Source organism: Tachyglossus aculeatus, chromosome 18 (assembly GCF_015852505.1).
Source record: "Tachyglossus aculeatus isolate mTacAcu1 chromosome 18, mTacAcu1.pri, whole genome shotgun sequence".
NCBI lineage: Eukaryota > Metazoa > Chordata > Mammalia > Monotremata > Tachyglossidae > Tachyglossus > Tachyglossus aculeatus.
In genome coordinates this window covers 26065886-26210064 of record NC_052083.1, presented here as the reverse complement: position 1 = coordinate 26210064, position 144179 = coordinate 26065886, and the positions used below count along the sequence as shown (strand labels likewise).

General features: G+C 46.1%; 1 protein-coding gene across 1 annotated transcript; it reads right to left on the bottom strand.

Moving 5' to 3' along the window:
• Positions 1–32199: 32199 nt before the first annotated feature.
• Positions 32200–127541, bottom strand: ATP10A (ATPase phospholipid transporting 10A (putative)). Its single transcript, XM_038760118.1, has 22 exons — positions 127509–127541; positions 126647–127116; positions 109403–109607; positions 94352–94437; positions 92025–92131; positions 91789–91920; positions 87838–87971; positions 84977–85229; positions 74061–74278; positions 71291–71485; positions 69802–70081; positions 65747–65850; positions 65472–65598; positions 62793–62977; positions 60037–60274; positions 52461–52537; positions 48200–48325; positions 46010–46210; positions 37727–37807; positions 37541–37645; positions 36084–36271; positions 32200–33196 (listed from the first exon to the last, which is right to left on the bottom strand). The coding sequence occupies exons 1-22, from the start codon at positions 127539–127541 to the stop codon at positions 33061–33063; spliced, it is 3681 nt and encodes a 1226-aa protein (XP_038616046.1). The 3' UTR covers positions 32200–33060.
• Positions 127542–144179: the final 16638 nt, after the last annotated feature.

The following is a 144179-nucleotide window of genomic DNA, read 5'->3' as shown; positions in this document are numbered from 1 at the left end:
GCACAATAAATACGATTGATTGAATGGTTCTATCCGCCGAGTTAGAGCATAGATACAGTAGACCTTCCGTATTCACAGGGGATCCGTTAGCGAAACTCACCCTTGCTGGGCTGCAGCGGCAGGGGAGAGAGTCAAGAGCGGAGACTCAAGTTGTTTGTGTGGAAGAAGGCCATGGTCAACCACTTCCATAGTTCTGACCAAGAAAACTCTGGATCCACGACCAGAATTATGGCAGATAGAAGTCGGGGATTCTGGGAGAGATGTGTCATGGAGTCGCTACGGGTCGGAGATGACTCGACAGTGAGACAAGACAAAACCAAAGCGCTCAATACAGGCTCTGCATCCAGGGCTGAATAACTCATCTGTAAAACGGAGATTAAATCCTACTCCCTTCTATGTAGACTGTGAGCCCCAAGGAGCTTACGGTCAAGAGGCAGAAACGGTCATCAAAATAGAGATTCGTACTTAAGTGCTGTGGGGCTGAGGTTGGGATGACTATCAAGTACTTAAAGGATGCAGATCTGAGTGCTTAGGTGACAGAAGAGAAAGGGAGTAGGGGGAAATGAGGGCTTAGATGGGGAAGGCTTCTTGGTGGAGATGTGATTTTAATAAGGCTTTGACTATGGGGAAGGGGTGGTCTGTCAGATATGAAGGGGGAGAGAATTCCAGGCCAGAGACGGGACACGGGCAACGGGTTGGTGGCCAGGTAGATGAGGGACGGGGAATAGGTTTACACTGGAGGAAGAAAATGTATGGGCGGAGTGGCAGTATGAGATCAGCGAGTTGAGGTCAGGGGGTAGAAAGCTGATAGTCCCTTCAAGGCCAAAGGTGAGGAATTTTGATTGATGCCACAGTGGACGGGCATCCACTGGAGGTTCTTGAGGAGTGGGAAGACGTGTACTGAACGGGTTTTTAGAAGACCGTTCTGGGCGGCGGAACACATGGGGAGAGACAGGAGGCAGGGAGGTCAGCAAGGAGGCTGATGCAGGAGTCGAAGCTGGTTAAGAATATAAATGCTTGGATTTACAGCCGTTTGAGAGGGAGGTAAGGGCAGATTTAATAGTACTTCCTGCAGAGCGCTTTACTAAGCACTTGGGAGAATGCACTAAAGTAGGAGACACAGTTTTTGCCGTGGTTTTTTTTTTTCATTTTCTTTGCCCACCGTTCTCCTATACAATTTCAGCCAGACCCGCATAGAGGGCTTTTACTGAATACCATTTTGGCTGAGTTCTAGCCGTCTAAAAAATTCTGCCGTTGTGGTGTAGCCGAAGCAGTGAAAACCTGCCTTTTGGCAGAACTAGGAGTATTTGAAGACTCTTTCATTATTAGCTTTGGCTTTCTTTGAAAAGTGCTCTTTAAACTCCTGTTTGGCCCGACTAATTTCCTGTTTGAGCCTGATCTGCCCTTCTTTATCAACTTTCCTGCTGTTCACATTCAGGTGAACTTTCTGTTTGTTAAAGGCTCTGATGACCTCTCTTCCTCCCCCAATTAGTGAGAGGGCCCTATTTTCTTTGTTCTGGGGCACACATATTTCCCTCCTCGACTTTCCCATCCTACCCTCCAAGTAACAAATCAAGGCTTTCTTTGAAAAGTAAAAACCTTTCCCAGAATTTAAAATGGAGCGCTTAAAAGTCATTACAAGCAGCATGGCTTAGTGGACAGAGCAAGGGCCTGGGGTCTAATCCTGGCTCCGCCATGTGCCTGCTGTGTCATCTTGTATAAGTCACTTAACGTCTCTGGATCCGTTATCTGTAAAGTGGGGATTAAGAGCTTGAGCCCCACCTGGGACAGGGACTGTCTCCAACCTGATTAATTTATATCTATCTCAGTGCTTAGAACAGTGCTTGGCACATAGTAAGTGCTTAACACGTGTTATTATTATTACTGTGGAGGTAGTGGTCAGTTGTTCTCTTTCTCTGCTCTGTAAAGAAGTGAAAATGGGCTCGAAATATTAAAGTTAGTTATTGAGTTGAGCAATATGCCAAGACTGTTTCCAGCTGAAAAATCTGTTATTTTGACTGATCTGTTCCCGTGACCAATGGAATGAGGCAGTGCTACGGAGCTTATTTAACCTGCCCATTTTTGCCATTCCTGAGGATACATCGAGTCAGTCAGCCTAGATTGAACATCTAGTCCGTGCAGAGCACTGCCTCTGCCATTTGTCTGCTGCGTGATCTTGGGAAAGTCACTTCACTTCTCTGTGCTTTGGTTACCTCGTCCGTAAACTGGGGATGAAGACTTGGAGCTCCATGTGGGACAGGGACTGTATCCAACCTGATTAGCTTTTACTATATGCCTGGCACATAGTAAATACTTAACAAATACCATAAAAATAAACACACTGTCATAATAAATTGTCACAAGAATCAATGTAATATTTATTGAACGCTTACTGTGTGCGGAAAACCAGGAACTGCCTGGCAGTAGAAGACATCGGGGGCTAGGTGCACTGACAGAATCTCCTAGCGGGCAGGGATCGCTCCTGCTCGCTCCACTGTACTGGACTCTCCCAGGCACTGTGCACAATAAGCACTCAATAAATAACGTTGATGGATGGATCGATTGATATTGTCAGTATCTAGGGACTCTGGTTGGCTGTTGGGGTGATGTGACGAGTGTTAAATGAGGAAACCTTGCTGGAGATGGGAATTTGAAGATGCTGAACTTGACGAAAGGGAGGCCACCAGAATCGGACACGGATCGCGAAAAAGCCCCCCCCCCTCTGCCGCCCCCTTGGCTGTAAACTCCTTATGGGCAGGTCTACCAACTCGGTGATATTGTACTCTCCCAGGAAATCTATCAATCACATTTATTGACCACTTGCTGTGTGCAAAGAACTGTATTAAGTGCTTCTTGACCTCTCAGCTGCCTTCAACACTGCGGACCACCCCCTTTTCCTGGAGATATCCAACCTTGGCTTCACTGACACTGTCCTTTCCTGGGTCTCCTCCTACTTCTCTGGCCGCTCATTCTCAGTCTCTTTCATGGGCTGTTCCTCTGCCTCCCACTCCCTAATTGTGGGAGTCCCTCAGGGCTCTGATCTGGGTCCCCTTCTATTCTCCATCTACTCACCTTTGAAGAACTCATTCACTTAAGCACTTAGTACAGTGCTCTTCACACAGTAAGCACTCAGTAAATACTATTGAATGAATGAATGACTTCGACCACCATCTCTTTGTGGATGATACCCAAATCTACATCTCCAGCCTTGATCTCACTCCTTCTCTGCCATCTCACATTTCCTCCTGCCTTCAGCACATTTCTACTTGGATGTCCCACTGACACCTCAAACTTAACATATCCAAAACACAGTTCCTCACAGTCCCACCCAAACCCTGCTCTCCCCCTGACTTTCCCATCACTGTAGACTGTAGACAGCACCGCGATCCTCCTGGTCTCACAGGCCCATCATTATTCTTGACTCACCTCTCTTGTTCAACCCATATATTCAGTGTCATTAAGGTTGTCGTTTCAACCTTCACAACATCGCTACAATCTGCCCTTTCCTCTCCATCCAAACTGCTATCACAAGCACTTACCCTATCCCACCTTGATTACTACATCAGCTGCTGGCCTCCCTGCCTCCTGTCACTTCCCACTCCACTTCCATACTTCACTCTGCTGCCCGGATCATTTTTCTACAGAAATGTTCAGTCCGTGTTTCCCCACTCCTCAAGAACCTCCAGTGGTTGCCCATCCACCTCGGCATCAAGCAGAAACTTGTTACTACTTTAAAGCACTTACTCACTTTGCCCTCTCCGACCTTACCTCCCTGATTTCCTGCTACAATCCAGCCTGCACACTGCTCTCCTCTAATGCCAACCTACTGACTGTACCTCAAGCTTGTCTATCTCCCCGCTGTCTCCTTGCCCACGTCCTGCCTCTGGCCTGGAATTCCCTTCTTCATGAAAGCTTGTTGTGGGCAGGGAATATATATATATATATATATATATATATATATGTCTGCTACATCATTGTGTTGCTCTTAGTAGAGTGCCGTGCACACAGAAAGCGCTGAATAAACACAACTGCTTAATTGATCAATTCACATCCAACAGAAGCTCACTCTCCCCACCTTCACATTCTCATTAAGAACCACATCTCCAACAGGTCTTCCCCAACTAAGTCCTCATTTTCCCTACTCCCTCTTCCTCCTGCATTTTCCTTGCACTTGAATTTGCACCCACAACACCACAACCCACAGCACAACATTTAGAGAAGGAGCATGGCTCAGGGGAAAGAGCCTGACTTGGGAGTCAGAGGTCACGGGTTCTAATCCCAGCTCCCCCGCATGTCTGCTGTGTGACCTTGGGCAAGTCACTTAACTTCTCTGAGCCTCAGTTACCTCATCTATAAAAGGGGGATTAAGACTGTGAGCCCCACGTGGGACAACATGATCACCTTGTATCCCTCAGCGCTTAGAACATGGCTTGCACATAGTAAGCACTTAACAAATGTCATTATTATTATTATTATTATGCATCTAATTGTGATTCATTTATTTCTATTAGTGTCTGTCTCCCCCTCTAGACTGTAAATTCGCAGTGAGCAGGGCATGTGTCTATCAACTCCGTTGCATCGTACACTCTCAAGTGCTTAATACAGTGCTCTGCACACAGTAAGCACTCAATAAACACAATTATTGATCGATTGCATCTTCCCAAGCACTTGGTACAGGGTTTTGCACACAGAAAGCACTCAATACCAACAATAAGTACAATAAAAATAAGTACAGTGTCTCCCAGCCTCGGGACTCCAAGAACTGGCAGTGTGCCCCTGGAAAATAACTCACCCGGAAACTCCTTTATTGGAAACATTTTACGGGAGCTAACTGCCAAACCGAAAATAAATGCTCATTTCCAAATCCCTCAGGGAAGGGTATTTGCACTTTTCCAGGTTCCTGAATAGGGGCAGTGATTTTTCAAGGCATCGAATGGTGTCGGGGATGCTGTGATCTCAGGATATTCCTGAAAGCAGAGCAGAACGTGAGAAAGATATAGACCTTGACCATAGGTTCTTTTTTGTTTGTTTGCTTATTTTGTGGAACTGGAGGAAGTTTGTCCAGAAGAACAGTTTCATTTTTCTGCTTCTATTTTCATACACTGTTTTGCCTTTGCCTTTCACACCCCTTCTCCCCATTTGGTCCTGAAATATTTGACATGTACTGCAATTTATCCTCTGTGGACTTTGTGGTTTTTGTAGTGAAGCAGCATGGTATAGTTGAAAGAATGTGTGGCTGGGAGTCGGGAGACCGGGGTTCTAATCCCAGCCCCGCCAGTTGCATGCTGTGTGATCGTGTGCAAAATACTTGGTGTCCCGCTGCCTCAGTTTCCTCATCTGTAAAATGGGAGCTAAATACTGGTCTCCCTGCCCCTTAGACTGTGAGCCCCAGGTGAGACAGGAGAGCGCATGGCCTAGTGGAGACAGCACGGGCCTGGGAGTCAGAAGGACCTGAGTTCTAGTCCTAGCTCTGCCACTTGTCTGCTGTGTGACCTTGGGCAATCAATCAATCAATCGTATTTATTGAGTTCTTACTGTGTGCAGAGCACTGTACTAAGCGCTTGGGAAGTACAAGTTGGCAACATATAGAGACAGTCCCTACCCAACAGTGGGGGCAAGTCACCTCATTTCTCTGTGCCTGTTACCTTATCTATAAAATGGGGATTAAGACTGTGAGCCCCATGTGGAATAGGGACTGTGTCTAACCTAATTATCTTATATCTACCCCAGAGCTTAGAACAGTACTTGACACACAGTAAGCGCATAACAAGTACCATAATAATAATAATGGCATTTGTTAAGCGCTTACTATGTGCAAAGCACTGTTCTTAGCGCTGGGGAGGCTACAAGGTGATCAGGTTGTTCCACGGGGGGCTCACAGTCTTAATTCCCATTTTACAGATGAGGTAACTGAAGCACAGAGAAGTGAAGTGACTTGCCCAAAGTCACACAGCTGACAATTGGCGGAGCCGGGATTTGAACCCATGACCTCTGACTCCAAAGCCCGGGCTCTTTCCATTGAGCCACGCATAATGATTATCATTGCTCCAGTGCCTAGTAATAATGATGGTATTTGCTGAGCCGAGCCGAGCACTGTTCTAGTATAGTGCATGGCACATAGTTCTTCAGAAATAAACTGTTGTTATTATTAAAATTAGTATTATCTGAGTCTGTCCACCTCCTGTTTAGGTTGGGGCTGTCTGTCCCTGAAAATGAGCTTCACTTTTAGAAAAAAAGCATTCCTAGGATTTTCTATTATTTGAGCATCTCCTACACCAAACACAATCTCCCTTAAATAGGATGAGAATCTCTCTTTCCTACAGAGCCTGGCTGGAGGAACCATCTCCCAACCCATTTCTTTCTTGCTCTTAATCAGTGTCTTCTTTTTCTGGCAATCTGAATTCCTGATTTTCTATCCCTCCATTCCCTACATTCAACAGTAATAATAATAACTGTACTTGTAAGGACTGATTATGTGCCAAATGCTTGTTCAAAGCACTGGGGTAGAGACAAGTTAATTAGGTTGGACACAGTCCCTGTCCCACATGGTGCTCACACCCTTAATACCCATTTTGCAGGTGAGGTAACTGAGGCCCAGAGAAGTAAAGTGACTTACCTAAGGTCACACAGCAGAAAAGTGGAAGAGCCAGGATGAGAATTCCTTCTGACTCCCAGGCCCATGCTCTATCCACTAAGCCATTCATTCACTCATTCATTCAAACATTTATTAAGCACTTACTGTGTGCAGAGCACTGTACTAAACACTTGGGAAAGTACAGTGCAACAATGAATGGTGACATTCCCTGCCCACCACGAGCTCACAGTCTGGCGGGTAGGGAGAGGTGCTTCTCACTAAACCACACTACATCTGTGTGTGTGACCTCAAATTTGGGGCAGAGCCAGACTTGGGGTGTCCACAACTTTACAGACCCCTATATACAAATCACTGGGATTTTTTGAAAATCCCCAAATGAGTTAAGTGCCAGCATCAGGGCCCAGCCAAACTAACCGAATCATTACCCCTGATCAGCCACTCGGATTCAACAGATCCTGCAATCTGCAACCCTGGAAAGTGAATGCGGCCCTTGTGGAACCCTGAATATTTCTCAAATAATAGAATGATAATAATAATAATGACAACAGATAGAAGGTGATTAGATCAGAGATAATCATCAGCCTCCTTGCTGACCTCCCAGCTACTGTTTCTCCCAATCCATACTTCACTCTGCTGCCCGGATCATTTTTCTACAAAAACATTCAGGACATCTTTCCCCACTCCTCAAGAACCTCCAGTGGTTGCCCATCCACCTCCACATCAAACAGAAACTCCTCACTGTTGGCTTTAAAACAATCACCTCGCCCCCTCCCACCTCACCTTGCTACTCTCTTACTACAGCCCAGCCTGCACACTTCTCTCCTCTCACGCTAACCTTCTCACTGTGCCTCGATCTCATCTATCTCACCATTCACCCATTGCCCCCATCCTGCCTCTGGCATGGAACACCCTCCCTCCTCAAATCTTGCAACCAATGACTCTCCTCTCCCTTCAAAGCCTTATCGAAGGCACATCTCCTCCAAGAGGCCTTCCCTGACTAAGCCCCCCCTTTCCTCTTCTCCCACTCCCTTCTGTGTCACCCTGACTTGCTCCTTTTATTCATCTCCCCACCTAGGCCCACATCACGTACATACAGATCTGCCATTTCTTTAATTCTATTAATGTCTGTCTCCCCCTCTAGACTGTAAGCTCGTTGTGGGCAGGGAATGTGCCTGTCTATTGTGATATTGTACTCTCTTAATCGCTCTGCACACAGGAAGTGCTCAATAAATACGAATGAATGAATGAACACAGTCCTTCCTCTTTGGGTTCGTTGTCCAAGTAGGAGGGAGAACAGGTTTTGAATCCCCATTTTACAGTAAAGGAAACTGAAGCAGGCTCCTCCTCCCCCTCCCATCCTCTTACTGTGGGGGTTCCCCAAGGTTCAGTGCTTGATCCCCTTCTGTTCTCAATCTACACGCACTCCCTTGGTGACCTCATTCACTCCCACGGCTTCAACTATCATCTCTACGCTGATGACACCCAGATCTACATCTCTGCCCCTGCTCTCTCCCCCTCTCTCCAGGCTCGCATCTCCTCCTGCCTTCAGGACATCTCCATCTGGATGTCTGCCCGCCACCTAAAGCTCAACATGTCGAAGACTGAACTCCTTGTCTTCCCTCCCAAACCTTGTCCTCTCCCTGACTTTCCCATCTCTGTTGACGGCACTACCATCCTTCCCATCTCACAAGCCCGCAACCTTGGTGTCATCCTCGACTCCGCTCTCTCATTCACCCCTCACATCCAAGCCGTCACCAAAACCTGCCGGTCTCAGCTCCACAACATTGCCAAGATCCGCCCTTTCCTCTCCATCCAAACTGCTACACTGCTCATTCAAGCTCTCATCCTATCCCGTCTGGACTACTGCACCAGCCTTCTCTCTGATCTCCCATCCTCGTGTCTCTCTCCACTTCAATCCATACTTCATGCTGCTGCCCGGATTATCTTTGTCCAGAAACGCTCTGGGCATATTACTCCCCTCCTCAAAAACCTCCAGTGGCTACCAATCAATCTGCGCATCAGGCAGAAACTCCTCACCCTCGGCTTCAAGGCTCTCCATCACCTCGCCCCCTCCTACCTCACCTCCCTTCTCTCCTTCTACTGCCCAGCCCGCACCCTCCGCTCCTCTGCCGCTAATCTCCTCACCGTACCTTGTTCTCGCCTGTCCCGCCATCGACCCCCAGCCCACGTCATCCCCCGGGCCTGGAATGCCCTCCCTCTGCCCATCCACCAAGCTAGCTCTCTTCCTCCCTTCAAGGCCCTGCTGAGAGCTCACGTCCTCCAGGAGGTCCTCCCAGACTGAGCCCCTTCCTTCCTCTCCCCCTCGTCCCCCTCTCCATTCTCCCCGTCTTACCTCCTTCCCTTCCCCACAGCACCTGTATATATGTATATATGGTTGTACACATTTATTACTCTATTTATTTATTTATTTATTTATTTTACTTGTACATATCTATCCTATTTATTTTATTTTGTTAGTATGTTTGGTTTTGTTCTCTGTCTCCCCCTTTTAGACTGTGAGCCCACTGTTGGGTAGGGACTGTCTCTATATGTTGCCAATTTGTACTTCCCAAGCACTTAGTACAGTGCTCTGCACATAGTAAGCGCTCAATAAATACGATTGATGATGATGATGATGATGATGAAGCGCAGAGACGTTGAGTGATTTTCCCAAGGTTACACGGAAGGCAAGTGGTAGAGCCGGGATTAGAACCCAGGTCCCCTGATTCTCAGGCCCAGACTCTAAATGCCATTTAGATCTGGGAATCTCAGAGTGGAGGGATTCCTTCATCCTGTTAGGATTAAGTCTCTAGCTCTCTTTAGCAGTAAAACAAATTTATTTAGGAAATCGAGATCCAATCAGTAACTCTTCTTTTAGTCCCCAATAAGCAATATATTTTAGGCGGATAATCAGTCTGAACAAACTAGGGCAATGCAGAGAGCTAGAGCGACAGACAGACAGGTAGGCAAGTAGATTGAATGATTAGATAAGCTAGAGTTTCAGTTTTGATGATGCTCTTTTCTCATAGTGAAACTTTTCTGATCGAGTCCACTTGGGGCTAAGACAAATGCACAAAGCTCTCTTCTGCCTCGTGGCCATGTAAAGATTGCCTCTTTCTGCCCTTTGCACTTTCCTTTAGAGGCCTTCCCTGACTAAACTCTCCTTGCCTCTTCTCCCTCTCCCTTCTGCATCGCCCTGACTTGTTCCCTTTGTCCATCCCCCCCATCCCAGCCCCACAGCACTTATGTCCTCAACTGTCATTCATTTATTTCTATTAATGTCAGACTCCCCCTCTAGACTGTGAGCTCATTGTGGGCAGGGAACGTGTCTGCTTATTGTTATATTGTACTCTCCCAAGCGCTTAATACAGTGTTCTGCACACAGTAAGTGCTCAATAAATACAATTGAATGAATGAATGGTGTCATAGTCTTTTGGTGTCACAGCCTTCCTGGAAATCTGGGAGAGGGCAGAGAAGACAAGCATTACGTTCCTGTTGGCCATTTGCCAAACTGGATGTGTTTTTATTTTGGGTTTTTTTTTTTTAATGGTATTTGTTAAGCGCTTGCCAGGCACTGTACTAAGCGCTGGGGTAGATACAAGTTAATCAGGTTGGACACAGTCCCTGTCCCACATGAGGCCCACAGTTTTGCTCCCCATTTTACAGATGAGGCGACCGAGGCACAGAGACGTTAAATGTCCTGCCAAAAGTCACACAGCAGACAAGTGGAGGAGTCAGGATTAGAACTCAGGCCCACCTCTGACTTCTAGGCCTGGACTCTTTCCACAAGGTCCTGCGGCTTCTCTGCAACATACCTCTGTTGGCCAAGGCACAGGAGTAGGAGGGGCCTCAGCCAGATGCCCAGACAGCTGCCCAATGTCAAACACCACAAAAAGATGGACAGAAGAAAAGCTTTAAACAAGCAACAGACCTCACTCAGACAACATGGCAGAGCAGAGCACTGGAACATTGGGAGATGGCAAGGAGCAGAAGCAGTGAGGTCAAGCAGTAAAGTTGTGACTTACCCAGGGCCACACAGCAGGCAAGTTGTGGAGCCAGGACTAAAACTCAGGGCTGTCACTGACTTCCAGGTCCATGCTCTAACCACCAGAACTCACTGCTTCTCTTCCTTGCCATTGGTGTTTGCCAATGGGCAACTGTCTGGGCATCTATGGTATTTTTCTCATCTAGCTCACTGTCAACCACTTGCCCATACCCTGCCTCTGGTCTGGAATACCCTCCATCTTAATATCCAAGAAACCATCACTCTCCCCCAAAACTGACACTATCAGGAGTGATTTCCCCCAAATCTCCCTTACTCTTCTCCAGTCCCAAACTCCTTCTGCCCCTTCTTCAACTCTCCCATCCTTCCCAGCAGTATCTTAAGAGGAAATTGCCTGCCTTCTCTCAAAATCCACCCCTCCCCACCTGCACATCAGACTCTATTTCTCTGCACCTTATCAAAACACTTGCCCCCCTTCTTTCTTCCCTCCCTAACTTCCATCTTCAACTGCTTTCAACTATGCTCATGTCTCCCCATCCTAAAAAAACCCTCCTTTAATCCCATGGTTCCCTCCAGTTATCCCCATCTCCCTCCTACCATTCCTCTCCAAACTCCTTGAGCGAGTTGTCTACACCTGTTTTCGCAAGTCCCTCTCCTTCAATTCTCTCATTGAGCCTGAGAGTCAGGAGAACCTGGGTTCTAATCCTGACTCAGCCACTTGTCTGCTGTCTGACATTGGGGAAGTCACTTCATTGGGGCTCAGTTGTCTCTGTTCAACCTGATTAGCTTCTATATACCCCAGCACTTAGAACAATGCCTGGCACATATGTAAAGTATTTAACAAATATCACAATCATTATTATTATAGTCAACACTTAACAAATACCACAGTTATTATCAGTGTTTGACCTCTTCATCAGAAGCCACGAAACAGACATAGCAAAGCGGCATGACTTAGTGGAAAGAGCCCAGGCCTGGGAGTCAGAGAACCTGGGTTCTAATCCTTTAGACTGTGAGCTTGTTGTGGGCAGGAAATGTATCTGTATGTTATATTGCACTCTCCCAAGTGCTTAGTATAGTGCTTTGAACACAGTAAGCGCTCAATAAATATGACTGAATAAATGAACGAATAATCCTGGCTCTACCACTTGTCTGCTGTGTGACCGTGGGCAAGTAACTTCACTGTGCCTCAGTTACCTCATCTGTGAAATGGGGATTAAAATCTAAGACAGGGACTGTGTTCAACCCGATTATCTTGTATCTACCCCAGAACCTAATACAGTACCTGGCACACAGAAAATGCCTAACAAAAGCCATAAAAAATTCCAAAAGACAAAAGAAACCCCAGGCATCTTCTCCTCTCTTTCCCAGCAGATGTCACACTTTCCACACAAAATAAAAACCACCCAAGTGACCGTCTCTGTTTCATTACTGGAATGAGGCAAATCTTACCCAAATGATGACCTAGAAGTCAGCAGTTTTCATTGTGAAAAACAGCCTGGTTGTCAGCTCTTAAAAAAAAAAAAGGCCGGGATAAAGTCGGGGTTCAGGGGAGGGCAGGGGTCCTGAAGGGACACACTTTTCTGAGGAGAAAGGTGCATTTTCAAAAGGGTTGGAGGCCCCCTCTACCCGAAAACACACACATATACACACACACTCAGGAGGCAGAGCCTTCGCTCTGCCCCTTGCATTTAAAGAACCTGCACAGAGCAACCTCCCTCCGTAGCTGCCATGAATGTTAGCTGGAAACAAAATTCCAAATCCAGCTATTCCTTAATGGAATCTGCCTCCTCATCCAGCTTGTGGGAATGAAATCAGCTATTACTAGCCTCTGAGGCAGTTTAGCAAGTATGGATAAAAGACTGGTCAAGACTAAGTGGACGGCTCTTGTTTCTGGTTTAAAAAATAACTACAGGCAGTTCTGACTTGGCTACATTAATCTCCTACATGGGGGCTGAGTTCTAGGGTTCCAAGTGGCCAGGGACGAGGTTCGGGGTGCTGGAAGAAAGCGGAGAAAGGTGAAAAAGGCTTGGAGGCGATGGGGTGGGAGAGGCCCAAGAGCAGGGAGGGAGAAGGCTAACTGGTTGTCATTTATTCACTCAATTGGATTTATTGAGTGCTTACTGTGTGCAGAGCAGGAAACACCAGGGTAAGTGGGCACACCCATTTTACTTCCATGGTGAGTTCTTCCAATTTATCCCATCGTGGCGCCTATCAGTCACAATATAGATTCACGAATGTGGGCAGGGTGTTCATTTAGAATTGACTGAATCCACTGTCCTGGAAAACTTTAGTGAAAGCAGGGCATCCGACCTCGGTTCGGGAATCAGTCTCCTGTTTGGAACGTTGTTCCCCTGAGAAAAGTGGTTCTAATTGACCGTGTGAGGAAAGGTGTAGTTTTCAGGAGCCAAATGGGTCCAAAACCACAATAACAATGATAACTGTGGGATTTGTTAAGCATAATGATAATCATAATGGTGCTTGTTAGGGGCTTATTATGTGCCAAGCACTTCTCTAAGCACTGGGGTAGTTGCAAGTTAATTAACTAATTCAATCAATCCTATTTATTGAGCACTTATTGTGTGCAGAGCACTGTACTAAGTGCTTGGAAAGTACAATTCAGCAATAAAGAGAGACAATCCCTGCCCACACCAGAAGTTATTCAGGTTGGGCACAATCCCTGTCCCACATGGGGCTGACAGTCTTAATCCCCATTTTACAGATGAAGTAACTAAGGCCCAGGGAAGTGAAGTGTCTTGCCCAAGGTCACACAGTGGACATTTGATGGAGCCAGGTTTAGAACCCAGGTCCTTTTGCCTCCCAGGCTCAGGCACTATCCACTGAGAATAAGGAACCTGCCTTTGGGTCTTACCTGTTTCGGTCTTCCTGATCGGATGGCCATTCCATGGTGTAGTGGATAGAGCATGGGCCTGGGAGTCAGAAGGTCATGGGTTCTAATCCTTGCTCCGCCACTTGTCTGCTGTGTGGACTTGGGCCAGTCACTTAACTTCCCTGTGCCTCAGTTACCTCATCTGTACAATGGGGATTAAGACTGTGAGTACCCATGTGGGACATGGACTGTGTCCAACCTGATTTGCTTGTTTCTACCCCAGCACTTAGTACAGTGCCTGGCTTATAGTAAGCACTTAACAAATACCATTATTAGTATTATTATTATTATTCATGGCTGCAGCTGATTCATCCCAGGTTTCAGGAGATGGGTTTCAAAGCCTCATTTCATAATTCACTGTAATGACCTAGAACTACAGTTGACCCAACTGTATGTGGTATTTGTTAAGCGCTTACTTTGTGCCAGGCACTGTTTTAAGTGCTGAGGTAAATCCAAGATAATCAGGTTGGACACAGTCCCTGTCCCACATAAGGCTCATAGTCTTAATCTCCATTTTATAGATGAGGTAACTAAGGCCCAGAGAAGTGAAGTGACCTGCCCGAGGTCACACAGCAGACAAGCGGCAGAGTCGGGATTAGGACACAGGTTTTCTGACTCCCAGGCTCATGCTCTATCCACTAGGCAGCATTGTCTCCCCTCTGTATGTGTAAACCTTTTTTTGAAAATCCCTTTATATTTCCCGATCCTCAAGCTGGCTACATGATGAAATTAGATCTGCAGTCAACCCCTATTTACACCCAGTGGAACTCGATTCAAAATACGCTTTTCTGACAACTTGTCTGCACTTGCTTCTCACCCCTCTAGACTACAAGCTCTGCACACACAGCCCTGGAGTCAGAAGGACCTGTGTTCTAATGCTGCCTCTGCATACTAGTTCACTGTGTGACTTTGGGCAAGTCACTCCGCTTCTCTGCACCTTAGTTTCCTCATCTGTAAAATGGAGATTAAGAATTTGAGCTCTGTGTGGGGCACGGACTGTGTCGAACCTAGTTAGCTTGGACCTATCCCATCGCTCAGTACAGTGCCTATATATAAGCGGAGAAGCAGCATGGCTCAGTGGAAAGAGCACGGGCTTCGGAGTCGGAGGTCATGCGTTCAAATCCCAGCTCTGCCAATTGTCAGCTGTGTGACTTTGGGCAAGTCACTTAACTTCTCTGGGCCTCAGTTACCTCATCTGTAAAATGGGGATTAAGACTATGAGCCCCCCATGGGACAACCTGATCACCTTATAACCTCCCCAGCGCTTAGAACAGTGCTTTTCACATAGTAAGCGCTTAATAAATGCCATTATTATTATTATAAGCTTATTGTGGGTACGGAATGTATCTACCAATGGTGTTGCATTGTACTCTCCCAACTGCTTAGTATAGTACTCTGAACATGGTAGACACTCAATTAATACCATTGATTGATTGACTGATTATCAATGAGAATTCAACTTTCCCAATAATATGTCTTTGGAGATTCACTATTTTTCAGTGGTATTTGTTAAGCGCTTACTAAGCGCCAGGCACTGAACTGAGCGATGGGATAGGTCCAAACTAATTAAGTTCGACCCAGTCAGTGCCGCACACAGAGCTCGCAGTCTTAATCTCCATTTTACAGATGAGGAAAATAAGGCGCAGAGAAGTGGAGCAACTTGCCCAAAGTCACACAGTGGACTAGTGGCAGAGGCAGGATTAGAACCCAGGGCCTTCTGACTCCAAGGCTGTGTATGTATGTACAATAGAATAAGTAGACACAATCCTTTCACCCTCAAGAACTTTACAACCTAGCCAAAGAGATGGACAGTGCAATGCAACATATTACAGGTAGGGAAAACAGCCGAGTATAAGGGTATGTTCCTAATGGTAACAGACTCTGTTAATATTGTACTCTCCCAAGTGCTTAGTACAGTGTTCTGCACACAGTAAGCACTCAGTAAATACCATTGAATGATTGATAAGGGCTGTGGGAGGGTAAGGTAGTACTTGGAAAGGACTCAAGAGCTTAGGTGACAGTAGAAGGGGAAATAAAATGGGGAGACAAAAGATTTGTTAGGGAAGGAACAAACAACATTCTGATCGATTTCCTTGAAGTTATTTAGTGAAAAAAAATAGGAAAACACTCCTACCCTGTCACCAATTCATTCCACATCCAAATGGATGATTCCATGGCTACGTTTGTAATTATTATCATTAAAGGATAGCATTCATCAAAATTAGTGAGGCATAAATAATCATCTAAAATATGACTAAACTGTGCTGAGTTCTTTGTTCGAGGATATTTTCCAGTTTGTCAACTCTTTACCAGAGAGCATTTAATCTGCTTTAGGAAGATCACAGGAAAATAAGTTATGAAAGAGTCTCATAATTATCAGCTGGAAGAAAGCACAAAGTATTTAACTTGGGATTTTCTCTTGGGCCAATTCCCTTTGCTCTCTTTGTAACCTCGATTTCACACATCTTTAAGGGCATTTGGAGTTTAAAATCTCTTCTTCAGACCTATTTGGAAATGAAGACTCAAATCCTGCAATTGCCATTTTCCTAATGTAAAAGTTGTTTTTCAGAGATGTGAGGTATTTTGTCTTTTCTTTTGTTCAAATTGATTTAGTGCTTGTGAAAGGTACAGGTGGATGATAATTGTAGCATTTGTTAAGCACTTACTCTGCACTAAGCACTAAGTGGTAGGGTTGATTTAAGATAATGAAGTTGTACTGAGGCTCTGTCCCACTTAGGGCTCACAGTCCAAGTAGGAGGGGGAATAGGAACTGAAGCCCCATTTTACAGATGAGAAAACTGAGGCCCAAAGACATTAAATGACTTGTCCCAGGTCACACAGCCAGCAAGGCAGAGAGGCAGTGTGGCCAAAAGAAGCAGAGGGGTCTACTGGAAAGAGCAGAGGCCTGGGAGTCAGAGGACCTGGGTTCTAATCCCAGAATCTACCACCTACCTGCTGTGTGACCTTGGGCAAGTCTTTTAACTTCTGTGCTTCAGTTTCCTCACCTGTAAAATGGGGATTAAGAGCAGGAGCCCCATGTGAGACAAGGACTGTGTCCAACTTGATTTGCTTGTATCTACACTAGCGCTTAGTAGTAATTTGTGGTATTACGGGCTTGTGAAACAGGTCCAGGGAAGATGGTGATGCCTTTTTCTACAATGATGGGAAAATCAGGGAGGGGGGGGAAAGTTTGGGTGGGAAAACGAGGAGTTCTATTTTGGACCCATTCAGCCTGAGGTTTCAGTGGGACATTCAGGTAAAGCTGTCCCGAAGGCAGGAGAAAATGTGAGGCTGCAGAGAAGGGGAGACAGAGCAGAGAAAACCATCCATGATCCTAGCACTTCTTTCCCCAGACTGTGGGCAAGACAGTGCCAGGAGGGCTGGGCCTGTGACAGCTTGAAAAATGTGCCTCTTCAGGGTTGTTTCCAGCTTTATTTTAGCCTTGCTCTTGCTGATGGAGCTAAGAGAGCTGGAACCTGTCCAAAATGCAGACCGCTGCAGAATTCTCTGTTAGAACAGGCCGAAGAGGACTCAGAACTGCAATGTGGAAACAAGAAAAAAGTCTGCCTTCTGATCCTGCTTGCTCCACTATGGGGGTTTCAATGAGAAGCAGCAGAGCTTAGCAGCAAGAGTGCTGGAATGGAGGGGTGTGGGGATCTGGGTGCTAATCTTGGCCCTGTTACTTGCTTGCTCTGTTGTCACAACTTCTCTGGGCCGCAGACTTGCCAGCCAATTGCTACCTGGACTCTCTGTGAATCAGCCAGATCAAATAACTCAGGTGGTAAAAATCTTAAAAGTCAGTCAGTCAGTCAATTGTATTTATTGAGCACTTCCTATGTGCAGAGCACTGTACTAAGCTCTTGAGAGAGTACAATATAATAATAAAGGGAAACATTCCCTGCCTGGATCTGATCTGACTGGATTGTATCTATCACAGTGCTCGGCAAATTGTAAGTGCTTAATAGGTATTATTTATGGCAATGGCGTTAGTTTGGGATTGTGTAAGCATTTATTCTCATGGTTTATAGTTTCTTCTTCATTCATTCATTGTCTTTTTTTTGAGCACTTACTGTGTGCAGAGCACTGTACTAAGTGCTTGGGAGAGTACAATATAACCATAAACAGACACATTCCTTGCTCACAATGAGTTTACAGTCTAAAGGACTTACTGTTACTTACTGACTTTCTGTTTTTACTGTTTTTTATGCCTCTCTACTACTAATACTGGCATTAATACTACTACAGTGTGGCTCAGTGGAAAAAGCCCGGGCTTGGGAGTCACAGGTCATGGGTTCTAATCCCAGCTACACCACGTCTGCTGTGTGACCTTGGGCAAGTCACTTAACTACTCTGAGCCTCAGTTACCTCATCTGTAAAATGGGAATTAAGACTGTGAGCCCCATGTGGGACAACCTGATCACCTTGTATCCCCCCAGCACTTAGAACAGTGCTTTGCACATAGTAGGTGCTTAACAAATGCCATTATTATTATTATTACTATCAATCAATGACATTTATTGAGTGATTACTGTGGGCAGAGCACTGTACTAAGCCCTTGGGAGAATACAACAGAGACGGTAGACATGTCCCCTGCCCACAACAAGCTTACTTTTTAAAAAAATAGTATTTGTTAAGTGCTTACTATTTGCCAGGCATGGTAGTAAGCACTGGGATCGATATAAGATAACTGGGTTGGACACAGTGCCCATCCCATGTAGGGCTCACAGTCTTAATCCCCATTTTATAGATTCATTCATTCATTCAATGGTATTTATTGAGCACTTACTGTGTGCAGAGCACTGTACTAAGCGGTTGAGAAGTACAAGTTGGCAACATATAGAGACGGTCCCTACCCAACAACGGCTCACACTCCCCATTTTCCAATCCCACTCTGTCGTGCTTACGTACTAGTCTTTTGCCCTACCTGTCATGTATTTTAGTGACTGATTCCTTTGCTAGGTTTGTAAGCACCTTGAGGGCAGAGGTCATGTCTACTTACTTCATAGATTGTGCGTACTCCTGCCTCCCAGGGATGGAGACCATAATTAATTCCCCCCTCCTCCCCTCAGCTTAGTACAGTACCTGGCACATAGTAAGTGCTTAATAAGTACCATAATTATTGTTATTATTACTACCACTACCTCTCTCTCTCCCTGCTATCTTTCTTTCTTGCCAAGATGGGGTGGCAGGTCTCTGGCTATTCTAATGGTGGGCACGAGGGATGTGGCGATAATAGTAATAGCCACCCATCCTGCCCCCCTTCACTGTTGCCCGTGGGGAAGGAGCAAAGGAAATGGCACAGAGCAAAGTAATCCCCATTTTACAGAGGAGGTACCCAGAGAATAATAATAATAATGATGGCATTTGTTAAGTGCTTACTATGTGCAAAGCACTGTTCTAAGCGCTGGGGGGTTACAAGGCGATCACGTTGTCCCACGTGTGGCTCACAGTCTTACTCCCCATTTTACAGATGCAGGAACTGAGGCTCAGAGAAGTTAAGTGACTTGCCCAAGGTCACACAGCAGACATCCAGCACTTAGAACAGTGCTTTGCGCATAGTAAGCACTTAATAAATGCCATTATTATTATTATTATGTGGGGAAGCCGGGATTAGAAGCCATGACCTGTGACTCCCAAACCCATACTCTTTCCACTGAGCCACGCTGCTTGCAGACAAGTGGTGGACCTGGGATTAGAACCCATGACCTTCAGACTTCCAGGCCCATGCCCTATCCACTAGGCCATCCTGCTGCTACTTCATCACACAACACCACAACTTTGGAGACTTTCAGTTTCGTATTGTGCTTCGTCCCTCCCTGCCAAAAACAACTGTGGCATTTGTTAAGCACTTACTATGTGCCAGGCACTGGATTAAGCACTGGGGAAGATACAGGATACCCAAGCATTTAGTACAGTCCCTGGCACGTAGTAAGCACCTAACAAATACCATTAAAAAAAAAAAAGATAATCAGGTTGGACACAGTCTCTGTCCCACATGGTGCTCGCAGTCAACTGAAGCACAGAGAATTAAGTGACTTGTCTAAAGTCACTCAGCAGCGAGTGGTAGACCGGGATTAGAACCCAGGTCCTCAGAGTCTCAGGCCCATCCTCTTTCCATTAGGCCACGCTACTTCCCAACAGATTTGGCCCGACAGTCTTCCAAAAACCATACTGATCTTTTTGATTGGGTTTTCTGCTTTGGCTCTCTGTCCAGGGAGTAGAATTCAGCAGCAGGGTTAGGACCTGATATTTTCAACAATAAATGTTGTACCCTGAGCTTCCCTGGTGCAGGTTATATTTAACTTTAGTTTTGCTCAGTTTCATTACTCCATATCACGGTTACGAGTCTAGAAAGCAATGCATTTCTCTCCATTTGTCTTCTGCCCGCAGAAAATAGGTATCAAGAGACAGCAGCATGTAGATTTTGTCTCAGAGACTTTCAGTGAGGCTCATAGGCTGGTAGGCAAGAACAGTGAGTGCTAGGCATTTAGTACAGCGCACTGCTCAAAGTAACTGCTCAATCAATGAGAAACAGTGTGGAAAGAGCACGAGCCAGGGGATCAAATGACCTAGGTTCTAATCCTGACTCTGACACTTGTCTGCTGTGTGACCTTCTCTGGGCCTCAGTTCCCTCATCTGTAAAATGGGGATTAAGACTGTGAGCCGCATGTAGGACAGGGACTGTGTCCGACTTGATTACCCCAGTGCTTACTACAGTGCCTGGCACCTAATAGACACTTAACAAACACCATAAAGTAAAGACTCAACACTACCGATTGATTGGTCGGAAGACTTTTCAGATGGATGAGAAATGAAGTGACCCGTTTTGGGGTTCCTTGTTGCCTCCTCAAAGAAAGCAGCGGGGAATAGGTTGGACAGAAATGGACTTTACCTCCTCCACTCTTCACCTACCAAGAACTCTCTTTCTCTCTAAACTCTCCTACTTCCTGCCAAATCTAAAGGACTCTGATCTTGCCATATATTTTGTTTCTGTTTGTTCCTATTTTGAATCTACAGAAGAGCCATGTGCACTAGTGGAAAGAGCACAGGCCTGGGAATCAGAAAACCTGGGTTTTAATCCTGGGTCTGCCACATGTCTGCTGTGTGGCCTTGAGCAAATCACTTAATTTCCCTGTTCCTCAGTTACCTAATCTATAACATGGGGATTCAATACCTGTTTCCCCTTCTACTTAGATTGTGAACTCTGTGGGATACAGGGACTTTATCTGACCTGATTATCTTGTATCTTCCACAGTGCTTAGAACAGTGCTGGGGAAAGCACTTAAATGTCACAATTATTATTATTATTCTTATTTTTGTGGCATTTTGTCAATAATAATAATAATAACGGCATTTATTAAGTGCTTACAATGTGCAAAGCACTGTTCTAAGCGCTGGGGAGGTTAAAAGGTGATCAGGTTGTCCCACGGGGAGCTCACAGTCTTAATCCCCTTTTTACAGATGAGGTAACTGGGGCGCAGAGAAGTGAAGTGACTTGCCCAAAGTCACACAGCTGACAATTGGCGGAGCCGGGATTTGAACCCATGACCTTTGACTCCAAAGCCTGTGCTCTTTCCACTGAGCCACACTGCTTCTCCCACTTCTCTGTGCCTCAGTTACCTCATCTGTAAAATAGGGATTAAGACTGTGGGCCCCACGCGGGACAACCTGATTACCTTGTATCTACCCCAGCGCTTAGGACAGTGCTTAGCATATAGTAGGTGTTTAACCAATACCATCAAGCGCTTAGTACAGTGCTCAAGTGCTTAGTACAGTGCTCTGCACACAGTAAGTGCTCAATAAATATGATTGAAGGAATGAATGAATTGTGACCATTATTATTATTGTTAAACTCTTACTGTATGTTAAGCACTGTTCTAACCACCAGGGTAGATAGAAATTGATGAGGTCTGATATAGTCATTGTCCCATATGGGGCTAAGTAGGAGAGTGAACAGGGATTGAATCCCCATTTTGCAATTGAGGAAACTGAGGCACAGAGATGTTAAGTGACTTGCCCAAGGTCACACAGTTGACAAATGGAGGTGTCTGGATTAGAACCTAGGTCCTCTGGCTCCCAGACCTGTGTTTTGTCCACAGGCCATGTTGTTTCCCCTATTGTACTTTCCAAGCCCTTAGTGTAATTTAGTGTTTTGAACACTGTAAGCCCTCAATAATTATTGTTAGTGATGATGATAAGGAAGAGAAAGAGAAGGAGAAGAAGAAGAGGGAAGAAGAGGAGGAGGAGGAGGAGAAGAGGGAGGAGGAGAAAAAGAAGGAGGAGGAGAGGAAGAGAAGAGGCTATAGCCATGATATTTTCCCCTAGCTGGTCAAGAAAATACAGGCTCAAGTAAGATTAGCAATAGAGGATGGGGGTAGAATGCCATGATAGATAGCAAAGTCAGTCTTTTCAATAATAATAATAATAATAATGATGATGATGGTATTTGTTGAGCTCTTACTATGTGCCAAGCACTGTTCTAAGCGCTGGGGTAGGTATGAGGTAGTTAGATTGTCCCTCAAGGGGCTCACAGTCTTAATCCCCATTTTACAGATGAGGTAACTGAGGCACAGAGAAGTTAAACGACTCACCCAAGGTTACACAGCAGAGAGGGTACAGCTGGGATTAGAAGCCATGTCCTCTAACTCCCAGGCCTGAGCTCTTTCTACTTTCATGCTTTCCTAGTAGAAGATATCTTCTCTTTCCTCCCATTCATCAAGCTACAAGAATAATAATAGTCGTTGTATTTGTCTAGTGCTTACTATTTACCAAACACTTTACTAAGCACAGGTCTAGATATAAATTAAACAGGTTGGACATAGACTGTAGCCCTCCTAAGGCTCCTAGTCTCAGTAGGAGGGGGAACAGGTACTGTTACTGTGGGGGTTCCCCAAGGTTCAGTGCTTGATCCCCTTCTGTTCTCGATCTACACGCACTCCCTTGGTGACCTCATTCGCTCCCACGGCTTCAACTATCATCTCTATGCTGATGACACCCAGATCTACATCTCTGCCCCTGCTCTCTCCCCCTCTCTCCAGGCTCGCATCTCCTCCTGCCTTCAGGACATCTCCATCTGGATGTCTGCCCGCCACCTAAAGCTCAACATGTTGAAGACTGAACTCCTTGTCTTCCCTCCCAAACCTTGCCCTCTCCCTGACTTTCCCATCTCTGTTGACGGCACTACCATCCTTCCCGTCTCACAAGCCCGCAACCTTGGTGTCATCCTTGACTCCGCTCTCTCATTCACCCCTCACATCCAAGCCGTCACCAAAACCTGCCGGTCTCAGCTCCGCAACATTGCCAAGATCCGGCCTTTCCTCTCCATCCATACCGCTACCCTATTCATTCAAGTTCTCATCCTATCCCGTCTGGACTACTGCATCAGCCTCCTCTCTGATCTCTCATCCTCGTGTCTCTCCCCACTTCAATCCATACTTCATGCTGCTGCCCGGATTATCTCTGTCCAGAAACGCTCTGGGCATATTACTCCCCTCCTCAAAAATCTCCAGTGGCTACCAATCAATCTGCGCATCAGGCAGAAACTCCTCACCCTGGGCTTCAAGGCTCTCCATCACCTCGCCCCCCCACCTCACCTCCTTTCTCTCCTTCTACAGCCCACCCCGCACCCACCGCTCCTCTGCCGCTAATCTCCTCACCGTACCTCATTGTCGCCTGTCCCGCCATCAACCCCCGGCCCACATCATCCCCCGGGCCTGGAATGCTCTCCCTCTGCCCATCCACCAAGCTAGCTCTCTTCCTCCCTTCAAGGCCCTACTGAGAGCTCACCTCCTCCAGGAGGCCTTCCCAGACTGAGCCCCTTCCTTCCTCTCCCTCTCGTCCCCCTCTCCATCCCCCCCATCTTACCTCCTTCCCTTCCCCACAGCACCTGTATATATGTATATATGTTTGTACATATTTATTACTCTATTTATTTATTTTACCTGTACATATCTATTCTATTTATTTTATTTTGTTAGTATGTTTGGTTTTGTCTCCTCATTTTAGACTGTGAGCCCACTGTTGGGTAGGGACTGTCTCTATATGTTGCCAATTTGTACTTCCCAAGCGCTTAGTACAGTGCTCTGCACACAGTAAGTGCTCAATAAATACGATTGATGATGATGATGATGATGATGGGGAGAGGGAGCAGGGGGAGAGGAAGGAGGGGGCTCAGTTTGGGAAGGCCTCCTGGAGGAGGTGAGCTCTCAGTAGGGCTTTGAAGTCACACAAGTCCTGCGATTTGTGACCTACCCTTCTCTCTTAGCCTCCTGCAGATGGGAGAAAGGCGATGGAGGGTGTATCCATGGAGCTATTTTAATGCCGCTCAGAAATACAGCTCAAGTCATGCTATGTTAAAATAGCTCAGTGTATGCGCACTGAAGCTTGTTTTCCATCTGCAGTACCGTGAGTGGGAAGGAAACTTCCCTTTCCCTCAGAAGGTAATAATAATAATAATCATAGTATTTGCTAAGGGTTTAAATACACTGCTAAGCATTGAGGTAGAGAAAAAACGGTCAGATTAGATTTCTTCCCTGTTTCACCCGGGAATCACAGTCTAAAGCAGCGTGGCTTAGTGGAAAAAGCAGGGGCTTGGGAGACAGAGGTCGTGAGTTCTGATCCCACCTCGGCCGCTTGTCAGCTGTGTGACTTTGGGCAAGTCACTGAACTTCTATGTGCCTCAGTTACCTCATCTGTAAAATAGGGATGAAGCTTGTGGTGGGTCATCCTGCTTACCTTGTATATACAGCAGTGCTTAGGACAGTGCTTGGCACATAGTAAAGCACTTAACAAATACACTCCAGTGATTAGAACAGTGCTTGGCACATAGTAAAGCATTTAACAAATAGCATTATTACTATTAAAGGGGAGGGAGACTAGCTATTTAATCCTCATTGTATGGAGGAGGAAACAGACACAGAGAAGTTAGGTACCTTTCCCAAGGTCACCCAGCACATCAGTGCAGGGCCACAAGACAACACTGCTTCTTACTGGGACAACTGGCCACTTGGTAGTCACTGGCCTATAATGATCAATGCATAGTACAATGCATCACACGTTGGGGAAGCTTAGTCGATCACTGGTATTTATTGAGCACTTACTGTGTGTAGAGAACTGTACTAAGTGCTTGAAAGAGTACAATAGAGTTGGTGGACATGATCCCTGCTCACAAGGAGCTTACAGTCTACAGGGGGAGCTTATAGTCTACACACTTAATGATAATGACACTAATAATAATTATGGCATTTGTTAAACTCTCAAAACGTGTCAAGCATTGTACTAAGTGCTGGAGTAGATTTAAGATAATCAGGTGCCACGTGGGGCTCCCAGCCTAAGTAGGAGGGGGAATAGACGTTGAATCCCCATTTTGCAGATAAGGGAACTGAGGCACAGGGAAGATCAGCGACTCATGCAAGGTCACACAGCAGACAAGAGGCAGAGCTGGGATTAGAACCCAGCCCGTGCTCATCTCATACCACCACGTCATGCTGCTTCGCAAACTTATTTTTTTCATTTAATCATATTTACTGAGCGCTTACCAAATGCAGAGCACTGTACTAAGTGCTTTTTCTTTTACTACTACTACTAAAACTACTAAGACTATCATTACTACTACTCCTATTACAACTAGGAAGGCCTGAAGGTGGTAATACAGATTTGTGGAAAAATTCTGCAAAACATCAGTCTTGGCAGACCGGAGAGATTGCTGCGATCATTACCTTAGCACCAAAGATTGGGCTACCCCAGACAGATTTGGGTCAGAAGAAAATTTTCCACTTGAAATTTCTTTTCAGAGAACAGTTCTAGCCCCTGCAGACTCAGCCATTGCGTTAACCTTTCTGTTCAAAAGAAACATATCCCGACTCAGAAAATGAATTTAAGAACTCCTCATTAAATAGGCCTCTTTGCTTGTTCATTCAGTTGAAAAATCTGCTTAATGAGCAAATTGAAGCTCAGGGAAATAATGATCCCAGCTCACCCACCAAAGAAGGCTCCTCACCTTCCTTTCGAATGTCCCACGCTGAAGACGACATAGTTAGAGGGCCACATTCGTTGGAGAGATTGGCCCAGCTTTTTGCTGGCTCTGGGATGGCAGTTACTCTGGAGGCATCTATGCTAGACAACTCCAACCTCTCTGGGCGCTGTGAAATGGGGAGAGGCTGCTTTCAGCAGGATTTCCCTGTGGAGGCCCTTCCTATGGAAAATCCCACCATCTCACCTGCTAGTTCCGTTTCTCCATCATTCAGATCCAAGGTGTCCCAAGGTGACTCCGGTATACCCACCATCACAAGGTCAAATGCTAGCTCGTGACCGCCCGAGCTAGCAGGAGGAAATGGGAGGTGTGGGTGGGATCCCGTCCCCGAAACCAAAACTGCTAGACTGACAGCCCAAGCCGAGAATACACAAGGTGTCCCTTGCCCCCGTGCCAATCAGATTAGACATGGAGGAGGGGGGAGGGAGGAGATTGGATAAACTGAGGACAGAGGCAGAATGGCCTAGCAGCACAGGTGACAAGTCCCAGTTCTGCCACTTGTCTGCTGTGCAACCTAGGGTAAGTCACTTCAATTATCTGTGCCTCAACTACCTATAAAATGGGGATTAAGACTGTGAGGCCCATGTGGGACAGGGACTGTGTTCAAACTTGAATCTATCCAGGTGCTTAGTACAGAGCCTGGCATATAGTAAATGCTTAATAAACACCACAATTATTATTATTTAGAGCTTCAGTATTTGCGGGCATTAGGTATTAAGTAATTACTACTGAGGGTTTGAGAGGAAATGCTGAATTGGCAGTGGGGTGATATAACCTGGGGGAGTAACAATTAATCAGAGAAGGCTTCCTGGAGAAAATGCCATTTGATCTATTGGATTTACAAATGAAAGGAGATTGTGGCAGAGGGAAGGATAGGGGCCCAAGGTCAGTGGGGGGGGGGTATGAATGAGGCCCCATGAATAAGTTAGTTAACTTGACAAGTGCAAAGAGCGCGGTAACTGGGTTTAGCTGCAGAACAGAGTTGGTAAGTAATGGGGAGCTGATTCCAACTGCATGCTCAACATCATCGGTCAGGCTTTTCTGCCTGATGCAGAGAAGAATGGGTTGCCACGAAAGGTTTATGAGAAGCGGGTAGATGTGGGCAAAGCATCACTACAGGATGGCAGCAGAGTGAAGTATGGCCTGGAAAAGGAACTGATTGGAGGCAGGGAGCCTGATGCTACTGGGTATTAGTAATGATGGTATTTGTGCCAAGCACTGTTCTAAGCTCTGGGGTAAATGCAAGGTAATCAGGTTGTCCTAAGTAGGGCTCACTGACTTAATCCCCAGTTTACAGATGAGGTCAAAGAGGCACAGAGAAGTTAAGTGACTCGCCCGAAGTCACTCAGCTGATAAGTGGCAGAGCCGGGATTAGAACCTATGACCTCTGACTCCCAAGCCTGGGCTCTTTGCACTAAGCCATGCTGCTTCTCTAATAATAATAATAATAATAATGGTATTTGTTAAGTGCCTACTTTGATCATGAGCCTCATGCGGGACAGAAGACTGTGTCCAACCTGATTATACACCACTACACCACTATTACAAGTACAAACCCCATTATTATTATTATTGATAACAGTAATAATGAATATTAATCAATCAATGGCATTTATAGAGTGCTTACTGTGTGCAAAGCACTATACTAAGTGCTTGGGAGAGTACAATACAACAGAGTTGGTAGACACAATTCCTGCCCATAAGGAGCTTACACTCTAGAAACTATAGTAATAGTAATAAATCAGTCAGTAGTATTTGTTGAGCACTTAGTGATGGATGAGCTCTCCTTTTGGACTAGGAACATGTCTACCAACTGGGTTATACACTCCCAAGCACTTAGTACAGTGCTTCGCACACAGTAAGTGCTCAATAAACACTATCGACTGATTGATCGATGAGCCTCCATCCTGAGGCCTCTGAACCGAGCTGTTGTAGAGAGGGGTGTTGGAAGCTCACTCCGTGCCACATGGACTTTCTCGTTTTCCACCTAGGGCATGGAGTAGTACGAACAAATTCCCAGGCAGGGGTGCAGGACGTTGCAACACGCGAGTGCTGTTGTCACCCTTATTTGCCTCAGAACCAGCTCTACAACCTAGGTCCCCCAATTCCCAGAGCGGTAGAGATCCATGTTGGAATGGTGGTTCATTAGCAAAACGAAGTTTGAGTCAGCTGGAAGATGGATGGAGGGAAACCAGTGTTACCCATAATTCCATTCATTACACATCCCCCTGCTCCCTTTAATATGTGGGCGTGGGGACGTTTAGGTTTTACTGATCCTCACTTGTGGAATTTTGGTATTATTGTCTGTAAAGCAATTTATGATGTGCCAAGAACTGTACTAAACACCGGGGTAGGTACACAGTTCCTGCCCACACTGGGCTCACAGTCTGAGGGAGGGAGGGAAGGTACTTAATCTTCATTTTGCAAATGAGGAAATTGAGGCAAGGAGCAGCCAAGTGACTTGCCCGAAGTCCCACAGCCGGGGAACGGCAGAACTGGGATTCAAATCGAGCAATCCTGACTCCTTGCCCTGCGCTCTTTCCCCTAGGCCGAGGGGTTTCTCTGATTAGCTCCTTTGAAACAAATTGATTTCAACTTCCAAATTGAACCTCTGATTTCCTTCAGCCTCTTCTCGGTCTTGTTCCCCAAGCCCCAGGGCAAAAGACCTCCCTGCGGATGGCTCCTGGATTTAAGCTGGAATTCTACTCTGGAAGTCCCTGGGGAAAACTGAGATTCCATTTGTTCTTAGGTGGTTCTCTGGCAGGAGCATTACGAAGAGGAATTTTAGCAATTAAGGGAAAAGAGCTGATACTGTAGAGTTTATTTTAGTTACACCTCACATCAATTAGTGGCACCAGGATTTCCTCCTCTCAAAGGCAAAACAGCTAATTAAACAAGTTTCTCTCCTTTTTTTGCATTCAGCACTTCATCACAGATGGGGGTGTGTGTGTTTGCGTGTGTGTGTATGCATGCACATGTATGCGTGTGTTTATGTCTGCATTTGCACATGTGTCATGCAGCCAGGCTGTGGCCTGGGGAGAAAGGGGAGAGATAGCAGACCCTTTCTCTTCTCCTCTCCTTGAGGTCCCGGGGCTAAAGCAGCAGAACCCTGAGTCTCCTGTAAGCATGGAAGCTTCCCACCAAAGCTGGCTTCCCGCTGTCAACTGAAAAGGCAGACCTGGCCAGAAGCTGGATATAGCTCCTATTCTATTTATTTTGTTAATGATGTGCATTTAGCTTTAATTCTATTTGTTCTGACGACTTGACACCTGTCCACATGTTTTGTTTTGTTCTCTGTCTCCCCCTTCTAGACTGTGAGCCTGTTGTTGTGTAGGGACCCTCTCTATATGGTGCCAACTTGTACTTCCCAAGCACTTAGTACAGTGCTCTGCCCACAGTAAGTGCTCAATAAATATGATTGAATGAATGAATGAACCAGCCTGGGTCTCAGCAGTGGCAGCAGGATCCATCTCCTGAGCCCACAGAGAATCACAGGATCTATACCGAGGCTTTAGGGATCATTTGTTCAATCATATTTATTGAGCACTTACCGTGTGCGAAACATTGAACTAAGCACTTGGGAGTGTATGATATAAAAATAGACAGACATGATCCCTGCCCTCAGTAAGCAGAGAAGCAGTGTAGCTCAGTGAAAACAGCCCGGGCTTGGGAGTCAGAGGTCATGGGTTCAAATTCCGACTCCGCTGCTCATCAGCTGTGTGACTTTTGGCAAGTCACTTAACTTCTCTGTGCCTCAGTTACCTCATCTGTAAAATGGGGATTAAGATTGTGAGCCCCACATGGGACCTGATAACCCTGTATCCTCCCCAGCACTTAGAACAGTGCTTTGCACATAGTAAGTGCTTAACAAATACCAAAAATATTATTATTATTAAGCTAGAGGGGGAAATGGACATTTCTATAAATGAATAAATGACAGCTATGAACTTTGCACATAGTAAGCGCTTAATAAATGCCATCATTATTATAAGTGCTGTGGGGCTGTGTGTGGGGGAGGAATAAAGGGAGCAAGTCAGGGCAACGCAGAGTGGGAGAAGAGGAAAGGAGGGCTTAGCCAGGGAAGACCTCTTGGAGGAGATGTGCTCTCAGTAAGGCTTTGAAGTGGGGGAGATTGTCTGACCAATCAATCAATCATATTTACTGAGCACTTACTAGGTGCAGAATAATAATAATAATAATGGCATTTATTAAGTGCTTACTATGTGCAAAGCACTATTCTAAGCGCTGGGGAGGTTACAAGGTGATCAGGTTGTCCCACAGGGGGCTCACTTTACAGATGAGGTAACTGAGGCACAGAGAAGTTAAGTGACTTGCCCAAAGTCACACAGCTGACAATTGGCAGAGCCAGAATTTGAACCCATGACCTCTGACTCCAAAGCCCTTGCTCTTTCCACTGAGCCACACTGCTTCTCTGAAGACTGCAGAAGACTGTACTAAGCACTTGGGAGAGTACAGTATAACAGAGTTGGTCGACAGGCAATGTGCTACCAGTCAAAACTCACCTGTGCTGGGCAGCAGCGGCCTGGAAGACAGTTGAGGGTGGAGACTCAGGTTTACTGCGCGGAAGGAGGCAATGGTAAATCGCTTCTGTATTTTTTACCAAGAAAACTCTATGTATACATTACCAGAATGATCACAGATGGAAGTGGGGCACTCTGGGAGTGATTTGTCCATGGCATCACTATGGGTCGGACACGACTCGACAGCGTAACAACAACATCAAATTCAATGATTATTATTTAGGTTTTACCCTTTGTTAAGAAGTGATTGTAAGCTCTTTGGGGTCAGGGGTCATGAGCTTCTGTATTTTTTTTACCAAGAAAACTCTATGGATACATTACCAGAACGATCGCAGATGGAAGTGGGACACTCTGGGAGTGATGTGTCCATGGCGTCACTATGGGTCGGACACGACTCGACAGCATAAGACAACAACAACATCAAATTCAATGATTATTATTTAGGTTTTACCCTTTGTTAAGAAGTGATTGTAAGCTCTTTGGGGGCAGGGGTCATGACTATCAATTCTGTTGTAATAGTAGTAGTAATAGTATTTATTCAGCACTTACTGCGTGCAGAGCATTGGAAAGAACACACAGGGGGAATTAGACATAATTCCTGTCCTTTGAGGGGGTCACAACTGAAAAGACTCACAGTCTTAAGTTCAGTGTTCTGCACACAGTAAGCAATAAATGCCACTGATGATGGTGATGACAGGAGAGGTGCTTGAGGCAGCTTTGGCAATTGGCCTCAAATACTCCATTTGACCCCTAGCCACGTCTCCCCCACCCCGGGTCGGTGTCAATCTGGACTTTGGGGGGTCGAGGGGTCTGTCCGCCAGCTTTTCATTCTGTGTGCCAGGCACACTTAGGTGTGAGAAGGGGGAGATTAGGAGTGAGAGACAGAGAGAGAGACACAAGCGAGGGAATGCAGTGAGGATAAGTCCGAGGGACAGAGCTGAAGGAGTCTTTGGAGAGGGGATTGATCAGAGGTCCAAAGCGACCCATCCAGGAAGCAAGTGGGGATCCTGCATGAACCCTTCTTCCTCCTCCTCTTCCTCCCTTCCCCATACTGCCCTCCGACCAGGAGTCCCTGGCAGGAACCACTCTTTCTGCTGCAAAGACTCGTGGTTCCAGGCCGAACACTCGAAATGAACCAAACCCACAGCGGTTTCACACAGAGTGACATGAAAAGTGAACAGAAGCAACTTGGGAAGTCTGAGATCTAGGGGAAGGAGCATGGGTCTGGCCATGAAGAGGTGTGGGTTCTAATTCTGGCTCCACCACTAAGCTGTTGGGTGACCTGGACAGGTCCCTTTACTTCTCTGGGCCTCAGTGTCCTCATCTGTAAAATGGGGATTAAGTGCCCATTCTCCTTCCCCCTTAGACTGTGAGCCCAGTGTGGGACAGGGACTGTGTCTGATCTGATTGTATTGTATCTAACCCGACATTTGGCCCATAGTAAGTGCTTAACGAATATCATTCTTATCTGGCATCACCACTTGCCCCCTCTAGCCAAGTTTCCTCTCCTCAAATTGCCCCCCATGCAACCAACAGCCAGGTTCACCCCCAGGAAGGAACTGCTCTCTGGCCCAGAGGACTGGAAACAGGGGGTACAAACACCTTCTCTGCCCAGCCCTCTGGCTCTGAGTGACACCAGCTAAGGAATACTGGGACCAGGCCACTCGCTCCCCAATTTTGTACTTGAAAACTCTCGTTCAAGATCCCGGAGACCCAGAACTAATCATCATGGCCTAGCAGAAAGAACACGAGCTTGGGAGTGAGAGGACCTGCTGGGTTGCTGCGTGCAAACTTGGGCAAGTGACTTTGCTTTGGGGAGCCTCTGTTTCCTCAACTGTAAAATGGGAATTCAGCGCCAAAGCACTGTGGCCTAGTGGGTAGAGAACGGGCCTAGGATACAGGCGGTCATGGGTTCTAATCCCGGTTCTGCCACTTGTCTGCTGTGTGACCTTGAGCAAGTCACTTCACTTCCTCTGTGCCTCAGTTACCTCTTCTGTAAAATGGGGATGAAGACTGTGAGTCTTATGTGGACTGTGTCCAACCTGATTACCCTGTATCTACCTCAGTGCTTAAAACAGTGCCTGGCACATAGTAAGCACTTAACAAAACCAGAAAAAAATACCTGTTCTCCCTTCCCCTTAGACTCTGAGCCCTGTGTGGGACAAGAACTGTGTCTGAGCTGATAACCTTGTATCTAGTATGGTGTTTGGTACCTAAGAAAGGGCCTAACAAATATCACTGTTATTATTGCTATTACTAAAGGTATGAATATCAATTTCCAAGTGCCATTCTTCATTTTACTGTACAGTTCTGACTGTCTTCGTTACAGCATTTAAATGATATCCTCATTACAGCATATAAATAGACATTCTCGGATGCTCTGACTTCCTGATTTGATAAACGCTAAGCGATCAATCCTGGAAACACGTAGAGATAATTGGCTAGGCTTCCACACATGTAGAAAACAGAAATGTCAACAGTCAAAGCATCAAACATTCGTTTCGAGATTGCCCCTTTCCCAGGCCTCAGCCTGCCCTTAAAGTAAGTCAGAGTAGTTCGGAGGTCTGGAAGGCTGGTTGGAGCTGAAAGCAACTGGACCCCAATTCTTAGTGGGTCAGAAAGGAAACTGTTCTAGGGCTGGCCCACTCAATCAATGAATGGTATTTATAGAGCACTTACTGTGTGCAGAGTACTGTACTAAGCACTTGGGAGGGTACAACAGAACAATAGGACAGACACATTTCCTGTCCACAGGTAGCTTACAGTCTAAGGGTAGCCCGCTCCACTCAGATGACCACGGGGCCTGGTTGCTTCTCCTTCAGGGATCTGCTCCCAGGCATCTTATGTCATTTCCCGAAGCCTGCTCGGGAGCATTTGGGCTTTGGGGTTCCCAAAAGGTCCATTTCCCCTGGAAACCTTGCTGCCTTGGGTGACTCCCTTGGCTGGAGTCCAGGTGGAGATGCCTGCTGGAAGGAAGCCTGGAAACCCATCTAAGAAGGGTCACTGTCTTTGGGGGTTGAAGATGCTTGTCCTGCATTGTTCTGCCCCAGTTCCGGGTGGGATGGGATGGTCGCGTTGGTGTCCTGACTGATGAGGGTCTGGGGAGAGAGTCCCCTCGATGGTCCGGCACAAAAACCTGGGGGAGAAAGGTCACATAAGAAAGCCCCAGAAAACCCAAATCCTGTTGAACAGATCCAAAAGACCTTAATAGGAAAAGGAATTGTATTAGTACTATTAGTAATAGTAGTTGTAGTAGCAGTGGTGGTGGTGATGGCTACAGTAGAAATAATAATAAAAATAATAATAATAATGATAATGGTATTTATTAAATGCTTACTATGTGCCAAGCACTACTCTAAGCACCGGGGTAGACACAAGGTGATCAGGTTGTCCCACTTGGGGCTCACAGTCTTAATCCCCATTTTCCAGATGAGGTCACTGAGGCACAGAGAAGTGAAGTGACTTGCCCAAAGTCACACAGCTGATGTGGCAGAGGTAGGATTAGAACCCAGGACCTCTGACTCCCAAGCGTGGTCGTAGCAGTAGCGGAAATGGGTGTAGTAGTGGTGGCGGTAGTGGGAATAGAGGCAGTAGCGGTACTAGTAACAGTAGTGGAAGTGGTAATAGTAGTTGTTATGGTAGTAGGAGGAGTGACCTTGGGGAAGTCACTTCACTTCCCTGTGCCTCAGTTCCCACATTTGCCAAATGGAGATGCAGGACTTGTTCTCTCTCCTACTTCTCCGCCCAAGTGGGACCTAATTAGTACAGTATGGGAAGCAGCGTGGCTCAGTGGAAAGAGCTTTGGAGTCAGGGGTCATGGGTTCAAATCCTGGCTCTGCCAATTGTCAGCTCTGTGACTTTGGGCAAGTCACTTCACTTTTCTGTTCCTCAGTTACCTCATCTGTAAAATGGGGATTAAGACTGTGAGCCCCCCATGGGACAAGGTACTAGTAGCAGTATTAGAGAAGCAGTGTGGCTTAGTGGAAAGAGCATGGACTTGGGAGTCAGAGGATGTGTGTTCTAATCCTGGCTCCACCACCTGTCTGTTGTGTGACCTTGGACAAGCCACTTAACTTCTCTGTGCCTTAGTTACCTCATCTGTAAAATGAGGATTAAAACTGTGAGCCCGCCGTGGGACAACCTGATCACCTTGTAACCTCCCCAGCGCTTAGAACAGTGCTTTGCACATAGTAAGCGCTCAACAAATACCATCATTATTATTATTAGTAGTAGTGGTAGTAATAGCAGTAGTGATAGCCGTAGAGGTGGTAGAAGAAATAATAGTGATAATATTTATTGAGCATCCCCACAGGGCAGTACATTGACCATGTTGGGCCAGTGATTGTCAGGTTTCCCAGCAGAAGAAACAGCCTGGCCTAGTGGGAAGAGTACAGAACCAAGCGTCTGGAGTCCTGGGTTCTAATTCTGGCTCTGCCATTGGCCTGCTGTGTGATCTTGGGCAAGTCCCTTAACTTCTCTGGGCCTTAGTTACCTCATCCGTAAAATGGGGATGAAGACTGCGAGCCCCAAGTGGGACAATTTGGGGATTAAATACCTATCCCCACCCTTTTAGACTGTGAACTCTATGTGGGACAGGAACTGTGTCCTATTTCAGTTATTCATTCATTCAATCAATTCAATTGAGAAGCAGCATGGCCCAGTGGAAAGAGCACAGGCTTGGGAGTCGGAGGTCATGGGTTCGAATCCCGTCTCTGCCACTTGTCAGCTGTTTGACCTTGGGCAAGCCACTTAACTTCTCTGTGCCTCAGTTATCTCATTTGGAAAATGGGGATTAAGACCGTGAGCCCCACGTGGGACAACCTGATCACCTTGTATCCTCCCAGTGTTTAGAACAGTGCTTCACACACAGTAAGCACTTAACAAATACCATCATGATTATTATTATTATTCAATCATATTTACTGAGCACTTACTGTGTGCAAAGCACTGTACTAAGCACTTCAAAAGTACAATTCAGCCATTTGATGATGATAATTACAACTGTGGTATTTGTTAAGTGCTTAGTATAAGCCAAACACTGTATTCTAAATAGGAGGGAGAACAGGCATTGAATTCCCATTTTGCAGATGAGGGAAATGAGGCACAGAGAAGCTAAGTGACGTGCCCAAAGTCACACAGCAGATACATGGCAGAGTTGGGATTAGAGCCCAGGTCCTCAGACTCCCAGGCCTGTGCTCTTTCCACTAGGCCATGGTGCTTCCCTGCATTCTTGGAGTACTGAATGTGCTTTGCATTATTTGTTTTCTGCAGTTTTCTCAGTGTGTCCCCACATACTTTTCCCCAAGAATGATTAGTGCATCCCTTTTTGACGGGCTTAAGGTAGACTCACCTCAGAAAATGTTGGATATATATTGACCTCAGTAGCCAATCCCGCAAAGAAATTTACATTTCTACATAATATCTCTGCTTTCCTTCTGTTGTTTCTTAAAGGATGCCCACCTTACTTCAAGAAGTAATTTGAGGAACTGGAAGAAGGGAATTCAATAAAAATCACCAAAGCAACTTCATTTTAGTGATGGGAAGCAGCATGGCCTTGTGGGAAGAGCCCAGGCCTGGGAGTCATTCATTCATTCATTCATTCATCCAACCGTATTTATTGAACGCTTACTGTGTGCAGAGCACTGTACTAAGCCCTTGGAATGTACAATTCAGCAACAAATAGAGACTATCCCTACCCAACAACAAGTCAGAGGACTTGGGTTCTAACCCTGATCCACCACTCTTCTGCTGTGTGACCTTGGGCAAATCACTTTACTTCTCTGAACCTCAGTTTCCTCTACTGTAAAATGGAGCCCTGTGTGGGACGGGACTATGTCCAGCCTGATTAACTTGTGTCTACCCCAGTGCTTAGAATAATGCTTGACACATAGAGCTTAACACACACCTTAAAACCAAATAATAAAACAAAGTAATACTTGCAAAGCTTCCAGGGCTCGGCACACAGTAAGCGCTGAACAAATACCATTATTACAAGACAAGAAAAGAAAATCCAAGATACCTACCGGGGAAGCAGTGCTACCATAGGCGCCAGGACACAAGTCAAATAAAAGACAGGGTCACCCAGGAGGTTCTGTAGGGTCCAGTATGGGTTGGATGGAGGGAAACAGGTTGAGCAGGAAGCGTTGTACACCAAAGCCACCAGGAAAAACAAAAGGAGGCTGCAGCCACAAGACACCACATGGAGCCAGGTCTGGGAGGGATCAGGATAACAACAATAACAACAATTGCGGAATCTGTTAAGCACTTAATGTGTGTCGGACACTTTACGAAGTGCTGGGGCGGATACAAGAAAATCGGGTTGGATACAGTCCCCGTCCCACACGGGGCTCACAGTCTCAATCCCCATTTTACAGAGGGGGTAACTGAGTGCAGAGAAGTGAAGTGACTTGCCCAAGGTCACACACAGGTGGTGTGTGGTGGAGTCAGGATTAGAACCCAGTACCTTCTGACTCCTGGGCCCGTACTCTAGGCGCTATGCCATTCTGCTTCTCAAAGGAAAGGTCTCTTCAGCTTTGTTTGCTTGTTGGGTTGAATGCTGATGGGCTCAGACTTCGGGGTGTTTAGTGGAGCTACAATCCCGAGCCCGTCCTCACAGTGAACTGCCTCCAGAGCCACTGGGCACCATATCCTGCCTCGACTATTGCATCAGCCTCCTAGCTGATCTCCCTGCCTCCAGCCTCTCCCCTCTCCAGTCCAAATTTCACTCTGCCGCCTGGATCATTTCTCTACACCAAGTTTTGCACGTCTCCTGACTCCTCAAAAACCTCCACTGGTTGCCCATCCACCTCTCCATCAGACACTCCATTAGCTCACCCCTTCCTACCCAACTTCACCCCACTGACACTACAACCCAGCCCACATACTTCAGTCCTTTAACACAAACCTTCTTAGTTTACCTCCATCTTGTCTCTCTCATGACAAGCTATTGGAGAGCAAACACTTGAAGATGCCAGTTAGGTAGGGAAGAAGGGAGGGGACAAGAGTTTTGATAAGGTGCTAAGGAACAGGGTCAGATGCTCAGGTGGAGGGGGTGGATTTTGAGAGAAGGCAGGAGATCTCCTCCAGAGATACTACTCAGAAAGATGGGCGAGTTGAAGAAGGGGCAGAGGCGGAAATCATATTTCCTCCTAGAAGCCTTTTCTCCCTCCTTTCTGTCTCCTATGAAATTGGGTCCATTCCTCTTTGCAGTTGATACTCTCTCCATTTCCTCCCCCAGCCCCACAGCACTTTAGGTACATAGCTTTCACTCTCCTGCTTCACCTATTTGTTTTAATGTCTTGTCTCCCTCACCAGATTGGAAGTTCCTGGAGGGCAGGGATCCTATCTACCAACTCTATTGTACTCTCCCAAGCATTTAGTTCAGTGCTCTGCACACTGTTAGCACTCAGTAAACACCACCAAGGAATTGACTGATGGTTAAAGAGAACAGAGCCAGCTCTGGGTGCTGTGGGTAGCTTACCCATGTCTTGGTTTCAATGCCCAGGTGCAATATTATGGTGAAGAGGGTGATGGCAGTGACGGAGGTCCCCCAGGAGAACACGTCTACGGTGGAGCTGGCATAGGCCTGCAACGAGGGGGCGGCTCTCAGGATTGGTCACCCGCCCACCCACACACCCGAAACTGGGGACAAAACATGCCCACTTACGAAGTAGGGGACGAAAAAGCAAATGAGGCTTTGGTAGAAGGCGTCTGCCATGGTGATCCAGAACATCTGAGGCTGGAATTCCTGAGAGACATAAGTGAGCGTGAGGTAACGGGAAAGAGCTGGTCTCTTAAGAAACCTGTCGCCACGAAATACAGAGCTTGAGTTTCCTGGCACCCCGGGACGGGGCCGGGTGGAGGGATTTATTTCCGGAAGGGCAGAGATTATGGTATTTGATACGTGCTTACGATTTACCGAGCACTGTTCTAAGTGCTGGGGTAGATATGAGGTAATCAGGTTGGACACGGCCCCTCTCCCACATGGGGCTCACAGTCTTAATTACCACTTCACAGATCAGGGAATTGAGGCCCAGAGAAGTGAAGTGACTTGATTGCAGACAAGTGATGGAGCTGGAGTTGTGGCAGCCATGATCCTGGTTAAAGGCCATCAAGGACCCGGAGATTAGGGTCCTGGTTGCCAGCCAAGGTGGCTATTGGGAAGTTTTTTGTGACCCAATTTGACCTCAGTACAGTGGCCTGCCTGGTGGCTCAGTTGGTCACAGGAGCAAGGAGAAGCTAAGTGACTTGCCCAAAGTCACATGGCAGATACATGGCAGAGCTGGGATTAGAACCCAGGTCCTCAGACTCCCAGGCCTGTGCTCTTTCCATTAGGCCATGGTGCTTCCTTGGAGTACTGAATGTACTTTGCATTATTTGTTTTCTGCAGTCCTCTCAATGTGTCCCCATATACTTTTCCCCAAGAATGATTAGTGCATCCCTTTTTGACAGACTTGTCAGACTCACCACAGAAAATGTTAGATAAATGTTGACCTCAGTAGCCAATTCCTCAAAGAAATTTACATTTCTACATAATATCTCTGTTTTCCTCCTGTTGTTTCTTAAAGGATGCCTACTTTACTTCAGGAAGTAATTTGAGAAACTGGAAGAAGGGAATTCAATAAAAGTCACCAAAGCAACTTCATTTTAAAAATTTTAAAGGAGCAAGAAACTCCTTTCCTTGGGTTTGAGAGCAGTCAATCACCTTGCCCCTTCCTACCCTACCTCCCTGATTTCCAATTATAATCAGTGTGCATATTTCGTTCCTCAAATGCCAACCTTCTCACTGTACCTGAACTCGTCTATCTCACCGCTAACCTACTGCCCACGTTCCGCTGCTGACCTGGAACACTCTCCCTCTTCATCTCCTACGGACAACTACGCTCCCCACCTTCAAAGCCTTATTGAAGGCACATCTCCTCCAAGAGGCCTTCCCTCACTAAACCCTCATTTCCTCTTCTCCCATCTCCTTCTGCACAGCCCTTGTATTTGGATTTGTTCCCTTTCTTCACCCTCTCAGCCCCACGGCACTTACGTACACATCTGTAATTTATTTAAGTATATTACTTTCTATCTCCCCCACTAGACTGTCAGCTCACTGTGGGCAGGGAACACAACTATCAACTCTGTCATAATATACTCTCCCAAGTGCTTAGTTCAGTGTTCTGCACACAGTAAGTGCTCCAGTGATTGACTGGTGCTGTCTGCCAAAGCAACAGTTAGGCACCTCCCTAGCCCATGAGCCAACTGGAGCTCAGGGGACTCTCCCCTGCCCATCTAGAGCCTGGTTCTTGCCTCTCTCTCTTCCCGTTACCCCCTGCCCAAGAGCCCACTGAGAAAAATAATAATAATAATAATAATAATAATAATAATAATAATGGTTTTTGTTAAGCACTTACTCTGTGTCAAGTAATGTTCTAAATCCTGAGGTAGTGACAAGTTAGGTTGGACACAGTCCCTGTCCCACATGGGGCTCCCAGTCTTAATCCCCATTTTACAGATAGGGGAACTGAGGCATAGAGAAGTGAAATGACTTGCCCAAGGTCCCACAGCAGATAAGTGGCAGAGCAAACAAGGTACAGTGAGAAGGTAGCATTAAAGGAGTGAAACGGGCAGGTTACTACTATTACTACTACAATTACTACAACTTCTACTACTTCTACTAGTTCTACTATTACTGTAACACGTCTGCTAACTTGGTTGTATTGTATGCTCACACGCGCTCAGTACGGTGCTCAGCACATAGTAAGCGCTCCATCAAGTCCACCGATCGATTACTATTCAGTCATCTGGTGAATGCAGATCTAGTTAATGCAAAGATGAAAAATTTATGTTCCTTGATCTCAGGGAGCAGGGGGTGAGTTGCAGCAGAATTTGCCAATCCACTAAGGGGCTCAGAGGGCAGAAACCTCTGTGTTTACTATGGTTTCTATTGCACACCCGATCTTAGGGCCAGGGAGCCACTGGATAGCAACTTTTCCATCTTCCAAAGGATCTTGACAATTCAACAGATTGGAAAGACCAGTTACTGGTGGTGGGTCTCAAGGACAAATTTGCAAGCACTGTGAGGCCCCGAGATGAATCACTGGGTTTGAAAACAAACGGAACAGCTATAGTTAAAGGTCGCCGCTAATAATTGTGGTATTTGTTAAGTGCTTACTACAGGCCAGGCACTGTACTAAGCTCTGGGATGGATACAAGCAAACTGGGTTGGACACAGTCCCTGGCTACCAACCCCTTGTCCACACTCTCCCTCTGGCCTGGAAATCTTTCCCATTTCATATTTCACAGACCGCTGATCTCCCCACCTTCAAAGCTTGACACAAATCACATCTCCTCCTAAAGCCCTCATTTCCTCCCCCTACCCCCCAATTCTTAATTACTTATGCACTTGTATCTGTGCCCCTTAAGCAACTGGTATTCACCCTAACCTCAGCCTTACAGAACTTGTGTGCATATCTATAAATTATGTATTATAAATTCTTTATTTAAATTAAGGTCTGCCCTTCCCTCTAGACTGTAAGCTTGTTGTGGGCAGGGAATGCGTCTACCAAGTCCTCTGCACATAGGAACTGTTCACTGATTTATTGATTGATAGATTAAGCACTTAAAATAAGCATCATGCCAGTTTCTTGATTTACCAAAGGGTTTTAAAAAGAGATGATGACAAGCGAAGATCAAATATAGCACTTTCCTTTCCAGGGAGGTAGTCAGCCTCCTAAAATAAGCCTGCACTTTAAGTCAGCCTTGCAGTTATTTGGCCAAAGATTCCATCTGACTGGCAACATTTCCGTTGGCTTTTCACCCGCCTGCTCTCATTCTATCCTGGACACTTGCAAGCGAATACCATTTCCTTCTCCTGCTCTCTGGATTTCTAGGTTATGGGATCCTAATAATAACAACTGTGGTATTTGTATAATCCCTTCCCCACATGAGGCTCACGGTGTAAGGAGAACAGGATTGACTCTCCATTTTACAGATGAGGAAACGGAGGCACAGAGCAGTTAAATGACTTGTGTAAGGTCACCCAGCGGGTTAGTGTCATAGTCGGGATTAGAACCCAATCCTGTGCTCTTTCCATTAGGCTCCGCTGCTTCTCTGGAGCCCTGGCCTGATGTCTCTCCAGTCCACAGCGTCCACTGAGTTTCCAAACAATGGGAAGAGGAAGGAGAACCCTGTGAATGATGGGTTTCCTTGAGGTCTAGTGAGTTTCCATAGCCCTGCCTCGACTGTCATGAGACCCAGCACTTGGGCTAATGCATGGAATGGAATCACATCTCTCTGTCCGGTGGTTAATTCACTCATTCGATCATATTTATCGAGTGCTTAATGTGTGCAGAGCACTGTTTGAAGCGCTTGGGAGAGTACAATATCACTCGCCCTGCTGACCTCACCATGAACTTTCAGTTCCCTTGCTCCCAACTGCCATTCCCATTCCTCACCTTCCCCTTCCCCTCTCCCACCCAGCTGTTTCCCTCCCTCCCTCCCCCCCCCTCCCTCCCTCTCACCCACCAAGACCGCTCCCCCTCAACCCCTACCAAGGATTCCCCTGTACCAGCGCAGGTCCTCCGCTTCTCCCTCCCGGCCCCCCTCCTCCCCTTCTCCCCGCCCCCACCCCATCCCAGTTCTCCTTTCCCATCGCCACCCCCCTTCCCACTCTCCCCGCCCAGGCCCCCGCCAACTCATCCCAATCCAAACCCTCCCCACCCCTCGCACCCTTCCCCCTCCCTCCCCTCCCTCGACAGCTGATGCCAAGTGCGGCCTCTGGAACCCCCGCTCCGTTTTAAGTAAGATCCCTTTCATCCTGGACCTTTTCCTTTCCAGTTCTCTACTCCTCCTCGCCCTAACTGAAACATGGCTGTCGCCGGACGACACGGTCTCTTCTGCTGCTCTCTGCAGTGCAGGCCTCTTCTTCTCCCACTCCCCAGACTCACTGGAAAAGGAGGAGGTGTCGGTTTCCTTCTCGCCCCCCAATGTCGCTTTCCCACTAACCCTCCTCCCCCTTCCCTTTCCTTCCCTTCCTTTGAAGCCCACATTATTCGCCTCTACCACCCCCTCCAGATTCTTGTAGCCGTCATCTACCGCCCTCCGGGCCCCACTTCCAACTTCTTTAACGACTTTGACCCCTTCCTCACATTCCTTCTCTCCTTCTCCATGCCCACTCTGATCCTCGGAGACTTCAATATCCACATGGATATCCCTAACGACTCCTCTGCCGCCCGCCTTCTATCTCTCCTTGACGCTGCCAACCTCTTCCTCCACCCCACCTCACCCACTCACCAACTTGGTCATACCCTCGACCTCATCATCTCCTACCGCTGCACTGTGTCCACCCTCACCAACTCTGTGATCCCTCTCTCTGATCATAATCTTCTCACCTGCCTCCTCACTCACACTCCTTTCCCCTGTAAATCCGTATTACTCCCTCACAGAGATCTCCGCTCTCTGGACCCCACCCATCTTTCGGAGCGCCTCACACCCCACCTCGCCGCCCTCTCCTCTCTACCCAGTCTTGATGATCAGATTACTGCTCTCAACTCTACCCTTTCTACTCAGCTAGACTCGCTCGCTCCCCTTTCCCTTCGCCGCTCTCGCACCACTAACCCACAGCCCTGGATCACTGCCACTGTCCGCCTCCTTCGCTCTTATGCTCGAGCTGCCGAACGCTGCTGGCGAAAGTCTAAACACCATGCCAACCTCGTTCACTTCAAGTTTATCCTTTCCTGCCTTAACTCAGCCCTCTCTTCTGCCAGACAAAACTATTTCTCCTCCCTTATTGACACCCATGCCCATCACCCCCGCCAGCTCTTCCATACATTCAACTCCCTTCTCAGGCCCCCGGTTCCTCCCCCTCCTCCTTCCCTCACCCCCAACGATCTGGCCTCCTACTTCATTAACAAAATTAAATTCATCAGGTCCGACCTCCCCAAAGTCTCTTCCCCCCTTTCTCCAACCCCCCGGCTCTCAAAACTCTCTGCTACTCTCCCATCCTTCCCAGCGGTATCCTCAGAGGAACTCTCCTCCCTCCTCTCAAGTGCTACTCCGGCCACCTGTGCTTCTGACCCCATTCCCTCTCATCTTATGAAATCTCTCGCTCCATCCCTTCTCCCCTCCTTAACTTCCATCTTCAACCGCTCACTCTCCACTGGTTCCTTCCCCTCTGCCTTCAAACATGCCCATGTCTCTCCCATCCTAAAAAAACCCTCTCTTGACCCCACCTCACCTTCTAGTTATCGTCCCATATCCCTCCTACCATTCCTTTCCAAACTCCTTGAACGAGTTGTCTACACGCGCTGCCTAGAATTCCTCAACAACAACTCTCTCCTCGACCCCCTCCAGTCTGGCTTCCGTCCCCTTCATTCCACGGAAACTGCGCTCTCAAAGGTCACCAATGACCTCCTGCTTGCCAAATCCAACGGCTCATACTCTGTCCTAATCCTCCTCGACCTCTCAGCTGCCTTTGACACTGTGGACCACCCCCTTCTCCTCAACACGTTATCTGACCTTGGCTTCACAGACTCCGTCCTCTCCTGGTTCTCCTCTTATCTCTCCGGTCGTTCTTTCTCAGTCTCTTTTGCAGGCTCCTCCTCCCCCTCCCATCCTCTTACTGTGGGGGTTCCCCAAGGTTCAGTGCTTGGTCCCCTTCTGTTCTCAATCTACACTCACTCCCTTGGTGACCTCATTCGCTCCCACGGCTTCAACTATCATCTCTACACTGATGACACCCAGATCTACATCTCTGCCCCTGCTCTCTCCCCCTCCCTCCAGGCTCGCATCTCCTCCTGCCTTCAGGACATCTCCATCTGGATGTCCGCCCGCCACCTAAAGCTCAACATGTCGAAGACTGAGCTCCTTGTCTTCCCTCCCAAACCTTGTCCTCTCCCTGACTTTCCCATCTCTGTTGACGGCACTACCATCCTTCCCGTCTCACAAGCCCGCAACCTTGGTGTCATCCTCGACTCCGCTCTCTCATTCACCCCTCACATCCAAGCCGTCACCAAAACCTGCCGGTCTCAGCTCCGCAACATTGCCAAGATCCGCCCTTTCCTCTCCATCCAAACCGCTACCCTGCTAATTCAAGCTCTCATCCTATCCCGTCTGGACTACTGCACTAGCCTTCTCTCTGATCTCCCATCCTCGTGTCTCTCTCCACTTCAATCCATACTTCATGCTGCTGCCCGGATTATCTTTGTCCAGAAACGCTCTGGACATATTACTCCCCTCCTCAAAAACCTCCAATGGCTACCGATCAATCTGCGCATCAGGCAGAAACTCCTCACCCTGGGCCTCAAGGCTGTCCATCACCTCGCCCCCTCCTACCTCACCTCCCTTCTCTCCTTCTACTGCCCAGCCCGCACCCTCCGCTCCTCCACCACTAATCTCCTCACTGTACCTCGCTCTCGCCTGTCCCGCCATCGACCCCCGGCCCACGTCATCCCCCGGGCCTGGAATGCCCTCCCTCTGCCCATCCGCCAAGCTAGCTCTCTTCCTCCCTTCAAGGCCCTGCTGAGAGCTCACCTCCTCCAGGAGGCCTTCCCAGACTGAGCCCCTTCTTTCCTCTCCCCCTCGTCCCCCTCTCCATCCCCCCGTCTTACCTCCTTCCCTTCCCCACAGCACCTGTATATATGTATATATGGTTGTACATATTTATTACTCTATTTATTTTACTTGTACATTTCTATCCTACTTATTTTATTTTGTTGGTATGTTTGGTTCTGTTCTCTGTCTCCCCCTTTTAGACTGTGAGCCCACTGTTGGGTAGGGACTGTCTCTATGTGATGCCAATTTGTACTTCCCAAGCGCTTAGTACAGTGCTCTGCACATAGTAAGCGCTCAATAAATACGATTGATTGATTGATTGATACAATATAACAATAAACAGACAAGTTCCCTGCCCACAATGGCTACCAATCAATCTGCGCATCAGGCAGAAAATCCTCACCCTGGGCTTCAAGGCTCTCCATCACCTCGTCCCCTCCTACCTCACCTCCCTTCTCTCCTTCTACAGCCCACCCCGCACCCTCCGCTCCTCCGCCGCTAATCTCCTCACCGTACCTCGTTCTCGCCTGTCCCGCCATCGACCCCTGGCCCACGTCATCCGCTGGGCCTGGAATGCCCTCCCTCTGCCCATCCACCAAGCTAGCTCTCTTCCTCCCTTCAAGGCCCTATTGAGAGCTCACCTCCTCCAGGAGGCCTTCCCAGACTGAGCCCCTTCCTTCCTCTCCCCCTCATCCCCCTCTCCATCGCCCCCTTACCTCCTTCCCTTCCCCACAGCACCTGTATATATGTATATATGTTTGTACATATTTTTTACTCTATTTATTTATTTATTTATTTTACTTGTACATATCTATTCTATTTATTTTATTTTGTTAGTATGTTTGGTTTTGTTCTCTGTCTCCCCCTTTTAGACTGTGAGCCCACTGTTGGGTAGGGACTGTCTCTATATGTTGCCAATTTGTACTTCCCAAGCGCTTAGTACAGTGCTCTGCACATAGTAAGTGCTCAATAAATACAATTGATGATGATGATGATGAAGAAGGGGAGACAGACATTGATATAAATAAATAAATAAATGACAGATATGTACATAAATGCTGTGGGATTGGGAGGGGGAATGAATAAAGGGAGCAAGTCAGGGTGACCCAGAAGGGAGTGAGAGAAGATGAAGGGGGCGCTTAGTCAGGGAAGGCCTCTTGGAGGAGGTGAGCCTTTGAAGCGGGGGAGAGTAACTGCCCATCAGATTTGAGGAAGGATGGCGTTCCAGGCCAGAGGGAGGACGTGGGCGAGGGGTGGGCAGTGAGGTAGACCAGACAGATGGTTCGCAAATGCACCTAGGGCGCTCCGTCACAGAAGGGGTGTTTCCTCCAGGAAATATCCCTTCCAGGATGGTGGGCTGGGCTGGGGTGGGGCGGGGAGAGGCAGTGAGGGTATCCCCACCCCAGTTTACCTCCGTCTTCTGGCCTCTTTGGTAGAGCTGAGGGAGGGCCAGCAGGACTTCGGCTGGAAGGTCCCTGTCTAGCATCCCAGTCACCAGCTGGGGCATGGAGGAGAATAGCACATTGAAGAAGATCAGGTACCATGGGTCGATCATCGAAGACCCAGAGAAGCCACAGTAAAACTGATACCAAAACAGAAGGAACATGAGCATCTGAAATGAGAGCAGGTGGTCTTGGGTGAGCCATGAGGTAGCACTTTTTTTGATGAGTCAGTCAGCCAATCCTATTTACTGAGCGCTTACTGTGTGCAGAGCTCTCGGCAGTGTACAATATAACAATATAACAGACATCAGCCCTGCCCACAATGAATTTACAGTCGAGGGCTTTTTCTTAATAATGTTTAAGCACTTACTAAGTTCCCCTCTCAGGATCACCGCTGGAGAGTATACAGTCCTCTACCAGTCTCAGCTACGGGAGGTAGAGTAAGGCAGAGGCCTACACATTCTGTTCCTAGCTTGGCCAGTGGCTAGCGAGTGGAAGGAAATCTGCCACTTCCATCATCTACAGAATAAATCTGGTATCTTCCCCCGTGTTCAGATCAGTGCTTGGCATTTAGCAAGAGCTTAACTAACACTCCAGTTATTCCTGTGATTATTGGAGATGTAATAATAATAATGATGGCATTTATTAAGCGCTTACTATGTGCAAAGCACTGTTCTAAGCGCTGGATATCATCAGGGCTTGGGACCTAGTGTCCAAATCAGCAGGGATGGCCTCCAGTATCTGCAGGCAAGTTCATTAAAAATTATAAAATAACTGTTGTTATTGTTAAATACTAACTAAAGACAGTTGATATTTCTGTTTTCTACATGTGTGGAAGCCTAGCAAATTATCTATTATTTAGTTTGAGTTGTAAATCTAAATCTAAATCTATTATTATTATTTACTAATATCTATTATTAATAGATTAATATAATACTAAATCTATTATTTACTAAAACTAAATCTATTATTTAGATTTAGTTAATACTTAACTAACTAAAAAAAATAATAATAATGATAATTGTGGTATTTGTTAAGCGCTTACTATGTGCCAAGCACTGTACTAAGCGCTTGTGGTAGATACAAGCAAATTGGGTTGGACACAGTCCCTGTCCCACATGGGGCTCACAGTCTCAACCCCCACTTTACAGATGAGGTAACTGAGGCACAGAGAAGTGAAGTGATTTGCCCAGGGTCACACAGCAGACAAGTGGCAGATATGGGAAAAGAGGCCTGAACAGCCCTCCCTTATGTGGATCTTGGGGCCAGTGGTACAGAACTTCTGCTAGCCCTCCTGCTAAGAATAATAATAATAATTGTGGTATTTGTTAAGCACTTACTATGTGACAGGCACTGTACTAACCGCTGGGATAGAGTGTGATGCAGTGGATAGAACAGGGGCCTGGGACTCAGAAGGTCATGGGTTCTAATCCCGGCTCCACCACGTGTCTGCTGTAAGACCTTGGGCAAATCACTTCACTTCTCCGTGCCTCAGTTTCCTCATCTATTAAATGGGGATTAAGATTATGAGCCCCATGTGGGACAGGGAATTTGCCCAACCAGACTTGCTTGTATCTACCCCAGTACTTATTACAGTGCCTGGCACGCTCAACACATTCCACAGTTATTATTATTATTACAAGGTAATCGAGTTGAACACAATCCTTAGCCCACATGGGGCTCACAGTCTTAATCCCCATTTTACAGATGAGGGAACTGAAGCACAGAGAAGTGAAGTGACTTGCCCAAGGTCACACAGCAGACAAGTAGCAGAGCTGGAATTAGAACCCAGGTCCTTCTGACTCCCAGGCCCATGCTCTATCCACTAGGCCACACTGCTTCCTGCTAGTTTCTATACCCCAAGGTTCCCTCCTGAGTTTAGTGGGTCAGCTCACCCCTTTTTTTTGGAGTTTGTTACTATGTGTCAGGCACTGTACTAAGCCCTGGAGAAGATACGAACTAATCAGGTTGGGCACAGTCCCTGTCCCACCTGGGGCTCACAGTCTTAATTCCTATTTCACAGATGAGGAAACGAAAGAACAGAGAAGCGAAATGACTTGCCCAAGGTCACACACAGCAGGCAAGTGGAGGAGCTGGGATTAGAACCCATGTCCTTCTGACTCGGTGCTGTTTCCCCTGAGCCCCGCTGTTTCACTTACGGCATTCTTGTAGAAGAAATAGAGCACCATGTTAGCCAGGCGGGAGTAACACCAGTGTCCATGCAGGAGCAGGAGCCGTTCCAAATGCCGGAAGCGCGAGACTGCAAAATCACTTGCCATCACTGCCTGGAAGGCCAAAGAGCAAAAGGCCTATGGGGACCTCGGACTGCAGTGGTTGTAGCGTCCCCCGTCCCAGGAAAACCCACCCACTCACCCACACAGACTGAGAGGCCAGTTCTCTCCCTGTGGCCCCTGGGAAGCTTCCCTCACCCAGATGCCCTCGGGCCCCTGGGACTGGTCATCTCCCCGGGTGATATAAGCTGGGCCGGAGCCCAAGGGTGGCAGAGCCCTGTGCCCACAAGAAGCCAGGGATGCCCCCTGGAGTCGGGGCCCAGAGAGAGATCGCTCTAGCATTCTCCATAGTGGAGGTCCTCTCAGAGACTGCTCCAGTGCCCCCCGAGTGGGGGCCCTGACAGAGACTGCATCAATACCGCCAGAGTAGGGGCCCTGATAGAGACTGCTCCAGTGCTCCCCCGGGAGCAAAAGCTCTGACAGAGACTGCTCCAGAGCTCCCCAGAGTGGGAGACTCAACAGAGATGTCTTGGCTCTCCCCAGAGCAGGGGCTTTGACAGAGACTGCCTCAGTTTTCCCCAGGGCAGGGGCTCTGACAGAGACTTCCCCAGATTCTCCCCAGCCCCAGAGCAGGGGTCCCCTATAGAGACTTCCCCAGTGCTCCCCAGAGCAGAGGCCTTGACAAAGATTGCTCCAGTGCTCCCCAGAGCAGGGGCTACAAAATTGCCTGCTCCCCAGAGCAGGGGCTCCCAAAGAGACTACCCTAGTGGCCTAGCAGTTTCATAATTTTATTTTTTATGGTATTTGTTAAGCACTTGCTATGTGACAGGCACTGTAATAAGAGCTGGGGTAGATATGAGCTAATTAGTTAGGACACAGTCCATGTCCCAAGTGGGGCTGACAGTCTTAATCCCTATTTCACAGATGAGGTCACTGAGGCACAGAGAAGTTAAGTGATTTGCCCGAGGTCACACAGCAGACCAGTGGCAGAGCTGGGATTGGAATCCAGGATTGAATCCTAGGTCCATGCTCTATCCACTAGGCCACGCTGCTTCCCTTGGAGGTTGCGGGGAACCACATCCTAGCCCAAGCTAGAAGGTTGGGGGAACTGGTTTCCATGGGATTACATTACCCATCTCTGAGGGTGCCCCAGAATGTCCTAAAGAGACAGATCATCTGACCCCAAGAAACCTGGGGATAGACGATTATCTGACCCGGACAGAGCCCCGATTTATAGGTGGGTTGAAGGTGAACCCTGCTTACTTGGGGCCAGTGGGAAATACGGAATTAAGTTGAACTGTACTTTCCAAAGCACTTCATACTAAGCTTGGCACACAATAAGCCCTCAACGAATACCACCGATTAAGTAGCATGGCCAAGTGGAAAAAGCAAGGCCTGGGAGTCAGAGGATGTGTGTTCTAATCCCGGATCCACCACATGCCTACTATGTGACCTTGGTCAAGTCACTTAAATTCTCTGGGCCTCAGTTACCTCAACTGTAAATTAGGACTTGGGTTCTAATACCAGCTCTGCCACTTGCCTGCTGTGTGTGACCTTGGGCAAGTCATTTTGTTTCTCTGTTTTTTCGTTTCCTCATCTGTGAAATGGGGATTAAGACTGTGAGCCCCATGTGGGACAGGGATTGTTTCTGACCTGATTACCTTATATCTATTCCAACACATAAAACATTGCTTGGCACATAGTCGGCCTTAACGAATACCACAGTTATTATTATTATCTCCCATCCCAAATATCTAACGCCGCTCAGTGATTCCATTGACTTTTAAGGCAGTTTTATAAGACACCATCTTACCATCCAGGTAAGTTTTCAATCAATGCTACTTACTGAGTGCTTCCTATGTACAGAGCACTGTACTAAGTGCTTGGGAGAGTATGATACAACAGAGTTGATAGACACATTCCCTGCCCAGATTGAGTGCTTACTGTCTGCAGAGCACTGTACTAAGTGCACAGTTCAGTTTTGCTTCTATTTCTAAAGCATGCAGACATATCTAATACAAATTTTTTCCAAAACTGAAAAGGACATGGAAGAAGTAGAAGAGGAAGATGATGTCCTTAGTAGGGACAATCTGATTACTAAGGGTTTGGTTCAAATGCCCTCTCCACTGTCTCCTTAGTAGATTTGCTTCAAGGAAGAAATACCTGGAAAGAAACTCCATTTTTAACCATTGTGGGATCTAAAATGAGGTTTGAGCCAGCAGTTATAGATGCCCGAGATTGGCAAGAGCCCTAGGGGACAAATGCAAAAGGGGCAGGAAGTTTGGGGTTTTCAGAAAAGTAGTCTACAATAATAATTGTGGTATTCATTCAGTGCTTACTATGTGCCAAGTACCGTCCTTAGCATTTGGGTAGATAACAGTGAAAGCAGCGTGTAGAGAAGCAGCGTGGCTCAGTGGAAAGAGCCCAGGCTTGGGAGTCAGAGGTCATGGGTTCTATTCCTGGCTCTGCCACTTGTCAGCTGTGTGACTATGGGCAAGTCACTTAACTTCTCTGTGCCTCTGTTACCTCATCTGTAAAATGGGGATTAAGACTGTGAGCCCCACCTGTATCCACCCCAGTGCTTAGAACAGCGCTTGGCACATAGTAAGTGCTTAACAAATACCATCGTTATTATTATTATTATTATTATGCAAATGAGGCACAGCCCCTCTACCACTTAGAGTTCCTACTCTAACGGGAAGGGAAAACAGGTACTTTATCCCCATTTTACAGGTGAGGAAACTGAGACATGGAGAAGTTAAGTGATTAGCCCAAGAACACACAGCAGGCAAGAAGCAGCAGCAGTGTGGCTTATTGGAAAGAGCATGTGTTTGGGAGTCAGAGGTCTTGGGTTCTAATCCTACCTCTGCCACTTGTCAGCTGGGTGACTTTGGGCAAGTCACTTAACTTCTCTATGACTCAGTTACCTCATCTGTAAAATGGGGATTAAGACTGTGAGCCCCACCTGTATCCACCCCAGTGCTTAGAACAGTCCTTGGCACATAGTAAGTGCTTAACAAATACCCTCATTGTTATTATTATTATTATTATTATTATTATTATTATTATTATTGTTAATAAGTGGCGGAGCCGGGACAAGAACCCAGGTTGTTTGACTCCAAAGCCCATGATTTTCCCACTAGGCATATCAAAGGGCTTGGCTTTCAGAAAATGCTGGGTCTCCACACGAGGGTAAAAAAAGGGTGGTTTGGGTCTGATGTAGCTGAGGTCTTGAATAATAATGCTAATAATGGCATTTATTAAGAGCTTATTATTAAGTACTGTTCTAAGTGCTGGGGAGATTACAAGGTGATCAGGTTGTCCCACGGGGGGCTCACGGTCTTAATCCCCATTTTACAGATGAGGTAACTGAAGCATGGAGAAGTGAAGTGACTTGCCCAAAGTCACACAGCTGACAACTCTGACTCCAAAGCCCATGCTCTTTCCACTGAGGCACGCTGCTTCTCTTGAACTGATCCAGAAGGATCAGATGGGCAGAGTTGGATGCTTACACAAACTTAACCCAAAGGACCTTCTGTTTTCTAATGTTATGATACGTGCGGCCTCATTCCCCCTCAAAGGGAATATGGACAGACAAGGTTAAGGAGTTTGTTTCCTTCTAGTGGAATGACTTGATAGCCCAGGTAGCAGTATTTCTTAGTTTTAGAAATAACTTCTGTAATTAACAAATAACCTCTAGCAATGTTTGAGGGCTTCATGGCCGAGGGGTAGAGGAGGTGCCTGGGAATCAGAAGGACCTGGGTTCTAAACCCGGCTCTGCCACTTGTCTGCTGTGTGACTTTGGGCAGTTCACTTAACTTCTCTATGCCTCAGTTACCTCATCTGTAAAATGGGGATTAAGACTGTGAGCCCCTTGTGGAATAGGGGATGTGTCCAACCCAATCACCTGGTGTCTACCCCAGCACTTAGTAAAGCGCCTGGCACATAGTAAGTGCTTAACAAATACCCCAATTATTATTCCCGTCCCATAGGATCAAAGATTTCCAGGGCTGATAGGGCACTGAATCCAGAATCTCATCACCTGGCAAGGAGACATTTTCACTGATATCTGAGCACAACCTCTCCTCTGAGGGCTCATTTTTCTAGGACTCCTCAAGCTCAAGGAGCATCCAAGACTGACGACAGCTTGGCAAGATGACAGATCTTGTCTGCCCCAGACAGACGTTACCTGCATGCCCTCCTGGCCAGTGATTCCTACGCCCACATCAGCCACTTGAATCATGCTGACATCGTTGGCTCCGTCGCCTGGGAATGCAAAGACAGGATTGACTGATTCAGGAAGAGCCGGAGCCGGGATGCAGCTGGAATGGGAAAAGGATCTGAGGTGCAGTGCTATCAGAGTGGATGGAGTCTCATGTCATTGGTGGAAACATATTTTCAAATCATTAAGACCACCTGCAAAACCCATCTGTTTTCTCCTCAAATAAGTTTAATGACTTCAGAGAAAATGTAAAATGGCAATGGGGCAGGATATGGAGGTCAAAAGCAGTCCCCTATCCTCAGCAGTCCATGCCCAAGCTTGGCTCCACAGAAAATCTGGCCCAATTAAAGTTATTTGTCTTCTTTCCTTTAGGATTTCTTCTCCCTAGGATTCTTCTGGGTTTATAACCCTGTGCCCCACCTTCTCCCTGGATGGCAATCTCTTCCACCCTTCAAACAGATTCAGTCAGTCAACTGTATTTATTGAGTAGGAAGAACACTGTACTAAGCTGTACTATATATAACAGACACACAATGAAGTAGAAGGCTGAGCTCGGTATATGGCATTTGGAGCACTACAGATCCCTCTGTAAAAGCGTAGTGAAATCAGAACACTGTACTACTCAGTGGAAAGAGCCCGGGCTTTGGAGTCAGAGGTCATGGGTTCGAATCCCAGCTCAGCCACGTCTGCTCTGTGACATTGGGCAAGTCACTTAACTTCTCTGAGCCTCAGTTCCCTCATCTGTAAAATGGGGATTAAGACTGTGAGCCCCACATGGGACAACCTGATCACCTTGTATCCCCCCAGTGCTTAGAACTGTGCTTTGTACATAGTAAGCACTTAACCAATGCCATCATTATTATTATTATTATTACTACTAAGCTCTCGGGAGAGGATAAGAAAACAGAGTGGTAGACAAGTTCCTTGCCCACAAGGAGCTCACAGTCTAGAGGGGGAGACAGACATTAATATAAATAAATCAGGGATATGGACAGAAGTGCTGTGGGGTGAAAACCGGTATACTCATACACATACACATATATACAAATATGCTCACGTGTACACATATACAAGTACACACCTCCGCACACATATGCACCCAGCTACAAATACACACACAAACACAAGTAGACACCCATAAGACACACCTCACACACAGACACACATTACTCCCCACACTCAGCCACATATGTATCCAAGTGCACCAGTCCAAGCTCTCTTTGGGTCCAATAAAAAAAACTTTGACAAATGGGGAGGAGTTTCTGGGGAAGAAGGAAGGAGGAAGGTTGAGATTGGTGTTTCATGGGGGTTTGGGGATTCCGAGTTTCTCCTGAGTGATTTTTTCCTTCAGGGAAAATCCTCAAATGTTAATGTGGTAGTTAGAAAAAAATCAGACATGCCCTTTGAATTTTGCTCCCTTTCTTCACCCTTCTTTCAGTCCTACAGCACTTATGTAGATATACATTAGTTGTTATTATTACCACAATTATCATTACTATTAATAATTATTATGAATGATAACAATTGTGGTATTTGATAAGTACTTACTATATGCTAAGCAGTGTACTAACTGCTGCGGCAGATACAATCAATCAATCAATCAATTGTATTTATTGAGCACTTACTGTGTGCAGAGCACTGTACTAAGTGCTTGGGAAGTACAAGTTGGCAACATATAGAGACAGTCCCTACCCAACAGTGGGCTCACAGTCTAAAAGGGGGAGACAGAGAACAAAACCAAACGTACTAACAAAATAAAATAAATAGAATAGATATATACAAAATAAATACATAAACAAATAGAGTAATAAATATGTACAAACATATATAAATATATACAGGTGCTGTGGGGAAGGGAAGGAGGTAAGATGGGGGGATGGAGAGGGGGACGAGGGGGAGAGGAAGGAAGGGGCTCAGTCTGGGAAGGCCTCCTGGAGGAGGTGAGCTCTCAGCAGGGCCTTGAAGGGAGGAAGAGAGCTAGCTTGGCGGATGGGCAGAGGGAGGGCATTCCAGGCCCGGGGGTTGACGTGGGCCGGGGGTCGACGGCGGGACAGGCGAGAACAAGGCACGGTGAGGAGATTAGCAGCAGAGGAGCGGAGGGTGCAGGCTGGGCTGCAGAAGGAGAAAGGGAGGTGAGGTAGGAGGGGGCAAGGTGATGGAGAGCCTTGAAGCCGAGGGTGAGGAGTTTCTGCCTGATGCGCAGATTGATTGGTAGCCACTGGAGATTTTTGAGGAGGGGAGTAACATGCCCAGAGCGTTTCTGGACAAAGACAATCCGGGCAGCAGCATGAAGTATGGATTGAAGTGGGGAGAGACACGAGGATGGGAGATCAGAGAGAAGGCTGATGCAGTAGTCCAGATGGGATAGGATGAGAGCTTGAACGAGCAGGGTAGTGGTTTGGATGGAGAGGAAAGGGCGGATCTTGGCAATGTTGCGGAGCTGAGACCGGCAGGTTTTGGTGACGGCTTCGATGTGAGGAGTGAATGAGAGAGCGGAGTTGAGGATGACACCAAGGTTGCGGGCTTGTGAGACGGGAAGGATGGTAGTGCCGTCAAAAGAGATGGGAAAGTCAGGGAGAGGGCAGGGTTTGGGAGGGAAGACAAGGAATTCAGTCTTGGACATGTTGAGTTTTAGGTGGTGGGCAGACATCCAGATGGAGATGTCCTGAAGGCAGGAGGAGATGTGAGCCTGGAGAGAGGGGGAGAGAGCAGGGACAGAGATGTAGATCTGGGTGTCATCAGCGTAGAGATGATAGTTGAAGCTGTGGGAGCGAATGAGGTCACCAAGGGAGTGAGTGTAGATCGAGAACAGAAGGGGACCAAGCACTGAACCTTGGGGAACCCCCACAGTAAGGGGACGGGAGGGGGAGGAGGAGCCTGCAAAAGAGACTGAGAATGAACGACCGGAGAGATAAGAGGAGAACCAGGAGAGGACAGAGTCTGTGAAGCCAAGGTCGGATAGCGTGTTGAGGAGAAGGGGGTGGTCCACAGTGTCGAAGGCAGCTGAGAGGTCGAGGAGGATTAGGACAGAGTATGAGCCGTTGGATTTGGCAAGCAGGAGGTAATTGGTGACCTTTGAGAGGGCAGTTTCCGTGGAATGTAGGGGACAGAAGCCAGACTGGAGGGGGTCGAGGAGAGAGTTGGTGTTGAGGAATTCGAGGCAGCGCATGTAGACAACGCGTTCAAGGAGTTTGGAAAGGAATGGTAGGAGGGAGATGGGGCAATAACTAGAAGGTAAGGTGGGGTCAGGAGAGGGTTTTTTTAGGATGGGAGAGACATGGGCATGTTTTAAGGCAGAGGGGAAGGAACCAGTGGAGAGTGAGCGGTTGAAGATGGAAGTTAAGGAGGGGAGAAGGGATGGAGCAAGAGATTTCATGAGATGAGAGGGAATGGGGTCAGAAGCAAAGGTGGCCGGAGTAGCACTTGAGAGGAGGGAGGAGAGCTCTTCTGAGGATACTGCTGGGAAGGATGGGAGAGTAGCAGAGTGTTGAGAGCCGGGGGGTTGGAGAAGGGTGGGGGAGTGACTTTGGGGAGGTTGGACCTGATGGATTTAATTTTGTTAATGAAGCAGGAGGCCAGATCGTTGTGGGTGAGGGAAGGAGGAGGGGGAGGAACCGGGGGCCTGAGAAGGGAGTTGAATATACGGAAGAGCTTGCGGGGATGATGGGCATGGGTGTCAATAAGGGAGGAGAAATAGTTTTGATACAATGATGATCATGTTGGACACAGTCCCTGTCCCACATAGGGCTCACAGTCTTCATAATCCCAATTTACAGATGAGGTAACTGAGGTCCAGAGAAGTGAAATGACTTGCTCAAGGTCACACAGCAGAAAAGTGGCAGAGCTGGAATTAGAACCCAGGTCTTTCCGACTCCCAAGGCTGTGCTCTATCCACTAGACTACACTGCTTCTCTATATTAATGTCTGTAGTCCCCTCTAGCCTGTAAGCTCACTGTGGGCAGGGAACGTGTTTATCGACTCTTGTTAGATTGTATTTTCCCAAGTGCTTAGTACAGTACTCTGCAAACTGTAAGTTCTCAGTAAATATGACCGATTGACTGATTTAGGAGACACCAAGCAGTTTTCTGGTCCGTGGATGTTGGAGGCTCGGACTTCCCTCCTGCCTCACGGGGCTGCCAAAAAGTGGCCAGCTATTCTGGCTGTGACTCTGCCCCACCCGGAGATCAGCCTCTGCTGTGCCGCTGCCTCCACCTACTGCACCATCAGTTGGGAGTTCACTATGCTGGCGTCGTTTTCTGCAGAGCTCTCGCTATCGTTACAATTTGATTTCTCCCATTTTCACTTCAAGGAGACCCTCTGACATCACCACTGACCTTCTCGCCAAATCTAACGCCCCAGTTGTCTTGAGCTTCTCTGCCATCTGGCATTTCCTCCTGCCTTCAGGATGTCTCTACTCTACTCTTCACTTCTTTTCCAGCTGGTCCTCCTTCTTGGTTCTCCCACCCCTGCTCGTGTTCTTCCCCCGGCCTGGAACTCCCTCTCACTTCAAACCCTCCAGATCACAGCTCAAACTATCTCCGGGGTCCTTCGGAAATCACTCCTCCTCCAGGAAGCCTTACCTATTCATTTTCCCTTCTCCCCAGATTATATCCCCACAGATTGCCAAATTCACCACTTTGGTGACAATTATGCACCTGCAGCTTTTCCTTGGATGTCTGACATCTTCTAGTTATTTAGCCTGAATTAACAATGTTTTCATATATCTAAATATATATAATTATATATTTAATTATAATCAACAATGTTTTCATATATAATTATGTATGAAAACAATGTTAATTATATCTAAATATATGTGAAATATAGAAATATATAGGAAAGCAGCGTGGCCTATTGGATAAAGCACAGGCCTGGGTTCTAATACTGGCTCTGCCACTTGCTTCAAGTGTGACCATGGACGAGTCATTTAACTTCTCTGTGCTCCAATTTCCTCAGCTGCAGAATGGAGATTCCTGTTCTCTCTCTTACTGAGACTGAGAGCCCCACGTGGGATAGGAATTTTAACCGACCTGAGTAACTTGCATCTACCCCAGAGTTTAGGACAGTGCTAGACACATAGTAAGTGCTTAACAAATACCATGAAATACACACACACATATGCATATCTGTATACACATGCATGTATATCAAGCCTTCCCCCAATCTCAGTTTATTCTCACTGCTTTGGGGATCTCATCCCCCTCCATGTCCTCAGTTACCACCTCTGAATGGAGAACTCCCTAATCTATCTCACTAGGCCCAACTTCTCATGAGAAGCAGTATTTCCTAGTAGATAGAGCATGGGCCTGGAAGTCAGATGGACCTGGGTTCTAATCTCATTTCTGCCATTTGTATGCTCTTTGACCTTAGGCAAGTCACTTCTCTGGGTCTCAGCTACTTCATCTGTAAAATGGGGATTAAGACTGGAAACCCCATGTGGGACATGGACTTTGTCCAACCTGATTCGTTTGTATCTACCCCAGTGCTTAGTAGAGTGCCTGGCACATAGTAAGTGTCTAACAAATACCATTTTAAAAAAACCCTCAGCACTTATGCATTCACAATCAAAGATTGTACTATCATAAATTCTCTACTTTTTAAGCGCTTATTTCTCTGCAAATCCATTTTTTCATTCTCTTCCTCCTATCTGCAAATTATCTTATCATGAGAAGCACTGTGGCTTAGCGGAAAGCGTCCGTGCTTGGGAGTCGGAGGTCGTGAATTCTAATCCCAGCTCTGCTGCTTGTCAGCTGTGTGACTTTGGGCAACTCACTTAACTTCTCTGTGCCTCAGTTACCTCATCTGTAAATGGGGATTAAGACTGTGAGCCCCATGTGGGACAACCTGATTGGCTTGTATCTACCCCAGCACTTAGAACAGTGCTTGGCACATAGTAAGCACTTAACAAATACCATTATTATTATTATTGTTATTATTATCAAAGCATCTCCTCATTGGATTGTATTAGAGAAGCAACATGTTGAAGTGGAAAGAGCACAGGCCTAGGAGTCAAAGGACCTGGGTTCTAATTCCAGCTCCATTGCATACTCTGCTGTCTGACTTTGGGCAAATCACTTAACCTCTCTAGTTATGGGCTGGGAACATGTCCACTAATTCTGTTGTATTATACTCCCCCAAGCATTTAGTACAGTGCTCTGCACATAGTAAGTGCTCGATAAATACCATTGATTGACTGACTGATTGATTCCCTGTGCCTCAGTTCCCTCATCTTCAAAATGGGGTTTCAATACCTTTTCCCCTCCTTTTTTGACTCTGAGCCCCAAGTGGGATCTGATTATCTTGTATTTATCCCACCGCTTAGTACAGTACTTTGCAAATAGTAAGCACTTTACAAATACCACAATTATTATTTCAAGCTCCCTGAGGGGAGAGAACCTATCATTTCCCAAATGCTTCGAACAGTACCTAGTGAACTGAAATAGGACTTTCACAAGCAGGGAGGAGGGAATAAATGTCTTATAGATAGAACAAAGTGAAGACCTAAGCAATATGGAAACATCATAGGGTCCTGGTAGCAGCAACTGCCTGGGCTGTAACACGAGGAAGTTTTCACTCTCCCTGAGCACAGGTTTCTGGAAGATCAGGAGATTGTGACGGTGAACCCCGCAAGGGATGGGAAGTGCATCTGATTCCCCTCTCTATTCTCTCCCAGCGCTCAGGACAGTGCTCTGCACAAAGTGAACACTTAATAGATGTTATTACAACTACCAGAGAAAGACTGGAAAATAATCAGAGAAGCAGCGTGGCTCAGTGGAAAGAGCCCGGGCTTGGGAGTCAGAAGTCATGGGTTCTAATCCCACTTCTACCACTTATCAGCTGTGTATTTGGGCAAGTCACTTAACTTCTCTGTGCCTCAGTTACCTTATCTGTAAAATGGGGATTAAAACTATGAGCCCTACGTGGGCCAATCTGATTACCCAGAGTTTAGAACAGTGCTTGGCACATAGCAAGCGCTTAACAAATACCATTATTATTATTATTACTGTTATTAATCAAGCCAATCAATGTTACATATTGAGCGCTTCCTGTGTGCAGAACACTCTACTATGTTCTTGGGAGAGTACAATACAAGAGAGCTGGTAGACATTTCCTGCCCACGATGAGCTTGCAGTCTAGAGGGGGAGACAGACATTAATATAAATGAATAATTTATAATCTATAATTTATCATTTAAAATGGCACCAAGCAAGCTCTGCCCAAGGCAAGCATCCCTTGCTTATAGTGCAGGGCAAAATGTCACTACTATTCTAGCGGGCTTGATTTGCTCCACGGGGTGCTATTCAGAGGAGCCCCATCTCTGAATATGAGGGAGCCCAGATAGTTACATGGTTTCTATTTGTTCCCTGAGGCGAATTAATTCCTTAGTGTCACATTTTTAAATGCAATGAAAGTAAACAAATCCGGCATAGCTCCTGGGGGGTAAAAGCTTCTCGTCTCATGAGGGAGGAAATTTCACTGTTCCAAAAGGAAGGCATTTTCCAGGAAGTGTGTTTCTCCTGCCCCTTGGGAAGGCCTGGTTTACCTATGGCCAAGGTCATGGCTCCGAGCCTGCTTCTGACCATCTTGACCACGAGGCTCTTCTGGAGCGGGGCAGCGCGACAGCAGAGCACGGCCCGGCACCGCCTGGCGACGGACAGGAATTTGTCTTCCAAGTGTTGGTCCAGGATGTAGGCCAGGGTCCTCCCGTCGATCACCAGGCCCGGCCAGGTCCCACAGCCCGTGAAGCCAATCTCTTTGTCCAGCAGGGCCAAGCAGGCCGCCTGCCACAGATGGAGAAGGGGCATGAGAGTGGGACGGGATGGGACAGGATGGGACTCTGACCTTCCCACCTCCTGACTGCGGGCTGGGATAAGCCCCAGGCTGACCAGCTTCCTGCCGGATCCCGTGCATGGGTGAGTCCAGCTCGACTCCTGGAATGCCCTCCCTCCACAAATCTGCCAAACTAGCATTCTTCCCCCCTTCAAAGCCCTACTGAGAGCACATCTCCTCCAGAAGGCCTTTCCAGACTGAGCCCCCCCTTATCCTCTGCTCCTCCTCCCCATTACCACCACTCCATCCCTCTGCCCTACCTTTCTCCCCTCCCCAAAGCACTTTTGTATATTTGTGCATATTTATTACTCTATTTTATTAATGATGTGTATATATCTATAATTCTATTTATTTTGATGGTATTGACACCTGTCTACTTGTTTTATTTTGCTGCCTGTCTCCTCCTTCTAGACTATGAGCCCACTTTTGGGTAGGGACTGTCTCTATATGTTGCCAAATTGTACTTTCCAAGTGTTTAATACAGTGCTCTGCACACAGTAAGCATTCAATACATACCATTGAATGAATGAATGAATCTCGGCTCAAGGATCCTTCCCCTTGCAGCCTCTGACACCCCGCCCCCACCCCCTTCCTCCCGACCTACAAACGGCTCTCTGCAGACCTCCGGCCCTCCCGCACTGTCTCTCGTCCTGGGGCAGTGGGTTCTTTTAGTGAAGAGTAAGTGGGCCAGGCATGTATTTGGGGGAACTGTCTTGCCCTCAAAAAGCCAATGACAGCTCCCTCTAGCACATCTTTCAGCTCTGGAGGTGGAGTAGTTGGGCAGTAGTGGCCAGGCCAAAGCAAGGCCTCTTCCTCTTCCCGTTCAATGGAGGCAGCAGACACTGCTGTGGCTAAAGTGGCCCACTTTGGGCCTTACATCAACCAGTCAATCAATCAGTGGTATTTGTTGAGCACTTACTGTACGCAGAGCACTGTGCTAGGCACCTGGAAGAGTACAATACAACAGTGGTGGCTTCCAGTGGGAATGGAATTACAGCAGTGCCCAAGCATGGCCCAGGATCCACCAGTTCATCAGCACTTAGAACAGTGCTTTGCACGTAGTAAGCGCTTAACAAATACCATCATTATAATAATAATTATTATTATTATGAGGGATACAGTCACTATCTCAGCTAACACACCACCTAGGCATAAGGGCAGGGAGAAGGGAGAGAGAAATGTCCCTATGACTTTGTCTCTCTCCTCTCCCTTTCTTCCCTATTTCTTTGCCCCCTCTCCCTCTCCTTTTCCCCCTTCACACCCCTTTCCACCTTACTTTTCTCTCTCCTACTCTCTGTTCCTCCTCCTCTCTCCTACCCTGGCTCTGCCTTCCCCCTCTCTATTCCTGGATACTCTGAGTTTTCACTACTAGGCCCCTTTAGATTAGGCTGTACAGAATGTGGACCTGGGATTAGGAAGGTCATGGATTCTAATCCCAGCTCCTCCACTTATCTATTGTGTGACCTTGGTTGAGTCACTTCAACTCTCTGGGCTTCAGTTACCTCATGTGGAAAATGGGGACTGAGACTGTGAGCCTCATGTGGGACAGGGACCGTGTCCAAACTGCTTTGCTTGTATCCACCCCAGCGCTTAGTACAGTGTCTGGCACATAGTAAGTGCTTAACAAATGCCATATTTATTATTATTATTATCCTGCTTCCAAGCCATCCTAGCTTGGAAAGATCCACAGATGTTTTTTGCCTGGAATCCTATAAGAAGTGACTTGGAAAAGCACAGAAGTGGGCTTAAAATTGACATGGGACTTGTTTATATCATAGAATAATAATAATAATAATAATTGAGGCACTGGTGAAGTTTGTCCATATGCGAAGCATTGGGGTGGATAGAAGATAATCAAATTGAACATAGATCTTGTCCCACTTGGGGCTTACAGTCTAAGAGGAAGGGGGAATGGGAGTTTAATCCCCATTTTTCACTTGACGAAACTGAGGCCCAGTGAAGTTAAATGACTTGCCCCAAGTCACAAAGCAGGAGAGTGGCAGAGTCAGGATTACAATGCAGGCCAGTGCTCTTTCCAATTGGCCACAGTGCTCCTGTATTAGCCAGAAGGGAACCACAGCTTGGGCTTTATTAGGGCCCCAAGGTGGGGCTAGTTCAGGGGTAGTCGAGGCCAGATAGCCAAAAGCATGGGGGCACTTGCCAGGAACTCAGGTGAAGGAAGAATCACTCTGACCCACAACCCATGCCCCAACTGACACAATCTAACAGCGAGGAAGGAGGTGGGGAAAACAGACAGGCCCATAAGGAAAGGGCAAGATAAATCAGCCTGGACTTGCCAGCATCTGATAATAATAATAATAATAATAATAATAATAATAATAATAGCATTTATTAAGTGCTTACTATGTGCAAAGCACTGTCTGATGCCCAGATTACCCCCAACCCCCGCCCCGCGGCATCCGTTAGCAGGTGAGGGTGCCAGGCCCTGCCCTCCCCTCCGCGGCCTACTTGGGAGTCGGCGTTCAGAGTGATGACATTCTCGTCCCGATCCAGGAGTTTGCAGGCGTAAGCCATGTTAAGGGCTGTCTCCTGTTTGTCTCCGGTCAGAACCCAGATGTGCAGCCCAGCCCGGCACAAGGTAGCGATGGTTTCTGGGACCCCGTCCTGTAAGCGATCCTCAACGGCAGTCACACCTGACCACATGAACAGGGGAGGTGAAAACCTTTTGCTGACTGGTGCCTGAAAGCAGGATGGCCACTGGGTTGGCCAGGTCTCCATGAGGGATGGAGACTGTGTCTCATCTGATTACACTAGTCTTACTCCCGTCCTTCGTACAGTGATTAGCGTGGCTCAGTGGAAAGAGCCTGGGCTTGGGAGTCAGAGGTCATGGGTTCTAATCCTGGCTCTGCCACTTGTCAGCTGTGTGGCTATGGGCAAGTCACTTAACATCTCTGTGCCTCAGTTCCCTCATCTGGAAAAATGGGGATTAAGACTGTGAGCCCCATGTGGGACAACCTGGTTACCTTGTATCCCCCGCAGCGCTTAGAACAGTACTTTGCACATAGTAAGCACTTAACAAATGCTATCATTGTTATTATTATATAGTAAGCACTCAACAAACCCCTCGATTACTCATTTTTATCACACTGGCACAGAAGCGCTGGAAGCCTCTTTGTTGTCCCTTTCTCCAAACACTGAATATGTCATATGGGTGTTGGCCCTAGCTGTCACAGGAGCAGGGTGAATTTCTCCAGGGGTGGCCTAAGGAGAGAAAGGTCTGGACCAGGTTCAGCGGCCAAGAGAACCCCGCACAAGCCGTATCCAGCCTTGGACACCAACCATCCCAGCAGATGGCGTCAAGCACATTATTTCTCAACCGTGAACAGGAGGGTTATTTCTGGGGATGAACAGTAAGAGGAAAGAGTACCAAAGGGAGGAGGAAATACCAAACTACTACAAGACTTCCTGCTTGGTCCTGATCCAGGGAGGGACCCAACCAGAAGTTGTGTTCTCTTCCCCATTTTCCAGCCAGTGTGTCCACCCAGGTTTCCGCCCACTGCTCCAGCATCCAGGACAATTCCTGAAAATCCTCCCCCTGGCTTCCTCTAACATGGAGGTGCAAGTTGTTTTGTTCCTGATCAAGCTGGTTCCCTTATAAGTAGCAGAGAGCATGCCGTGGTTCCCTGGACAGCCAGATCGATCAGTCAATCAATTGATGGCATTAATTGAGCACTTACTGTGTGCGGAGCACTGTGCTAGGTACTTGGGAGAGTACAATACAACACAGTTGGGAGGCATGTTCTCTGCTTACAGTCTAGCCGGGGAGGCAAACGTTAATGCAAATAAAGAGTTGGACTTGACACAGGGATTGGGTGGTGGTCATGGGGGCCTCTTGGGAAGGGGTTGGGGGGCAGTGGCCGGCCTCTGGGCAGCGGGACAGTTGTCCCAGAGGTTGGGAGGTGGGGTCTGGGGGGTGGCTACCTGGAGACCCAGCTCTTCTGTGGGATGAGCTGCAGCCCAAGGTTCTGATGCCTCTAGGGCTCTGGGAAGCAAAAGTCCCACCATTACTGTTTGGCGAGCCAGCTGGCCTTCCCAGGGAGGTGGCGGCCTCATCCTCCAGGCAATCGCCTTCTGGGCCAGCTCCTCCCTCCAGTGAGCCGATCTGGGATATTCCCACTCCCGCTGTGGGATGGAGCTCCAAAGCCAATTTTCTTCGACCAAGAACATCTTTTATGGCATTTTTCAATTGCTTACTACATGCCAAGAACTGTGCTAAATGCTGGGTAGATAGAAGACTCTCAGATTGGACACAGTCGCTGTTACACAGGAGGCTCACAGTCTGAGAAGTAGCATGGTGTAGTAGTTAGAGCACAGGCCTGGAAGTCAGAAGGCCATGAGTCCTAATCCCAGCTCCACCATTGTGTCTGCTGTGTGACCTCAGGTGAGTCACTTCACTTCTCTGGGCCTCAGTTACCTCATCTGGAAAATGGGGATTGAGACGATGAGTTCCATATGGGACAAGGGACTGTGAACAACTTGATTTTCTTGTATCCACTTGAGAGTTTAGTACAGTGCCTGCCACAGAGTAAGCACTTAACAAATGCCACAATTATTATTATTCTAAGTAGGTGGGAAAACCCCCTCTCAGGTCACATCTGGAGAGTTTCTAGGACTCAGCCAAGGGAGGAAGAGTCAAGGAGAGGCCTACCCATTCCATTTCTAGCTTGGGCAGTGGCTTACTGAGTGGAAGACAATCTGTTACAAGCTAAAACTCCCCTGTTCTGGGCAGCAGTGGCATAGGAAAGAGTCGAGGGCAGAGACTCAGGTTTATTGTGCAGAAGGAGGCCATGGTAAACCACTTATGGATATTTACCAAGAAAACTCTATGGCTACACTACCAGAATTACTGCAAATGGAGGTGGGGCATTCTGGGAGAGATGTGACCATGGAATCACTACGGGTTAGAGACGACGTGACAGCATAAGACAAGACAAGGTGGGAGAAAAATCCCCATTTTGCAGACGAGAAGACTGAGGCACAGAGAAGTGAAATGACTCGCCAAAGGTCGCCCAGCAGACAAGCGGCAGAGTCAGGATTAGAACTCAGGTCTCTGATTCCTAGGCCCATGCTCTTTCCATGAGGCCATGCTTTTCCCCACGGATGTGAGCCAAGCTCCAGGGTGGTTACCTAGGAGATGCAGGTTGGTTTCCAGACGGACTGCAGACTGAAACAGAAGTTCGTCATGGTTTTCCACTGTGGATTCCGCTTCCAGATGGCTTTTCCGCCAACAGGCGTACTCCTCCTGCCCTAGGACCTGTTTGAAGAAAGCACTTTTTTGGTTGTTCAGGCCAGAGGAGTGCGGTCCGCCCTGAGGAACCCAGAAAAAGCCACAGAGAGTCTAGCCCCCGAGACTGCTGATGCCTGCTGACCCCCACTCCCTCCACAGAACCCCATTTCCATACCCTTTTGGCGATACACAGAGTCCGAAGTCCGTCTGCAGCATACCGGCTTAGAGATTTCTGCGTTTGGCTTTGAATTTCCCTTTGCTGCTCTGCTCCGGGGACATCTACACCAGAACATAAGATGGCTGTCAGAGAGGGAACAGGAGCCATGTCTGTAGGTCTCTTTGGAAGATGGAGCTGGGAAGTACCGAGCTCCCCAGGGAGCCAATTTCTTCTTTCCTCCTCAACCCCCACCCCCAACACATACATCCCAACATGCCCAAGATCCCCCAGGGACCAGGGACTTGGTGAAATCCGGAGGCAGGGGGAAATGAGGCAGAATGATTGGGAGTAAAAATTGTGGTATTCGTTAAGCATTCTCCCCCAGGCCCCCCCAGACTGTGAGCTTATTTTGGGCAGGGATTGCCACTCTTTATTGCTGTACTGTACTTTCCCCTGTGCTTAGTACAGTGCTCTGTACACAGTAAGCACTTAATAAATATGATTGAATTGAATGAATTTACTCTGTGCCAAGCATTATGCTAAAGGCTGGGGTACCCACAGGATGATCAGATCGCACTTAGTGTCTATCCCTCAGGAGGCTCTATGTCTAAGGGGCTGGGAGAACAGGGATTGAATCTCCATTTTACAGATGAGGAAACTGAGGTACAGAAAAGTTAGATGACTTGTCCAAGGTCACACAGCAGCCAGTGGCGGAGCCAGGATTGGAACCCAGGCTTCTTGATTCCAAGTCCACTGGGCCATGGACACTAGTAAAGGGAAAAGTGCCAGTGCGCCTGTTCTAATTGGAAAAATTGCAAAGTGGGTGTGTTTTTTCTTTTCTTATTTTTTGTTTGGTTCCTAATCAAGGCTCCAGGACTGCAGACTCCCTGCTGCCCTTGGCCAACATGTATTCTGAAGCTCGGACAAAGCCCAGACCCAGCGTCAGCCCCTGTCTGAGGCCATGGCTTGGGACCTGGGCTGCGGACTGGCCAGATGTCAATTGGCTGCCAACTGCCCTACAGGAAAGCTGGAGCTGGGAGAGGAGGAAGAGGAGAAGGAGAATAATAATAATAATAATAACAACAATAATAATAATAATAATTGCTTACTCCGTAAAATGTAAAATTCATCTGTAAAATGGGGATTAAGACTGTGAGCCCCATGTGGGACAACTTGATAACCTTGTATTTACTCCAGCACTTAGAACAGTGCTTGGCACATAGTAAGCGCTTAACAAATACCATTATTATTATTATTATTATGTGCCAGGCACTGTACTAAGCAGTGGGGTGGATACCACCAAATTGGGTTGGACACAATCCCTGTCCCATGTGGGGCTCACAGTCTCAATCCCTATTTTACAGATGAGGGAACTGAGGCACAGAGAAGTGAAGTGATCTGCCCAAGGTCACACAGCAGACATAATGGCGGAGCCAGGATTAGAACCCCATGAACTTCTGACACTCAGGCCAGTGCTCTATCCACTATGCCATGCTGCTTCCCACTGCGCCATGAGAAGGAGAAGGAGGTGGAAAAAAAGGAGAAGGAGGAGGAAGAGGGCAAGGAGGAAAAAGAGGTGGAAGAGGAGGAGGAAAAGGAAGAGGAGGAGGAAAAGGAGAAGGAGGAGGAGGAAGGAGAGGAGGGGGAGCAGGAGGGAAAGGAGGAAGAGGAGGAGCAGAACAGGGGACAGGAGCCTAAGAGAGGCATCTGCCACTAGTAACAGCTAAAAAACAAAAGTTCCAAAGCCAGTTTTTACTCAGTAATAATAATGATGCTGATGTCTCTGGACTGTAAGCCTGTTATGGGCAGGCAATGTGCCTGTTTATTATTATATTGTGCTCTCCCAAGCACTTAGACAGTGCTTTACACACAGTAAGTGCTCAATAAATATAATTGAATTGATAATGATGACCATGATGATGGCATTGAATAAGTGCTCACTATGTGCTAAGCACTGAGGTAGATAGAAGCTTATGAGATTGTTAGTGCATTGTGGCCAGGGAACACGTCTAGCTGGCTGCCAGTTTTCCAAGTAATTCCAGGATGTTTCTTGTGGTTTATGGAATTAAACACCCACTGTTGGATTCTACCACTGTTCCCCCCGACCGGGAATTTTCGGTCAATGTAGCAGCACCACGGACCCCATCTATTCACGCCATCTGGAAAATGGGAAACGGAAGCATCGCAGCCTAGAGGAAAGAGCATGGGCCTGGGAGTAGGTTCACTAGGGTTCTAATTTTGGCTCTTCCACTGCTGTGTAAAACTCTAGGCAAGTCACTGAACATCTGTAAAACGAGCATTAAATTCTCCTCCTTCTGACTTAGACTATGTGCCCCACATGGGACAGGGACTGTGTCCAATCTGATTATCTGAATCTACCTCAGTGCTTGACATATATTAAGTGCTTAACAAATGTCATAAAATAAAAATAGGTCCACCACGAGATTTCTCTGCGATTAACTTTAAATGCTGGGAGGGATTTTGTTGATTTTTAATGGTTGCCAAATGTGTAATAGTGCAGTTGCAAAATTTGATTAAAATTAGAAACTCTAAACTAAAATACTCCCTAGTAGTATCCTTGTACCTCTTAATGAATCGACTAAGTTGAGGCCCAATTTTTTTCCCATTTCATTAAAATCCCCAAACTTCCATTACATGGCTTACAAAAGTAATCACTGCACACTCCCCCAGCATTAAAGAAGTCTATTTGACAGAATCTGCAGAGAAGCTGCCAAATTGCCATCACAGAAGCTTCCCTAACTTTTAGGATTCTTCCCGGAGGGGGTAAGTCAAACAAAACCCCTTAGCACACGGGAATTGTTTTTTTGTAAAGTGAATGCAGAGGACGAAAGGCGGCCCTTAGATAAGAAGAAGCTGAAAGCTAAAATCACTAAATCACACACAACCACAAAGTCGGTGTTAAATGCCAGATGATCAGCTCAGACTCTAGACTTTGTCCAACACAGGGATTAATGTCTAAGGGGGATGAGGAACAGATATTTTATTCATATTTTGCAGATGAGGAAACTGAGGCACAGTTTCCTGTCACACAGCAGGCAAGTGGCAGAGCCAAATTTAGAACTCGGGTCTCCTGACTTCCTGTCCTGTGCCCTTTCCACTACCTGAAGGTCTGGCCTGGGCAGCCCAACCCCAGTTCTCTAAGAAAGACTGGCTGACCAGAGAAGATCGACAAGATCAGTTGATCGATCAATGATTATTTATTGAGTGCTTACTGTGGACAGAGTGTTGTACTAAGCACATGGGAGAGTACAACATATCAGTGTTGGTAGACAGTTCCCCTGCCCACAAGGAGCTTACAGACTAGAGAATTGCTAAGATTATCATGAGGGTGAAGCAGTGTGGCCTAGTAGAAAGAACATGGGCGTGAGAATCAGAGGACCTGGGTTCTAATCCTGGATTTGCCAATCATATTTATTGGGCGCTTACTGTATGCAGAGCACTATACTAAGCACATGGGAGAGTACAATACAACAATAAACAGACACATTCCCTGCCCACAACGAATTTACAGTTTAGAGGGGGAGCAGACATTAATATTAATAAATTAATTACAGATAGGGGCATAAGTGCTGTGGGGCTGGGAGGGGGGTAAATAAAGGGAGCAAGTCAGGGAGATGCAGAAGGGAGTGGGAGAGGAGGAAAGGAGGGCTTCGACAGGGAAGGTCCCTTGGAGGAGATGTGCCTTCAGTAAGGCTTTGAAGGGAGGGAGGGTCATTTTTGGTTGGATTTGAGGAGGGAGGATGTTCCGGGGAAGAGGCAGGACATGGGCGAGGGGTCGGCAATGAGATAGACCAGACAGGCACCATTGAGAAGGTTAGCACTACGGGAGCGAAGTGTGAGGGCTGGGTTGTAGAAGGAGAGTAACAAGATGAGGTAGGAGGGAATCCAAGGCCATCGGTGCTATCACTGAAACCAAGAGCCACCAGAGGTAGCTAGCACACTGCCGGAGAACCGGAGCCAGAAGAAGGAGCTCTTAGGAACCTCTCCAGTCTGCAGCAAGAGGAGATTGGAAGGGATCGGGAGGAGGAGAGGTGAGGGGGGGAATGCCGTACCTGCCGGACAAGCCTGAAGAAGCGGCATCGTGACAGAATCTGCTCCTTTGGTGTACACGTTGATTTCCCCGGTAAGCGGGTGTCGGACGACCACGGACATCCTCTTCCTGACGGCGTCGAAGGCCAGCGTGTGGAAGAGGCGGAAGGAAAGCCTTCCAAGGAGCGGCAGGGTGACGGAGACCCGGCCCGGCCCCCGGCCGGCCAGCACACAGCCGTAGGCGCGAGCCGCCTGCACCAGGGCAGCTTCGTCTGGGCTCTCAGCTTCATATCGCGGTTCTCCCTAATCATCACAATAATGATCACTGTGGTGCTTATTATTACTATTAATGATGATAATAACCATTGTGGTATTTGTTAAGCACTTACTGTGTGCCAGGCACCGTACTAAGCGCTGGGTTGGTTACAAGCAAATCGGGTTAGACACAGTCCCCCTCCCTCATGGGCTCATAGTCTCAATCCCCATTTTACAGATGAGGGAACTGAGGCACGGATAATAATAATAATAATAATAATAATAATAATAGCATTTATTAAGCGCTTACTATGTGCAAAGCACTGTTCTAAGTGCTGGGGAGGTTACAAGGTGATCAGATTGTCCCACTTGGGGCTCACAGTCTTAATCCCCATTTTACAGATGAGGGAACTGAGGCACGGAGAAGTGAAGTTACCTACCCAAGGTCTCACAGCAGAGAAGTGGCAGAGCTGGGATTAGAACCCATGACCTTCTGACTTCCAGGCCTGTGCTCTATCCACTATGCCATGCTGCTTCTCGTGCTTACTATGTGTCAAGCACTGTTCTAAGCGCTGGGGTAGATACAAGTTAATCAGGTTGGACACAGCTCCTGCCCCACAAGAGGTTCACAGTCTTAATCCCCATTTACAGATGATATCACAGAGGCACAAAGAAGTGAAATGATTTGCCCAAGGTCACACACAGCAGACAAATGGCAGAGCGAGGATTAGAACCTAGTCCTTCTGACTCCTAGGCCCGTGCTCTAGCCACTAAGCCACTCTGCTTCCCTCCTTGGGACCACCTACCTGTGCTCAAACCTCAGGCCAGCCTGCCTGGGGAGACCACGAGCCAGCCTACCCCCTTTCCAGGCCAATAATAATAATAATAACGACAGTATCTGTTAAGCGGTTACTATGTGCAAGGCACTATTCTAAGCACTGGGCACTGTTCTAAGCGCTGGGCACTGTAGATGCCCTCTCCGGGGACCAGGGTGACCAGAGCCTGGTCTGCCCTACCCTGGGGAAGAGAGTCATGCCATCGCTGTCCCTTCAATCGTGGCTGTTTTCTTAGCAACTGTGTGAATCACCGCCACAGTCCTCTTCCTCTGGGCAGTGTCAGATAGTGAGCTTCCAGAAGGCAGGAACATGCTCACCTCACATCGGATGGCCCCGGGGAGGAAGATTCCGTTTTACCGAAGCAGAGATAGTCCCCAAAGAGGATGGCCACTGTCTATGTGGGCTCACTTTTCTAACTCACCTTTGGTTCAGACTGCCAGGGAGACGTCACCACAACCGTGTTGCAGATGGTCAAGGCTATGAAGAAATCCAAGATGTCTGCCAGGTCAGGGCTGAGTTGGATTCCTGGCTGTTCCTGGTATCTCACGGTCTGCAGAAGCCTGGCACATTCGTTCACCTTCTCAAGCAGGGCAGGATCAGGGCTGATGTCTTTTTCCTGGAGATGATGATAATAATAATGAGAATAATGATCGTTATAAATATGGTACTTGTTATGTGCTTACTATGGGCCAAGCACTAAGCGCTGTGGTAGAGGCAAGCTAATCATGTTGGACATTGTCCCCATCCCACTTGAGGTTCCCATTCTAAGTAGGAAGGAGTAAGATTGAACCCCCATTTTACAGATGAGGTAACTGAGGCACAAAGAAGTGAAGAGACTTGTCCAAGGTCACACAGCAAAGGGGCAGAGCCAGAATTAGAACCCAGGTCCTTCTGACTCCCAGGCCTGTGCTTGTTCCACTAAGCTATGCTGATGATGGTGATGATGATAATGATGACAATAATTATAATAATAATAATATTGATTGTGGCATTTGTTGAGCACTTCCTATGTGCCAGGCACTGTACTAAGCACGGGGGTGGATACAAACAAATCGGGTTGGACAGAGTCCCTGTCCCATGTGGGGCTCACAGTCTCAATCCCCATTTTACAGATGAGGTAACTGAGGCACAGAGAAGTAAAGTGACTCACCAAGGTCACACAGCAGACAAGTGGCAGAGTCAGGATTAGAACCCAGGACCTTCTGACCTCTAGACCCGTGCTCTATATCTGAAGGAATCGGATAAGAGTGATGATGCAATGATATAAGCATTCTTCTCTAGTTGGGTCCTCCCATCAATTAATCTATCAGTGGTTATTTTCAGAGCGCTTACTATGTCTAGGGCAGGCAGTGGGGCTGAGAGGCAGCGTGGCTTAGTGGGTACAGCACGGGCATCGGAGTGAGAAGGTTATGGGTTCTAATCCTGGCTCTGCCATATATCTGCTGTGTGACCTTTGGCAAGTCCCTTCACTTATCTGGGCCTGTTACCACATCTGTAAAACAGGGCTTGAGAGTGTGAGCCCCATGTTAGACAGGGACTCTGTCCAATCTGATTAACTCTCATCTACCATAGCACTTAGAACAGTGCCTGGCAAATAGTAAAAGCTTAGCAAGTACCATCATTATTTTTATCATTATCATTACTAAGTGCTTGGTAGAATACAACAGATTTGTTAGACATGCTTCCTACCCACGGTGAGGTTACAGTCTGGAGGCAGAATCAGACATTATATAAATAAATATAAATATAATAAATAAATAAATTACAGATATGTACATAAGTGCTGTGGGGTTGAGGGTGAGGCGAATACCAAGTGCCTAAGGATACAGGCACTTTTTTTTGGCAGCCTTTTTTGGTCGTTCAGTCTACCGAACGAGGCCTTCCAATGATTTTCCTGGCTTTGAGTGTTTGTCAAGTTGTCGGGGTATGGAGAGAGGCTGCAAGTATCTAGGGTTGGAACTGTGGGGCTTAGATGTGATTGCAAAGGGTTGCAGTTAGAGCGTTTGTTTTTGAATGTACTGGAGGGGGGGGAGAGAGAATGGGTTGATAGATTTCAAGCTTGTTGTTGGCAGGGAAGGTGTCTATTGTTATAGTGTACTCTCTCAAGTGCTTAGTACAGTGCTCTGCACACATTAAGTGCTCAATAAATATGATTGACTGACTGATTGATCTGCCCCAAGGATCTGCAAGGGGGCTTCTTCCATTCCACTTAGCACTTAGAACAGTTCTTGGCACATAGTAAGCGCTTAATAAATACCATTCAAAATAATCTGTTCCCTTTGGGCATTTAATAGTCACCACACCCTCAGCCCTGCGCATATAGGTATAGATCTGCAAATGACTTATTCACATCTTGTCTGTCTCCCCCTCTAGACTGTAAACTTGTGGGCAGGGAACATGTCGACCAACTCTGTCATATTGTACTCTCCTAATTGCTTAGCACAGTGCTCTGCACATGGTAAGCGTTCAGTATATACCATTGGTTGATAGTTTGATTGGATGATTGATAGATCGGCTGGGTTTCTGGATTTGGGGCTGTAGAGGGGATTCTTGCCCACAGCCACAAAAGAAGCAGCGGTGTGGAACATGTCCGCCAACTCTGTTATATTGTACTCTCCCAAGCACTTGGTATACTGCTGTGCACACTGTAAGTACTTAGTAAATATGGTTGATTGACTGATTGATTCCCCTCACCTCCTGAGACAGCAAGGGAAGATAGCAAGTCTTCTCCCTTATGTAATGACACATACATACATGCACACACACTCATACACATATTGAAAACCAAGATGCTTCCTGTAGATGCATGCAAGACCATGGAAAGAGCAGCAGTCTGGGGAATTAGGAGGCCTGGGATTTAGTTCCTTCTCTGCAAATGGTGATTCAAACTCTGGTCTTCCCCTTACTTTAGACAGGGCAGAGAATGTGTCTGTTCATTTTTATGTGTCAAGCTCTTAGTACAGTGCTCTGCACACAGAAAGCACTCATAAATTATGATAGGACAATTGAATAAATGATTGTAAACCCCATGTGGGACAGAGACTGCATCCGGCCTGATCACCTTTTATCAACTCCAGTGCTTAGTACCATGTCTGACTCGTTGTCAGGGTTTAATGAATTCCACAATCATCGGGATTGTCATGGCCTGACGCAGACTGTCCAGGGAAATTGTTTCCTGTTCTGAAACTCACCGTGGGGCTGCTGAATGCTGTGTTCTCAGACAGGATGCGGTCTCTCTGGTCTTCGGTCCCACTGCCAGGCCGGCGGAGGGACTGGCTAGGCTGAGGTCCGGGGATCGTCTGGGCACCCTGATGGTAGCCGATATTTCCCTGCCAAGAGAGCGCCCCACCTGTTGCTGCTGCTTCCTCTTCCTCAGGGTCCACTTCCTGGTACATCGCTAAGCGCCTGGCTATTGTTAGAGGTTCAGAAGAGAAAATGTTACATCAGAGGGGAGGGGAACCTAAGGTGACTTGTTTATGGTTCGGAAGGAAGGGAGTAGCCTCAGCCAAATAGCACAATCGATAAAAGATGGAGACAAAAATAATTGGAAAGATCTGCAGTTTCTAGATTCTTATTGGGAAGGTTATTCGAGTTTCTCACAATTCAGTGGTAACCCACTGGGATATCAACCACGACCAAGTGTTCTGTAAAGCCGTGATCAAATAAGCAAGACTCAGGGATGGGTGAACAGAGTTATACACTGAATAATAATAATAATAATAATAATAATAATAATAATAATAATAATAATAATAATAATAATAATGATGGCATTTATTAAGTGCTTACTATGTGCAAAGCACATTCTAAGTGCTGGGGAGGTTTCAAGGTGATCAGGTTGTCCCGCGGGGGGCTCACAATCTTAATCCCCATTTTACAGATGAGGTAACTGAGGCACAGAGAAGTTAAGTGACTTGCCCAAAGTCACACAGCTGACAATTGGCAGAGCTGGGATTCAAACCCATGAACTCTGACTCCAAAGCCCGGGCTCTTTCCACTGAACCACGCTGCTTCACCACTGCAGTGGTGGGTCCTTGTTAGAATTCTGTTTCTAGATGGTTCTCCACAATTTTAGAGAGCTTGGGGGGTGGACAGGTTTCATTTAACACCTTTCGTAAATAACAAGGGAGAGGAAATGTTCAATGAAATCTTCAAGTTGCAGACAAAGATTAGCTCTTTTGGTCAGGGATCACATCTACCAACTCTCTTGTACTGTACTCTATCAAGCACTTAGTACAGTGCTCTGCACATAGTAAATGTTCAATAAATACCATCGACTGATTGGCTGATGAAGTACTAAGCAGGTCTGTCCTTCAATGTTTTTGACTGAGCACTTACAGCAATAGGTCTAGATGATCCCTGCCCATGAGGAGCTTACAGACCAGAGGGGGAGATGGACATTAAAATAAATTACTGATGGATATGTACGTGGGGGCAAAATGCAGGGTGATTTCCTCTAGCTGAGGGATTGGACTGAAAAATGGCAGGCATCAGCTTAAGTCTCAGGGACCGCCAGGGGATGCAGCCAGAGAACAATAATACAAATTCCAACTGCTTTTGGTGAAGGCTCAGAGCTCTTAGTTGAGATTTGGGATCAGAACTTGAAAGCATCGTTGGCCTTTCCTTCAAGCCACATCAAGTGTGTGACAGAAGCCTAAAAGGCCAACTGACTGACCTCTTCCAGGAGGATATGAAAATCACACAACTCTAGACTATAAGCTAGTTGTGGGCAGAGAGTGTGTCTGTTGTATTGTTATATCCTCCCAAGTGTCAGTACAGTGCTCTGCACACAGTAAGCGCTCAATAAATACAATTGATTGACAAAACTAAATGTATAAAACTCCCCAAGCACCTGCATCTAACAATGCTTGGTACATTGTAAGCGCTTAACGAATACCATCACTATTATCATTATTAAATTCTGATGCCAGACTCTCTAAGAAAGGAGGTAGAGGCCTGGGGCTGGGCTGGGTGGACAATGGAGCTTCTATATGAGGAAGAACTGATGAGGTTTGGACTCTTCAGTCTGGAATCTTTCCAGATACACTGTAAACTGGTTGTGGGCAGGGAACGTGTCTACCAACTCTGTTGTACTGTACCCTCCCAAGTACTTAGTACAGAGCTCTGTATACAGGCAGTGCTCAATAAATAGCATTGACTGACTGATTGATGGACTGATGTGTGTGTGGGGAAGAAGGAAATGTGGTTTATGGACACACAGTGGGTCCCCATTGAAGCTTGAGAGTGGTAGATTCAGAACAAGGCAAAGGGAAACCAGAAATATCCAGAAATATAAGGATCAAGAAAGACCTGAACAATTGCCTGTTAGAGAAAAACATTAAAAATGGTTGGGGCGTGTGGGTGGGGGGAAGTTAGGCAAGTTAAATATGTTGCTGACTTGTATTTCCCAAGCGCTTAGTACAGTGCTCTGCACACAGCAAGTGCTCAATAAATACGATTGAATGAATGAATGAATAAATTGTCCATTTCTATTTATGAAATTGGAAGTCAAGATGGTCAGTTAGCCCACAGGTTTCAAAATGTTCTGTCGCCACTCTTGGGGACAGAATATTGGGTTGAAGAATGAACCATAGGTAAGAAAGCATTAAAGACTCTGTTGCCCAATTTTGTACAGCTCTAATGCAGATCACCTCTGGGGATTGTCATACCCACCTCATTTGAAGATTGGACCACTCTCCGGTCAGCAAGTAGCTAAGACCCCAATATTTCCTATAGCAAAGAAGGTCCAAATACCAATAGCGAGGTAAAAAGGGAAGTAGTATAGCCTGGTGGAAAGAGTACAGGCCTGGGAGTCAGAGGATTTGGATTCTAATCCTGGCTCTGCCTCTTGTCTGCTGTGTGACCTTGGGCAAGTCACTTCACTTCTCTGTGCCTCAGCTACCTCATCTGTAAAGTGGGGATTACTACTTTTAGCCCCCTGTGGGACAGGGACTGTGTCCAACTTGATTAGCTTGATTCTACCCCCAGCACTTAGTACGATGCTTGGCATGTAGTATGTGCTTAGAAAATGTCACTATTATTGTTATTATTATTATTATTATTACTAATAATAAAAGTTAGGTGAGGATGCAGCACAGAGGCATTCTATTCCACCGCCAAGGTTTTATCTCTAATTCTGGGCAGCCATCTTTCAATTCATGCTGCTATTCTATGAGAGACTGTGGAGAGCCCTTCCAAAGCACATGTCCTTTTAACACGATAAAGTCACCATAAAATTCTAAGCAGGTACCCTGGGATTGTGGGCACTTGATAGTTAAGTAGAGAAATAAAAATCCCATAGGATTCAAAAGAGACTTATTGCCAATATCTGACAAACTTTTTAACGGGATATCCAAAGTATGACGGTAGCAAATGTAAAGGGTGGGAAAAAATAGTCAAACTGCACAGTTCTGGAAAGCTAAATGACTCTTTTTTTATGGTATTTGTTAAGCACTTACCCTGTGCCAGACACTGTGTTAACCACTGGGGTAGATGTGAGATAATCAGGTTGGACACAGGCCATGTCCAACATGGGACTCAAAGTCTTAATCTTCGTTTTACAGACCAGATAACCAAGACATGGAGAATCTCTTTGCCAGGGATTCTGCTGTTCACCAACACTATCTTTCACTTTTTAAATAAGAGAGAATGTTATGGATGCTCCCATAGGTTAGCTCTTGGAGGAGGATGTCATCAGTATTTATAGATGTCAGAATACAGAATACTGCAGCCAAGCCAGAGGCTGAGGGTTGGCTGGGACACTAACTCGTAGTCGCTGAATTTAAACTGACAGTGAAAAGAAGAAGTGTTGAAAAATGCTATAAAAGAAATCAAGATAGTTCGGTGTTGTGGTCTTGGACCTCTCGCTCACCCTTCTCTAACAAAGAACCCTAAATAAAGAATCAACATGGAAAATAGATTTTTAAGCTACCAGTCAGTTTTCAAGACTGTCATCAACAGTGGAATTTATGGACGCATGGCTCAGTGGAAAGAGCAGGGGCCATGGGTCAGAGGTCATGGGTTCAAATCCCAGCTCCACCAATTGTCAGCTGTGTGACTTTGGGCAAGTCACTTCACTTCTTTGTGCCTCAGTTACCTCATCTGTAAAATAGGGATGAAGACTGTGAGCCTCCCGTGGGACAACCTGATCACCTTGTAACATCCCCAGCACTTAGAACAGTGTTTTGCATGTAGTAAGCACTTAATAAATGTCATTATTATTATTATTTCTGTGTGCAGCTTATTCAACTAAGTGCTTGGGAGAGTAGAATACAACAGAATTGGTAGACCTGTTCCCTGCCCACAACAAGCTTACAGTCTACTCATTCAATTGTATTTTTTGAGCACTTACTGTGCGCAGAGCACTGTTTGGTGTGGTGGATACAGCACGGGCCTGGGAGTCAGAAGGTCATGGGTTCTAATCCCACTGCCACCACATTTCTGTTGTGTGACCTTGGGCAAATCTCACTTCACTTTTCTGGGCCTCAGTTCCCAAATTTGGAAAATGGGGATTGAGACTGTGAGCCCCACGTGGGTCAGGGACTATGTCCAACCCAATTTGCTTGTAACCACCCCAGTGCTTAGTACAGTGCCTGGCACACAGAAATGCTTAACAAATACCACAATTATTATTACAGTCTAGAGAAGCTTACGGTCTATGCATCTGGTAAGGTGAGAACACCAAAGTAACTTGATGATCAATGAGTCAGGGATTAAAAATTGCTTTCAGAAAAGCAAGAAAGGAATCTTTTACATGTTGCGGATGTTATTAACTGAATGGCTACTGTTGCAGAGCACTGCAGTGAGCTCTTAGGAGAGTACAGTATAGTTGGTAGGCATGTTCAGCTGTGTGACCTTGGGCAAGTCACTTAACTTCTCTGTGCCTCAGTTACCTCATCTATAAAATGGGGATTAAGCCTGTGAGCCCCACGTGGGACAACCTGATTGCTTTGTATCTACTCCAGCACTTAGAAAAGTGCTTGGCACATAGTAAGTGCTTAACAAATACCATCATCATCTTCACGTTCCTTATCCACAATGGCCTTACATGCTAGACGGTATAATCAAATGCAGCCTAGAAAACCTATGAGTTAACTTGCAGTTCAAGAGACGGAGTACTTCCCAAGCGCTTAATACAGTGTTCTGCACACGGTAAGTGCTCAATAAATATGATCAAATGAACATCTGAAGTCAGCTCTAAAGATGCACTCACTACACAATTAGGCTTCACGGTACAGATAACTGCACTCTCTTTATCACACATAAGGAGGGAATCCTGGGGTGCCAGCTACTCTTCTCCCATTCGAGTTAGGCCCCACCAAGCACGAAGAGCAGGGCAAAATGGGAAGGCCTGACTTCAGCTCCAACGTTTGAGGGGGTCGCTAATATGGTGGAAGGCACAAAAAGCAGTTAAGCTGTGGCTGTGACACTGCTTAATTTATTTGTTTGTTTGTTTTGATGGTATTTGTTAAGCACCTATTATGTTCCAGGCATACTGTATTAGGCACTGGGGTAGATACAAACTAATCAAACTGGACACATGGGCCTCTTAGTCTTAATTCCCGTTTTACAAATGAGGTAAATGAGGCACAGAGAAGTTAAGTGACTTGACCAAGATCATGCAGTAGACAAGTTTCAGAGCCAAGATTAAAATTCAGGTCCTCCTACCTTGGAAGGCTGCGCTCTTTCCACTAAGCAATGCTGCTTCGCATATGAACTATACATTACGCATTATACATTATTCATTCAATTCATTCAATCGTATTTACTGAGCGCTTACTGTGTGCAGAGCACTGTACTAAGCACTTGGAAGGTACAATTCAGCAACAAATAGAGACAATTGCTACCCAACAACGGGCTCAGGGGGGAGCATTATGAATGATACCTCCCCTGATCTGACCCTGAAGAAAGGAATTATGTCCTCCAGCAGTATGATATTCTCTCAGACACTTAGCACAATGTTCAGCTCACAGTAGGCACTCAGTATGTACCTCTGTTTGATCGATTGTTAGCATGGCTCTGTAGTTTGAGGAAAGCCAGTCTACACTGGGGAAACCCTATACGCCATCCAAATATTTCATCGTGCTCTGCACACAGTAACTGCTCAATAAATACAATCGAATGAATGAATGACTCTTTTCTGCTTCCTAGGCATATGCTATCCTATGATGCGTGGAATGAAAATGAATTAGGAAAATGAATCAAGAAAGTCAGTATAACCTTTAGGAGATGGACAGACGGAGCCTGACAGCAACGAAGCATCGCAATTCATTCCAAGCAGCAAATCCACAAAGATGTGATCACAGAGAGCACGTATAGCTTTAAAAGCAGTTTCAAAAGTATAATAGGCCCACGCAAACACACATGCAGACATACCAACATGAGCACACATATTCACACACAGGCACATATTCAGCCATATATGTCCTCATGTATAGGGACTCTTCTTATACAAATCCTAAACCACTAGAGAAGCAGCATGACTCCGTGGAAAAAGCATGGGCTTGGGAGTCAGCGGTCATGGGTTCAAATCCCAACTCAGCCACTTGTCAGCTGTGTGACCTTGGGCAAGCCACTTAACTTCTCTGTGCCTCAGTTACCTCATCTGTAAAATGGAGATGAAGACTGTGAGCCCCACGTGGGACAACCTGATCACCTTGTAACCCCCACAGTGCTTAGTGCAGTGTTTTGCACATAGTAAGTGCTTAAGAAATACCATCATTATTATTATTAATTCAGTGGATTGATAGTGATTTTTAACACCACTCCATCTTCCTTCTCGCAAGATGAAGTGTTGGCTTCTTCTCCAACCTTTGCTTTGGGAGTTGAGGGGCACCAGAAACAAGACAGGAATTCATCCAAAGGAAAGGGTAAGTGATATTGTACTCTTCCAAGTGCTTAGTAAGAGGGTCTGCCCACAATAAGCATTTGCTAAATACAACTGATTGATTGAAAGGTGGTGGTGAATAAAACCCCAAAATGTAATTCCATGGTTGGTTAAAATTTTGATCCCATCTCCACATAAAATCAATTTCCATTGAACTCAGATTTACACTCGGTGTTCTTCCCTCCCTCAGCACTTATACATGCATCCATAATTTATTCATTTATATTAATATTGTCTCCCCCTCTAGATTGTAAACTTGTGGGCAGGGAATGTGTCTACCAATTCTACTATGTTGTCCTCTCCTGAGCACTTCGTACAGTGCTCTCGCACACAGTGAGCACTCCATAAATACAACTGTTTGATTGATAATCAATCAATAGTATTTAATTCATTCATTCAATCAATCATATTTATTGAGCACTTCCTGTGAGCAGAGCACTGTACTAAGTGCTTGGGAAGTACAAGTCGGCAACATATAGAGATGGTCCCTACCCAACAACGGGCTCACAGTCTAGAAGGGGGAGACAGACAACAAAACAAAACATGTAGACAGGTCTCAAAACCATCAGAATAAATAGAATTATAGCTATATGTGCATCATTAATAAAATAGAGTAGTAAATATGTACAAGTAAAATAAAGTAATAAATATGTAGAACGATTTACAAGTGCTGTGGGGAGGGGAAGGGAGTAGGGCAGAGGTGGGGGTGATGGGGAGGGGAGGAGGGGAGGAAAAAGGGGGCTCAGTCTGGAAAGGCCTCCTGGAGGAGGTGAGCTCTCAGTAGGGATCTGAAGGGTGGAAGAGATGGTGGATGTGTGGAGGGAGGGCATTCCAGGCCAGGGGAAGGAGGTGGGCTGGGGGTCGACGGCGGGACAGGGGAGAATGAGGCGCAGTGAGGAGGTTAGCAGCAGAGGAGCGGAAACACCTACAGTGTGTATAGCAGCATCCTGAATTATTCTTATTCCTATTATTACATAAGAATGAGCAGACATGCCGTTAAAGTAGAGCAGAAACTATAACCAAATCATAGCAAACTCTTGATTTCTGAAATTGCAACCTTAGTCTGGGGAATTACAGGGATCAGTAGCAAGTTCCCTCTTGTGTAAACAAGGAGGGTTAAAAGCTACGTCTGTTCACTCCACTTGATGTTTCCTGTTGGCCTACATTTAAGACTTCAAAAACAATCCATGTTTTTAAATTTAAGGAATTTGTGCTTAATACAATTGTACGTAAGTTCAGGGAACATTTATGCTTGCCAACATTGAGGAATTCATGCTTGATAAATTTAGGGATACATTCAGAGAAAATTTACATCGCAAGGAAAGATAAGGAATGCATGCTTCACAGGTTTAGGGTATATTTAAGACACTTAAGGTAGGATAAGTGCTTGGATTAACGCGGTGGCAGTTTGGATGGAGAGGAATGGTATTTATTGAGCACTGACTGCAGAGCATTGTACTACGCCTTAGCAAAAAATGTTGGCAAGGAAAGTTAGGGTTGTCCAGAGTATATCTTGGGATGATTGTTATGTCAGCCCCTCTAGATGCTAAGCTCCTTGTGGATAGGGAATGTGTCTACCAACTTTATTGTATTGTACCCTTCCCAGAGCTTAGTACAGTTTTCTGCACACAGTAAGTGCTCAACAAATACCACTGATTCATTGATCCAGGCCCTTGAGGATGTCTAAGGCAAGTGGCCTTTGCAGACCTGTGGAGAGTAATTGGCCTTAGTGGCTACTGATGGAACAGGTCATAGTTTAAATAACTGGTTGCTTGACTTTCAGAGCAGGGGGCAGAGTCAGGGAAGAGGGAGGCAAGACTTTCCAAAATGTGGGGTCTAATCCCAGCTCCCAACATTTATCTGCAGTGTGATCTGGAGTAAGTTACTTCACTTCTCTGTACCTCAGTTACCTCATCTGTAAAATGGAGATTAAGACTGTGAGTCCATGTTGGGTAGAGATTGTATACAGTCTGATTAACTTGTATCTGCCCCAGTGCTTAGTATAGTGTCTGGCACATAGTAGGCACTTAATAAATTCCTTCAAAAAAAGAAAAAATAGTGAGTGAGTGATTGTATAGTGAACCACAAACAGAGTCTTGAGGGATATTCACAGTTAGGGAGTGCTTGGAAGAGAGAGAGCTGGAAAAGGAGACCAAGAAGGTTTGGCCAGACAGATCATAGTCAGAACTGAGGGAGACCTGTAGCAACAAAGAATCAAAATTTGGGTATTTTTAAGCTCCTACTATGTTCCAATCACTAATAATAATAATTAAGGTATTTGTTAAGTGCTTACTATTTGCCAGGTCCTGTACTAAGCACTGGGGTGGATACAAGCAAATCCGGATTGGACTCAGTCCCTGTGCCCTGTGAGGCTCACAGTCTCAATCCCCATTTCACAGATGAGGGAACTGAGGTCCAGAGATCTGTAGAAAGATAATCCGGGAAGCAGAGTGAAGTGTTGATTGAAGTGGGGAGAGACAGGAGGTTGGAAGGTCAGAAAGGATGCTGATGCAGTAATCCAGTCAGGATAGGATGAGTGATTGCACTAACACGGTAAATTTCTGTGTTTCTAGGTGGTGCTTTTATTACCAAATCACCTTACATTATTTAGTTATTTACCATGTACAGGTACTGTACTAAGCACTGGGGTAGATACAAGATCATCATATCAGACACAGTCCCTGTCCCACATGAGGCTCACGGTCTTAATCTCCATTTTTCAGATGACATAACTGAGGGACAGAGAAGTGAAGTGACTTGCCCCAGGTCATAGAGCAGGCAAGTGGGGGAGCCGGGATTAGCCAGGGAAAGCTCTTAGGTGTTCTCAGAGAGGTTCCCGAATCAGACACAAAACTGTGGGCCAATGAGTACCCTGGAGAAGTGAAGAAGCAGGATAAGTTTAACACAACCAAAATCATGTCCACTGTCAGTCCTCCTCAACTAGGCCAGATCGACTAACTCCACTTTATATGATCCTTATCCCCAAACCAGGAGCTTCATCAAAAGAAATTTGTTTTACTGTCTGCCTCCCTTTCTAGACTGTAAGTTCCTTATGGACAGGGAACATGTCTACAAACTCTGTCATACTGTACTCTCCTAAATTTAGTGCAGTGCTCTGCACACAGTGCTCAATGAATACAATTGATTGATAATAATAATAATAATGATGATATTTGTTAAGCACTTATTGTGAGCCAGGCACTGCACAAAGTGCTGGAGTGGATACAAGCAAAAAGAGTTGGACATAGTCCCTGTCCCAAGTGGAGCTCACAATCTCAATCTCCATTATACAGATGAGGTAACTGAGGCCCAGAAAAGTAAAGTGACTTGCCCAAAGTCACACAGCAGACAAGTGGTGGAGCTGGAATCAGATTCCATGACCTTCTCACTCCCTGGCCCATGCACTGTACACTGCACCATGCTGCTTCTGATATAGAGAGGTCAAAACTGGATGCTGAATGAAGCCAATGAGGATTGTGACTTTTGACTAGTGTTGAGTAATAGTAATAAATAATAATGATGGCATTTATTAAGTGCTTACTATGTGCAAAGCACTGTTCTAAGCACTGGGGAAGTTACAAGGTGATCAGGTCCCACGGAGGGCTCACAGTCTTAATCCCCATTTTTACAGATGAGTTAACTGAGGCACAGAGAAGTTAAGTGACTTGCCCAAAGTCACACAGCTGACAATTGGTGGAGCCGGAATTTGAACCCATGACCTCTGACTCCGAAGCCCATGCTCTTTCCACTGAGCAATGCTGCTTCTCTAGAGTAATTGTCTTTATTCTGGTTTTATACCTTGCCTTATCTTATGCTGTCAAGTAGTTTCTGACCCATAGCGACTCCATGGACACATCTCTCCCAGAATGTGCCACCTCCATCTGCCATCATTCTGGTAGTATATCCTTAGAGTTTTCTTGGTAAAAATACAGAAGGGGTTTACCAGTGCCTTTTTCCACATGGTAAACTTGAATCTCCACCCTTAACTCTCTCCCATGATGCTGCTGCCCTGCAGAGGTGACTTTTATCTTGTAGCAGATTGCCTTCCACTTGCTAGCCACTGCCCAAGTTAGGAATGGAATGGGTAGGCCTCTCCTTGACTCTCCCTCCCGTAGCTGAGACTGGTAGAGTCCTGGAAACTCTCCAGGTGCAAGAGCGTTGCCCCTCTTTGCCCCTGTTTTAAGATAAAATGTTGTTTCACACGTGAGATATCTGACTCACCACTGGCATCATGGGAATACTCAATGCCGGAGATGGTGCATCTTCGAAAAGCCATTTTATTCTCCGTTAGAGTTCCGGTTTTATCGGAAAAAATGTACTGTATCTGCCCCAAGTCTTCAGTGATGTTCAGAGTTCGGCACTGCAGCTGAGAGTCCGTTTCTTCATCATAGAGCTCTTTATCTTGATGAATGAAGAACACTTGACATATTTTAACAATTTCAATGGAAACGTATAAAGAAATTGGAATCAGAACCTAGAAAGCACAAGAGGCAGACGGATGAGAGAGAAAGAATTTCAAACACTATGAATTTCAATTGATTGGATCTACATGAATAAACCCATGCCGTACTGTACCTTGAAGAGCTTAAACAAGTTGGTTTAGAGTCAGTATTGAAACATGTTTAGAACATGGCAAACTTTTACTGCAATAAACACGAAGAGCTTATGGTGATGCCACAGAGCAGAAATCCATTAGTTTGTCTGGAAGTGTGATTATCATGGCTTTGGAGAGAAGCAAGCATTTTCGGACTAATTAGTTGGACTTGAAAAAAGCTGAGAAAGGAGATAAGAGAAGGAAAAAAAACACAAGGAAGAGTCAGGATCCTGGGAAAGCAAAGGGAATTTTGCATCAAGAAGACCCACCACCTCCCCTGCATTTCCTTGGATTCATAGTAACAGCTCAATCACCATTTTGGCTTCAGAAAGACTGAAAAAGAATTATTAAAGTAGCATTTTGTCAAAATAAGGACATTTTTTTCAGTTACTGGTCTTCAGTACCAGTTTAAATGGGTGAAGGACCGATTTGACAATTACTGCAGGGCAATACAGAGGAAGAGGGTTTTCTAGAAAAAGGACTTGAGTAAAGACATGAGAAGACACCAAGTAAAGACAGGCAATGGTTAGTGTGACAAGGTCTTCTCAGGTTCAGTTCGGGTTCTGGGTGTTCTACCAGAAATCACCAAAATGTCCAGAGATGGCCCAGATTCTGTGACCAAGCCAGTGTTTCTGGCAATTGTAGTTCTAGAAAACCTATCTTGCCTACCTGAAACTACAAATCCCAGAGACCTGTGGGAAGTCTGGGCTCTCCCTAGCACTGTGTTTGAAAAGTCATGGAACCAGCTGAGTGTGGCTTCAGGGTTGAAAAATTTCCCCTAAGGGGAGCTGGAGGAGGTGGATGAACCAGAGTCAAAAATTGCCAGATACACCTCCTCATTCTCACTCTCCTCCTCCCCTGCCCCCTTCCCCTCCTTCTTTTCCTCCTCCTCCATCCCCTCCTTCTTCTGCTCCTCTTCCTCCTACTCCTCCACATCCTCCTTATCCATTTCCTCCTTCTGCATCTCCTCCTCTACTTTCTACACAACCTCCTTTTCCTCCCCTTTCTCTTTCTCCTAACCATCCTTGCTTTTCCTCTTCTCTATGGAGACATCTCCTTGCCCACCCTCTCCTCTTTCTCCATTCGTGCCCTCTCTTCTCTCCTTCTTTTCCCCTGGAAGATGGAGGGGTTTGTTAGGAGCTGGGAGAGCAGTGTCACTAAAGGAGGGTGAGAATTTCAAAAAGGGAACCCCACGGCCCCACTCTTTTCAACTTAACTATTAGGATACTAATCTCTAAATATGCTCATATCTGCCTCCCCTGTTAGAATGTAAGCTCTTTATGGGCAGGGAAGATGTCACTTCTTTGTTTTATATTTCCCAAACGTTTAGCGCATTGCGCCCTGTAGTAGTGATAAAATTTATGAAGCACTTACTGTGTGCAGAGCACTGTTATAAGTGCCAGGAAAGAATATATAGGTGGTAATTAGATATGGATCTGTTGCTCAATAAATATTAATGTCTTACTACTTCTACTGAACTCTCCAGATCAGGGCTATCTAGTTTGTGGCCAAGAGGGCACTGATTCTGGACTCAAAATTCCATGGTAAGATGAATTCACTTTGTACATTTGATGTTATTGAGGAACACCTCCAATTCCTCTAGCCAAAAATTGGAGAAATTATTGTCCAAGCTACCAAAAAAGCCGAGGTACAGGATTTTGGGACTTGTAACATGGAACTTTCTGCAGCTCTGGAAAATCATTCATTCGATCAATGATATTTATTGAGCGCTTCCTGTGTGCAGAGCACTGGACTAAACGCTCGGAAGAATACAGTAAAAATGAGCTGGTATACACATTTCCAGCCCACAAGGAACTTAAAGTCTAGAGTGTCTACAAGCTCCCACTCTCCAGGAGCCCCTGGATCAGGTCAGGTAGAAGCTCTTCTCCCTGCTTGGATCTCTTCTCCACTTCTTTGCGTGGGGCCTTCTGCCTCTTTGCCTGCCTTCTTGAGGCACTTTGCCATACTGATAGTGGCATGAGCGGTGGTGGGAATCATCATCATCATCAATCGTATTTATTGAGCGCTTACTATGTGCAGAGCACTGTACTAAGCGCTTGGGAAGTACAAATTGGCAACATATAGAGACAGTCCCTACCCAACAGTGGGCTCACAGTCTAAAAGGGGGAGACAGAGAACAAAACCAAAGATACTAACAAAATAAAATAAATAGAATAGATATGTACAAATAAATTAAATAAATAAAGAAAGAAAGAAAGAAAGAAAACCACGTGGTCCTACCTTACTCCACTGCTCTCCTACTATAACTCAGCCCGCACGCTTTGCTCCTCTAATGACAACCTACTCATTGTACCTCCATCTCATCTCTCTCACTGCCGACCTCTCACCCACATCCGGCCTCTGGCCTGGAACATCCTCCCTCTTCATATCTGATGGTTGATAACTTTCCCCACCTTCAAAGCCTCACTGAAGGCATATTTCCTCCAAGAGTCCCTAAGCCCTTCAGATGCTACAAGAAATGGTCTACCTGAAGAAGAATCATCATTGTCAAAAAGAGGTAAATTGCTGCTCGCCCTGGGGGCAGAACTTGTCCGTCGGGAGTGGGGACGTCAAACAGCGGTCTCTGTTGCTCTCCGTATCGCCATACCCAGAGTCCGTGACCTATGGGACAATTGGAAAAGGATGCTTGTCATTCCAGCTAAACAAAGAAACGCTAATGTCAGATTGCCTTAAAACTAGGCTAAAGTCAAGGTTCGTAATCACACGAATGAAAATCATATACTATAATGCAGTCACATTAGCCTTTGATATGAGCTTGTTACATTGTAAGGAAGAAGCCGAGGGGGAGGCTGAGAAAATCCTTGAAAAGATGATAGGGCATGAACCAGAAGAAGAAGGAAAATGATACCATAGCACGGAAGCAACTCTGAGTGTTGGCAAGAAAACCCACAGTGCACTGTGGACAAGCCCCAGAAAATGTGGAAGGGGCAAACGAGGCTCCCAGATTAGAATAATTTAGCTTGGACAATCCATTCAGAGTGGAACTGGGAGACAAGAGCTAGATCACACTCTCAGACTGAGAAGACTTTCAGAGAGAGAGAGAGAGCTGCAGGGTGGGAGAGGGTAAGGGCGGACCCTGAGATGAAAATAATAATAGCAGTAATAATAATACTGACATTTATTATGTTCTTACTACATGCCGAGCTCTGTTAGAAGCGCTGGGATAGATACACGTTTATCAGGCTGGAAACAGTCCCTGTCTTACATGGGGCTCACAGTCTAAGTAAGAGGGAGAACAGGTAATGTATCCCCATTTTACAGATAAGGAAATTGAGGCCCAGAGAATGAAGTACCATGCCCATGGTCACACAATAGGTGAGGGGTGGAGCCAGGATTAGAACACAGGTCCTTTGGCTACCAGTCTTGTGCATTTTCCACTAGGCCATGTTGCTGGGGTGGATTTATATTTGGAAATGCCAGGTTGTAATAAACCAAATCGGCTTGTAATAAATCTCAGTGGTAGTAGTAGCCATGGTAATGGTATTTATTAAGTGCTAACTATGGGGAAAGCATTGTACTAAGAGCTGGGAAAGAGTATCCAAGTGGAATTGGACAAGGACCCTGCTCCTTGAGGGATTCTGGCGCTCCTATTCATCTTTCTTAATTGCTCAAAAAAGCCATTGTCTGTGATTTGTCCCTGCTGAGAACCTGGCCGTCTTGACAGATCGAGAACCAGCTTTGGCATGCATGGACCTGGGGATTCTGGGTATAATTTTGGTCCTGGGCCATGTAGGCTAATGCTAGCCACGGGAGTCACTTGTGGAAATCCACCCCGCCTGTCCCTGGAATACTCTCCAGGGGAGAGGGGGAAGTTGGATCTGGAGCTGAGGTGGAAAGTTCAGTTTGGAGCTGAGAGGCCGTGGTCATTTTAGCTCTTTTCCAGTATCCCGGGGTGGGCAAGAGAGGAAATGTGTGTGTGTAGGGGGGGTACTTGAGGGGATGGGGAGAGATGCCCCTGATTACTGCATGGTCACTAGTCACCCCTAGACCCACTCTCCCTCAGTCAGGAATAATAAAAATAATGCGGTATTTGTTATGCACTTATTTTTGGCCAAGCACTGGAGTAGAGCCAATAAAATACAATCAGATCCAACACAGTCCTTGTCATTCATTCATTCAATTGTATTTGTGGGGTGCTTACTGTGTGCAGAGCACTGTACTAAGCACTTAGCACTGTACTAAGTTCCACATGTGTCTCGCAGTTGAAAAGGAAGAGAGACCAGAGATCTTATCCTCATTTTGCAGATGAAAAAACAGCAGAGAGAAGTGAAGGGACTTGCCCAAGGTCACCCAGCAGGCATGTGGCAGAGTAGTAGGAATAGTAATTACTAAGCATCTACAATGCAGGGCACTGTATGGAGCCATGGAAAATAATACACAAATGTGAATTAGATATGGTTCCTGGTCAAGGGGCTGTAAGCCCAGTATGGGCAGGGATTGTCTGTCTTCATTGGGCTGAATTGTACTTTCCAAGCACTTAGTACAGTGCTCTGCCCACAGTAAGCACTCAATAAATACGATTGAATGAATGTATGAAAGGGGATCACAATCTAAGAGCTGGGATTAGAACCCAGATCTCTTGACTTCCAGGTCCATATTCTTTCATTCTTTCATTCATTCATTCATTCATTCATATTTATTAAGCACTTATTGTGTGCAGAACACTGTACTAAGCACTTGGGAATGTACAATACAAAAATAAGCAGTGACATCCCCTGCCCACAACGGTTTCCTTTATACCACCCTGATTCTTTCAAGTTGCTTTCAAGAAGAAAAATGGTACAGTCATTCTAAGCTCCCTGTGGGCAGGGACTGTGTTTTCTAATTTACTGGGGTATTCCCAAGTATCTAGTACAGTGCTCTGCACAGAGTAGGTGCTCACAAAACACTAATGATGCTGTTGCAGTGATGGAATCACCCAGAAGCTCATGCTGGCTCCCCTTACCCACCCCAATCTGTGCTTGGGCACAGAGCAACTTTGCCAGGGAAGAGGACCTGCCCCATTCTTCCTACTCAGTCCTCTCACTGCCTGTGGACAGGTTAACCCAAACCCCAAGTTCATCCCCTGTCTCCCCAAACCCCTAGAACTCCCATGGCTTAGTGGATAGAGCCCAGGTCTAGGAGTCAGTAGGACCTATGTTATAATCCTGGCTCCGCCACTTATCTGCTGTGTGACCTTGGGCAAGTCACCTAACTTCTATGGGCCTTGGTTACCTCATCTATAAAGTGGGGATTAAGACTGTGAGCCCCATGAGTGACAGAGACTGTGTCCAACCTGATTAACTTGTATCTACCCCAGTGCTTAGTACATTGTTTGGCACATAGTACTTGCAAATAACATATAAAAGGGGGATAGAGCGGGTTTAGGGGAGATGGGGGATGAGATGGAAGGGCAGAGAGAGGATCAGGAATGGGAGGGGTGAATGACATAGGGTAGGGCAGTTCAACTTTCCTGGAAAATTTGCTAAAGCTGAGGTTCATTCCTGGGAAGCAGCATGGTTTTGTGGAAAAAAGCCTGGGCCTGGAAGGCAGAGGAGCTGATTTCTAATCCTGGCTCTGCCAGGTGTCTGCTGTGTGACGTTGTGCAAATCAGTTGATGTCTCTGTGCCTCTGTTTCCTCAAAGGTAAAATGGGGAGTCAAAACCTGTTATACCTGTTCTCCCCCTTGCCTAGACTGTGAGCCCCTTATGGCACAGGGACTGGGTCTGACCTGATTAACTTGTATCTAACCCAGCGCTTAGAGCAGTGCTTGATACAGAGTAAGCATTTAATAAATACCACAGAAAAATCCCTTGGAAAAAAAGTGACTCACCCCCAGACTTAATAATAATAATACTTATGGTATTTGTTAAGCATTTACTATGTGCCAAGCACTGTTCTAAGCACTTCGGTAGATTCAAGGTAAACAGGTTGTCCCATGTCAGGCTCACAGCCTTAATCCCCATATTACAGATGAGGTAATTGAGGCCCAGAGAAGTTAAGTGGCTTGCTCAAGGTCACACAGCAGACAAGTGGCAGAGCCAGGATTAGAACCCATGTCCTCTGACTCCCAAGCCCATGTTCTTTCCACTAAGCCACGCTGCTTCCCAGCATGCCACTCCCCTCCTCTCAGCAGGGGAGAATTGGGCTTGCCTCTCGGCAAACAAGCGAGGATGTTGGGAAGAGAAATAGACGGAGCAGGCAGGCTGCTTCCTTGTCCTGAACTGGATTCTATGGCTACCTCCCACAGGCTGTAAGCTCACTGTGGGCAGGAACCGTGTCTGTTTATTGTTATATTATGCTCTCCCAAGCGCTTAATACAGTGCTTTGCACACAGTCAGGGTTCAGTAAATACGATGAATGAACAACGGCCTAGCCCATTCTCAGGCAGGGAGACTCAAAGGGAATCTGGATTTAGGGCCTGTCTTATATGACTCACCGATAGCTGAAAACCCACACATGAAAACAAGGATAAGGATACACCACATGACGTCGCGATTCATCCGCCTTTCGAGTCGGCTGCGCTTGTAGCGGGGGCCCTGGTTGTTCAGCAAAGTCTTAGTCTCATGGCCTGTAAGCAGAGTGACCAAACGAACAAACCAATGCACAGATATGGCAAAATTCAGGCCAGATCTGAATCAAAGCTACAGTGAGACAGCAGAAGCCAATGCCTACCTGCATAGATCACTATTCCCTCCACCGCTTCTGTATTTCTAACTGTACACCCTCTCAGCAAAAGATTTTCCTTATTCAGCCCAACTTTCTTCCCATTTTCGAGCATGCTGTTGGGGGATATAAGCACACAAGGCTGTGAATAAATGGGAACTGTGATCATAAGAACAATATTCATAAGCACAATGAACCAAGCACTGTACTGAATGGTAAGCAGACAGAATGTGAGCAAAACAGACACACTCCTTGCCCCTCCTGGGGCTCACAGTCTAAGTAGGAGCGAGAACAGGTATTGAATCCCCATTTTACAGCTGAGAAAACTGAGGCCCGGAGAAGTTAAGTGACTTGACTAAGGTCACTCAGCAGGTTAGAGGCAGAGGAGGATTAGAAACCTGGTCTCTTGATCACCAGGCCTGTGCTCTTTCCACTAGGCTATACTGCTTCTCAAACTATCATGGCTACGAAGACTCTACCTTTCCCCTCTGTGTACAACTTCCTTATAGTTGGACAGCAACTAGAGGCCCCACTGCCTAAAGCTGAGGCCCAGAGTTGGTGACAGGGTGTCGCGTGCGTAATATTTAAACTGATCATTCTCCACAGTAGGGTGAGGTTAATCACCCTCTCATCCAGTCGTGAGTAGAAAATGTCTCCACAAAGTCCACTGAAGGATTGAACTAGTCTAGATAATATCAGAAAAAAGCCAGGCCTCTATTTTCAACTCTCTCTTGGCCATTGCTCAAACCCTCTCTCGTCTGCCCAGAAAGCTGTCTTAAGCCTATTTCATCAAAGCTTGGCTCTTCTTTCCTTCAGAACCCTTCTCAAAACTATCCTCTTTCAGAAAGCCTTACCCTCATGGCCATCCCTCTTCCTTCTCTCGCTCCCAATGAACGCTACCCATTCCTCTGTAACTAAGTAATTTAATTGGACTTGCTCTTCTGTTGGTTTCTCAAGTTTTACGGGCTACCACATGAGGTTTGGTGACCAACCATAAATTCAATCAACAATGTCTCTACCCCTATCCCTTCTTTTCCTATTCAGTGGGAAGCGCGGATGTTGGAATTGACTTGAGCTTTGAGTTTCCATCATGCACTTGTGAAGTGTTTGTCATACTCAGAATCTATTGAGCGGCTCCTTGGGAGCAGGCCAATACGTCGCTTAGAGGGCCACAAAAGTCAGTTATATAAGGGAACATTCGGTGCTTTATTTTCTCACTTTAAGATGTGGTGAAAGGAAGTGTGCATGGTTAATGGACATATTAATCCCTTCCTGAGGTTTAGAACTTTGTCTTTACATTTTTGGTCCAATTTCAATGAAGTTCCCATAACAATAACTGGTACTTATCCCAGTACATAGAACAGTAGTTGACACAAAGTAAACACTTAACGAATACCATAATAATGATTATATTTATGTATTAATGTTAACGGTATTTGTTAGGCGCTTACTATGTGCCAGGTACTATACTAAGCACGGGGGCAGATACAAGATGATCAGGTTGAATACAGTCCATGCCCTCATGGGGCACACTTGTAATTCCCATTTTACTAATGAATTTTTTAAGCACATACTATGTGCCAAATATTGTATTAAGCACCAGGTAGATAGAAGATAATCAGATAATCTTGTCCCTCACGGGGCTCACGGTCTAAGTAGATGGAAGAACGGGTATTGAATCTCCATTTTACAGGTGAGAACACTGAGGCACAGAGACATAAAGTGACTTGTCCAAGGTCCTAGAGCCGGTAAGTGGCAGAGTCAGAATTAGAGCCCAGGTTTTCTGATTCTCAAACCCATGCTTTTTCCACTAGGTCACACTGCTTTTCCCTATTTGTCTCCACAGCTTTCTGCATGTGTGTAGTTGTAGCTGAATATATTTGTGCCTCCCACAGAGAAGCAGCATGACGGTGGATACAGCACTGGCCTTGGAGTCAGAAGGTCATGGGTTCTAATCCTGGCTCCGCCACACAGCAGATAAGTCCAAGGTCAAGTCATTTCACTTCTCTGTGCCTCAGTTACCTCATCTGCAAAATGAGAATTTGAGACTGTGAGCTCCATGTGGGACAGGGACTGTGTCCAACCCAATTTGCTTGTTTCCAGCCTAGCACTTAGTACAGTACCTGGCACATAGTAAACACTTAACAAATACCATCATTGTTATTACTATTATTATTATTTTAGCTGTGTTTTTCCAGTCTCTCTGTGATACACCACAGTTTGGGTGCTCTATCTGTGTCTTTCTCACACTGACACAGTATTCAGGGGTTTTAGACAAAAGTAGACAAAATAGGTCTGAATAAAATCTGGATTTCAGGCTACCAGAAAATACTTACATGGAACCGCAAAACCTACTGATGTCGTTGTTGGGCTTCTCACACTCAATTATGCCGGTAAAATTCAAGGGATTGAATACAGAACCCTGAACGATAAAGCATTAAGCGTTAGATACTTCTGAGCCCAGATCAGCAGTTTCATTCTTTCTTTGCATTAACAATTCATGAAAATGAGCTTTGCTCTCCCAAACTAATACACATTTCAGAGTTTTTGTTAAACATTTTCATGAGAAAATTAACTGGAAGCTGATCTTTCCCCTCAACCTCTCTCAGTATTCCCCCAGCTACTTTCAGCATTGAATGGGAATACCCACCAATTTTCTTAGTTTCCAAGAAATAGAAATCCCAGTAATTATGATACCTTATTCTCCTTTGGTCACATTCACCAAAAACTACAACATCAAGGATAATAATGATGATGATAATAATAATAATGATAATTTGATTACTATGTGCCAAGGGCCCAAGTAAAGTCAAGATAATCACAGCAGACACAGTCTCTGTCCCTTACGGGACTTGTTGTCTGAAAGAGAGGGAGAACAAGCATTTTGTCCCCAATTTACAGATGAGGAAAGTGAATCATTAGAAGTTAGGTGACTCACCCAAAGACATAAAGTGGGCATATATAGTGGAGTAGGGACTAGAATTTGGGTGTTTTCATTCATTCATTCAATTGTATTTATTAAGTGCTTACTCTGTGCAAAGCACTGTACTAAGCGCTTAGCACTATACTAAGGTTTGTGTTTTGACTCCCTATCAAGTGCTCTTTCCACTAGACTATGCTACCTCTCCATCTGACTTGACTTTTGTATCAGTTTGCCATTTTACCATGGGGACGGATAAAGTATCATTCAGTTCATCATGGGTTGAAGCATGTAATGCAAGACAATGCATTTTGGTAGAGAGGATGGTGGTAGTCATGGTGATGACGAAGCTATGGGAAGCAGTGTGCTCAGTGGGTAGAGCACAGGCCTGGGAGTCAGAAGGACCTGGGTTCTAATCCCAGGTAAGCCACTTGTCTGCTGTGTGACCTTGGGCAAGTCACTTCATTTCTCTGGGCCTCAGTTACCTCATCTGTAAAATGGGGATTAAGACTGTGAGCCCCATGTGGGATGTGGACTGTGTCCAACCTGATTAGTTTGCATCTACTCCAGAATTTAGATCAGAGCTTGGCACATATTAAGTGCTTAACAAATACCACAGAAAAACGTAAGCAGTTAAGTTGTCTTCTTGTAATATGCAATCTGAGAACATGGTCTTTGGGATTGTTTCAGTGACTTTTGATGATGTTTATCTCGTTGAGTTGAAGGAGTTTCCCAGTGGATGGAGAGTAATGAGCAGCCAATGGATGATGATGATGATGATGATGGCATTTGTTAAGCGCTTACTATGTGCCAAGCACTGTTGTTGGCACTGGTGTAGATACAAGGTAATCACGTTGCCCCTCGTGGAGCTCACAGTCTTAATCCCCATTTTACAAATCAGGTAACAGGCACACAGAAGTAAAGTGACTCGCCCAAGGTCACACAGCAGACAAGGGGTGGAGCCGGGATTAGAACCCATGATCTTCTGATTCCCAGGCCCGTGCTCTAACCACCACGCCATGCTGCTTCTACCTCACAACTGAGGCAGAGAAAAGTGCAGTGACTTGCCCACGTTCACAGGGGAGACAAGGGGTGGAGCTGGAATTAGAACCCAGGTCCTTCTGACCCCCTGGCCCAGTTTTCCTACACTAGGGCATACTGATTCTCATTTTGGACATCATTTCAGTGGGGCAAAGGCACTGAACAACCCTCCCTGCTGTCTCCCCTCTGCCAACTTCATCAAGTCAGGCCCTCAGAGGCCCCATTTTGTCCCCTCCCCTAAATCATTCATCCTGGTTTAGGAGCAGGCCAAGAACCTCGTTGAGATTCCCAGATAATTTGGAGGGAAAATAATGAGACGGTTATAAACCATGGGCTGAACGGCCACAGAAGTGGTATTTTTGGAAAAGGCGTATCTGAAATTCTCTGACACTTCAGGCCTTTAAAACCTTGGTGGGGCATTTTGTTTTGTCAGAAAATAGAGTGGGTGCAAGTGGTTTGGCAATTATTATTTTTAAAAAATAGCTTGCCCTTTTCCACTGATAAAAATAGATGTTGATAAGTCAAGGGCTGTTCCATTTGTTGGAAGACAACTCTTTTGTGAGCAAATTGCTTTAGCCTTAGGGTTGCCTCTCCTGCAAAGTCCTGCAAGAATCGTCCATAAAACTGGGTGGAAATTAGCACCACTGATGAACTTTCTTTTATCATCAAGTTGAAACTTTAATGTTCTCTGACCTCTGAAATGAACTAGCATTCCTTTTCCTTTCTGCATTCGAGGAGACTTGGACGTCATTTGAACAATTTCTGAAACCCCATATTTCTTCCATTTTACAGTTAGAAACAAGCAAAACCTAAACCATCATCTGTTACAGGTTCTGAATTCGGCACTGTATTTTAGATTCACATCTTAATACACTCTGTTACACTTTAGAGGAGGCTCAGTTTATATTCCAAGGAGACACCTTGCTACCACTGGTTGGAATCAGTTTAGCTTCCCTAATAATAATGGTGTTTAATAAGTGTTACTTTGTGCAGAGCACTGTGCAAATACACAGGTGAAAATTAGACAAGATCTATGGTTCTCACAAGGACAGCAATATGTACAAGTGGGATAGAGCTTTATGGCCAAAGGAGTAGAGAAATTCCTGATGGGTGGGAACATATAAAATTCATTAATTATTGTTTTGGGGGTAGTTTTCGTTTGATTAGTTCAATTACTCTTTTTCCTACTCAGATATTAGAAATTATATAATCACATCAGATTTTGTAAGTGGGTTGATCTTACTGGTGGGTCAAAGTTCACTGCTAATAGTCTTACCCTCTGTACAAAGCTTTTAAGGCAATCAAGCCGTGGGTTCAATGTTAATCAATTGATCAATCATTCATTCAATCATATTTATTGAGCACCTAATGCATGCAAAGCACTTTACAAAGCACTTGGAAGAGTACAGTATAACAACAAACAGACCCATTCTTGTCCACATGAGCTCACAGTCTAGAGGGGGAAACAGAAATTAATAGAACTTTTAATTAATTAATTTAATTAATTAATTAATTACAGCTACATACAGATATCTACAAATGTGCTATGGGGATGGGAGGGAGGATGAATGAAGGAGCAAGTAAGCACAGTGCAGAAGGGAGTGGAAGAAGAGAAGAGGAGGGCTTAGTCAGGGAAGGCTTCTTGGAGGAGGCATTTTATTTCATTTGGATTTATTGAGTGCTTAATAAATCCAGAGCACTGTACTAACTGCTTGGGAAAGTACAATATCACAGAGTTGGAAGACACGTTCCCTGCCTGCAATGAGTTTACAATCTAGTGCTCATTCTGCTCTTGAACTCATGATCTTCTCTTTTAGGCCAGAACCAGCCATTTAATGGCCGAAGGGATTTACTAGTTAGAGAAAGGGACTCAGCAGTGGATGCCATATTTACTCACCTAATTGCCTCTACTGCATAAACTCCTCCGGACTGTAAACTCATTGTGGGAAGGGAATATATCTTGTACTCTCCCAAGCATTTAGTACAGTACTCTGCACACAGAAAGTGCTCAGTTAATATGACTGACTTCCTGAATGCCTTACTGCCCCATCCTGATGTTTGAGGAGGAAATCATCATCATCATCATCAATCATATTTATTGAGCGCTTACTGTGTGCAGAGCACTGTACTAAGCGCTTGGGAAGTACAAGTTGGCAACATATAGAGACAGTCCCTACCCAACAGTGGGCTCACAGTCTAAAAGGGGGAGACAGAGAACAAAACCAAACATACTAACAAAATAAAATCAATAGAATAGATATTTACAAGTAAAATAAATAAATAAATAAATAGAGTAACAAATATGTACAAACATATATACATACCTACAGGTGCTGTGGGGAAGGGAAGGAGGTAAGATGGGGGGGATGGAGAGGGGAATGAGGGGGCGAGGAAGGAAGGGGCTCAGTCTGGGAAGGCCTCCTGGAGTAGGTGAGCTCTCAGTAGGGCCTTGAAATGAAAGGTTATTTTTTGTTGCACATAATTGTAAGTGGTGGTAGTGGGACTTACTGGGGTAGGAGAAGGATCAGGGTGTGATGATGTAATAGCCGCTAGCTCCAGTCAGGGGTTAGGGAGTTTCTTCTCTGAGACAGGTGTTCTCTGGGAGAGTAAGAGATGAAGGGAAAGAACATAGGCCTGGGAGTTGGGAGACCTGGGTTCTAATCCCAGCCCCGCTTCTTACCTGCTGTATAACCTGGGGCAAGTCACTTAACCTCTCTGGGTCTCAGTGTGCTCATCTGCAAAATGGGAATTAAATACCTGATCTCCCTCCCCCCTTGACTGTGAGCCTAATATGGAACAGGGACTATGTCCAAGCTGCTTCTCCTGTATAACAATAATAATAATGCTGGTATGTGTTAAGCGCTTACTATGTGCTAAGCACTGTTCTAAGTGCTGGGGGAGATACAAGGAAATCAGGTTGTCCCACATGGGGCTCACAGACTTAATCCCCATTTTCCAGATGAGGTCACTGAGGCACAGAGAAGTTAAGTGACTTGCCCAAAGTCACACAGCTGATAAGTGGCGGAGCTGGGATTAGAACCCTCAACCTCTGACTCCCAAGCCTGTGTTCTTTCCACTGAGCCATGCTGCTTCACAAACTCAGCACTAAGTAAAGTGTTTATCATATAGTAAGTATTTAAATACTACAGTTATTATTATTATTATTATTGTTGTTATATTATTATTCTGATCTCTTGAAGACAGAATGTCCAGGCCTAGAGATTTCAGTCTCCTGAGTATCCAGGAAGACTTCATAATTGGCAACTGCTGTGAAGTACTGGAGGCTCTGGGGACTTTCCCTCTTCCAGGTTCTGTCTTGCCTGGACATAGGAGGCTGCCATTAGGCTCTCAATCAATCAATCATTCAATGGTATTTACTGAATGCTTACTGCGTGCAGAGCACTGGACTAAGCACTCGGGAAAGTATGATACAGCAAAGTTGGAAGACACATACCCTGCCCACAAGGGGCTTACAGTCTAGAGGGGGAGACAGACTTTAACATTATAGATATGGGCATAAGAAGCCCATGAGAAACTCTTCTGGGAGTCAGAGGACCTGGGTTCTAATCCTGGCTCCGCCACTTATCTGCTGTGTTACTTGGGGCAAGTCACTTCACTTTCCTTTGCCTCAGTTTCTTTATCTGTAAAATGGGAATTAAGATTGTGAGTCCCAGGTGGGACAGGGACTGGGCCCAACCTGATTATCTGATTATTATCAGAGAAGCAGCGTGCTCACGGCAAGAGCCTGGGCTTGGGAGTCAGAGGTGGTGGGTTCTAATCCCAGCTCTGCCAATTGTCTGCTGTATGACTTTGGGCAAGTCACTTCACTTCTCTGTGCCTCAGTTACCTCATCTGTAAAATGGGGATTATGATTGTGAATCCCATGTGGGACAATTTGATAACCTTGTATCTTTCTCAGCACTTAGAACAGTGTTTGGCACATAGTAAGCACTTAATACTATTATTATTATTATTATTATTATCTACCTCAGCATTTAGCACAATGCCTGGCACATAGTACCAGAATTAAGTGCTGTGGGGGTGAGGGAGGGGTGAATATCAAATGCTTAGCCTGTACCGATCCAAGTGCAAGCATAAACCAGAAGGGAAAGGGAGTAAGGGAAATGATGGTTTAAATTGGGAAAGGCCTTCTGGAAACTATTTGATTTTTTATAAAGCTTTGAAGGTGGAGTTGGTACTATTAATCCTTTGATCAATTAGTGGAATTTATTAACCTCTTACTGTGTGCAGAGCATTCTACTAAGCACTTAGGAGAGTAGAAAACAGCATAGTTGGTAGACATGCCTCCTGCCACAACAAGCTATTATTATTATTTATTAATAATAATAATAATAGCATTTGTTAAGTGCTTACTATGTGCAGAACACTGTTCTAAGCGCTGGGGAGGATACAAGGTGATCAGGTTGTCCCACATGGGGCTCACAGTCTTAATCCCCATTTTACAGATGAGGGAACTGAGGGCCAGAGAAGTTAAGTGACTTGCCCAAAGTCACACAGCTGACAAGTAGCGGTGTCAGGATTAGAACCCATGACCCATGACTCCCAAGCCCGGGCTTTTTCCACTGAGCCATGCTGCTTCCCTTATTATTATCCTATTTGTTAAGCAACAGCTGTTTGGGTATCCTGCTATCATTTATCCTTTTCAAATGTCCCACATAGGGTAGTTGTGTTGAGGTGAGCTGAGCTTCAATGCTAGGAGACTGGCTACATTACAAAACTTTGTTGTTTGTGAACTGAGAGAAAATACACAGCTAAAATGAATACTTTACCAATCGATAGCATTCATTGCATTCTTATTCTGTGCAGAGCACTGTACTAAGCATTTGGGAGAGTGCGAGTCAATTAAGGTGGGACTCCCCGATTGGCTGCACACCTTGACCCAGATATGCAGACTGTGAGCCCGCTGTTGGGTAGGGACCGTCTCTATATGTTGCCAACTTGTACTTCCCAAGTGTTTAGTACAGTGCTCTGCACACAGTAAGCGCTTAATAAACACGATTGAATGAATGAATGAATTTCCTGCATTTGCTTATTCAGTATCACTTGTAATATCTGAATGTTGGAGTGGCGGTGGCACTCATAACAAAATTTATCCATCCCTAGGTTTCACCAGCTCAGGAAAATGCAGTTTCATCTAGAGTATTTATAAGCTAAAGAGCTAAAGCATTAAATCAGGATTGAACAGCTTTATTTTCCGCATAGAGAGAAGCTTCTATAACTGGATTCCTCTCCATCACAAGCAATAATTGGTTAAAGAGAAGTGGGGCAGGGAGGCTGGTGAGTTGTGGAATAAGTGCAGAACCAGGACAAACATGAAATACACTTTCAACAAATGCTAATTCACACTTGAATAAATCCATCTATTACATTTTTCAAAGCATGTAAGACTCCCAAGAACGTTACTTTTTCTCCTCGCCTTCTCCTCCCTACCCTCCTTCTCCCAAACAGAATCTCCCTTTCTGCAGGATCAGAATAGTGGGGTAGGGAGAATTTTGGCAATGAGTGTGAACAGCTTTTTTTTTAATGATCCAAACACACTGAATAAATCTTTCCTTTATGCTCCAGCTCCCATTACAATCTCTGCTCCAACTGTGATACAACCAGCAGACAAATCCTCCTAGCTGTCTGCTTTCCTCCTTCTCTTTCTTTCTCCCTCCTGCTGGGGTCCCAAGTTTCCAAAGCCAGGGGCTGGGGGGAGGTGGATATTCCGAGCAACGGAGGAGTGTGGGGGTGGTTTAAGTAGAAAGATGTTCAGGGCTCAATGTTTCCTGTTTCTCAGTCTCAGTGCTGCCTGCAATTCCTCCAGGCGATAGCCAGCCAATTATTTTACTAGAGATGAAATGTTGTAGCTTATGCCTGGATGCATTGCCTGTAGAAACTGTTCTAGACTCCACCATTCTAAAGTAGTTTTCATCGCCAGTGGGTTTTTCAGGGCATGGGCCTGCTGTGATCACTTTGGGATTTGTGATTTTAAAATGTAGATTTATTTTAAAGGTATTTGTTAAGCGCTTACTACGTGCCAGGCACTGTACTGAGTGCTGGAGTAGATGCGAGCTAATTAGGTTGGGCCCAGTCCACGTCCCAGGCGGGGCTCACCATCTCAATGCCCATGGTACAGATGAGGTCACTGAGGCCCAGGGAGATTAAGTGACTTGCCCAAGGTCACACAGCACACAGCACTCATCATCTGTGTTGAGGGTTCTGGCACAGTTGCCCCATGAGATATGATCCTGGGACTGAGTTGAACTTCTAGGCCATCTGCAAATTCCTAGATTCCTTACTTCTCCTTGATGTACAGGGAAAAACTAGTGGGAAAAAGAAGGGAGACTGTAAATGCCTTAGCCCTCTTGGTCATCAGATTTGATGATGATGATGATGGCATTTATTAAGCGATTACTATGTGCAAAACACTGTTCTAAGCACTGAGGAGGTTACAAGGTGATCAGATTGTCCCACGGGGTGCTCACAGCCTTCATCCTCATTTTACAGATGAGGGAACTGAGGCACAGAGAAGTCAAGTGACTTGCCCAAAGTCATACAGCTGATAATTGGCAGAGCTGGCATTTGAACCCATGACCTCTGACTCCAAAGCCCGGGCTCTTTTCCAATGAGCCACACTGCTTCGGATCTGACCACAGCCAAGAGAAACACCTTACCACTGGCTTTAAAGCACTCAATCAGCTTGCTTCAACACACTTCACCTCATCCAGCACACTCCGGTCCTCTAGCTCTGGCTTAAGCACCAGGCCCTGATGGCATCTATCTTGACCCCTTTCCCACATCCTCCCCCTAGACTACAATTCCCTCCTCCTTCATATACACCTGACCACCATCCTCTCCACCTTCAAAGAATTATTAAGGTCACATCTCCTCCAAGAGGAGATGAATAAGCCCTCTTTCCCCCAGATTCACACTCTCTTCCTTGTCATCTAGGCATGTGAATCTGTGAACTTTAGACGCCGGATATTTGCCCCACTCCAAACCCCACAGTCTGCCTCCCTCTCTAGACTATAAACCTGTTATGTGCAGGGATCCCGTCTGCTAATTCTGTTAGATTATACCCTCCCAAGTGTTTAGTATAGTGATCTGCACATTGTAAGCACTCAATAAATACCACTGATTGACTGATTCCCATTTTACAGACGAGGGATCTGAAGCCTAGAGTAGTTAACTGACTTGTCCATGGTCACATAGCAGAAAGATGGCAGAGCTGGGATTAGAATCCAGGTCCTCTGACTCCCAAGCCCACACTCTTCCCTCTAGGCCACTCTGCTTCTCTCCCATCTGGCTCATCATCCGAATGAGATAGCTCACTTCAAAGTCAATCCCCTAGGCAAGAGGTTTTGTTCAGCACTTACTGTGTGCCAGGCACTGCATTAAATGCCAGGATGGATATAAGCAAATCAGGTGGACACAGCCCCTGTCCCACTGGGGGCTCACAGTCTAAATTCCCATTTTACAGATGAGGGAAATGAGGCCCAGAGAAGTGAAGTGACTTGCCACAGAGCAGACAAGTGGCAGAGCTGGAATTAGAACCCCGGTCCATCTAATAATAATAATAGTGGTACTTGTTCAGCGCTTATTGTGTGGCCAATACTCTTCTAAGCACTGGGGTAGATACAGGCTAATCGGGGTGGATACAGGCTTGACTCTCCTCCTCGCATCTCCTCCTGCCTTCAGGACATCTCCATCTGGATGTCTGCCCGCCACCTCAACATGTCCAAGACTAAACTCCTTGTCTTCCCTCCCAAACCCTGCCCTCTCCCTGACTTTCCCATCACTGTTGACGGCACTACCATCCTTCCCGTCTCACAAGCCCGCAACCTTGGTGTCATCCTCGACTCCGTTCTCTCATTCACCCCTCACATCCAAGCCGTCACCCAAACCTGCTGGTCTCAGCTCCGTAACATTGCCAAGATCCACCCTTTCCTCTCCATCCAAACCGCTACCCTGCTCGTTCAAGCACTCATCCTATCCCATCTGGACTACTGCATCAGCCTCCTCTCTGATCTCCCATCCTTGTGTCTCTCCCCACTTCAATCCATACTTCATGCTGCTGCCCGGATCGTCTTTGCCCAGAAACGCTCTGAGCATGTTACTCCCCTCCTCAAAAATCTCCAGTGGCTACCAATCAATCTGCGCATCAGGCAGAAACTCCTCACCCTCGGCTTCAAGGCTGTCCATCACCTCACCCCCTCCTACCTCACCTCCCTTCTGTCCTTCTCCAGCCCAGCCCGCACCCTCCACTCCTCAGCCGCTAATCTCCTCACCGGGCCTCTTTCTCGCCTGTCCGGCCGTCGACCCCCGGCCCACGTCATCCCCCTGGCCTGGAATGCCCTCCCTCTGCCCATCCGCCAAGCTAGCTCTCTTCCTCCCTTCAAGGCCCTGCTGAGAGCTCACCTCCTCCAGGAGGCCTTCCCAGACTGAGCCCCCTCCTTCCTCTCCCCCTTGTTCCCCTCTCCATTCCTCCGTCTTACCTCCTTCCCTTCCCCACAGCACCTGTATATATGTATATATGTTTGTACATATTTATTACTCTATTTATTTTACTTGTACATATCTAGTCTATTTAGTTTATTTTGTTAATATGTTTGGTTTTGTTCTCTGTCTCCCCCTTCTAGACTGTGAGCCCACTGTTGGGTAGGGACTGTCTCTATATGTTGCCAACTTGTACTTCCCAAGTGCTTAGTACAGTGCTCTGCACACAGTAAGCACTCAATAAATACGATTGATTGATTGATTGGCCATACAACTGACGAGACCAAAGAAGTCACTTCCTGAGCCCACGAGTCACAACAAGCAGGAAGGGGTTGAAACCAGTTGCTTTGGTTTGACTAATTGGATCACAGTCATTTTTGGTAGCACACTGGGAGGAGAGGCTCAGTTTCATTCAAGCATTTTCCTTCTGTCTTGATATCGCAGAAGCCTGAGAACTGCCCATCCCATTCTCCACCAGGAACTCAATTGACGATCAATCCGATCGTCATCCAATGCCTGGAAGGCAGTGAGTTTGTCATGAGGGATTCTGACTCTTGCTAAATACTCACTTTGTTGGTGAAAACTTCCCAGTTGCAGGTCAACACTTGGAAGCCACAATAGTTGCTTTCAAACCCCTGCTCTTCACCAACAGAGACCCTATTTTCTTTAGGATCCATAGAAAGATGTCAGAGGTCTCCATGTGTAGATTTATAGGTTTCAGAAAGTCACAATGTGTGTCACAGTATTGGTAAAAGTGTCTTTGTGTGTTGGTCACTGAGTTCCATAGTGACATATCAATCACAATGTGTGTGTGACACAGTGTGTGTCAGTATTATATACCAAAACTTCTTCAAGCTTCCAAAACATGGGATATCAGGGAAGTAGTGTTTAAAGAATTGACTTCCTGGAAGGGAGGATGATATAATGGTTCCAAGATGTAGTTAGAAGAGAGAGATATTGAAAAAGCAAGATATAGAGAAGCAGCGTGGACTAGTGGCAAGAGCACAGGCTTGGAAGTCAGAGGACGTGGGTTCTAATCCTGGCTCCGCCACTTGTCTGCCACGTGACTTTGGGCAAGTCACTTCACTTCTCTGGGCCTCAATTACCTCCTGTGTAAAATAGGGATTAAGACTGTGAGCCCCATGTGGGGCAACCTGATTACCTTGTATCTACCTCAGTGCTTAGAACAGTGCTTGGCATGTAGTAAGCATTTAACAATATCATCATCATCATTATTATTATTATTATTAGAAAGTGTTTCGAGCCTCAGTATTTTGATTCTAGAATGAAGCACAGGCTCAGGGCTGGATGGAGGTGAGTTTTTAAAATGGGAACCAGTGTGACCTTCTCTCAATATCCAAGACCGGAAAACAACTGCTACTACTTTATAATAACAATAATAATGATTGTATTTGTTAAGCGCTTACTATGTGCAAAGCACTGTTCTAAGAGTTGGGAGGATACAAGGTGATCAGGTTGTCCCATGTGGGGCTCACATCATAATCCCCATTTTACAGATGAGGTAACTGAGGCACAGAGAAGTGACTTGCCCAAAGTCACACAGCTGACAAGTGGTGGAGCCAAGATAAGAACCCATGACCTCTGACTCCCAAGCCCGTGCTCTTTCCACTGAGCCACGCTGCTTCTCTACTACTCTTTTCTACTACTACTAGTATTACTACTACTACTAATATTAATGATAATAATGATAATAGTATTTATCTAGACTGTTAAGCTCATTATGGGCAGGGAACGTGTCTGCTAATTCTGTCGTATTGTACTCTCCCAAGTGTTTAGCACAATGCTCTGTGCACAGTAAGCCCTGAATAAATGCCATTAATTGATTGATTAAGATCTTACTCTCTGCTAAGCACTGTGCTAAGCACGGGGGTAGATACAACACAATCAGATCAGACATCTTCCCTGTCCCATATGGGGCTCAGTGTCTAAGGAGGAGGGCAAACAGGTATTGAGTCCCGATTTTACAGATGAGGAAACTAAATCCCAGAGAAATCAAGTGCCTTGACCAAGATCACACAGCAGCCAAGTGGCAGAGCTGGGATTAGAATCCAGGTCCTCTGATTCCCAGGCCCAGCCTCTATTCACTAGGTTATGCTGCTTTCCATTGCCAGCATCACTGCAAGATAAACCACCAAATCTAAGTTCAGTGACCAGTCCTAGCTCATATAATAATGATAATAATAATAATTGTAATATTTGTTAAGCACTTATTATGTGTCAGGCACTGTACTAAGTGCTGGGATGCATAGAAGCAAGTTGGGTTGGACACAGTCCCTGTCCCACATCGGGCTCACAGTTTTAATCCCCATTTTCCAAATGAGGTAACTGAGGCCCGGAGAAGTTAAGTGACTTGCCCGAGGTCACACAGCAGATGAGTGGCAGAGCCGGAATTAGAACCTATGTCCTTCTGACTCCCAGGCCCGCGCTCTATCCACTAGGCTATGCTGCTCCTGGGCATCCAGGAGGGGGTTCTCCAGGCCTCTGTCTCTGAGCTCGGCTGCAGAACCACCCCGTAATTGGCCAATATGGACGACTTGGGGATTTTCTTACTGTTTGAGAGAGTTTTTTTGGCGGCCAATCTTGTTCAGGGATGGTATTTTCAGATTTATTTGGTTTGGCGGAATGTTCTCAGAAATCCCCGAGACATTACCCCTGATTTCTATAGTTAGGAGGAAGCTCGAGGCAAGCACAGAGCCCGTGTGTGATCGGTCAACTTTTGGCAGAGGCTATGAAGAGGAAAATGGATTTATCATTTTAACAACCACCACAGATATGAAATTGTCCAAGACATTTTCTGAGTGCCATCGGAGAGCGTGAAGGAGGGCTGAGGAAAGGATAGCGCCTACTCTCTCTTCGAGTTGTCCGAAAGGATAGCTAACACTCCACGGGCAGAGCTTGCGTCTTGATGAAACATGTCTCAATTGACAAGGGAGTTTCACTGGAGTTTCATTCAATACAGTTCAGTGATTCCACTGGAGGATGCACTGAGAGAGGGCTTCGGATGTGAGTGTGTAAGTGTACTCCTTGAAGTCTCTTGCCTGACTGGCTTTCTTTGATAGGGCATTTGGGGCTTGCCCAAGGTCACACGGCAGACAAGAGGCAGAGCCAGGATTAGAACCCATGTCCTCTGCTCCCAAGCCCATGCTTTAAGATTTCATTTTTTCATTGCTCCCACTGTGTCTCCAGTTCTCTCACCAGCCTATTTTCATAGATTGTGAGCGCTTGGAAGGACAGAGACCATGTCTAATTCCCAAGAAGCTTAGTACATGCTTCTTTGAACAGTGAATGCTTAATAACCACTATTAATAATCATGCTATTTGTTAAGTGCTTACTATGTGCTAAGCACTTTTTTAAGAGCTGGGATAGATACAAGGTAATCACGTTGTCCCACATGGGGCTCACGGTCTTAATCCCCATTTTACAGATGAGGTAACTGAGGCACAGAGAAGTGAAGTGGCTTGCCCAGGGTCACACAGCAGTCAAGGGTGGAGTCAGAATTATAACCCACATCCTCTGACTCCCAAGCCCATGCTCTTTCCACTAAGCCACACCGCTTCTCTAATATTATGACTCTAACAGGGTGTGAGCAATGACAAATCAGGCATTGTTGGGTAGAAGAAGAGGGAATCCTGGGATAATAATAACAATGATGATATTTGTTAAGAACTTACTATGTGCAAAGCACTGTTCTAAGCACTGGGAGGGATGGAAGGTGATCAGGTTGTCCCATGTGGGGCTCACAGTCTTAATACCCATTTTACAGATGAGGTAACTGAGGCACAGAGAAGTTAAGTGGCTTGCCCAAGGTCACACAGCAGACAAGTGGCGGAGCTGGGATTCAAACCCATGACCTCTGACTCCCAAGCCCACGCTCTGTCCACTGAGCCACGCTGCTTCCCCTACTTCTCAGGCACTGTATTAAGCATTGGGGTAGATACAAGATAATGCCCTCCCTCCCCACATCCGCCAAGCTAGCTCTCTTCCTCCCTTCAAGGCCCTACTGAGAGCTCACCTCCTCCAGGAGGCCTTCCCAGACTGAGCCCCCTCCTTCCTCTCCCCCTCCTCCCCCTCTACATCCCCCCTGCCTTACCTCCTTCCCTTCCCCACAGCACCTGTATATACGTATATATGTTTGTACGTATTTATTACTCTATTTATTTATTTTACTTGTACATATCTATTCTATTTATTTTATTTTATTAATATGTTTTGTTTTGTTCTCTGTCTCCCCCTTCTAGACTGTGAGCCCACTGTTGGGTAGGGACTGTCTCTATGTGTTGCCAACTTGTACTTCCCAAGCGCTTAGTACAGTGTTCTGCACACAGTAAGCGCTCAATAAATACAATTGATTGATTGATTGATAATCAGGTTGAACCTACTCCATGTCCGTAATAGGACTTACAGTCAATCCCCATGTTATGGATGAGGTAACTGAGGCACAGAAAAGTTAAGTGACTTACCCAAGATCATAGAGCAAGTATGCAGTGGAGCCAGGATACTACTACTACTAATAATAATAATTGTGGTATTTGTTTAGTACTTACTATGTGCAAAGCACTACTCTAAGCACTGGGGTGCATACAGCAAATTGGGTTGGACACAGTCCCTGTCCCACATGGTGCTCACAATCTTTATCCCCAATTTACAGATGAAGTAACCGAGGCACAGAAAAGTTAAGTGACTTGCTCAAGGTCACAGAGCAGACAAGTGGCGGAGTCAGGAGTAGAACCCAGGTCCTCTGACTCCCAGGCCCATGCTCTTTCCACTAGGCCAGGATGCTTCAAGTACACACTGTGTGCTGTGACAGGGTGTCAGAGGCCCCGGTTCCTGACAAGACCTGGCATCCAAGGTGGCTGTCCTTCCCCGGTGGCCCCCACCACCGTCCCCTGGGATTGGAGGACTCACCGGCTCCAAGAAGCCCTGCGCCACCTGCCTCTCCTTCAAGTTGGTCTCCCCGTCCAGGTTGGAGGTCTCTACGCAGCACATCCCCACGGGGTCGCTGGAAGCAAGGAACAGGATGTCGGCAGGGACGATCTCATTACCGTGGAGCTGGACAAAGTCACCCACGTGCACGTCCTTCCAATATCTGGTCACGTATTTCTTTTCGTCCCTGGCAAAGAGATGTTCCCCCGGAGAGGTAAGGTACACGTGGATGAGCTTGGGAGTGGCTCCATGGCAGATTGTCCCAGGCTGGGTGAGACACCGCAGATTCAATGTTTGCTTTAATAATTGTGCTATGTGTTAAGTGATCAGATTCAATGTTTGCTTTAATAATTGTGTTATGTGTTAAGCGATTACTATGGGTCAGTCACTGAACTAAGCATTGGGGTGGATACAAGCAAATCAGATTGGACACAGTCCCTGCCCCACGTTGGGCTCACAGTCTCAATCCCCCATTTCACAGATGAGGTAACTGAGGCACAGAGGAGTTAAGGGACCTGCCCGAGGTCACACAGCAGACGTGGCAGAACAGAGATTAGAACCCGTGACCTTCTGACTCCCAAGCCTGTGCGCTATCCACTATGCCACGCTGCTCTGTTAACTCTGGGTTAGGCACAGAGCTTCCTACTGGCTTTCTGCCTGAAGATCCAGCTAGGAATATGGAGGATTACTCTTTATAATCCCACCACGATGTTTACTAACTTCCCCCTTTTCTTGTTGCTGCCTTCTTCTTCTACTTTTTTTCCCCACTTGAGCTTCGGTTTTCTTCTTCTCTTCTCCCATCAGCCTCCTCTTCCTTCCTGTGCCATCCCTCACCGGGCTGTAACCTCTCTACAAGCCCAGAAGGAAACCAGCTCATGTTAGTATTCAACTGGGCTAAGAGATGCTAATCGGGGAAAGCTTGTTGGAGGACATGAAGTTTCAGAGAGGATCTGAATATCCTGAGAGCCAATGGAGTAGCATTTATTGAGTGCCCATTTGGCGTGGTGCATTATAAGAAGGATAATAGCTATGGTGTTTTTTAAGCACTTACTACGGGTGGAGTACTGTTCTAAGTGCTAAAGTAGGTTTAAGTCAAGACAGACACAAGGCCCTGGCCCACAAGGGGCTCCACAGTCTAAGTAGAAGGGAGAACAGATATCGAATTCCCATTTTACAGATGAGCAAATCGAGACACAGAGAAGTGAAGGGACTTGTCCAAGGTCACACAGCTTCCTGTGGCACCGGGATTAGAATCCAGGTCCTAATGACTCCCAGGGCCGTGCTCTTTCCCTGGGCCATGCTGCTTCTGGAGTAAAGGCTTGGGGAATACCAAATAAATGAGTGGCTTCTTGGACAGGAAAACAGCTTACAGTTTCCAAACAGCAGGCAGAAGTGTCCCTTCTTTTGGGGCTCCAGGTCACTTGGGTGCCTTGAGGTAAGGTGAGTCACCATGCAGCACCCATGAATGTGTACATGTCAGCACTTAGTACACTGCTCTATTAACAGTAAGTGCTCAATAAACACGATTGAATGAAAGAATGCTCTTACACTCTGCTCCTTCCCTTAGTCATATTGTGTTTGCAATCAATCTATCAATCATGTCTACCAGCTCTTAGAACAGTGCTTTGAACATAGTAAGCACTTAATAAATGTCATTATTATTATTATTATTGAGCGCTTACTCTGTGCAGCACACTGTACTAAGCGCTCAGGAGAGTATGATACGACAAAATTAGCAGGCACATTCCCTGCCCATAGTGAGCTTACCTTCTAGAGGGGGAGACAGACATTAATATGAATAAATAATTTAGAATATATAATTAAAAGATAGGTCCATAAATGCAGTGGGGTTGGGGTGAGGCGAATATCAAATGTCCAAGGGTTGCAGATCTAAACGAGGAGACAATGCAGAAGGGAGAGGCAGCCGGGAAAAAGAGGGATTAATCGGGGAAGGCCTCTCGGAGGAGATGTGACCTAAATAATGCTTCGGAGGTTGGGATGGTGGTGGTCCGGAGTAAATGGAGGGGGAGGGAGTTCCATGCTAAGGGGAGGTGTGGGAAAGGGTTTGGCAGTGAGATAAACGAGAACAGGGAGCAGTGAGTAAGCTGGCACTAGAGGAGCGGGTGTGCGCTCTGGGCTGAAGTAGGAGATTAGTGAGGTGAGATAATGTTACCGTCGATCTCCCCCTCTAGGCTGTAAATTCCTTGAGAGCAGGGAGCAAGACAACGAACTCTATCCCTCTAGACTATAAGCTCCTTATGGGTAGGAAATGTGTCCACTAGTTCTCTCCCAAGTGCTTAGTTCAGTGCTCTGCACACACTAAGTGCTCAATAAATACTATTGACTGACTGATTGTACCAAACCCTCCCAAGTGCCCAGTACAATGCTCTGCACACAATAGGTGCTCAATAAGTGAAACAATAAAGTGAAACAATAGGTCATCATGTTCACCTGCAGGAATGCTGGGGGATGGAGGTGGAGAAAGAGGAGGATAGGAGGATGAGAAGGAAGGAGCAGGAGGAGGAGAAGGGAGAAGACGAGGAGAAAGAGGAGGATAAGAGTTGTAGAGTTGTAAGGAGCCTGAAATTCTGCTCCTGTCGCCACAGTACCCTACTGACCTTGGTTTTTGTTTTTATGTCATTTAGTGATTTGTTCAAGCTCTCCATAAACATCTGTCACTAGTTCCTTCTCTTCATTTTTATTTTTAGACCATGAGCCCCCTGAGGGACAGGGACATTACCAGCTGTGGATTCTTTTGCAGCACTTAGTACAGTGCTCTGCATATAGTAAGTGTTTAATAAATACACTAATAATAAAAGTAGCTGCTTTTACTACTACTATAACTACTACTGCTGCTTCTACTACTATTAAAAATCAATCAATCACTTGTCAGCTGTGTGACTTTGGGCAAGTCACTTAACTTCCCTGTGTCTCAGTTACCTCATCTGTAAAATGGGGATGAAGACTGTGAGCCCCACGTGGGACAAACTGATTACCTTATATCAACCCCAGCGCTTAGAACAGTACTTAGCACATAGTAAGTGCTTAACACATACCATTATTATTATTATGATTATATGTGTGCTGTGGGGTGGGGAGGGAGGATGAATGAAGGGAGCAAATCAGGGCAACTCAGAAGGGAGTGGGAGAAGAGAGGAGAGAAGAGAAGAGAGTCAAGGAAGGCTTCTATGGAGGAGAGAAGCTCTATCCAATCTGCTTATATTGTATATACCCTAGTGCTTGGCACATAGCGACTGTTTAGTAATATTATTATTATTATCATTATTCTAAGAGAATTATTTTTATGATAATCTAGAAGTAGAACTACCTCCCAAGACCCAGGCATCCCTAATGCTTTTCTGAGTTATTTACAAAGGGCAACTCAGATTTTTAATTTCTTATTTTGGTGCCTGCCTAACCCACAGTTATTTTTCAGACAAATTAATAATAATAATAGTAATTGTATCTGTTGAGCTCTTACTATGTGCCAAACACTGTACTAAAGGACTGGTGTAGATACAAGATAATCAGGCCCCACATAGGGCTCACATTCTAAGTAGGAGGGAGGACAGGTATTGAATCTCCATTTTGCAGATGAGGGAACTAAGGTACAGAGAAGTTTAGTGCCTTGCCCAAGGTCACACAGCAGGTAAGTGACAGAGCTGGGATTAGATCCTCTGATGCCCAGGCTCACGATCTTTCCACTAGGCCACCCTGCCTCTTATCCAGCAATAATGAGTGCCTTATCCTGCAACAAGTGCCCTACTGTAGCTGATACATTCCACGTTCATTGCTTGGCTCAAGAAAATATTTTCGTACAAAGCTCAAATCCCCAAGCAGGTGTCAAAAATAGCCCCCAGCTAGTAGAGCTGCTGAGAGGGTCTCAATCACAGTAGTGTCCCAGCAGTGACTGGGAAGGTGAAACCGTGGTGGTGACAGGCGGGAATAATGGTTTAATCACTTTGATGAAAGGGCGCTGAAGGCTTTGTCCCGAGCCATTCTGGGAATCCAAATTGCTCCCACAGCTGGCGAAGAGGATACTCAGATGCCTCCCCATCTTTTGCAGTAATTCCTTTAGCTGCAAGCCCTTTCCAGAAAAAAAAGCATTCACTTGCTCTTTTCAAGAATTCAAAAACATAACAAAAGAATTCAAAAACATAACCGCACTCTTGTAACTATTGGGAATTAGATCAGCTCTCTCACTAGGCTGCAACCCTCTCCCTAGACTGTGAACTTCTGGTAGGCAGAGAATGTGTCCATCAACTCTGTTGCAGTGTACTCTCCTGAGTGCTTAATACAGTGCTCTGCACCCAGTATGTGCACGGAAATCAGGTTGTCCCATGTGGGGCTCACAGTCTTAATCCCCATTTTACAGATGAGGTAACTGAGGTGCAGAGAAGTTAAGTGACTTGCCCAAAGTCACATAGCTGACAAGTGGCGGAGTCGGAATTAGAACCCATGACCTCTGACTCCCAAGCCCAGGCTCTTTTTGTACTAAGCCACACTGCTTCTGTGCACATGCAGCATGCCATAATGACACCATGCAGATCACATCTTCTAGGTGGGAACAAATATTTGCCTCCTGAGTCAGACCGCAGTGAGTCTGAAGCCAGCCCTGATACTTCTTTCCGTCAGATGACTCTGACCAGAAGCAGTGTGTCCAACCTGATTTTCTCGTCTCCACCTCAGCGTTTAGTACAGTGCCTGGTACAAAGTAAGCAAGTCACTTAACTTCTCTGGGCCTCAGTTACCTCATCTGTAAAATGGGATTAAGACTGTGAGCCCCCCGTGGGACAACCTGATCACCTTGTAACCTCCCCAGTGCTTAGAACAGTGCTTTGCACATAGTAAGCGCTTAATAAATGCCATCATCATCAAATACCACAATCATTATTATTATTACTAAAGCCCGGGCCTGGGAGTCAGAAGGATCTGGGTTCCACCACTTGCTGCTCTGTGACCTTGGGCAAATCACTAAACTTCGCTGTGCCTCAGTTCCCTCATCTGGAAAATGGGGGTTAAGACTGTGAGCCCTCTGTGGGATGGGGACTGTGTCCAACCCTACTGTCTTGTATCTACCCCACCACTTAGAACAGTGCCTGGCACATAGCAAGTGCTTAACAAACAACATAATAATAATAATAATAACATTATTATTATTATATTATTATTATTATGACTTCCTCACCTGCTCCAACTTGCATCAGCTCCATAATCTTGCATTTCCTCCTTGACTTTGGGACTGGATAAAACTGAACTATTTATCTTTCTTCCTAAACATACTCCCCTTCCTAGCTTTCCTCTTTCAGTCAATGGCACCACCTTCCTCCCTCATAACTTTCTGCCCCGGTGTCAACAATTAGCAAGAGAATAGGCCTGGGAGTCAGAAGACCTGAGTTCTAATCCTGGCTCTATCACACGTCTGCTGTTTGTCCTTGGTCAAATTACCCAACTTTTCTGGACCTCAGTTCCCTCATCTGAAAAATAGGGATTCAACACCTGTTTTCCCTCCTACTTAGACTGTGAGCCCCATGTGGGACCTGATGATCATCTATCTACCTCAGTGCTTAGTTCAGGGTGTGACACACAGTAAGCACTTAAACACAAACACACAGCAGACAAGTGGCAGAGTCGGGATGAGAACCTAGGAGCTCTGACTCCCCAGCCTGGACTCTTTCCACTAGGCCATGCTGCTTCTCAAATGATACACATGGTACTAGACTGCAAGGAGTAAAGGCATTAAATGATGACAATTAACAACTTGTGATATCTTTCATTCTCTTCTGCCTTCAAAAATGTTATTTTCTCCTCTACTCTAAAAAACCCACAAAACTCTTCTCTCCATTCCATTGAGCCCCTTTAGCTAGTTTCCCCTCACCCTCCTATTCCTGTCCAAACTCCTTGAATGGGTTGGATAAACCTGCTGCCTCCACTTTCCCCTCTCCAACTCCCTTCTTGATCTCCTGCAATCTGGCTTCCAACTTCACTCCTCTGAATCTGCTCTCTCAAGATCACTCATGGCTTCCACCTTGCCAAGAGTAATGGATTCTAAAAGCCAAAACTTCCTCCATTTCTCTGCTGCCTTAGACAGTGCGGACCCCTCCCTTCTCCCAGAAACTCTATCTAACCTTGGTTTTACAGGCAGTTCGAGCTCACTGTGGGCAGGAATGAGTCTGTTTGTTCTTATGTTGTACTCTCCCAAGTGCTTAGTACAGTGTTTTGCACACAGTAAGCGCTCAGTAAAATAGGACTGAATGAATGAATGGTTCTCCTCTTACCTCTCTGACCATTCCTCTCATTTTTTCTCCTTCTCATCCTCTTTCTGTCTCTGTCTGTCTGTATGTCTGTCACTCCTACGGCTACAATTCCTGCTACAATGCCTAATAATTTTGATTTGCAGAAGGGTTTACTTACTATAAGCCAAACAGTGTAGTCGATTAGAGATAATAAACTCTGTCAAGATCCCCATCCCACCTGGGGCCCATAGTCTAGGTAGAAGGGAGAATAGATACCATATTCAGATGGGGAAACTGAGGCCCAGAGAAATTAAGTGACTTACTGAAGGTCACACAGCAGACAAGTGGTAGACTTGTGATTAATATCCAGATCCTAAATTTCCCACCACAGTTAACAATACCACCATCCTCCCAATCTCTGGTAGGGATGATAATACCAAGTATTATGTTAGAAAAATATATTGGTATTAGAAGCAGCATAGCATAGTTGATAGAGCATGGGCCTGGGAGTCGGAAGGTCATGGGTTCTAATCCTAGCTCTGCCACATGTCTGCTGTGTGACCTTGGGCAAGTCAATTTATATCTCTGTACCTCAGTTACCTCATCTGGAAAATGGGGATTGAGTCTGTGTGCCCCACGTGGAACAGGGACTGTGTCCAACCTGATTTGCTTGTATCCACCTCAGACGTTAGTACAGTTGCCTCCTCCAACTTAGACTGTGAGCCCTATATGGGCCAGGGACTCTGTCCAACCTGATTAGCTTGTATCTACCTCAGCACTTAGAACAGCTCTTGGCACATGGGAAGTGCTTAACAGATTTCATTTTAAAAAAAAGACTTGGAAGTTGTGAGCAAGGGAGACTCCTTACCCTTTCTCCTCCACACTGCACTGCACCTTCTTAAATAACCTCCGTAGAGAGAAAGGTTAAAGTCCCCAAGCCAGTCATCTCAATAACTCATTAGGGCTGGGGCTTTCCTGAGAGGAAATTTGGCCTTTTCGACTTCCGCTCAATCTCATTCTGTCCTGGGCCCCAGAAAATCTCGGGGTCCCCAACTGTTTTCAGCCACCACTTCCTTTCCTGGACAGTGAGTTTGATTGTGATAAATGTCACCTCCCCAATTTTAGGGGGAGGGTTTGGAAATTGCTCAAGGTGATTGCCTTCCCAGCAGAGATGACATGGTCTCCCAGCCAACTTGCAAACAGGTCATTTTCCATTTATTCCATTTGCCAGGTTTCATTGACACTTTCTTTTATTTTATTTTCCTCAGCCCATAACAGCCTCCCTCTTTGTCTATATTCAGTCCAAGAGATTCAATTGCTTTCTCAGAAATACCTGAGCATTGGGGGTATAAAGACTACCATCAGGAAAGGAATGAAACCAAGCAATCTTCCCCCTTATTGAGAGTGCTGTCCCAGTTGGAGCTGGCAGGGTAGTTCCTACGTGTGGGCCTAAAATCATGGTGACCTCCATCAATCAACAAATTATTGTTTTTATTGATCATTTACTGTGTGCAGAGCGCTGTAGTAAGCACTTGGGAGAGTGTAAAACAGTAGAATAGGTAGTCACGATCCCTACCCACAAGAAATTTATAGTCTATGGAGGAGACAGACATTAAAATAAGCCACTGGAGAGGGTAGGAGTAGAGGCAGAGGGTAGCAGAATCAGGATCACCCTTACAGGTGAGAAGGAGACTGCAAGAAACCCGTGGAATTAAGATTATTTGCTTCCTCAGAGAAAAAGCGCCTTGGACTGGGAAGGAATCAGGTTCACCAGTCCATATTTACGGGAAAGAAGAATGGGAATTGGAGCAAAAACAGGACTATCAACTGGAAGCTCGTTGTGGGCAGGGAACGTTTCTATCAACTTAGACTGTACTCTCCCAAGTACTTTGTGCAGTGATCTGGATAGAATAAGTGTTCAATAAATACCAGTGATTGCTAATAATAATAATAATAATACTATATGTTAAGCAGTTACTATGTACCAAGCATTAGATTGAAGACAATTAGATTAGACATATGTCTGTCGCACTGGAGGCTAAGTAGGAGGGACAGGTAGTTAACAGATGAGGAAACTGTGGCACAGCTGAGCCTTATGTGGAATGGAAGGATTGCTCTCTGTGACTCCTTGGGGAAAAGCAATCTGGAATGGTTCTGAGGGTAGAAAGGGTCAGAGAAGATGGCAAAGCAGCTTACTTCTACAAACTTTTCCCTCGTTGTTAAATTGTGAACCCCTGGAATCTAGATTGTGTATTTTTCCCCACCCAGAATAGTGCTCTGCTAATGGTGAACACTATATAAATGCTATCACAACTACTACATGAATAATTACTAGTTGAAGGGAATGAGACCCCAATCTCAAAGAGTTCACTACCCTTCCTCAGCTCTTGGCATGCCAAGGTGATAGGCTGGAGAGATGAGGAAGATGGTAGTGTTGGACAGGGTTCATTTTTGGACCGGTTGAGATTGAAGTGGAGACAGAAATCTAGGTGAAGATATCCTGAAGGTGGTAGGAAACGTGAGATTGCAGAGGAGAGAAATCAAGGTTCTGTGAGGTAGATTTGGGAGTCACCCACATATAGGTGGTAGTAAGCCTTGGGCGTGAAGGAGCTTCCCAAGGAAATGAGTGTCAAGTGAGAAGAGAAGGGCATCCATGACATAGTCTTGAGGGAAACCCACAGCTAGTGGGTGGGGGAAAGGCAAGAGAAAGAGCCAATTTACCAGCAGTTTCCTAGAACTAGAAATGGAACGCCACTGATTTATTTAGTTTCCATTCTTGGAACCCAGCTAGTTCCAGAAGGCCACTGGGCACATGTACTGAGCTTGGTATCATTTCAAAGACTCCACGTGTTTTCTGCCAAGCAAAGAGCTGCCAAATGGAATCCAGATTGTGCTCCAGTCTGGGCAATGCTCCTTCTTTCTCTTTGCCCCCAGTGAGCCCAGAGCAATGGGTTGGTTTTGCACTCGGCCTTGGGCTTTGTCAGATCAGAAGTCTCAAGAACATTCAATCTCTAGGATGATCCCAAAGCTCATTCTCAAAATCACTGCTCTCCACTCCCCCAGACCTGCTCTGTCTCTTGCCTGAGATGTTAGGAGCTACTAAGAGGTCCCGATTGCTTTGAGGGTTGGAGATGAGGGAGATGGTCATTGTACATTGATTATGGGTGGGGAATATTGGTTTTGCTTCCTTTAAAGCACATAGTACGTGCTTAACAAATACCATTAAGTTCAATTCAACTGAAGTCTTCTGAGACTTAATATGAGATTTTGCAAGATTGCAGTGTGGGGAGCAGTGAGCCCTAGTGGATAAATCAGGGGCCGGGGAATCAGATGGACCTTGGTTTTAATCCTGGATCTGCCACTTGTCCACTGTGTGACTTTGGGCAAGTAACTTCACTTCTCTGGGCCTCAGTTATTTCATCTGTAAAATGGGGATTAAGACTTTGAGCCCTCTGTGGGACAGGGACTGTGTCCAACCAAATTATCTTGTATCTACTCTAGTGCTTTGCACAGAGACAAGTGCTTAACAAATACAATTTTTTAAAAAAGATGCCAAATGAAAGCCTGGTGTTTCTACAGCAGCCCAGAAAAAGGAGTTACAAACGCTTCAAGTGTGTCTCCTTCTTGCTCAGTTATCAGTCCACTTCATCAGATCTTGACTCCGAACCATGATTTGGGGCACAATATCAAAATCCAGCAGATTCTTCAGTGGATTGAAAAGCCTTTTTTTGTCCCAGGTCTACTTTACTCTGAACCTAGTACAAAGTGGCATTTGTTTATCCTTCATCTGGTAGACTGTGTGCTTTACTGATCGAAACAATCACCTGGAGGAAGTGTTATTGTAAAAATAAACACTTGCCTTTGTTATTCTAAAGGGGAAAATAACAAGGACACCTAGCACACCCACAAGTCGATTCCAAGAACATTTGCATTGATGGAAAAGGACTAAGAATGCCTGGCTAACATCAAAACATGTCTAAAATGAACAAATAATCAAATAAAATGCAAAAAACATTTCCCCTTTTTACCCCAAGATGTGGTGGAGGCAAATGGGGCACCATGCCCTGTGTAGGGAAGGGGAGTTTTTGTGAGTGTCTCTCAATTTCTGAACAGAGGAAGAGGAAGAGGAGGAAGAGGGAAAGAGGAAGAGAAGGAAGAAGAGAATGAAGAAGGAGAGGAGGAAGAGAAGGGAGGAGGAAAAGAATGAGGAAGAGAATGAGAAAGAGGAGTAAGAGAGGGAAGAGGAGAAGGAAGAGAAGGAAGAGAATGAGGAAGAGGAGGAGGAAAAGGAGAAGGAGGAGGAAGAAGGAGAGGGAAAAGAGGAGGAGGCAGAGAAAGAGGAAGAGGAGCAGGAGGAGAAGATGCTGGATTAGGAAATAGCCACAGGAGAGGCAAATGACCAACTCTTCAAGGCAGCAAAAGACAGTCTTCCATAGCACAGGGGGAATGGAGCATCCGTCAGTCAGGTACCAGTCTTTCCACTCCAGCAGCTTGCTATATGTCCATGACAGGAGGATGGCCACTAATTACAGGCTGCAGATTCTTTAATGTGTCTCACCAACAAGTCAAGGCACAGAGAGGGGCTTGGGGAAAAAGACAATTTCTTTTCCATACAGCCCTCCTGTGTTCTCTTTTACTTTAAACTCCTACCCATCTGGGGAAGACCCTGATAAAGACCTTGCTCTCAAAACCTACATTTCTGCCAGACTTTATTACCCTTACGATCTGTACAGATCCAAACGCCAACACTTTTAGGACAAGCTTACACAGAACATTGTCTTCCAGTCATAATCCATCTTTTTGGAGGGTGAGGAGGAGGATACAAACTATTACTATGCTGATCCAACTACTTACTCCATCATGCCTTGATTACTGCATCAGCCTCCATGCTGACTTCACAGCCTCCTGTTTCTCTCCACTCCAGAGTTCACTCTGCTGCCCAACTCATTTTCCTGAAAAAACATTCAGTTGCTATCACCTCACTCCTCAAAACCCTCCATCCATCTCCACATCAAACAAAAACTCCTTATCATCTGCTTTAAGTTCCTCAATAAGCTCTCCCCTCCCTACCTTACCTCACTGATTCTACTACAACCCAATCTGTACACTCCTTTCTAACACCAACCTAATCTCTGTACTTCGATCTCATCTATCTCGCTGCCGAACCCTTGCCCAGGTCCTCCTTCCGGCCTGAAACTCCCTCCTCCTTCAAGGCTGACAGACCATGACTCTCTCTATCTTGCAAACCCTCCTGCAACTATAACTCCTCCAAGATGTCTTCCTTGACTAAATCCTCATTTTCCCTGCTGAGCACAGCAGTAAACCAGCTATGAAATGAACCGGATTGAAAGCAAGCCTCTCTTTCATGAGACTGGTTTGTCCCCTGTAAAGGGGAGCTCCAGCTCCCTTGGTGGTGTAACTTAGTGGAAAGCACGCAGGCCTGGGAGTCAGGAGACCTATGTTCTAATCCCCACTTTGCTACTTGTCTGCTGTGAGACCTTGGATGAGTCACTTAACTTTTTGTGCCTCAGTTTCCTCATCTATAAAATGGAGATTTAATACCTTACTTCCCTCTCTCTTTGTGTAGCCCCTTGTAAGGCAGAGACAGTGTCTGATCTGATTGTAGTCTCTACCGCAGCGTTTAGCGCAGTTCTTGGCACACAGTGTGAGATTAGTTAATACCACAATTACTATTATTGTTACTGAGAATAAACAGGGAAAGGCTGTTTCAGTTTTACTTTGAATTTTGGCAGAAATCTGCAAACAGAGGTGAATACCCATTCCAAAGAGGGAGAAATTCAAAAAGGGTTTCTGGCAGTGGGAGAATGAATTTAAAATATAAGCCAAATGGCAGTTTATACATACACTTATAATAAACAGATCCCCCCAAACCTACACAGACCCAGATACACACACTCTCCTTCCCCACCCACAACTCTCTCATCTGATCCTCAAATGGGTCCTGAGAGAGGAGGGTTTTGAGGGAGTCTAAGGAATCTGGGGAGAAGGTTTTTCAGGTGTATATGAGATCTGGAAGGAGAGTGTTGTGAGGAAAGCTCTGAGGGAGTCCAGGAGGAGGCAGAAGTACTTTCTCCAGAGAAGCAGTGTGGCTGAATGGAAAGAGCACGGGCCTGAGGATCAGAGAAACTGGGTTCTATTCCTGGCTCCGCCACTTGCTGGCTATGTGACCTAGGGCAAGTCATTTAACTTCTCTGGGCCTCAGTTTCCTCATCTGCAAAATGGAGATTCAGTATTTGTTCTCCCGCCTACCTGGACTGTGAGCCCAATGCGGGGCCAGATTATCTTGTATCTACCCCCGTTTAGAACAGTACTTGGCATTGAGTAAGAGGTTAAATAATAATAATTATGGCGTTTGTTAAGTGCTTACTATATGCCAGGCACTGTACTAGACACTGGGGTGGATATAAGCTAATTGGGTAGGACACAGTTGCTGTTTCAAGTGGGGCTCACAGCTCAATCCCCATTTTACAGATGAGGGGACCGAGGCCCAGAGAAGTAAAGTGACTTGCTCAAAGTCACACAGCAGACAAGTGGCAGAGTCATATTAGAACCCATGACCTTCTGACTCCCAGACAGGTGCTCTATTCACTATGCTACACCCACACATCCCCTCTTCTCTCCAGTTCAGAACCAGGGTGGGCAGGAGGGAAATGGTTTGGGAGCAAGGCCTGGATGGTGGCATGGCCTGGGGGACTGAGTTAATGGCTACAGTCACGTGGCAGAACGTTTGCCAGGTGGATGGATGACGGGAACCGGGGCAGGGAGTTTCCAGTGGCTTTGGTGATCTAGCTTGAGTCTTGGTGGGGCTCTGACTGTTGCTAATAATAATAATAAAAAAAATTGTGGTATGTGTTCAGCATTTAGAATGTGCCAGGCACTGTTCTAAGCGCTTGGGGTAGATTCAAGCTAAGCAGCTTGGACGCAGTCCAGGTCCCACATGGGGCTCACAGTCTTAATCCCTATTTTACAGATGAGATAACTGAGGCACAGGGAAGTTAAACGACTTGCCCAAGGTCACATAGCAGACAAGTGGCAGAACCAGAACCAGACTCAGGACCTTCTGACTCCCAGAAGAAGTCAGACTTGTCCAAGGTCATGCTCTAACCATTATGCCACTCTCTAGAAGCAGAGCCTAGTTTTGGTCAAGGCGGGGAGACAGAGTCTCTCAGGAGGTATAAGAAAAAATCTTGCGAGATCATCCAAAATTTCTGGAGGAGGTTCAGGGTGGAGGGGATTTTATTTGATGAGTTCATTAATCCCAACACTCCTGATTCCTTATGGAATGTAAAGCACCGAGGGAAAGGGCAATTAAAGAGGCAAGGAAGCTGCAGGCAAGGCATTCTGGGAAAGCACCAGGCACAGCCCCATCTCACCAACTCAGAGTTTGTGTAGGACAGTTCTTCAGTCGTACGCTTGCTAAAAAGGTCAAATTTTCCAGTGAAGAAATGAACTGTTTCTTTCATTGATTCTGAAAACCCCCCTGGTCACATGTATTAAAAGTAGCCTTCCCTTCACTTTCATGTGAACATCTTGTCATTGCCAAGAAATGGTCTGAAATTCTCCTAAGTAGTCCTTTTTAAAACACTCTTCATATGGAGTTTCATTTTTCTAAGCGATAATGGCAGGAATTAAAAACCAAAAAACAAACATAACAACTTAGAAGCATCCTCAAGAGGTTAAGACAGTAAATTATCTATGTTCCTGGTCTCAAAAGCACTGGTTTGGTGACAGGAAGAAGAACCAAGGGATCAGGTCAGGGTGACGCAGAAGGGAGTGGGAGAAGAGGAAAGGGAGGTTTAATCAGGGACGGCCTCTTGGAGGAGATATGCCTTCAATAAGGCTTTGAAGGGGGAGAGAATAATTGTCTGTCAGATTGGAGGAGGAAGGGTGTCCCGGGCCGGAGGCAGGACACGGTCAAGGGGTGGGCAGTGAGATAGACGAGTTGGAGGTACAGTGAGAAGGTTAGCATTAGAGGAGCTAAGTGTGCGGGTTGGGTTGTAGTAGGAGAGGAGTGAAATGAGGTAGGAGGAGGCAAGGTGATTGACTGCTTTAAAACCAATGGTGAGGGTGTTTTGTTTGATACGGAGGTGAATGGGCAACCACTGGAGTTTCATGAGGAGTTGGGAAGCATGTCCTGAACACTTTTGTAGTAGAATGATCCAAGCAGCAGAAGTAAGTATGGACTGGAGCAGGAAGAGACAGGAGGCTGAGGTCAGCAATAATCCAGATGGGATAGGATGCGTGATTGTATTAACACGGCCGCAGTTTGGATGGAGAGGAAAGGGTGGATTTTAGCGATGTTGTGAAGGCGGGCCCTACAGGATTTAGTGATGGATTGAATGTGTGGACTGAATAAGAGAAAGGCATCAAGGATAACTACAAGGACATGAAACAGGAAGGATGGCAGTGCCGACTACAGTGATGGGAAAGTCACGGGGAGGAAGGAGTTTGGGTGGGAAAATAAGGAGTTCTGTTTTGGTTGTTTAAAACTTGAGGTGAGGGAGGACATTCAAATAGAGATGTCTCGAAGGCAACAGGAAATTTGAGACTTCAAAGAGGGAGCGAGATCAGGCCTGGAGATATAGATTTAGGTATCATCCACATAGAGGTGGTAGTTAAAGCCATAGGAGTGAATGTATTCTCCAAGGGAGTGAGTGTAAATGGAGAATAGAAGCGGACCCAGAGGGACACCACAGTTAGGGGGTGGGAGGCATGGAAGGAGTTTATGAAGGAGACTGAAAATGAATGGCCAGAGAGATGAGAGGAGAACCAGGAGAGGACAGTCAGTGAAGTCAAGGTTGGGTAACGTTTCCAGGAGAAGGAGGTGATCCACAGTGTCGAAGGCATCTGAGAGATCAAGGAGGATTAGGATGGAGTAGAGACCATTGGATTTGGCAAGAAGGTGATCACCGGTGACCTTTGAGAGGGCGGTTTCTGTGGAGTGAAAGGGACAGAAGCCAGATTGGAGGGGTTCAAGAAGAGAATTGGCGAAGAGGAATTTGAGACAGTGGGTGTTGACAGCTTACCTGAGGATTTTGGAGAGGAATAGTAGGAGGGAGATGGGGCGATAACTGGAGGGAGCCTTGGGTTCAAGAGAGGGTTTTTAGGATAGGGGAGACATGGGCATGTTTGAAAGCAGTGGGAAAGAAGCCCATGGAGAGCAAACAGTAGAAGATGGCTGCTAGGGAGTGAAGAAGTGGGGGTGGGGGGGAAGAGTTTTGATAAGGTGCAAAGGAATGGGGTCAGACGTGCAGGTGGAAGGGGTGGATTTTGAGAGGAGGCAGGAGTTCTCCTCTAGAGATACTGCTGGGAAGGAAGGTTTCATTGGTAGGGCAGAGAGCGCTCCAGAGGTTTGGTTGGATGCCTGAAGAAGAGGAGAAGGATTCTCACTCCTGCTTCAAAACCTTTAGGGTCACGTCCTCGAGGTGGGCCACACAGCCAACCCTAGGTGGGGTAGCCCCCAACATCCCTCCTTGAGTTTTCACAGATAGTTTTGACATGTTTTCTAAAGTCAGAGGAGTACAGTGTTCTGCACACAGTAAGCACTCAATAAATACAATTAAATGAATGGACATCAAGGGAGCTCAAATTCCCTTCTAAATCCCTCACAGTGATGCTAGTTTCACCCTGCTGACACATTTTTAGCTCTCCCTCTGCTATTACAAATACCACAGTGATTAGTATTAGCACTGTTATTACCACCTTTGCTAAAGTCCTGCCCACTCCATTCTTCTGCCCACCACACTGGGCTACTTCACAGACTTCCACCTTCCTCCTCTCTGGGCTCCCCACCCCCTATCCCCCCTCTCCAACCCGTCCCCCTCCCAACCCCCGGTTCTCCCCCAGCCTGACCCCATTCCTGGGTCCCTCCCCCCCAACCCTATCCTAGCCCGGATCCCTGGGCCACTCAGCGTGGCTTAGGTTTGGGAGTCAGAGGATGAAGGTTCTAATCCCAGCTCTGCCACTTGTCTGCTGTGTGACTTTGGGCATGCCATTTCACTTCTCTGTGCCTCAGTTAACTCATCTGTAAAATGGGGACTAAGACTGTGAGCCCCATGTGAGTCAACCTGATGACCTTGAATCTAGCCCATCTCTGAGAACAGTGCTTGGCACATAGAAAGTGTTTTAATAAATACTATTATTAGTAGTATGGGGAAACAGCGTGGCTCAGTGGAAAGAGCCCAGGCTTGGGAGTCAAAGGTCATGGGTTCTAATCCCTGCTCCACCACATGTTTGTTGTGTGACCTTGGGCAAGTCACTTAACTTCTCTGAGCCTCAGTTACCTCATCTGTAAAATGGAGATTAAGACTGTGAGCCCCACGTGGGACAACCTGATCACCTTGTATCCCTCCAGCGCTTAGAACAGTGCTTTGCACATAGTAAGCACTTAAAAATGCCACTATTATTATTATTATTATTACATGGGACAGGGACTGTGCCCAACTTGTATCTACTCCAGCACCAGGACACTGCTTGGTACATAGTAGTGCTTAGAACAGTGCTTGGCACCTAATAAGCATGTGGCTTAGTGGAAGGAGCACACGCTTGGGAGTCAGAGGTCATGGGTTCTAATCCTGGCTCCACCACCTGTCAGCTGTGTGACTTGGGGCAAGCCACTTCACTTCTCTGTGCCTCAGTTAGCTCATCTGTAAAATGAGGATTACGACTGTGAGCCCCACGTGGGACAACCTGATGACCTTGTGTGTACCCCAGAGCTTAGAACAGTGTTTGGCACATAGAAGGAGCTTAACAAATACCATCATTATTATTATTAACAAACACCATCATCGTTATTACTATTATTAAACCCAGTTCCATGCCTGACTCCCAGCCTGGGCCCCTCCCCATCCTGCCTTGGGCTGACCCTGGTCCTGAGCCCTCCTTGACCCCCCCAGCGCTTAGAACAGTGCTTTGCACATAGTAAGCACAGCCCAGTCTCGGTCCCCAGGCCCCAGCTCCCAAGCCTCACCCGCAGAAGACGAGGCAGGGCCTGTGATTGATGCGGTGGTCTGAGCGGCGGCGGCCCAGGTCCTGCCACAGGTCCCTGGCGGCAGTGCCCGCCAGGATGAGCAGCAGCGGGCCCAGGCCCAGCTCGGGCTGGAAGGCGTTGAGGGCCGGCACTAGGTTGAGTAGGGCGATGCCCACGAAGTACACGTTGGCCAGGCGGTGGAACTGCTCGAAGAGGTTCTTGGGCAGGAAGGACAGCGCCGTGTACTTGGCCGTTCGCAGTTGGTTGTTGGCCACAGATGGGGGCTGAGGCCGGCGGGGGGGTCCCCCTGGCTTTGAGCCCCCTGGACTCTCCCGCCCCGGCTGGACCAGGTTGGACCGCACAATTCGCCCAGAGCAACTAGGCCTCTGTTTCTGCCTCAGGCCCTGCCCCTCTCCGGCTCTCTGCCTCGGCTTCCATCTCTGCCCCAGTCTCTCCTCCTGTCTCCCCTCCTGTCTCTGCTCCCATCTCTGCCTCTGCCCCTGTATCTCCTCCTGTCTCTGCCCCGTTCTTGTCTCTCCTTCTGCCTCTCCTCCTGTTCTTGTCTCTCCTCTTTTCTCTGCTCCCATCTCTGCCTCTGCTCCTGCCCTTGTCTCTGCCCCTCCTCTTGTCTCTCCTCCTGTCTCTGCTCCCATCTCTGCCTCTGCCTCTGCTCCTGCTTTCGTCTCTGCCCCTGTTCTTGTCTCTCCTTCTGCCTCTCCTCCTGTTCTTGTCTCTCCTCTTTTCTCTGTTCCCATCTCTGCCTCTGGTCCCATCTCTGCCCCTCCCCTGGACTCCCCTCCTGTGCCTGCCCCGGGCGGCGGCCCTGGGGGGCGCGGGGGGTGGGCAGGAGTCGGGCTCGGACCTCCCTGCCCGCGGCCCCTCCGCCCGGACCCATCCGGGCCCCGCACCGCGCCGGTCTAAGGGGGCTAAGAAGGGGGCTAAGGAAGGGGGCAGCGCGTTCCCAAACCACCCGCTGCTCCGCTTCCCCACGAGCCCCCAAGACCAGGCCACGCCCCCAGGCACGCCCCCAGACCCCCGGGCACGCCCCCGGACACGCCTCTAGACGCTCTCTTCATCTTCCCAACCTGGATGAAATCACACCTCCTTCAGGAGGTCTTCCCTGACTAATATTTCCCTCTTCTATCCTCCAGATTCCACTTCAGTCCTAAAACCCTTAAGCCCTTAAATACTCACAACCCCCATAGTGAAGCCCTTCTAATAATAATAATAATAATGATAGTATTTGTTAAGTGCTTACTATGTGCCAAGCACTGTTCCAAGCACTGGGGGGGATACAAGGTGATCAGGTTGTCCCACGTGGGGTTCCTTATATATCCTTATAATAATAATAATAACAGTGATGACATTTATTAAGCACTTACTATGTGCAAAGCACTGTTCTAAGCACTGGGGAGGTTACAAGGTGATCAGGTTGTCCCATGGGGTGCTCATAGTTTTAATCCCCATTTTACAGATGAGGAAACTGAGAAGTTAAGTGACTTTTAGACTGTGAGCCCACTGTTGGGTAGGGACTGTCTCTATATGTTGCCAACTTATACTTCCCAAGCACTTAGTACAGTGCTCTGCACACAGTAAGTGCTCAATAAATACGATTGATGATGACTTGCTCAAAGTCACACAGCTGACAGTTGGTGGAGGCAGGATTTGAACCCATGACCTCTGACTCCAAAGCCTGGGCTCTTTCCACTGAGCCACGCTGCTTGTCATAGTGGGCTATATTTGCCTATCTGAAATTTAAATGTCTACCTCCTCTGCTTGTCTGTGAGCTCCCAGAGGGCAGGAATCATGTTTTCTAATTCTGTTGTATTCAAATGCTTAGTACAATGCCCTAACCCCAAAAGGCCCTCAATAATTGCTATTAATTATTCCATTCATTCCTTTATTCATTTTTTACCTCCTTTGTTACCACTGGAGTCTAGGCATTCCCTCTTGTTGTCACTATACATAGACTACCCCTGTCTTCTTGTCTCCCCCATTATTTTCTAAGCTCCTCAAAGACAGGGACAGAGTGCTGTACTCTGAGTCTATATTCTAAGCACCTAATACAGTGTACTGGATGTAGTAGGTGCCCAGTGCTTAGAACAGGGCTTTGCACATAGTAAGCACATAATAAATGTCATTATTATTATTATTATGACAGCAATGATGCACCTTCACTTACAGCCTACCTAGACCCACACACACCCAGGTATCTAAATACACACTCACACACATCACATACACCTAGACTTCCAAGTACAACTACTCATAGACAGACCCAGGTACAGTCCCCAGGCCCTAGATGCAATAATAACAATTACGGTATTCGTTAAGCTCTTACTCTATATCGAACACTGTACTAAAAGTGCCTGGGTTGTAGTTGTCTTATGCTGTCGTGTCCGACCCATAGCGACGCTACAGATACATCTCTCCCAGAATGCCCCACTTCCATCTGCAATTGTTCTGGTAGTGTATCCTTAGAGTTTTCTTGGTAAAAATACAGAAGCAGTTTACCATCGCCGCTTTCCGCACAGTAAACAAGTCTCTGCCTTCGACTCTCTCCCACGCCGCTGCTGCCCAGCACAGGGGAGTTCTGACTTGTAGCAGGTTGCCTGCCAATCACTAGCCACTGCCCAAGCTAGGAATGGACTGGGTAGGCCTCTGCTTGACTCTCCCTACTGTAGTCATGACTGGTAGAGTACTGGAAACTCTCTAAGTGCGACCCTGAGAGGGAATTTGATAATCTCTTACTTTGTATCAAACACTGCATAAGCGCCTGAATAGATACAAGTTAAGTTGTAATCAACTTATCTTTGATATGACTCAGTTACCTCACCTTTAAAATGGGGATTAAGACTGTAAGCCCCATGGGGAACATGGGCTGTATCCAAACTGATTTCCTCGCATCTATCCCAGTGCTTAGTACAGTCCCTGACACATAGTAAGCGCTTAACACCATAAAAAAGAGTTGAACCCAGTCCCTGTCCCACATGGGACTCACAGTTTAAGTAGGAGGGAGAACAGGTTGTGAATCTTCATTTTGCAGTCGAGGAAACTGAAGCACAGAGAAGTGATGTGATTTGCCCTAGGTCACACGGCAAATGACATTCAGGATTAGAACCCGGGCCTCTGACTTCCATGCCTGTGCACGCAGGTGCGCGTGCACACACACACACACACACTCATGAACTGGAATGGGATATTAAGTTTTCAGTTCTTGAAATCATAAATGTGCAACTACTAATGTCCTCCCAGTTCAAAGGGTTGGGAAGCATTGGGGGGGGGGGGGGGGAGAGAGAGAGAGAGAGAGAGAGAGAGAGAGAGAGAGAGAGAGAGAGAGTTCATTGTAGTCTTCCTGACTCCCAAATCTTGGAAGGGATTCCAAGGATGTCCCACACACATCCAAACCTCAAGGTGGGAGTTAAATGTCTATTGCCCAAAGTCTCCACTTATATTCAAACAGCAGAGTGTAAATCTCCTGAGAGTATTATGTGGGCACAAAATATTTCCTTTCAAAATAGCCCATTGGAGCAGCAGATTTCAGAACTTTGGCTGATGCAGTCTGCCCCAGTAAAGAGCCCTGCATTAATCAGATTTACAATGAGGCTGATTTTAGATAGAATAATCTGGAGTGTGGGTCTAGCCTTCTAAGAGAAACATCCGCTGCCCACAGTCACCCAGGTCTCTGGAAACTGGACTCCAGAGTTAGTTCTATCTTGGCTAAATTCTTACAATGGATTCAGTGAGGTGGACATCAAAGGAGGAGAAGTGCAATTATTTGTTTTAATTTCTTTCAATTTCCTCTGAAGAAGTGTGGCTCTCATGAGGCCTTCCGTGTTAATCCTGCTAGGGTTTGTGATCTGAGGTGAGTCTCCCAGAGCTGATTAAACTTTCTGTTCCAAACTGGTCAGAAGCAGTTACCCTTGGATTCAAATTTTCTCCTAGGTCTTGTAGCAGAGAAGCCCAGCACCTGAGCACCTAAGGAAGCGAGGGACAGATTTCTTCCTGATTCCTCTCTCTCCAGAGAGCAAATCTGGTGTCCCGAACCGTGAGATCGAATTACTGTTTGCATTCATATTTGCTACAGCTGAAATGGCTGTTACTAATGATTGCGAGATTATCCAGCTCATAAAGCCCAGCTGCAATGATGTAGACTTCCACTCTGTTTCATAGGCTGAGCCATCCCCCTTCAGGACAGACGTGTGTGTTTATTCAGTGCTAGTGCCCCTGTAAGCCCTTTGGTAATAATAAGAGTAATTATGGCATTTGTTAAGTGCTTACTATGTGCCAGACACCGTTCTAAGTTCTGGGGTGGTTACAAGATAATTGAATTGGAAACCATCCCTGTCCCACTTAGGGCTCAGAGTCTTAACCCAATTTTACAGAGGAGGGAACTGGGCCCAAAGAAGTGACTTGTTCAAGGTCACACAGCAGACATGTGGCAGAGCCAGGATAGGTCACAGGTTCTAATCCCAGCTCTGCCACTTATCAGCTGTGTGACTTTGGGCAAGTCACTTAACTTCTCTGGGCCTCAGTTCCCTCATCTGTAAAATGGGGATTAAGACTCTGAGCCCCACTTGGGACAACCTGATTACCTTGTATCTCCCCCAGAGCTTAGAACAGTGCCTGGTGCATAGTAAATGCTTAACAAATACCATCATTATAAGCACTTAGTACAGTGCTCTGCACAGAGTAAGCACTCAATAAATACTATTGAATGAACAAATGAATTAGAACCCATGACCTTCTGACTTCCAGGCCCATGCTCTATCGACTACACCATGTTGTTCCTCATGGACATTAATGTGGTGGTACTGGGGCTGGGGTAAGTGTCCAAATACTTAAGGGGTATAATAATAATAATAATAATAATAGTAATAACAATAATGATAATAATAATGCTTTTGTTAAGCACTTACTATGTACCGTGCACTGTACTGAGCACAGGGTAAATATGAGAAAATCAGGTCTCACAAAGTGTTCACAGTCCAAAAAGGAGTGAGAACTGCTATTGAATCTCCATTTTGCAGATGAGAGAACTGAGGCAAAGAGATGTGAAATGACTCATCCAAGGTGACCCATTAGGCAAGTGACAGAGCCAGTATTAGAACCCTTCTCACACGCCAAGGCCACTTTGCACCATTCCACCTTCTCCATCTTTCTTTTTTCTGTCCTTCAGAGCCCATATCCCCGGCCTCTACCATCCACTCCAGATTCTAGTAACAGTCATCTACTGCCCCCTCAAGTCCCACCTCCAACTTTTTTTTAACCATTTTGATCTCTTTTTCACATTTTTTTCCTTTTTCTCCATCCCTACATTGAAATATGGGGACTTCAGTATCCACATAGATGTTCCTGATGACCCTTCTGCTGCCCGCCTTCTATCACTCCTCAACTCCACTGACCTCCTGCTCCACCCCACCTCACCCATTCACCAATCTGGACCCGCACTCGAACTCATCATCTCTAACCACTGCACACCTCTACCCTCACCAATTTTGAAATCCCTCTGTCTGATCACAACGTTGTCACTTGCCTTCTCTCCCACAAAACTTCTCCCCAAAATCTGTACTTATCCCCCTCAGAGACCTCTCATCATTTGACCCCATCTGGTTTTCCCAAGTTATCATGACCCATTTAGCCTCCAAACCTAAACTACCTTCCCTTGATGACCAAATTGACCCACTCAACACCACCTTCTCAACTATAATCAACTCAATTGCACCTCTATCCCTTTGTCTATCTTGTACCACTAACCCACAGCCCTAGGTCACCTTCACAGTCCATCTCCTTTTCTCTTATGCCCGAGCCTCAGAGCACTGCTGGAGGAAGTTTAGACACCAGGCCGATTTCATCCACTTCAAATTTACCCGTGCGGGCTTTAACTTTGCCTCTCTTCTGCTCAGAAAAAATATTTCTCCATCCTTATTGACACCCAACCCCATCACCCTCCCCATTTTGTCCAGAATTTTAACTCCTTCCTCAAACTCCCTGCCCCCCGCACCCCCCATCCATTGCCCTAATGACCGGGCCACCTACTTTGAGAAAATTGACTCTGTCAGGCATGATCTCCCTAAAATCTCCCCTGTTCCTCCCCAGTCCCTCCCCCTCCTGCCCCTTCTTCAACTTTTCCATCTTTCCCAGAAGTATTTCAAGAGGAGATCTGCTTTCTCTCAAAATCCCCCCCTTCACCTGTGCATCTGACCCCACCTTTTCACACCTTATCAAAACACTTGCTCCCCTCCCTTCTTCTCTAATTGTCATCTTCATCTGTTTGCTCTTCAGTGGCTTCTTCCCCACTGCTTTCAAACATGCCCATGTCTCCCCCCTCCTAAAAAAACCCTCCCTTGACCCCATGGTTCCTTCCAGTTATCGCCCCATCTCCCTCATACCATTCCTCTCCAAACTCCTTGAGCAAGTTGTCTTCAACAGCCTCCTCAATTCCCTCTCCTCCAATTCTCTCCTTAACCCCCTCCAATCTGGCTTCCATCCCCTTCACTCCAAAGAGACCACCCTTTCAAAGGTCACAAATGATCATCTTCTCGACAAATCCAGTGGCCTCTACTCCATCCTAATCTCCCTCGACCTCTCAGCTGCCTTCCACACTGTCAACCACCCCCTTCTTCTGAGACCATTATCCTTCTCCTGGGACCATTCAGCTTCACTGACACTGTCCTCTCCTGGTTCTCCTCTTAGTCTCCTTCGTGGGCTCCTCCTCTGCCTCCCACCCCCCTGAATATGGGTGCCCTTCAAGGTTCAGTTCTGGGTCCCCTTTAATTCTCCATCTACACCCACTCACTTGAAGAACTCATTTGCTCCCATGGTTTCAACTATAATTGCATTTGTTAAGCGCTTACTATGTGCCAAGCAAGCAGCCTGGCTTAGTGGAAAGAGCACGGGCTTGGGAGTCAGAGGTTGTGGGTTCTAATCCCAGCTCAGCCACTTATCAGCTGTGTAACTTTGAGCAGGTCATTTGATTTCTCTGGGCCTCAGTTACCTCATCTGTAAAATGGGGATTAAGACTGTGAGCCCCACGTGGGACAACCTGATGACCTTGTATCTACCCCAGCACTTAGAACAGTGCTTCATTCATTCATTCATTCAATCATATTTATTGAGCACTTACTGTGTGCGGAGCACCGTACTAAGCACTTGGAAAGTACAATTTGGCAACAGATAGAGACAATCCCTACCCAATGACAGGCATCCAAGCACTTCTATTTTGCCTTGATTACTGTATCAGCCTCTTTGCTGACTTTCCTGCCTCCTGCCTCTCCCCACTCCAGTCCATATTTCACTCTGCTGCCTGGATCATTTTTCTACAAAAACATTCAGGCCATGATTCCCCATTCCTCCATACACCACCGCATCAAACAGAAACTCCTCACCATCGACTTTAAATCACCTTGCCCTCTCCTATATCACCTTGCTTCTCTCCTACTACAAACCAGCCCACACACTTCACTCCTCTAATGCCAACCTACTCACTGTACCTTGATCTCGTCTATCTCACTGCCAGTCTCTCACCCATGCCCTGCCTCTGGGCTGGAACGCTGTCCCTTTTCATATCCAATGGACAATTACTCTCCCCTGCTTCAAAGCCTTATTGAAAACATGTCTTCCAAGAAGCCTTAACTGACTAAGCCCTCCTTTCCTCTTCTTCCACTCCCTTCTGTATCACACCCCCAGCCCCACTTATGTATATATACAGAGAGAGAGAGAAGCAGCGTGGCTCAGTGGAAAGAGCCTGGGCTTTGGAGTTAGAGGTCATGGATTCATCAGGTCATGGGTTCAAATCCCAGCTCTGCCAATTGTCAGCTGTGTGACTTTGGGCAAGTCACTTCACTTCTCTGTGCCTCAGTTACCTCATCTGTAAAATGGGGATTAAAGACTGTGAGCACCCCCGTGGGACAACCTGATCACCTTGTAACTTCCCCAGTGCTTAGAACAGTGCTACACATAGTAAGCACTTAATAAATGCCATTATTATTATTATTGATTATATATCAACAATTTATCTATATTAATGTCTATCTCCCCTTCTAAACTGTAAGCTCACTGTGGGCAGGGAATATGTCTAATATTGTTGTGCTGTACTCTCTTACGTGCTTAGTGCAGTGTCCTGCACACAGTAAGTGCTCAATAAATACAACTGATTGATTGTTTTGCGGGGAATCTAAAGTAATCAGACAATTTTGGGCCAAAATGTTTTCACCATTTTTCAGGGAGGTGTATAATAATAATAATAATAATGACATTTATTAAGTGCTTACGATGTGCAAAGCACTGTTCTAAGTGCTGGGGAGATTACAAGGTGATCAGGTTGTCCCATGGGGGGCTCACAGTCTTAATCCCCATTTTACAGATGAGGTAACTGAGGCACAGAGAAGTTAAGTGACTTGCCCAAAGTCACACAACTAACAATTGGCGGAGCTGAGATTTGAACCCATGACTTCTGACTCCAAAGCCCATGCTCGTGAGGTTGTACATATGAAGACCACTTTCAGCTCTGAATATGCATGGTTTTCCAGCTCTGAATATACATGGTTTTCCAGCTAATAATAATGCACGTTTAGTACCATTTTATAAGTGTGAGATCCTTGGAATGAGTTCAATATTTACTTTCTGTTTATGTATACAGAGCTGGTGTCTAATTTGAGTTCACAGGGGCTGAACTCAGGATCACGTCTCATCCAAGACAGCTTCCTTGATTAAACTCTCATTTTCCCTCCTCCCTCCTCCCTCTCTTATGTGCTTAGATATGTACCCACTAAGCACTTGATATTCGCCATGCCTAAGTCACACCGCACTTATGTACAAATAATTAATTTTAATGTCTGTCTCCCCTTCTAGACTGTAGGCTCCTTGTGGGCAGGGAATACGCCTGCCAAGTCTGTTTATTTGAACTTTCCTAAATACTTAATGCACTGTTCTGCACACAGAAAAGGCTCAGTGAATGCCCTCTGTCTTCATATCTGATAAACGATTACTCTCCCCACTTTCAGAGACTTATTAAAGAGACATCTTCTTCAAGAGGCCTTTCCTAAGCTCTCATTTCCTCTTCTCTCACTCCCTTCTCTGTCGCCCTTGCACTTGGATCTACACCCTTTAACCAAAAACTTTGGCTTTTAAGAGAAATTTATCAACATTCTCAGCTCAGTCTGTAATAGCAGTACTTGGGTTGCCCATCTAGTACATTCCCTGGGCCAATTTGGGAGGAGGGGAGGAGAAACCTATGTAGTAGGTCTAATCTTCTTCAGTGTATTCTATGCAATCCTACAGGAAGACATTACAAAAGAACCAGAGATTTTTCCTCTCAAAGAATGTGATTTTCAGTAGACCAAGATAGATGAGATTGAAAATCATCCTTCAAATGAACATCCCCTCTGTGGTTTAGCTGGGTGTTGATGCTACACTAATTGCCCACAACTGAACCAAAACATCCCAAACTCATCATTTCTTGATTGAATAACCATCCCCTGCAAAATCGTGTTCCATCTATAGTAAACTGATTTTCCCTTTCAGAGTTAGTTTCAGCATTGAGCCTCAAAATGAACTCCATCATTTTTGATGGAGGCAAAATATTTGTGCCATTTATTTGATAAATAAAGAATAATCACCTCGCTATATTTTTCTTCACATACTTAAGCCATAGAATAATTTATCACAGTTGTTGCTATGGATTACACCCCAAATTGGAGATGTCCATAGTAAAGTGTTAAATAGCAGGGATCCACTGTTGGATGTTTTGGGAACAAACAGGGTTTGCACAATCTACCTAAGGAATTCATTTAAAGAGGTTATAATACCTCAATTTCATGTGCATTGGCCTAAATTTGAAACTGTATATAAATTATATACTTAGTGCAGTAGAAAATATCACTAAATTACTTTCACTTCGACTGCATCATTATTCCAGAACTATTGCTTTTCAACGCACCAAGAGACTTAAAATAAACTAATAAAAAAATCAAGGGGAAGAAAAAGCTATTAAGCTGAACTTATGTAATATTATAATATGTGGTATTTGGCAATTTTTATTGATACAGATTTGGGCACATCTGTATAATTCATTTTTCTGCAGCTAATGAATAATGCTGTTATTCCAATTTCTTAGTAACAAAATTGGGGAAAGACTCAATATATGAAATAATAATTGTAATGTGCTGAAAGGGTTGATGAAAAATTAGAAGTTTTCCTTCCATGCTTCAGTGAAACAACACAAAACTCATCTCCCACCGATCATTCCTCTGCAAACTGCTTGAGTGAGTTGTCTACAGCCACTATTTCAAGTTCCTCTCCTCCAATTCTCTCCTTGACCCTCGCCCGCCCCCTCCCCCCGCAATCTGGTTTCGGTCCCCTTCACTCCACAGAAACTACCCTCTCACAAGTCACCAATGATATCTTTGCCAAATCCAAACTCCTCTACTCTATCCTAATTCCCCTTGACCTCTCAGCTGCCTTTGACAGAGAAGCAGTGTGGCTCAGTGAAAAGAGCACGGGCTTTGGAGTCAGAGGTCATGGGTTCAAATCCTGGCTCCACCAGTTGTCAGCTGTGTGACTTTGGGCAAGTCACTTAACTTCTCTGTGCCTCAGTTACCTCATCTGTAAAATGGGGATTAAGACTGTGAGCCCCCCCGCGGGACAACCTAATCACTTTCTAACCTCCCCAGCACTTAGAACAGTGCTTTGCATATAGTAAGTGCTTAATAAGGGCCATTATTATTATTTGACACTGTCAACCATCTTCTTCTCCTGGAGACATTATCCAACCTTGGCTTCACCGTCATTGTCCTCTCCTGGTTCTCCTCCCACCTCTCTGGCTGCTCATTCTCAGTCTCTTTCATGGGATCCTCCTCAGCTTCCCACCCCCCAACTGTGGGGGTCATTCAGGGTTCAGTTCTAGGTCCCCTTCTATTCTCCATTTTCACCCACTCCCTTGGAGAACTCATTCGCTCGCGTGGCTTCAACCATTACCTCTGTGTGGATGATTCCCCAATCTACGTCTCCAGCCCTGGTCTCTCTCCCTCTCTGCAGTCTCACAATTCCTCCTGCCTGCAAGACATCTCTCCTTGGATGTCCCACCATCACCTCAAACTTAACACATCTAAAATAGAACTCCTTATCTTCCCACTCAACTCTATCCTTCTCCTGATGTTCCCATCGCTGTAGATGGCACAACCATCTTTTCTGTCTCAACATAAAATCGGTGTTATCCTTGCAGCCTCTCTTTCATTCAACCCACTTAATCTATCACTAAATCCCATCGGTTCAACCTTCACGACATAGCTAAAATCTGCCCTTTCCTCCAAATTGCTGCTATGTTATTCCAAGCTCTTATCCTATCCCATCTTGATTACTGTATCAGCCTCCTTGCTGACCTCTGTGCTCCCTGACTCTTGCCTCTCCAGTCCATATTTCACTCTGCTCCCCAGATCATTTTTCCACAAAAACGATCAGACCGTGTTTCCACACTCCTCAAGAACCTCCAGGGGTTGCCCATCTACCTCCACATTAAGCAAAAACTCCTTGCCAAAGGCTTTAAAGCATTCCATCACCTTGCCCCTTCTTACCTCACCTCGCTACTCTCCTACTACAACCCAGCCCACACACTTTGCTCCTCTAATGCCAACCTTCTCACTGTACCTCGATCTCATCTGTCTCGCTGCCAACCTCTCCCCCACATCCCACCTCTGGCCTGGCGCACCCTCTGTCTTCATATCTAATAATGTTGGTATTTGCTAAGCATTTACTACGTGCTGGGCACCGCACTCTCGGGTGGATACAAGCAAGTTGAGCTGGACACCGTCCCTGTCCCATGTGGGGCTCACAGAGTCACTCCCCATTTTACAGATGAGGTAACTGAGGCACAGAGAAGTGAAGTGACTTGCCCAAGGTCACACCGCAGACATGTGGTGGAGCTGGGATTAGAATCCATGTCCTTCTGATAACCAGGTCCATGCTCTTTCCACTATGCCATGCTGCTTCACTGACAGGCAATTACTCACTTCACCTTCAAGGCCTATTGTTATTTGCATTTTGGCTACCTTAATTAACCACACTTGTGCAGCTTTTTGCTGCATAATAATAATTATTATTATTATGGTACTGTTTAAGCGCTTACTATTTGTCAGGCACTATACTAACCGCTGGGGTGGATATAAGCAAATCAGGTTGGACACAGTCCCTGTCCCACGTAGGGCTCACAGACTTTATCCCAATTTTACAGATAAGGTAACTGAGGAACAGAGAAATGAACTGACTTGCTCAAGGCCACTCAACATGCAAGCGGCCAAGCTGGGATTAGAACTCATGGCCTTTTGATTCTCAGGTCCCTGCTCTATCCCCTGTGCCATGCTTCAGAAGAAGCATTCCTTTCCTGACATCTGCCCTCTGACTTGGAACTCTGTCCCTCCTCATATATGCCAGAAAACCACTCTCCCCACCTTCAAGAAGTCTTATTAAGATCGTGTCTCCTCCAGTAGGCCTTCCCAGATTAACCTCTCTTTTCTCTAGCTCCCTCTCCCTTCTGTTTCACCAATAAACTTGTATCTGTCCCTTTGGGTATTTGGCATTCACCCCAGCCCCATAGGACTTATGTACATACATGTAAATTATTCAGGTTATTGTGGGCAGGGAACGTAACTACCAACTCTGTTTTATTGTACTCTCCCAAGAGCTTAGTACAATACTCTGCACACCGTATGCACTCATATGCATATATCTATAATTCTATTTATATTGATGCCTGTTTACTTGTTTTGATGTCTATCTCCACCCTTATAAGCTTTTGGTGGGCAAGGATTGCCTCTATTGCCGAATTGTACTTTCCAAGTGCTTAGTACAGTACTCTGCACACAGTAAATCCTTAATAAGAATGAATGACTATGATTGATTGATTGCTTTTAAATGGCTTCCTCTGGACAGCCTCTTTTGGTTTTCCCCAATTTCTTTTCACCATACAGCAGTTGCTTGAGTATCCTGCTGCCGCCATAGCATACACGTTTCATCCGGTGCAGGCACGGTGAGGTGCACATCTCTTCAGCACTAGGAGAATGATTTCATTCTAGAACTGTTGCCTGTAAGCCTGTCCTGCTTCTTGACGTTAGCCCACAGGTATTGCGATGGAGTTGACCAATGCCGTGCTTCTCGGGTTGACAGGAAAGTGAGGTTCCCGCACTATCGATATCATTGTGCTATTGCTGCAGAGTTCTCTGTGGATGTCTTCTTTCTCCAGAAACTCCACATTTAGCCATCCTGGTGGTTGGGAGACCATTTTCTAAAACATTGGTGGCATGGTGAAGAAGCCAATGTGAGTTTGTCAAATATCTGCTGGGTTGTATTCTTCTTGAGGGTAGGGGTCATGACTGTTCAGTGGTATTTTCCCAAGCTCTTAGTATAATGCCCTGCCCAGGGTAAGCCATCAATTGACGCTGTTGTTTGATTGATAAGATGCCGCATTATGATTTAGTCGACAAGACGCCACTATTTGGATCATGGCTGCAAACCAGAGTGTTTCACATAGCTTTGGCAGGAGGAAGATGGGTTCTCTGTCATAAGATGGGATTTGGCACATTTCATCCAAAAAAAGTAGGCCATTGCCATTGAGTTTGCCAATCTCATGAGGCCTGATGACTTTCTGCCATGTATAGGTATCTTTTCCAACTCTAGCAATAAACTCAGTCATGATCATTAGTTTTTCTAAGGAAGAAATTGAAAACAAAGAAGTGGTTTGTTTCTTCAGGGAAGTGGCAACCCTTCCTTCCCACCTAAAGCAGCAGTATTTGGGGCCAGTGAGGGGGTGGGATTGGAGGGCTCATTTTGGCTGAAAATATATCCTGAGAAAGCAACTAGCTCTTGGGCTGGGCTAAGACATCCTCTAGACTCTGGGGGTTCAGACTGGAGAAGCTTCCAGAAGCTTTTCAAAAGATATGCTTTGTTTGGGAAGCAGCATGGCTGGTGGGAAGAGCACAGGCCTGAGTCAGAGGGACTGGGTTCTAATCCCTGCTCCACCACTTGCTTGCTGTGTGACCTTGGACAAGTCACTTCACTTTAATCTCTGTTTCCTCAACTGTAAAATGGGAATAAAATACCTACTCTCCCTCCTACTTAGACTGGAAGGGACAGGGACTATGGTCGACCTGATTAATTTGCTTCTACAACAGTGATCAGAACACTGGTTAACACATAGTAAGCGCTTAACAAATACAACCCTCTCTTTTCCACCCAGAAATGGGACAATTAGGACAGAAGCTGGGGAGGGTTGAAACGTGCATTGGTTTAACTCAGTTTCTGAACCAGCAGGATATTCAGGTCTATTCATGTCCTCCTTTCTCATTTTGTTACCCCTAGGCAATTTCAATTCCTTCTTTACCTTTTAAGATTGTCTTCATTTTGCAGTTATTTCACAGTGAACAGACCAATTTGAAGCCAAAGCTCTATGTGAAGTAGATTGTCTATAAAGAATGTTTCTATAGTTAGGTAGAAAAGACAGTGATACTGTCACAGTGGCATTCAGAGTGGATGAGGGCATGGCAGGGTCTGTTGTTGGAGAAAAGTGCCCAGTGTCTGCCTGCTGCACAGTGACAGGTGGCATCTCTGATTCCAACCTGGACTTCTCGGTCAGACCCCAAAGGGCTAGGGAAGCTTTGGGAATTGAAGCATCTTTACCCTGCTTCTAGGGTTCACTCATTCATTCATTCAATTGTATTTACTGAGCGCTTACTGTGTGCAGAGCACTGTCCTAAGCACTTGGAAAGTACAATTCAGCAATAAAGAGAGACAATCACCACCCATAATGGGTTTGCAATCCAGAAGGGGGAGACAGACATCAAAACAAGTAAACAGGCATCAATAGCATCAATATAAATAAATAGAATAATAGCCTGCCAGCTATTCCTCTCCCTTCCTCCGTCGTGCATTCTCTTGAGAAAATTTAAGTCCTTATCCACTTCCCTGAAATATCTATGCACTCAGGTGAGGTAAAACAAGCCCATTTTAGTCCCTAAAATGTGTTCTAAGTATGGAGCATTTCTTCGTCTGATAATAATATACAAACAAATCCAATATCTAACCACATTCAAGTCTGGAATAAAGTTCTCTTCACCCAAGATCCATTCTTATGTTCCTGTTGTTTGAAGCAAATACACTTTTGGCTTACCACTTAATGACTGTGCTATTTGAGAAGTGCTTACTATGTGCCAAACACTGTTCTAAGTGCTAGGATAGATACAACATCATCAGGTTGGACAAAGATCCTGTCCCAGAAGTGGCTCGCAGTCTAAATAGGTCAGTCAGTCAGTCAGCATGAATAGAGCACAGGTCTGGGCATCAGAAAGACTTAGGTTCTAATCCCGGCTCTGCCACTTGTCTGCTGTGTGACCTTGTGTAATCACTTCACTTCTCTGTGCCCCAGTTACTTCATCTGTAAAATAGAGATTGAGAATGTGAGCTCCTCGTGAGACAGGCCTGTGCCCAACCCAATTAGCACATAGCACAGTGCCTGGTACACAGTAAGCACTTAACAAATACCACAGTTACTATTAATTTTTATTTAGTGTTTACTGTGTGCAGAGCACTGGATTAAGTGCTTGGGAGAGTACAGTATAACAAACAAATTTCCTGCCCAAAACAAGCTTAGAGTCTAGAGAAGCAGCATGACATAACTGGAAAGAATATGGGCCTGGGAGTCAGAAGGTTATGGGTTCTAATCCCAACTGCCACTTGTCTGCTGTGGGACCTTGGCCAAGTCACTCAATTTATCTGTGCCCCCATTTCCTTATCTGTAAAATGAGGATTGAGACTCTGAGCCCCATGTGGGACAAAGGAGTGTGTCCAACCCAGTTTTCTTGTATCCACCCCAGAGCTTAGTACAGTATCTGCCACATAGTAAGTGCCTAAAAAATACCATAATTATTAATTATTATTAGAGGGGATACAGAAAATAAAATAAATAAATAAAATTACAGCTATGTACATAAGTGCTGTGGGGCTGGGTGGGGGAATGAATAAACTGTGAGCCTGTTTTGGGCACGGATTGATTCTATTTGTTTCTGAATTGTACTTCCTAAGGGCTCAGTACAGTGCTCTGCACACAGTAAGTGCTCAGTAAATGCAACTGAATGAATGAATGAATGAATAAAGAGAGTGAATGGAGGTGACAGAATGGAGTGGGTGAAGAGGAAAGGAGGGCTTAGTCAGGGAAGGCTTCTTGGAGGAGATGTGCCTTCTAAAAGGCTTTGAAGATGAAGAGAGTCATTGTCTGATGTGAAGAAGGAGGGTGTTCCAAGCCAGAGGCAGGATGTGCGTGAGAGGTTAGTGGTGAGATAGATGAGATTGAGGTATGCTGGTTGTAATAGGAGAGCAGTGAGGTGAGGTCGGAGGGAGGAAGGTGATTGAATGGAATTAAATGAGGTGACTGAGTAGATGGGAGAATAGGTATTAAATTTGCTTTAAATTATTTGCTTTAAATTTAATTAAAGATGAGGAAACTGACTTGCCCAAGTTTGCACAGCAAACAAGTGGCAGAGCTGGGATTAGAACCCAGGTCTTGGGACCTGTGCTCTTTCCACTCACCACGCTGTTTCCTTGTTGGGCATCAACACTCCCATTTGCTTTCTGGATGCTTCACCTCAGGCATACCGAAGGATGGGCCAACGTTGTCTGAAGTCTAAAGTTCTCTCTCTAGGTTTCTTCTTCTGGCTTGTGCCATCCCATTTTTCCCATATTCTTCTCCGATTCATTCTCCTGTTAATATAGGAGTGAGTAGTAGATAAGTGATTGACACAACCCATCAATTGCTTTAGCTTGCAACTTTCTCTTCCTTTGTCATCAAGATTCCTGAAAGTACATTCCCAGGATTTTAGCTATTATTTGTCAATTATCATCCCAAGCAATATAATCACTTTCATTAGGAGAAGCAGTGTGGCCTAGTGGAAGGAGGCCCTGCCCCGTGTCTGTTTTGTGACCTGGAGCAAACCACTTAACGTCTCTGTGCCTCAGTGTCTGTTCTCCTTCAACTTAGATTGAGAGAATCCTGTGAGAAATGGACTGCATCTGATGTGATTAATGTATGTCTACCCCAGTGCTTAGAACGGTGCTTGCACAGTAAGTGCTCAACAAATAACCTTTCCAGTTTGGTCTCAGTAGTTTAGAAGTGTTTTAGTCAAGTTTTCCTTCTAAGGGAACATCTGGGAATGTATGTGGGGAAGTGCGTTTGAGAAAACGTACGTATGTTGGGTGTCTGTGTTTGGGTATTCCTTAACGTGTGCTCTGTGAGCCACAGACAGAAGCTGATACTATCCCTGTGTTCAGTGCTGCGGGGGTAGGAGGAGGAGAAGAGAAGGGAGCCAGAGGAATATCAGCAGGATTTTAATAATAATAATAATTATTATTATGGTATTTATTAAGTGCTTACTTTGGCCCGGGCACTGATCTAAGTGCTGGGGTGAATACAAGCAAATCAGGTTGAACACAGTCCCTGTCCTACGTGGAGCTTACAGTCTCAATCCCCATTTTATGATGAGGTAACTGA

What these genes read in the sequence shown, in the direction of transcription:
- ATP10A (XM_038760118.1), bottom strand. Translation starts at nt 127,541, where the DNA reads ATGGGTCCGGGCGGAGGGGCCGCGGGCAGGGAG. An exon ending in CAATGATGATTCTTCTTCAG is followed by an intron (nt 85,230 to 87,837) that starts GTAGACCATTTC and finishes TGTGCTTTCTAG; the next exon opens with GTTCTGATTCCAATTTCTTT. An exon ending in AAAGAGGCCAGAAGACGGAG is followed by an intron (nt 37,808 to 46,009) that starts GTAAACTGGGGT and finishes TATGTCTCTCAG; the next exon opens with GAATTCCAGCCTCAGATGTT.